The sequence below is a fragment of the Tursiops truncatus genome, chromosome 1 (assembly GCF_011762595.2).
Source record: "Tursiops truncatus isolate mTurTru1 chromosome 1, mTurTru1.mat.Y, whole genome shotgun sequence".
Taxonomy (NCBI): domain Eukaryota; kingdom Metazoa; phylum Chordata; class Mammalia; order Artiodactyla; family Delphinidae; genus Tursiops; species Tursiops truncatus.
Window position 1 is genome coordinate 101,231,505 of NC_047034.1, and position 144,179 is coordinate 101,375,683.

At 39.4% G+C, this 144,179-nt stretch overlaps 1 protein-coding gene and 1 pseudogene across 4 annotated transcripts; one reads left to right on the forward strand and one right to left on the reverse strand.

Moving 5' to 3' along the window:
- Positions 1–14,044: 14,044 nt before the first annotated feature.
- ARHGAP29 (Rho GTPase activating protein 29) lies at positions 14,045–78,167 on the forward strand. Of its 4 annotated transcripts, XM_033863281.2 has the most exons (24): positions 14,045–14,190; positions 19,459–19,695; positions 22,173–22,211; positions 33,482–33,616; positions 43,196–43,292; positions 43,658–43,730; positions 45,879–45,927; positions 46,357–46,494; positions 47,392–47,456; positions 47,883–47,993; positions 48,094–48,174; positions 48,378–48,566; positions 49,302–49,439; positions 61,296–61,453; positions 61,997–62,136; positions 62,417–62,521; positions 64,970–65,068; positions 66,381–66,520; positions 66,809–66,997; positions 67,267–67,404; positions 71,533–71,765; positions 72,987–73,317; positions 73,450–73,558; positions 76,032–78,167. In XM_033863281.2, the coding sequence occupies exons 2-24, from the start codon at positions 19,491–19,493 to the stop codon at positions 76,913–76,915; spliced, it is 3,846 nt and encodes a 1,281-aa protein (XP_033719172.1). In that variant the 5' UTR covers positions 14,045–14,190; positions 19,459–19,490; the 3' UTR covers positions 76,916–78,167. The 4 variants fall into 4 exon arrangements, with proteins under 4 accessions (XP_033719172.1, XP_073666930.1, XP_033719185.1 ...); XM_073810829.1 differs by lacking the exon at positions 46,357–46,494; XM_033863294.2 differs by lacking the exon at positions 22,173–22,211.
- Positions 78,168–100,558: 22,391 nt separating this feature from the next.
- Positions 100,559–101,430, reverse strand: LOC109547328 (small ribosomal subunit protein eS1-like; annotated as a pseudogene).
- Positions 101,431–144,179: the final 42,749 nt, after the last annotated feature.

The following is a 144,179-nucleotide window of genomic DNA, read 5'->3' on the forward strand; positions in this document are numbered from 1 at the left end:
TGGAATCTGGAGCCTTTGTACTCACTGTGGCCCATCAGGCTCTCCGTGGTTCTTTCTGAGTGCTCCAGCAGTGAGGGGCAAAGACAGTCTCAGTGACTGGGAACATGCCTGCTTCCATTATCTCTTTTCGTCTCCCAGGCATTTAGCCATGGTTGAAGAGAGTCTGAACGTGGATTGAAAGGTCACTAATATAACCCCTGTGCTTAGAACAATGCCTGGCACAATGGAGGTACTCAATAAATATTGTCTGGTGGATGATGTGCTCTCCTAAACAGGCTGTCACTGAAGTGTGACTGACAGGAAGAGCACCTGTCCATTGTGCTCTCCTTTGGGGCTGGGCTCCCACCTCCATCACTCACGTGGAACATCTGCCTTCATTATCAGCCCCTTCGCCTCTGGGCACAGGGTACCTGGGACCGTCTTTGCTTTAGACATGTGGTTTTTGTGGCCATTGCACTTGATTTCATTAGTTACAACAAATTGAATAGAGCTTACGGTAAAAAAGAAAATGCATCCTAGAAGGATTTTTATTCCTGGACACACTGGTCAGTCCCTAAACATTCCTCTAGAAAATACTTAGTAGGGACCCTTTGTGTACTGGACACAGACTTAGGTAACATAACACTGTAGACCTCCACAATCTAATTAGTATAAATAAACATTGGTATTAGTATAAAGTAAAAGACTGCATGAAAGTCAAAAGTGCCATAAGAATAAGGTTCCATGTACAATATAATATTAAATGGGATGACTAATTTTCAGTGAGAACAGAAGGCTTCAGAGCAGAGGTTGTATTCTCTCTATCACAGAAAGAATGAGGAACATTTCAATAGACAAAGTAGTTATGTGTTATTAATAAATACTATAATTATAAAATAGCTATACTAAACATCTGTCATGAATGTTTCATTATTGATCCAGCATCCAATTATGCCTCTGATTTTTGTTTTTTGTCTCTGATTCCTCATTCTCCAAAGACGTGACCCTGAGCCACTTTAACCAAGAAACATTTATAGGTAAAAAACAAGTTGGCTTATAAGGGTAAATGCTGTGACAGTTTATAGGATTTGGTGGAGGTATTTATTTCTTCTTTTCTTTACCAAACACACGAGCCACCCCTCCCAGATAAGACTTTTTTTCTTTTTAAAATTTTTATTGAATTATAGTTCATTTACAGCAGATAACAGATTTTTAATGTTCATTCTCAGTTAATTGTATTTATTTTATTGCAAAAATGAGTTACCATTTTCCTCTGAGATGGTTTTTAATATATTTCTCCCAACTAATGAAGAGGAGTGGAGAATATGGCAGATGTTTGATGTATTTTGAAAAAGGTTTAAGGGGAGGAAGAGATTGAGGAACTTTTCCAAATTCCCTTCCCATAATTTTACCTATTTACTCAGCTAATATTTACAGGGTGCCTGCTATGTCTCAGCATAGATGACAGGAAGGGTGTTCTTGGTAGAGTTAAGTGTTACTACTATGTACTCTATTCAATAGAAACGCTGTACGTTTTTCATTATGATGTGTGATCCAAATCTAGATAAATGCTTTAATTTTTGTTGTTCATTTTCCCTATAACGTTGGTGAGTCCCATCAGTAAAGGAGCATTTAATGGTAAGAACTAAGTAGCATGATTAGGGGGACATGCATTCGACTAGTATTTATTGAGCAACTCCCCCGAGCCTGGTACTGTACATAATAGTTGACGTTTTGGGTAATTTAGTTTTCTGAAAATGACAATCAGTCAAAGACAGAAAAGAGTGTGGCAGTTTTAAAGTTAAGGACAAAATGTATTTTTGTTCCTAAAGGGAGAAGGAGGGTGTGGGCAGGGGTAGGACTAAACAAGTTGGGGACCAAATTCCTGACTGGAAGGAATTCAAAATGTCCACCTGAGAAACGTCCGCTTAAACAACAAGGACCTGCTCACTACTGGAGGGTGCAAAAGGTGACTTATCCCTAAGGTTCCTCCGCCTGTCCTGCCGCAAGCCGCACGGGGAGGCTAACACGTCCTACAAGGCTCCGTACAGTTTGCGGGCTGAAGCGAAGCTGACAGCCTGCGCCGGGCGCTCGAGAGCCAGTGGCCGGCCCCACCTGCCGCAGGAGCCCGTCCCCGCCTCCCGGGCGCGCGGGCCAATGGGCTGGGCCCCAGGAGGCGGGTCGCGGCCGGGCGGGAGGTGCGAGGCCGTGGGCGGGGCTGCCGGGGCTGCCGTGGTCTTGGCTGTAGCTGCAGGGGAGGCGGCGGCGGTTTGGCCGGGCGTCCGCGGGCCGTGGGGGATGGGAGCGGCGAGCTCCAGCCCTCGGCGGCGGCGGCGGCGGAGGCGGCGGCGGCGGCCGTGAATGTCGGGCGGGCATCCGCGTCCGGGACGCGGGATGGAGCGCCGCGGTGAGTGGAGGGTGGCGGCGCTCGCTGCGGCCGCGGCTGGGGGCTGGGGTCACACGCGGCGGCCACCCACGAGTCGCCGTCCAAGGTCCGGGCGGCCCAGGCGGCGGCAAGGGAGTGGAAGCAACTTAGGGCTGCGCTGGTGGCTGGCGGCGGCGGGTCGGGCCGGTGTCCCCGGGACTCCTGGTCCTCCGGGAGGGGTCCGACTGGACGAGGGGCGCGGAGGGCGCGGCAGGAGCGGAGGAGCGGGGAGGGCAAGAGCGGGCGTTGCAAGGACCGTCGGACCCCGCTGTCCCCAGTTAGGCGACGCCGCCCGGCCGCTGGGGAGAGGCTCTCGAGGCGGACTTTACTCCTTTTCCAAGTCCCAGCTGAGCGTCTGTAGCCCTTCTCCCTTTTCTAACCACATGCCCTCATCTGCCTTTAAGCGGAGTTCGGGCGGGGGCTCCTTTACTCCTCCCCGCCCCACTTTTGATTTCCTTAACCGGGTCTTCACATTTGTCTTCTTTACTTGGGATCTTTTCGGAAGTTTGGTGCCCTTTCTGAAATTTTAGTCTGACAAATACAAAGGCTGAGATAAAATAACAAACACCTCGTGTTCCCTGTCTACCTTTTATCATACCTCGCCTCACCTAGGCCCGGCTGTTTATTTCTTTATTTTTGTTGGGGGGTCGGGAATGAAAAGTAGAAGAACACTCCCCTTTCTACCCAAGTGCCCTACTCTGGTGCATCTCTGTCTGTCTTCACACTCCTCCCTCCCTCTCCCACCAGCGCGACCCTCTCTCTCACACCCCTGTAGCCGTCACACACACACACACACACACACACACACACACACACACACACACACACACACACACACACACACACACACACACACACACACACACACACACACACACACACACACACACACACACACACACACGCGCGTGCGCGCGCTACCCCAGCCTGGTCCTAGGGCAAGCCCTGTGCTTTGCGAAATAGAAGTTGACAGGCGGGGGGATTGCAGCTACTAAGAGGAGAGGAGAGCGTATCCCTGTGAGTTTGTTTCCCAGGCTGTCCCAGGACTCCTGTTCCAAACCTCAGCTCGAGGGACGGACTTCCTTTGGCCAGAACAAAGTAGCCAGGGACTCTCCTTGTCTTTGAGCCCCTCTGACATTTCCAGGGTCTATCTCGCTTTTTCATCACCACTCCTCTTTAGAAACGAGGGGGAGGTTTGTTTACCAACTACCCCCACTGGTGGTATTTTGGTTTTTTGTTTTGTTTGATCTTCGACATCCTCTATCTATCTCTAACGGTGGATCTTTTAGGAGCTGTTAGGAGGGGAAAGTTCCAAGACGACGGTGGAGCCAAAATAACCAAAGAACTTTTTGTTGCACATTTACCTTTTCCTTTTCTCTTCTTTTTTGACAATTAGTTTTGCCCCTTTGTTCGGTTTGAGGGAGGGGAGTTTCCTGTTCAAGAAAAAGAATTCATAATTATTAATATGAAAGTGAATATTTAGAAGAGTCAAGAAATTACAAATCAAATTATGAGTCTTGGAGATTTAAATCCCTTTCTTCAGAGATTTCTATAGGCAGTTGCCAAGAATGCATACTTAGAAATGCTTCCTGATTGTAGGAACTGTGCAAGTGAGGAACCTGGACACTAAAGCTTCATTAGTTTTATGGTAAATAGCTTTAGTCTCCTGATTCTGAGAAAAGTTTTAGAGTGAGTTTGAAGGGAAGTAAGATAGACCTGGGTTGAAAATGTTTCAGTCCCCAGATTGGCAGGAGATAAAACTTTGGCTGAGATGAAGAAAGCACTGTTCTGCAAATCTATGGTGGCTGGTCATTCCTGCTCTGCCCACCTCCCTAAAATAGAACATCCACCTAAATTATCAGCACCTTCACTTCCCAGCTGTAAAAGCCCTTGACCTAGGAATGTGTGCTTCTACAACCACTGCTGTTGGTCCCAGTGGTTAGTACTGCATTGAACAAAGCTCATGCCCAGAAGGTACCCTGGAAAGATTTTCATTCTTGTACCATTGGTGATGCATTCAGCATTCGCTCAGAAAATTTAGTGTGATCCCACTCTGTGTTAGACAAGGTCCTGTGGAACCTTTCAGTCTATTGGGTAGAAGTAGACAATTCCAAATAAATAGGGCCCAAGGCATAGTATCTTGGGTTACCTGAGAAAAGTATGTTGAATGTCCTATGGGAAAGTTAAAGGGATGATTTATTTTCACTGGAGGGAATGAAAAGGCTTCTTGGAAGAAGTGATGTTTTGTGTGATATTGAAGTTAATTAAGAGAATGATTTTAATAAGCACAGAAGGCAGAAGGATCCTTCGGGGCAGAATTGCTGGTTATCTCTAATACATACAAGGATATCACTGATCAGCTTCCATGATTCTGCTTTGAAGGCTATTTTGTTTGTTTTTAATTTCCCACCTCATCTCCAGTATGATGATGAGCCACAACACAGAAAGACACATTCATGTGTAAACAAACAAGGAGGTTTAAAAGGAAGGTTAGGAACACGTTTCGATATGGTGAGGATTTTTGTGGAGGGTTTGCAGTTTCTTCCTTGCCTTTATCATTACTCTGATAAGCAAAAGAGCCATTTGATGATATTGCCTCCCTAGGATAAGGGTTTTTTCTTTTTCTTAAAAAATGTTCCAGTATTTGTCACTGAGAAAGTTTTCAAATACCGTAGTCTTCCTTTCTAAGGAAGAAAATGGAAAATATTTTGAAAAATATTAAGGGAGAGAGGAAGTTGAATTTCAGGGATTATTCAAACAGAACCTTCTACAATTTTACTTTTAATTTACTTATCTGATATTCATTGAGCACTAAAAAATGATAACAGCTTTTTATACACTATGAGTGAGTTTTGACAATTGTATACACTCATGTAATGCCCGTAATCAAGATACAGAACATTTCCATTACTCCAAAAAGTAATGCTCATTTGGAACTCCCCCCACCTCCCATACTACAACCCCGTCATCAGGCAACGATTCGTGCTTTTTGTTACTAAAGATTAGGTTCATCTTTTCTAGAATTTCATGTAAAAGGAATCATACAGCATATATTCTTTTGTGCCTGACTTTCATTTGGCATAATGTTTTTGAGATTCACCCATGGGTTTTTGCTACGTCATAGATATTTATTGTTAAGTAGCATTTCATTGTAAGGCTATATCACAATTTGTTTAACCATTTATCTGTTGATGGACATTTGGGTTTTTTCCAGTTTTTGACTATAATGCTACGTACATTTGTGTACAAGTTTTTGGATGACTGTATTTTTCATTTTGGGAGGGTATATAAAAGAGTAGAATTCCTGGGTTGTATGGTAAATGTATGTTCAACTGTATAAGGAACTGCCAGGCTATTTTCCAAAGTGGTGTTTACCGTGTATAGCAGCAGTGTGTGGGAGTTTTAGTTGCTCTAAATCCTTCCTACACCAAAGTTGGTATTTCAGTCTAGCTAAAATTGAGAATTCCAGTAGATATTTAGTGATATCTCATTGTGGCTTAAATTTGTGTTTCCCTGATACTAATGATGTTGAGCACTATTTCATGTGCTTATTGCCCAGTTGTGTATCTTCTTTTTTGAAGTGTCTGTTCAGATCTTTTACTTATTAATTTATCGTGTTATTCACTCTATTATTGCGTTGTAGGAGTTCTTGATGTAATTTGAATACAAGTCCTTTGTCAGATATTTTCTCCCAGTTTGTGGGCTTAACAGTTGTCTTTCAAAAAGCAGAAGCTTTAAATTTTGATGAAGTCCAGTTTACCAGTTTTTTTTTTTTTATGGTTCTTGATTTTTGTGTCTGAGAAATTGTTCCCTGGATTTTCTCCCAAGTTTTCTTTTAGAATGGGGATCTTCAAACATATTCTTAAAGGACCAGATCATAAATATTTTAGGCTTACTGGCTACAGCACCTCAACCACTCAACTCTGCTGTTGTAGGGCAAAAACAGTTATTGACAGTACATAAACAGTTGGGCGTGGCTGTGTCCCCCCATAACTTTTTATAAAAACAAGCAGCTGCCTCCTCCAACTCCAGTATTTAAAAGACTGATAGTTTTAGGTTATATGTTTAGGTCTATGACACATGTTGAATTAATTTTAGGGCATGCTCTGAAGTAAGGATCAAGGATCATTTTTTTTCTCATATGGTTATCAAGTTATTTCAGCACCATTTATTGAAAAGACCATCTTTCCCCCTATTACTTTAGCAGCTTTTGAAAATCAACTGATTATATTTGTGGGTCTGTTTCTAGACTCTATTCTATTCTGTTGATCTATGTCTATCTCTATACCAATATCACACTGTCTTGACAACTGTAGCTCTATAGTAAATCTTAAAATCAGGCATTGTGAATCTTCCAAGTTTGTTCTTTTTTCAAAAATTTTTTGGCTGTTCACATTTTTTACATATTTATATACATTTTAGACTCAGCCTATCAATTTCCATAAAAAAGCCAGGAGGGATTTTGTTTGAGATTGCTCGAACCTATAGGTCAATTTAAGAGAGATTAAAGTCTTAACAGTATTGAGTCTTCCAATCCATGAACATGGCATACTTATTGATTTATCCAGTTCTTTAATTTCTTGCCATTAGTGTTTTGTAGTTTTAAATTTAGGATCTTGCACATGTTTTGTCTAATTTATTCCTAAAAATATCTTGTTTTTTGATGTTATTATAAATGGTATTAATTTCTAAAATGTCACTGTCCAATTGTTTGTTGCTAGTATGTAGAAGTAAAATTGATTATGGTATATTGACCTTGTAATCTGTGGCCTTGCTATATTCATTTATTAGTTGTAGTACCTTATTTATAGGTTCCTTAGGATTTTTGAGGTACACAAACGTGTCAACTTGTAATAAAGTGTTTCACTTCCTCCTTTTCAATCTGAGTGTATTTTATTTCTTGTTCTATTGTACTGGCTAAGACCTTCAGTAACAATATTGATCCTGATCTTAAGGGGAAAACATAGTATTTCATTACTGACTATGATGTTAGCTGTAGATTTTTGTAGCTGTCTCTTATCAGGTTGAAGAAATTCTTTTCTCTTCCTACTTTGGTGACTGCTTTAATCATGAAAGGTTGAAGAATTTTGTCAGATGCTTTTTCTGCATCTGTTAAGATGATCACGTGGTTTTTCTCTATTGAATATTAAACTAAGCTTGATTCTTGGGACAGACTTTCTTGGTTCTAATGTATTATTCTTTTTTATATATTGTTGGGTTTGACCTGCTAATACTGTGTTAGGAAATTTGATCTGTAGCTTTCTTGTAATATCTTTGTCAGCTTTTGGTATCAGAGTAATGTTGACCTCATAAAATGAGTTGGGAAGTTTTCCTGCCTCCTCTATTTTCTGAGAGTTTTTGTAGGACTATTTTATGTGGTTCAATAGATTTCATTAGCGAGGCCATCTGGGTCTGCAGTTTTCTTTGTGAGATATTTTAAATTATGAATCCAATTTCTTTAATACATATAAGGGTATCCAGATTTTCTATTTCTTGTGTTAGATTTGGTTATTTGTGTCTTTTAAGACATTTTTACATTTTATCTGTGTTGTTGAATTTTTTGGCAAAATTGTTTATAACATTCTTTCGTTTCCCTTTTAATATCTGTAGGGTCTGTACTGATGTTCCTTATTTCATTCATGATATTAGTAATTTGTGTTTTCTCTCTTTGTGATCAGTTCAGCAAGCTATTTATCTATTTAATTGATATTTTTAAAAAAACAACTTTTAGTTGATTTTTTCTGTTATCTGTCTTCTATATCATTGATTTCTACTCTTACCATTATTTCCTTCCTTTTACTTACTTCCTGTTCAATTTGCTCTTTGCTTTCTAGCTTCTTAAAGTGGAAGCTTAAATCATTGATTTTAGGCCCTCCTTTGTTTCTTTTTTTTTTTTTTTTTTGGTTGCATTGGGTCTTTGTTGCTGCACATGGGCTTTCTCTAGTTGCAGCGAGCGGGGGCTACTCTTTGTTGCGGTATGAGGACTTGTCATTGTGGCAGCTCCTCTTGTTGCAGAGCACAGGCTCTAGGCATGCAGGCTCAGCAGTCGTGGATCAGGGGCTTAGTTGCTCCACGGCATGTGGGATCTTCCTGGATCAGGGCTTGAACCCGTGACCCCTGCATTGGCAGGTGGAGTCTTAACCACTGCGCCACCAGGGAAGTATCCCTCCTTTCTTTTTAATAAAGCATCTAAAGCTGAATATTTCTCTAACCACTGCTTTTACTGTGTAACTTACCCATTTTGAAATATCGTGTTTTCTTTTTTATTCAGTTTAAAATATTTTCAAATTTGCCTTGTGAAAATTTAACCCATGGATTAGTTAAAAATATATTTTATAATTTCCAAATATTTGGGGATTTCCCAATTATCCTACTGTTATTTATTCCAAATTTAACTTTGTTTGGGTCAGAACATACACTGTATGATTTCAGTTCTCTTAAACTTATTGGGACTTATTGTATGGTCCTACATATGGTCTATCTTAGTGAATATTTTATGTGTATTTGAAAAGACTGTGTATTCTGTTGTTGGGTAGAATTTTCTATAAATGTATATCAGGTCAAATTGGTTGATAGTATTATTTAAAATTTCTATATCCTTACAGATTTTCTCTTATTCTTTTTTTTTCTTGTTACACATTTTTCTTTGATCCACTTTTTTAAAAATTTAATTTAATTTTTAAAACAGCAGGTTCTTACTAGTTATCTATTTTATACATATTAGTTATATATGTCAATCCCAATCTCCCAATTCATCCCTCGCCAGCTCCCCCACCCCCGCTTTCCCCCCTTGGTGTCCATGCGTTTGTTCTCTTATTTGTTCTATCAGTTAATGAAAGAGGATTGTTGAAATCTTAACTATCATTGAGATTTGTCTGTCTTTCCTCACATTTCTGTCAGGTTTTTCCTTGTATATTCTGAAGCTCTATTTTTAGGTGCATACACTTTTAAGATAATGTCTTTATGATGAATTGACTCTTTTATCATTATGAAATGGTACTCTTTATCCTTAGTAAAACGGGTTGTCTCATATAATAGAGCTACTTCTGCTTTCTTATGATTAGTATTTGCATGGCATATCTTTTTCTGTGGTTTTACTTTCAACCTATCTGTGTCTTTATATTTCAAGTCTGTTTCTTACAGGCAGTTATGTAGTTGAGTCTTAAGTTTTTATACAATTTGACAATCTCTGCTTTTTTACAGGGGTGTTTAGAGTATTTATATCTAATGTAATTATTGATATGATTGGGTTTAAGCCTATAATCTTGTTGTTTGTCTTTAATTTTTCTCATCTGTTCTTTGTTTCTTTTTTTTTTGTCCTGCCTTTTTTTTGGATTAATTTTTTAAAATTCCATTTATGTCCACTGTTGGCTTATTAACTGTACCTCTGAAGATTTTAATATACATTTTTAACTTATTATAATATACCTTCAAATAATATGATGCTATTTCACATATAATGTAAGAACCTTACTTTGATTTCTCTCCTCCCTTAATTTTTGCTATTGTGATACTTTTTGCTATCCAGCATATGTTGTAAATGCCACACACATTGTTATGACTTTTGTTTTAAATATCAGGTTTTTTTTTTAAGAAATTTACAAAATGACGCTTGTTTTGAAGATTTGTTGGGGTGAGTCTAGAATACTATTTTAGTAGGGCTGGGTTAGATGTACTACTAACACATGTCCTTCTGGGATCTCTCCTTGAGTATTCAATAGGTCTCTCTACTCTGGCTGATGAACACTCAGAGGTCTCCCAGACCTGCGAAAGCCCTGGGAATTGTTCAGCTACAGGTCCCTGGAAATTCTTTGTCTATCCTTGTGGGGATTCACCCTATACATATATAGCTTTGTATTCAGCAAGAAAATTAAAGAGTTGCCTATGCAAATTTCTGGAGCTCTTCTTCTGCCTACCTTCTTTCTATCTGGTACTCTGTCCTACAGATTCCAGCTGTCCCAGTCTCCCTGCACTATGATCCCTTTCTCCTCAACCTAGCAAGAGTACCACACTCTGTTTGGCTTCCTTCTTGCATGCCATGGTCTAGAGTGTGTCTCCAGGCAGAAAGTTGGGGTGACTGTAGGGATCACCTCATTTGTTTGTGATCCCATCTCTCCAGGATCACAGTCCTGTGCTGTTTGTAGTCTAATGTCTGAAAACAGTATAGTGGAAGGGCAAGTCTGATCTCATTTATTCCTGCACTTGATGTATTTGAAATTTTAAGACTTTTTTTTTTAAATCTGGAGATTTTCTTTTCATCGTTTTCCTTGCAATTTGTTTGTTTAAGGAACTGTTGTTTGCTCTATAAAACGACCCACAGTCTAGATTTTACTGAGTGCATCCTGTGATGTAATTTAATATATTCCCTTGTCTTCTATATTGCTTATAAAGTGGTAATTGGGTCTAGAGCAAAGTTTCTCGACCTTGACACTATTGGCCATTTGGGGATGGGTAATTCTTTCTTAGGGGTAGAGGTAGGAGGGCTCAGGCATGCTCTCTTGTGCAGGTAGGATGTTTGGCAGCATCCCTGGCTCTATTCACTAGATGTCAGTACAACTCCTTTCCAGTTGTGACAATCAAAGATGTCACCAGACATTGTAAAATGTTTTTAGAACCATATTCTGTTATGAAAAGTAGGCTACCTGAACTACAGAATCAACTTCAGGAATATGAAGATCCTTACCCGGCAAAAATAGCAATACTACCTATGTTCACACTGAATAGAACACATGAAAAAGATTTTAACAATATGCAAGTTGAGGCTTCATAGAATGACAGAAGAGCAATATCACAGAGGATGTGATTTCTGTTTTAGAAGGGAAAAATACTAGAGACAATAATAACGAAAAATGGTAAAAACACAATTTTAAGATGTTGTACTTCTACAATAGATATACAGATGGTTTTAATTTTTTTTAACCCTTTATAATTTAATTATAAACCAAGAATTTTGGAGTTGCAAAAAGGTATTGTTTCAATAGTGTACTTTTCATACTTGAAACTTACTTGTGTGACATAAAATTTCTTTAAACAAAATGCAAGTTAGGGGGAATTAATAAAACAACCCTTTTAATTTAAAAGTGAACTACCATTTTTGCTAATGTTTCCAAATATTGTATTCCTCCTTACTAAGGAAAAAGAGTAGAAAAGATGACAGATAATTAATCTATTTTTTTAAAAGCTATAAGAGGAGGACTGGGATTGAGAGACTTCTCAAAATTTTCCTCAGATAACCGTACTTATAATTTAATGGTCTAATATTCGTTGACGATTCACTCTGTGTTGGTTCTATGCAGAATAATTGGTTGTTTTGAGATGGTTTAGAGGTAGATCTGGTGGGAAGGGTCTTGAGATTAACCCAGAGCAGATCCAAGGGGCAGACTTTCCTCCCTTGAGTTCCCTGAGGGTTACCCTGCCTCTGCCTTCCATGGCCTTCAGAATCCTTTCCTCTCTCCCCCATTGGTGTCCTTCAGTTTAGTCATCAGTGGCTTCCATGGTGAGTGTCCATGGTGCATCATTCTCCTCCATTAGGATTTGAAGGAACATTTGGTTGTTAGGTGTCCCCAGCATTTTTAGTGCTTTTGATCTAGCACAGTTATGTTTAAAGTTTTTAAAAATTAAGCAAAGATAAAAGAAATTACAATAAATAGAAATTAAGATAGCTCTACTATCTGCAAAATGATAGTAGAGCCCAGGTAATCAAGGAGCCTGAGGTTCTCATATTTATCCTTTCCAAGTAACAACCTAGGGCCCTAATTGGGTTTATTTGTCCAGAATTGTTTGGGTGTGAAAGGTGTCCATCTCCCCTTTTTCTGTCCATGGGTAGTCTCCCTATTTCTCTCTCTCTCTATCATTTCTGTCTCTTTTCCTTATTCTGTCTGCATCTTATTTTCTCTTTCTCTGCCTCCATTTGTCTCTGCATCTTTCTTGGTCTTCTTTCTCTCTTCTCCACAATTGTTTCTCACCTTCTCACATCTCTCACGGCTTTTTCCTCTCCTTCCCTCCCATGTGCTCCTTTCTGTCTCTGTCACACCACCACTTCAACCTCACATACCCTTTCTCCCCATGAGGATCTTGTGCGAGACATTGTTCAACTTTAATAAGGAAAACAATTCTCTTTATTAAGGAAATGGTGATAATGGAGTAAGAAAGTAAAAAATAATTAATATACAGGTATTTAAAAATAGATATAAAGGAGTGTTTGAGATTGAGTGACTGCCTTATATTTCTTCCCCAAATCTTCCTTATGATTTAATAAGGGTTGGGATGCTCCAGCCCCCTTTTGCCCTGGGACCCCTGACCTCTCAGTTTGTTTCAGTTCAGGGCATCATCATTTTCCATGGTGAGAGTCCATGGTGCATTGTTCTTTTTATGTGTGGTTAGAAGGAGAGTTTGGTTTTGAGGTTTCCTTAGTGCCTGTGGCATGTCCTTGGTACTGTTGTGTTTGGGGTTTCAAGTGGTAAATTTGTGTAAGCTGAGTCGGACAATTCCAGTGTGGAGCTAAAATATCCAAGACGCTGAGCATTTTCATATTTATCTTTTCCAAGTAGCACCTGAAGGGCCAAATTTGCTCTGTTTCCCCAGCGTTGTTTTTAGTATAAGGGTTCAAAGATATGAGAGATGTTCCTCTTCTCTTTGCCAATGAGTGTTTTCTCCCTATCTCACTACTTCACTTGTTGGCTCTCTCATGCTCACTTCCATTTTGTCCCTGTAAGTAGGCAGTCTCTCCTTTCTCTTTTATTTCTCAATATTTTCTCTTTCTGCCTCCACCTGTCTCTGCCTTCCTTGGTTTTGCCCCTCTCTCTCCCTATGTCTGCAGCCCCGCTTTCGTCCTACTTCTCCTCACACTCTCCCGTGTCTTTTTCTGCTTTCTCCCACATGCGATAATATTTTTCTCTGCCTCCACCACTGCCGCCAGCCACCCTGCCCATGTGCCCTCTGTTTCTCCATCAGTTCTTTCTGAATGTTCCAGAACTGAGATAACTAATGACGAGGCTTGTTCTCATGAGTAGAATGATGTAGAAGCTTTCAGCCCCTGCTGCTTTCTTTAATTAGTCCATCTTTCTCAGACATATTTCTCATTCTGAGCGAGTTTGAGAGTGCAGTTGAAGTAATATAGGTCGAAATGGAAAATATGACCCTGTACAGAGGGCAGAGTAGTTGGCTGGTTTTGAGGAAGTTTATTCTTCCGGAAAGGAGCCAGGCCTGTGTTACACTTTACCTGTGTGGGGTCTTGTTTTTGTTTTCTTGAGTTGGAGAGAGAGGAACGAGGTGGTCAAAAGAAGTACCTCATAAAAAATGTAGATTGCTCATCCAAGAAATTCCGATTTGCCAGATGAAGTCATCAGGTGACCTGTTCCTAAGGTTCCTCCGCCTGTCCTGCCGCAAGCCGCACGGGGAGGCTGACACGTCCTGCAAGGCTCGGGACAGTTTGCGGGCCGAGGCGAAGCTGACAGCCTGCGCTGGGCGCGCGAGAGCCAGTGGCCGGCCCCACCTGCCGCAGGCGCCCGTCCCCGCCCCCCGGGCGCGCGGGCCAATGGGCTGGGCCCCAGGGGGCGGGCCGCGGCCGGGCGGGAGGTGCGAGGCCGTGGGCGGGGCGGCCGGGGTTGGCGTGGTAGTGGCTGTAGCTGCAGGGGCGGCGGCGGCGGCTCGGCCGGGCGTCCGCGGGCCGTGGGGGATGGGAGCGGCGAGCTCCAGCCCTCGGCGGCGGCGGCGGCGGCGGCGGCGGCGGCGGCCGTGAGTGTCGGGCGGGCATCCGCGTCCGGGACGCGGGATGGAGCGCCGCGGTGAGTGGAGGATGGCGGCGCTTGCTGCTGCTGCGGCTGCGGCGGCGGCGGCAGGGGCCTGGGGTCACCCGCGAGTTGCCGTCTGGGGTCCGGGCGGCCCAGGCGGCGGCCCGGAGTGGAGGCGACTGAGGGCTGCGCTGGGGGCCGGCGGCGGCGGGCCGGGCCGGTGTCCCCGAGACTCCTGGTCCTCCGGGAGGGGTCCGACCGGACGTGGGGCGCGGCGGGCGCGGCAGGAGCGGAGGAGCGGGGAGAGCACGAGCTGTGGCCCTGAGCAGATGATGAAGATAATAAAAGCAAACACATAGCACGTCCCACGTTCGGCGTACAGTTTTCTAAGAGCGCTACACGTTTTAACTTCACGAGAGTTCCACGATTAAGTTTTCACACGGGGGAAACCTGCCGGAACACACAGACTCGTAATTGGCATAGTGTGATTTAAAGTTGGACAGTTTTGCTCCAGAATCTGTGCTCCCTACCGCTACAGAGTCCGATCGGATCCTGTCCCACCCCCCTGCCCTGACAGCAGCCCTCAATTCATCTGGGTCTCTGTCCCGAGATATCTTAGGATTTCCGTGGTGCATTGTTCTCGTCCCTGTCTTTTGAGCTGAGGGAGGGGTGTTTCGTTCCGAGGCCTCTTGAGCCTCAATGTTTTTTCGCCAATTCCGTTGTGGGCGTGTTTGGGGCTTGACTTTTTTTTTTTTTTTTTTTTTTTTGACGGGTGAGCCCAAGTCTGAGACGTTTCAAGCTGGAGCGCTAGTGGTTCACGAGACTTGTGTCTCCATATTCATCTTTTTTGACTCTCTTCCTCAATAAAGAATTGGCCTGATACCTCTTCGGAGAGGAGGACTGTTAGTTGCTAAAGGCGGGAGCTGAGCGCCCCTTCCCCTTTCTCCAGGTGTCTCCGAGACGGTATCTCTTGTCCATCGCTATCAGTGCCTGCAGCCCTTTTTGGTTGCTCCATGTTCCCATTCTGTATTTAAATTCTGGGATGGGGAACGTGGTCTTTGGCATTGGGTAGTTTTGGAGAGCCCTGCCTGTCAGGAATGCTGGACATTCTGGAGGTGTGGGAGGTTGGGCAGCTTCATCTTCTTTAAACGTGCTGAATTCTAACTGCCCAGGAATGAAGTGTATGTGCGTTGCACGCCTTTCTTTAGAAATTAGTTATTTGCATATTATTGATAAAACTTTTTAACATGCCCCATTCTGTTTTTGTGAAACGTGCATTTAAAAAACATAATGAAAGACCTCCAGAATGAATTTTCCTGATTTTTAAAAAGCATCTCTAGGTATCAATAGATTATTACCAATCAGAAATTTGTTGAAATAGCAGATTTCAGAAATATATGGTGGTTTTTCCTGAGATAGAAATAGTAAGATAGGGAACTATTAAGTACAGATATTTGGGTTTGTTTTACTCTTCAATTAGGCAGCCATGTGCCTAAAATGAAAATACTTCTGTAAGGATACATTTGGGGAGGAGGAACATGGGGCAAGAACATTTGATTAACACAGGCTCCTGAAGTCTTGGAAAAGCCACATTCCAGGGTACCAGAAGTTAGTGTTCACATTTCTAATACACATATTACTTAGAATTTAGAATATATAGAGAAAGTAGTTTGGCACAGTGATTTTCTCTTTGCTACAAAGTTCTTTGCGAAGTGGATAAAATGCTTTTTTGTTGGTGGTGGTTTGGAGTTGGAAGAGATGCAGAGAATTAGGAGAGTTTCACAAATATTTTGCTCAACAGTCTGTTTGCACAGTTCAAACTTCACTTGGAAGCCATTTAGTAGGCTTCCATGAAGTCAGTTAAGTTTCTGGAATTGTTTCCAGTCCTATATTTCTTGCTCACAATTTACAGATATACTGTAGTGAAGTCACATTTTGTTCATTACTTACGTATGTTAACAGTCTCCCACAGTAAAGCACGCTAGTGATAATGGCTAACAGTTATTGAGTCTTCATGAAGAACCAAGCGTTGTGCTAAGTGCTTCCCATATTATTATCTCATTTAATTAAATTTCCAGTTGCAATCTGTTAGTAACTACATTTTATGTTACCACCAACTAGAGGATGTTCATTTTGGGACATGAGAAAGTAATGTGGATGATCTCGGAAAGTGTATAACCTCCAAACTTTCTCATTATCATAGTTCAATTTTGTGAAAGCTTGGATTAACTTTAAGTTAACATTTTTTTCAACTGTAATGTTTCCTTCAGTTTGAAATATGAAAAGTAGTAAAGTATATGTAATAAAAGTAGTACATTGCTCACCGTAATCTCGACTAGAGGTAGAGTATGACCCCTTTTAGTTCCTCTCTTCCCCATCGTTTTTGTTCGTTTACAGACATTCTTAGTCTTGACTAAATATATTCAAGCATTTCTGAAACACTTTTTACAACTTTGGGCTACTAATTTGACAGTTAAAATAATTTTTTTTTACTGAAATAGGTGAATTGAAGTGAATATCACAATCGAAGCTTGTGATATATGCTTTAAAATTTATAACCATCTTTTTACCAGTGACAATGACCAATTTTCTAATTTACTAAACTAAAAGCCATCAAAATTAATCAGAGTGACTTTATTAAGTAAGCTGCAAAAGTGATGAATTAAGCTAATAGTCTTCTCAATTAGTGATTTGTAAAAGAGCTGCCCAAACAAGGCACTTGAGTGTTTTGTTTGTTTTTGTTGGAGGGGAGACTTAGGACAATTTGGGGAGCACTATTATTATAGCTAAGTTCATTTTAGAAGTTATTTACACATTTAAGGATTAATGTTAGATAGGTTTGAAACTAGATTAAATGTAGAAATTGCATTTCCAGAAGTAATTTGAGATTAATAAGAATACTGAATAAAGGAATTTTAAAAGCCATTGAAGAAGTGTCAGGACACCTTATTTAATAATCAGAAGTAGAGAAACAATAATAGAAATCAACCTTTGATTTCAATTTTATGTACTCTTGCCGTTACTCAACTTCATATGCTTGGTTTTTTGGTAAGATACTATTTTAGAGACAGATTTTTAAAAACCGATTCTATTTTCCGTTCAAAACACTGCAACAATCCAAAGTTAAACATTTTTATTTCTGTAAAAATTAGTTGAAACTTTATAAACTTTTAAAGTTTATAAATTCATTATAAACTACTTATTTATTATTATTCATTATTAGTTCTGCAAATTCATCACTCATTCTGTGGACAGTTTTGAGTTGTTTATCCCTCATATGCGAAGCACTGTGCTTTAAGCAGAGAACGCTTGGTTAGCAAACATTGGTCATGATTTTGAGATTATAGTCTGGATAAGGAGACACGAATCACCTATGAGAACTTCGATAAGTGCAGTGATGAAAAGTATAAGATGGTGCAAAGCATATAACAGGAGATTCTGTTCTAGTTTGGTGGTGGTGGTGGTGGTTATGGGAGCAGGGGAGGTCCAGGAAGGTTTCTTTGAGGAAGTGATCTTTGAGCTGAGATCGGAATGAGTAAACAAAGAGGAAGGAGTAGTCCAGGCAAATGGAGCTGCATATAGACAGGACCCTGAATCCAACAGTTGGTGTTTCTCAAGTTGTAGGGACAGAACCCATTATAATTCTGAGACCAATTTGGTGGGTTGCAATCGGCTTTTTAAAAAATGAAATGGGATAGGAAAGAAAACATCTGAGTACATCACCTGGCTCCTTAGCCAGAATCTGTTTTATGTTTACGCATTCCTACACACACACCACACACAAACATAACATACTTAATGTGTATACTGGCTCCACTGTGGGTCACGGTAAACAAATACTGTTGGAAAAATGAGAAAGAGGTGTGTGTGGCAGGAGTGTTAAGTGTTGAGTAGGAATTGTGACTCCAGAGGACGTTGCAGAGGTAAGTAGGAGCCAGATTTCATGCTGAGCCTTGTAGTGCACGATAGCATCTCACTTGTCTTTTGGAAGAGTTTTGAGCAGAGAAATGACGTGATGAGATTCATGTTTTGAAAATGTACTCACTACATTTGGAATGAGACAAGAATGGATGTGGAGAGATCATTAGGAAATTAGTAACAGCAGCTAGACTACTCCTTCCTCTTTGTTTACTCATTCTGATCTCAGCTCAAACATTTGAAAAATGTTTTAATAATGCTTGAGCTAATTTAATTCCTCCAGTCATTTCCTTTTTGATTTCAAACAAAATTAGGACTTTTAATTACAGAAAGGTAAAAGGTAAGGATGAAGCAGAAACAAACTAAGATTTTCTTGAGTTCCAACTATGTGCCAGGTTTAGGCGTTTTAACATATGAAGTCTTTAAACTTTGAGTTCCCTTTTAATCTTCATATAGCCTGTAAGCAAATTGTACAGGTCACACATTTAGGAAGTATTCAGTAACGATTCAATTCTCAATCTTTCTCATAACAAATCTTGTATTATACCACCCTGAAATTACCAAAAATATTGCTCCAGTAATCATACATTTATTTGTTCAACCAATCCAGGTGTGTCAGATTAGTGGACATCTTTAGAACTTGTTTTCAGCAGAGAAATGTTCTTAATGAAAGGTGATAATCCGGAATATATGTGTGTGTGTGTGTGTATGTGTGTATGAGTTTGCATTATTGAGAACATACTGTACTTGAATTTCTTTTATGTGTTGGACACTTCTATACCATTGTCTCTTAATGCTTACAATAATCTCATGAGGTAGGTATCGTCAGGATGTTATTTCCATTTTATAAATGAGTTTACCAAAGTGAGGAGATTAACAGCTTGTCAGGTCACGCATAGTAAGTGATGGAGGGGGATTTTGAAAACAGGTCTTTCTTTTTTCAAAGCTCATATTTCACCTTTATTTTTGAAGGTGATGTCATGGAGGGAGAATATTTTCTTCCACTAATTGACATTTCAGAATAACTTTTACAGTTTAAAAAATTCTGCACCTTAGGAGTTAAGAGGAAGTTTATTAAGAGCATGGGTTTTGGTGACAAGGCAGATGTGGGTTTAAGTACCAGTTCATTTATCAGCTGAGAGCTTAAACAAATTATTTAACCTCCAAACCTCAGGTTCCTAACTTGTGAAATGAAGAGAATAGTAGCTTGCGTATCATAGAGTTGTCAAGGTTATTGGCACTTAATAAATGGAAGTTGCTTTATCAGTAATACAGGGTTTGTTGTTGTTGTTATTGTTTTAAATAGAATATTGAGGCAGGCTTTCGGCTATTTGTGAAAATCTAGTATAATGTCTCCTGATTAATGTAGTATTTGTGTTTCTCTCCTTTTCTCACCCCCTTAAGGAGTTCCGTTTTTTTGACTGTTATATGAAAGGATGATTGCTCACAAACAGAAAAAGACAAAGAAAAAACGTGTCTTGTCAACAGGCCAGCTCTCTACTGATGTTACAACTTCTGAAATGGGGCTCAAGTCCATAAATTCCAACTCCATTTTGGATCCTGATTACATCAAGGAGTTGGTGAATGATATCAGGAAGTTCTCCCATGTGTTACTATATTTGAAAGAAGCTATTCTTTCAGGTTCGTCAACTCTTTTCTCTTAGCATTCTTACTGAATAGTTTGTAAAATTTAATTGCCAGCCTAGCTACAGATAAGTGTATACACAGTAGTAGCAACAGGGTATTCTGCTTTAGTTATTCTGTTTTTTATTTTTTGCCAAATGTTTGATGTTTACAGTGTAAAGTATTTTATAATCAGATACAGTGCAATACATAGTAGAAACTTTGGTAAGTGAGGGAACAGGAATCCAAAAAAAAAAATTCATTCTTTGGTTCTTAAAAGTTGGACCCATTTGACATGGGAGATTTTTAGATAATTGGAATTTTAGCCTTCTTGTTAATGGTAACACAGTGCATTGATTGGTCTTTAATAAGCAGACTGATGTTTTTAATTTACATTGTTGACACTTCTGCCTGGATTCAGTTTTCTATATTGTTCCTAAAAGAATCTAAAATCACTGATTTGAGTGAATTTTTTCCTCAAAAATCAAACTTAATTCTGTTTTGCTATTCTCTTCCTCAATTAAGAGATAATCACAGACTTTATTCTCTGTCTAGTTAGAAATGGATAATGGAGCATGAGACTTGATTCTCCTGAAGTAAAGAGCTCTATGTATTTGTACTCCCTGACTTGATCTTAGTACTTAAGTCTTTCAACTTTCCGTGCCTCTTTTATATCTAATTTTGATGGCAATGGTAATTAATAATCATACAGTTCCTATTCTTTTGTAATAAGTAGCAGTTTAGTCCATATTCATAAAGGTATGTCTGGATGTAGAAAAATGAAGATTCCTAGTGTTACTTATATGAGACCTTCTGAGACTTCATAGACATTTATAAGATTTCCATAAATATTTTCTGTGTTTATAAATTAGATATTCATTTTCTGACATGCGTTCTGAAAAACAGAAACTGCAACCATGTCTTCTATTTGTCCTAAATGCTGCTTTTAGGAGTTTATTTCTAACCTAATTATAATTTTCAAGTTGAAATGCCCAAAATACCTGGACTTGAATTGTAGCCTCAAAATTTTAGTATTTGAATTTTCCTTAAAATGACAATCACATAAGTCATTCTTTTGACACTATATGTATGTTTTTAGAAAAGAATTTACCTACACTTCTGTTCATTTTAATAGCTTGAGTTTGAAGTCTAATTATGGATAATTAAATGGTAATAAAGTTATCTTGTTAATGTGGAAAGATATTCTAAATACATTAAGCATTATACTGGTAACAGATTCATTACTAAAATGACACATCTGCCATTTATTTAAAGAAGCATAGCTTTGTAATAAAGACTTGTTTTTAACTGAGTTACTTCTTTTAAATTTGTTTTTTAATTCACATACAGTAAAATTTACTCTTTTTGTTGTAGCTGGGTTAATTTTGAATTTGAAATTTAAAATGATGTGTTAATTAACAAATCATTTACTTCACTTTAGGGTAAAATCTGATTTTATTTAATGTATCAATAAAAATAGGTTTTCATTAATATAAATAAGATTTTTAGTTAGGATATCTGTTTGTTTTTATTTGTTTTCCATAGGAGATTTATATCATTTGAAATCCTCATCTCGCATATTTATCCCTTGTTTCACAGATTTAAAATGATGGTAATTTAAAGCAAGTTGGACCCACTCCTTATCTCCACAATATTTTTATGAGTTTTAATTTGTGAGTAAACAGTTCATAGGTTAGGAAGAAAGAGGACTGAAAGCTGATCCTAAGTGAAAAGAAAAGAGAAAATTGGTAATAAGTATAAGACAGCAAAAGGAGATTACCTTTTGAGGTAAAAGGGTGTGTGTGGAAATATATATTTTAGGAGTGTGTCTGTACTTGTCTCCGTGTTTTATTTAATTTATTTAATTTATTATTTGTTTTTAGACCTTTTATTTTATATTGGAGTATAGCCAATTAACAATGTTGTGATAGTTCCAGGTGCACAGCAATGTGACTCAAGGAAATATATTTTTTACAGAAATGTAATATTAAAAATCCGAAAGGATGTTATTCTTTTAATAAGAAAACCAGTACTTCATAATTTAAGACTTGATTATATTGCTAATAATAAAAAAGCTTGCCGTTTATGAGTGGTAAATTAATTTAAAAATGTGAAAACCATCTTTTGGGTAACCAACTCTCATTAGTAGGCAGTGGCCAGAGTATTTTCATTAATTTATCTTTGGATTGATTTTAATGCTTGGTTCTTCAGTCAGAGTTAAAAGGATTTATGTATGCCATCTCAGAATAAATCTTGGATTTAGCAAGAATTTGTTTTCTCTGTTTTTGCATCATTGTTATCAAAATCTAGAAATATATTCTTTAGTTTATTTGAATTGATAGAACCTTTTTTGTTTGTTGTTTTCCTTAAGGGAGTATGTTAAACATATAAATTAACCTCATTATAGATGGCAAGAAATGCTACATAATAATATGCTTCTTTAATTTTGCTCATGATTTTCAGCTTGAGTATCATACTATTTATTTATTTAATAGAATTATTACAACAATCACATGAGATCTTCAGGAAAACAGGTAAAAAGTTTAAATTCTGCAACTATTTAAGGTGGTGTTATTATATGTTACTGGACGTAGACATAGGCCATGCTTTTGTCTCTGGGTATTGAGAAATATCCCTGGACTTCTGCTGTTCTTTAGTACCAGCATAGTTGTAAACTGTGGCCACTGTTTTTATTTTGGAGTGAGGGATCCTTGTCAATATTTTATCAGCGGCCTTGCCCGTATTTTGTCTTTTGCCTCCTTAAAAGAAAGAAGCCAAATTTTTGGTATTGTTTGTTACTTTTCAATTCATGTCAGTTGGCTGTTAAAAAGCTAAAAGGTTAACTTTTAAGAATATAGACTGTGGGTATACTAATCACCTTTTGATGTTATCTGAATACCATTTTCTCTATGTACCTTACCTGTCATGAGGCAATGGTGTGTAAAATCACTTGACTACTGCTTCAAGTGTTAAATCATGTTGTTGAGACTAGGCTTAGGTTAATAGCTTTGTGATAGGTTTATAGCCACATTTCCCTTTCCTAAACTAGTTACAGAGATGACATATAATTGTATATGGTGCTTCACATTTTACAGAGTACTTTTACATACAAACGGTATTTAATCATGCAGTCCCCACAAAGGCAGGTACTTTTAGACCTGTTTCACAGATGAGTTGTATGTATAATTTAGATTATGTGATTTCATCAACCTCTTATTGCTGATAAATAGTGGTTTCATTTGGAACCCAGAGGTCATGAATGCAGAATGGTGTGTTCTTTTCTTGCTATCTCAGCTGCTTCACGTGGCAGGTACTATAAAAACACTGCTCAGTTTCCATTATTTCATTAACCAATTCTGTTTTCCGTGGGGTTTATCTCTACCTGCACTATCCAATATGGTAGCCTCTAGACATATGGCTATTTAAATTTAATTAAAATTTAAAATGCAGCTCAGTTGCAGTACCACGTTTCAAGTGCTTATTTGCCACCTCTGGTTAGTGGCTACCATTTTGGATGGTGAAGTTATAAAAATTACCATCATTAACAGAGATTTCTATCAGACAGTGATGGTATAGACATTTGGCATTTATCAATCTCAAGAATATTGAGATGAATTTTTGAGCTATAAGTATTTTTGATTTGTATAGCATGAAAAGGAAACCTAGAAAAAGTTGTTATTGGAGCAAATTAAAGAAAATTTTACCTAGAAATAGGAATTCTTGGAATCTCCCTCAAATTGCCTTTGGAATGTTAGCTTTCATGCCATTCTTTGATTTGAACTAGCAGATCACTTTCCAAGCATTTTATACAAGTTGGTGAGATTGGTAGTAAGGAATGGCAGAAAGAGCTCAGGAAAGAGAATCACACAATCTAGGTTCTAGGCCTAGTTCTGCTATCAACTAGTTTTGGAATATGGCTTAAGTCATTTAATAATTTGTTAAGAATGAGGCACTTACACCAGATGCTATTGATTTTATAATTCTGTGATCCAAAAATTGATTAGAGTTGGAAATTCTACGTTCGGAATATTGACAATTCAAGGCTGAAGAAAACAGCTAAGTATTTGTTTTCAAACTATGTAATGCATTTTAGAGGACATTCGCCTCCCACCAGTCTGTAGGATTTTTTTTTTTTTTTTTTTATTCGGCACGCGGGCCTCTCACCGCTGTGGCCTCTCCCGCCGTGGAGCACAGGCTCCAGACGCGCAGGCCCAGCGGCCATAGCCCACGGGCCCAGCCGCTCCATGGCACGTGGGATCTTCCCGGACCGGGGCACGAACACACGTCCCCTGCATCGGCAGGCGGACCCTCAACTACTGCGCCACCAGGGAAGCCCTGTAGGATTTTTTAATGTGAGTTTTATGATAAGTTTCTTAAGTGTGGGTTTATGAAATTTTCCCAAGTGAGAATGTGAAGCTCGTATTGCAGTAGGTGTTGATGAACTGATTAGAGAAAATTAGTGTCTGCCAAAGAACTCTTTGCCCCCAACAGAGTTAAGATATGTATGCACTGTCTCTACTGTTTTTTTTTTTTCTTTTAATTAATTAATTATTTTGGCTGCATTGGGTCTTCGTTGCTGCACACCGGCTTTCTCTAGTTGGGGCGAGTGGGGGCTGCTCCTCATTGCGGTGCGTGAGCTTCTCATTGCAGTGGCTTCTCTTGTTGCAGAGCACAGGCTCTAGGTGCGCGGGCTTCAGTAGTTGTGGCTCGTGGGCTCTAGAGCACAGGCTCAGTAGTTGTGGCACACCAGCTTAGTTGCTCCGTGGCATGTGGGATCTTCCCGGACCAGGGCCCGAACCTGTGCCCCCAGGCAGATTCTTAACCACTGTGCCACCAAGGAATTCCTCTACTGTTTTTATTTACAAAAAGTGGAGAGCTTAATGAGGGAGATCAGAGGACTATGAACATGCTTACTTAGATAGGGTAAGTGATAGTTTGTTTTTTTTTTTGTTTTTTTTTTTTTAGTGATAGTTTGTTGATTCTCTGTCTACTTATTTCCAGGAGGAGGTTACCCTGTAGTCTTATATAAGTAGCAGATGTGGAATTTGAAGTTTTAGATCTCCATCTTGTGTCATTAAGGTGCATTATGAATAATTACAGGGCAAAATTTTCATCTTATGTTAAAATGCTGAAGGCACGCAATTATGCATATGTCCTTTGTATTTAAATATAACACTGCAGATTAATGTATGTGCAGTCTAAGTACCAGTTCAGGTTTATGGTTGCCCCTCTGAGGAATAATGTGTTCTGAATTCCAAAGAACACATTCATAAATGTTCTTCTAGTTTATACAGTAATCTTAAACTCTCTTTGTGACATACCTTCCCATTCCCAGGTGGAACACCGTGCGTGGAAGTTCAAAATCTGGGAATTTGAAAAGTGCAAGGCTTTTAATTCAGCTAGAAAGAGTAGTGCAAATTGCTTAATTTGTCTGGTACTCAATGCTTGGCAGTGTCCATTGCCGTTATAACATATATTTGAAGAAAAATTGGCAGTTAGTCTAATACTTCTTGTAGCTTTTTGATTATGTAACACTATTTTTTAAATGGATTTTAATAAAAGTTTACTGTTGTGACAGTGGTGGCTTGTTTTTCTGTTTTGTTTTTTAAATAGGCTAGAAAGGAAGATTAAACTTTATCATCAGTTTTAGATAAACTAGTTCTCTCATTATTAAAAATGATTTCTAATTTGAGTGTATCACTTTTAATTTGTAAAAATGTAACTGATCTCTTAAGTGATAGCTTTTGATGAATTCTGGGTCCTAAATTTGACAGAACTATAGTCAGTAGTGGTATATTAACTTTCTAAAGCAAATTCTATTGAAAGAAGGAATTATGTAAAAATTTTAATGGCATTAAATATTATGTTCTGTTGTGAGAGGGAAGTTCTGTATAAATTTTCAAAGTCTTAATTGAAATCCTGTCTTGTGGATTACCCCAGTTTTTTTCCAGAGTAAATGAATATACAGGAGGATGTGTAAATTTATTTAGGCAAATTCCAGTGAGTATTAATTTTACCATTGTTGACTATTACTTAACTTTCACCCTCTATAGTGTGCAAGATACTTTGTGAAATATTGGAAACATTAAGTTGCTAGTCTCAGATATGTCCTCCTGCTATGTTTTTTTAGAAGTAAACCTCTCTAGAAGTGATTTCCAATGGTTACCGTTTAGGAAAAGCTAATATGAATGTTAGTAGTTTATGGCTTAGTGCCTAGAAGGTACAAAATGAATCCTTGAGGAATGAAGTATGAAATCCAGGTAGCTCATTTATTACACATGTGCCAGCTCTTAGGAGATAGCTTTCCTCTTCTGCACTTACCTAGAATGGCTTACATAATGTTACCATTTACAGTAGTTAACTGGTATATTTGATTGGAAGTTAAAGCCTGTTAAATCACAGATTGCAGAGTATACCTGTCATTAAGCTATAACTTCTTTAACCATGTTAAAGTTCTAGAGCCAGAACCCTGAGGTGGAATCCTCATTCTGCCACTGTTTGTATATAGCCCTGGGCCAATTACTTATATTCTCTGCCTCAGTTTCACGTCTGCTAAAAGGAGATAATAGTACCTACATTATTGAGTTGTGAAAATTAAATAAGTTCATAATTCATTTATATAAAGCTCATAGAATAAGTGTTTTAAAATGTCAGCTATTATTATTTTTACAATCCCCAAGTGGCTGGATAACGAAAGCTGCACTTTAGGCTTCATTTTATCCTGTAAATTCAGGAGTCATTACAGAAAAAAAGAAGTGAGTTTCCTAGTGATAAGTTCTGAAACTTTTTCCTTCCTTCTTGTTTTCATTGCTTTCCCAGAGGGGTTAAGCTGAATTAACAAGACTGATTTTAAAAATTATTGTCAGTTTTTTTAAAATCAAGGAAAAACACCGTAGTTTTTTCATTTATTTACATAAGCATTTCCATGAAGTGTTTGCAATGTAAACACTGTGGTATTGTGTTAATGCATGAGAACCAAAAAGTGGAACTGGCTAATCTGTTCTCACTTGATAAGCTGAATGAAGCAGAAAATAAATGGCACAAATGAATGAAACAATAAATTAAAATTCAGATTACCATATAGGGATGGTAGATAAACAAGCAAACATTGGGATACAGGAGTTTTACTTTTCTATATAGCTGGTGTTAAGACTGGTTGAACATTATAATATTTGCATATATAATACCTTTGTGGTATAAATTGAATTATTACATTTACAACGTGACTACTATAAAACTTAAAAATTACCTGGTAATTATATGACTAAATTAAGTACTATAACTTGATAGGTATAGAAATATTTTTGTAAAATATACTCTTAATTATGATTTTATTTCTAAGTAATTTACTAATTTAGACTTTACATATAAAATTAAATTGAAATTTAACTTTAATGTCTCTTTTTCATTAGCCAAAATATTGTGGGACCATACTGTAATTTGTTACTGAGTGTAATTCTGTGTGAGACAACTCTGTTTTCAAAGGTATTTAGTTTGAATGGTTTACAGATTTAATAGTAATAATAGCTTACATATATTAAGACTGTAAAGCAGTTTCATTTCTGTTAATTTATTTGATATTCACAACAACTGTTTTACTGATGATGAATCTGAGGTCAGAGAAACTGAGAGTTTTGTTTATGGTCATTTCAAGCAAGTGGCAGATCAAACATTGGAATTCAAGTTTCTTGCTTTAAATCTATTGTTTTCTACCACACCAATCAGCTACTTACCTTTCTTCTGTATTAGGGAAGAAAAATTACTCTCTCTTTTGCTTTGTTCATTGCTGCTGCTGTTGATGTGGGGATATTTAGTGTTGGTGAAGGAGCTGCCTAAATTTAAAGCTTTCTGAAAAAAAAAGTTCATGAGGCTTTTGCTTCATAAAAATAATTTGAGGTAGCTTTATTCTACCATAAGAAAATAGAACATTGGAACATTTTTACCACTCGTAAAGCGTAATTAAGGGCTTGCTATTTTATAAAGTCCCAGCTGAAGTATTATCAGAATATACTGATGTCCTAGTAGTTGACTCATCTACTCAAATACATAGGAGAATTTATGAATCTTTGTGATTAACGCTTGTTAAATTTAGCCATCTTGTTCATTTCTGTTGACTTATAGGCTTCAGAGATGTGTTGAATCACAGGAAATTAGACTTATTTATAGGGTAATTTGAGATACTTCTGAAATTTCTTACTAAATAACTCAGTTATTGTTTTCTAGTATTTTGCTTTGAAACAACTTCAGTATCTGTTTATAAGGGCTTCCTTGTAGGAAAAAAAGAATTTCAAATTGGTAAAACATTTATGTTGACAATTATTGGAATGTTCTACAGTGATTTTAAAGAAAAATTATAGCAGCAATCCTCAGGACCCGTTATGCTGTTAAAAATTATTGAGAACCCAGAAAAGTTTTTGTTTTTGTGGGCTGTATCTGTTACTATTTACTGTGTTAGAAATTAAAACTAGGAACATTGAAAAACGTATAATAATATGTTTTTAAAACGTACAAAAACACTATAATAATTTTGAAATATGTTTATTCCACATAGTTAATTTCCTTGCCTCTGAGAAGACCAGAATTTACTAACTTGGTTTATTTAGGCATTTAAACCATTAGTATTTTGTAGTTCTTGCTTAATATCCAACCCTGATTTTGAATATTGATGTTGTTGGCACACAAAAATCAAGCTCTTTTGTCTTGAGACCTCAAAATAAGACAAAGTATTTTTACTTAGTATTTCCTAAGTATGTTAGTATCTGTAGATTTTATTGTGAAACATCAGTAGGGGATAGAAATGACTGGCTTTCCTTTCTCTCTCTCTCTTTTTTTTTTTTTTGACCACACTGTGCGGGATCTTAGTTCCCTGACCAGGGATTGAACTTGGCTCCCAGCAGTGAAAGCGCAGAGTCCTAACCACTGGACCACCAGAGAATTTCCACCTTTCTCTTTTTTAAGGCAAACATAGATTAGGCTTCAGAAAGAGTATAGCACAACTCGTTATGACATTAGATTCAGCCTTGGTTTTGACAAGTAGGCAGAACTATTACCATAAAATAGCTTTATTTAGTTATATATATATATATATACACTATATATATAAAACAAAGGATAGACTTTGCAATGCAAAACTGGGAAAAAATACATTTATATTATTTTTTATAGGTATTCAAATTGTATTATTGTCCCAGAAGTTTCTTTCATTTCGAAGCTACTTGATTCTATTTCAGACCTAGTCTATGTTGTTAACCTATTTCTACTTCTGTATAAACTAAAAACAATAGCTGCCAACATTTCTGGAGGGCTTACTGTGTTCCAGTCACTATTCCAAGTGCTTTATGTGTTTTAACTCATTTAGTCCAACAACCCTATGAAGTAGCTACCAATAGCTTCTTTTTTTTTTATAGATGAGGCACAGAGAGGTAAGTAACTTGCCCAAGGTTTATCAGCCATGGAGTTGGAATTCAAATTCAGGCAATCTGTTTCTAGAAACTACGCTTTTAACCAACCACTAAGCTGTATTGCCTCAGCTAAGTAAACCGACCAAACTAATATCCACAGTGATAAAACAGACAAAATAGATAGTGATCATTTAATTAAGATAATTCTTGAAATTACATGCTTACATTTTCCTTAGGAATTAAAAAATTATAAATGAATTTTTAAATTATAAAAGTAATACATGTTTATGGGAAAAATTCCAACAGTACATAAAATTTCTAAAATCTTTTGTCCATTTCTATTTCATTTATTAGACTATTTTTAGAACAGTTTTAGATTTGCAGTAACATTGAGAAAATAGTACAGAGTTCCCATATACTCCTACACCCAGTTTCCTCTATTTGTTAACATCTTACATTAGTATGGTACATCTGTTAGAGTTAATGAACCAATATTTGATAATAATGATATATTATTATTAATTAAAGCCCATAGTTTATTCAGATTTCCATAAATTGTTTCTAACGTCCTTTTTCCCTTCCAGAATTGTATCATTACATTTAATTGTCGTGTCTCTTTAAGCTCTCCTTAGTTATGACAGTTTCTCAAACTTTCCTTATTTTTGATGACCTTGACAGTTTTAAGGAGTACTGGTCAGGTATTCTGTAGGATGTGCCTTTTTTTTTTTTTTTTTGGCTGCCTTGGGTTTTCGTTGTTGCGCGCGGCCTTTAGTTGTGGCGAGCAGGGGCTACTCTTCGTCGTGGTGCAGTGGCTTCTCTTGTTGCAGAGCGCGGGCTCAGTAGTTGTGGTGCCCGGACTTAGTTGCTCCACGGCATGTGACCGCGGCATGTGAGATCTTCCCAGACCAGGGCTTGAACCCATGTCCCCTGCATTGGCAGGTGGATTCTTAACCACTGCGCCACCAGGGAAGTCCCGGATGCGCCTTGATTAGAATTTGTCTGATGTTTTTCTCATGATTAGACTGGTGTTATGGGATACTGAGAAGAAGCTAACAGATGTAAAGTGACATATTTCTTATGTCATTATCAAGAGTAGATGATTTATCACTGTTAATGGTGACCTTGATCACCTGTCATAAGAAGTAGTTGTCAAGTTTGTTTAGTTTAATCTTTTCGTCCCCCTTTCCATGTTGTACTCTGTGGAAGGAAGTCACTGTGCACATGCTTCACCTCCTTGAGGACAAAATATCTATATAAATTATTAGGAATTCTTTTATACAAGAGAGTTGTCTCTTTCCTTCCATTTATTAATTTATTCAGACGTTTATTTGTATCAATATGTACTCATGGATATTTACTTTATACTTTGAGTTATAATCCAGTGCCACTTTTTAAATTTATTGCTCAAATTTTTCCACCTTTGGCCATTGGGAGGTCTTTCAGTTGGTTCCTGTGCACCCTTGGCATACCCTCTTCAGTGTGAGGGTTTTTTTTTTTTAAGCGCTTACTTTCTGGCATTACAAGATGCTCCTAACTCATCTTGTGTATTTTCTGACACAGTCCTAGAACCAGCCATTTCTCTAAGGAGCCCTGGTTCCTTTTATTGGAGAATGGTATTAGAAGCCAAGATCAGGGTGCTAGGTATGTTTGTTGCTACTGGGGCATCATTTCTTTTAGGCCCTTTCACCTGATGAAGAAAAGAAATATATGTATGTGTACTAACCTGTATATATACACACATCTATAAATATTTCTAGCCACCTATATCTATGATAAACTAAATACGAATTCTTACAGAAGTATCCAACTCTAATCTATCACCACATGGATCATTATAGCCTCCTCTCCCTGCTTGTTTGTAAATTTCCATTCCAACAGTGAGATTCCTGGCTCCCACCATCCACCATCCGGTTACCTAGTTATTCACTTCCAGGATACATGTATAGCAATATCAACATTTTTAACCTGAATCTTCATTGAAAACACTTTCTCAACTAGAGTACAGTGCTTATGTTCATTTCCTTTGCCTTTAATCTTATAGACTCCAGTTACTTCCAAAGCTGCTTAAGCCAGCACCTAATCGCCTGTGTTTCTTTTTCTATTATTAAAGTTTTTGGATGAATGAGTTGGATTTTTTCCTGAAGGCACTCTATTCTCTCTCCTTCCATCACTACTTGAACTATTCTTTCTTTACCCCTTCCTGGGATACTCTTTGCCCTAATATACCCAGTTCCCCACCTTGCACTCACCTTGCCTGCTTCTCTTATACTACTTATTTCTCTCTCTTGATAATGCTGTTAATGAATGGAATATTTGATAGATGATAGAATTACTTGTTTTTGTTTTTTATCCTATAGACAGTTTTTCTAGTGATTATCTTTAACATTTCTGGAAAAAATTGCATAATTATAAAACATTTGTTTTTTAATTTAAATCAGCATCTTACTCTTTTTTTTTGATATTGGGGGTAGGAGTTTTATTAATTAATTAATTTATTTATTTTGCTGTGTTGGGTCTTCATTTCTGCGCGAGGGCTTTCTCTAGCTGCGGCAAGCGGGGGCCACCCTTCATCGCAGTGTGCGGGCCCCTCACTATCGCGGCCTCTCGTTGCAGAGCACAGGCTCCAGACGCGCAGGCTCAGCAGTAGTGGCCCACGGGCCTAGTTGCTCCGCGGCATGTGGGATCCCCCCAGACCAGGGCTCGAACCCACGTCCCCTGCACTAGCAGGCGGACTCTCAACCACTGAGCCACCAGGGAAGCCCTAAAACACTCTTTTAAGAAATGTTTTTGATTGTTTTTTAAGCTCTTTCAATAGGGAGACAGTATTAAGAGCTTAGCTTCTAGAATTATACTCTCTGGGTTCAAATTCTGACTTGGTAAACTTAGGTTTGCCTCAGCTTTCTCATCTGTATGATGGAGATTTAAAAAATCATCTACTTAATAGAAATGATGTGAAAATTAAATGAGATAATAGGTTTTAAGTGCTTTTAACAGTGCCTGGTACATAGGAAGCACTTAATAAATGTGCCATTGTTAAACACTAGTGCTATGTGTAAGGTTATAGAAGTGAACATTACATCAGAGTATTGTATTTCAGGTGGTTGTCTTTTCAAACTTTTGAGGATTACTTCAGGGTTTTTTAAAAAATTATTTATTTCTTTGTTTTTGGCTGTGTCGGGTCTTTGTTGCGGCACGTGGGCTCTTCATTGTGGCGTGCGGGCTCTTCATTGCAGCGTGTGGGCTTCTCTCTAGTTGTGGCACGCGGGCTCAGTAGTTGTGGCATGCGGGCTCAGTAGTTGTGGCGTGTGGGCTTAGTTGCCCCACGGCATGTGGGTATCTTAGTTCCCCGACCAGGAGTTGAACTCACGTCCCCTGCGTTGGGAGGCGGACTCTTTACCACTGGACCACTGGGGAAGTCCCTACTTCAGGGGTTTTACAGGTTAGGATGACTATACTTTCTGGTTTGCCTGGGATGGTGATCCAGGGATATGCCTGTTTGCTGGCATGATTATGAGTAGTACCCACCTTTTCTCTTGCTAGAGTATTTTGGTTTGGAAGATAAATTATATGGTCACCTTATTTCCAGGGGTTATAAAACATTGTCTGTGTCCCTCTGACCAGGGCTGCTGTAAAATGGGTAGAGCAGACTAGGGCTAGGCAGGTAGGGACTGGGAAAGAAGCACACCTAAGAGAGCAGTACTGCTCTGTTTCAGCTGCTTGTGGCCAAGGTGGATGTGGGCCTGGTATAACCAGATTTTGATTTTTCAAGAGTAGGCATAAATCTGGAGCTTTTGTAATGATCCCCCAATTTTTCATCATTGGCAATTATTTCAATTTTTCTAAAAAGTACAGAATTTCATTGAACCATATAAAGATCTATGCATTTTATTGTATGTAAATTATATCACAGTTTTAAAGATGTGCAGGTCAGGTGGTGGTCCTTATATATATGCCTGTGAGTTGCTCATTTCTAATATCTTAATGCAAAGAGTCAATTCTTACATAGAAACTTAACATGTAAGTGCTATTTAATATTAGTTAATATATCAGGCATTATAGGGCTTTAACTCTGTTACCATATATATTAAAAAGTATATTATAGTAAAAACTGTAAGACAGGAAAAACTTGTAAAGTTGCCCCAAGGGAAATCTGGAGAGCACATTTAGACTGAGAAAACTGAAAAAGGTAGTGCTAAGTTGACCATGACTGTGAGTGACTTTGAAATCTTTAATGAATTAAAATGATTATGGATTTTTGAAGGCTAAATAAATTGCATATAATTGCAGTAGTGAAAATAAAAGTGAACATACAGTAGGCAAAAGTTGTGGAGCCGCTGCTTCTACCTGAAATGTGCTTCAAAATGGTTGATTTAACAAATTAAAAAAATTTTTTTTTTCTTAAGACTGTTTTAAAGAAGTCATTCATATACGTCTGGACGAACTTCTTCGTGTTTTAAAGTCTGTAATGAATAAACATCAGAACCTCAATTCTGTTGACCTTCAAAATGCTGCAGAAATGCTTGCTGCAAAAGTGAAAGGTAAGAAAGATAATATTAGCAGTGGGTTGGCATGGGCAAAAAGGATCCAGGTGATACATTTTCGTTTATAATGGTTATAGAACCATCTCTCTTGGCATCTATATGATGTGTATCAGTAGGAGTTATATACACTTTGGTATTTAAATATCCCCACTGAATCACACCTAAAATTCTCTTTCTTTTAAAAATTAAAACTTTATTTGGCAGGAAACACTCTAAAAATGCTAACTGAAATGAACTGAACAACTGTGGTTTACAATTTTTGAGTTTTTGAAAGAATGTATGCTCTTTTGAAGTAGGTTATTAGGGTACAAAAAGTCTTTGTTATCTGAGGACAGTTGGTGCTGGAAAATGGCCATTTGTAGTTATTCCACTTAAAGGAGGGAGACAAATGGAGAAAAAGAAGACTTAATTGGGACCTTATTTTCAAATGTGGAAAAATGAAACTAAAATTGGAAAATAAGTTTATCATATATGTGTATGTATATGTGTATATATATATGTGTGTGTATATATATTACATGTGCTAAAAGAAGTAAGAATTGGGACATTATCCTTTGAAGAAATGATTTGCCACCAAAAATTGTTAGAATCTGTTATCCTAGGCTGCATTATATAAAGATTGAGGGTGAAGATTATATAAAGATTGAGAAGAATGTGACTGGAACTAGGAAGTTCAGTTAGGAGATTGTTAGAAATAATGGGCTAGATGAGGGTTAATAGTCTGATTTAAGGCAGAAGCTGGGGTGTGGTAGTCGTGGAATGTGCTTGTCACAGGAGAGGGGATGGCTGTTGAAGAAACATAGGACAGGTTGAATGTTAGGGATTAAGTTGAAGTTTGGAGTTGAGCACGTGGACTTGAGTGTTGTTGGTCTGTGGGTGGTGATGCAAGAGGATGACACCAACTCAGAGTGTACAAACTAAGTAGAGGACTGAGTACGAGATCCCAGGGACAGAGGGAAGATAGAGGAACCTGAAAAACACTAAAGAAGTAGGGAGATGATCTGGAGAAAGATGTTATGGAATTTTAGAAGTGTCATATTCTAGGAAGTGATTGTCAGTGTTAAATGTCAATCTGATAGGTAATATGAATTAAAATGTTTAACAAAAGTGAGTCACCATGGGTTGAGTAAGGAAACAAAAGGCTTCTTTGGGCAAAGGGATTACCTGTCCTGAGTCTCAAAGGTCAGGTGGGCATTAATGGGGTTAGAGTGGGGATTGGCACTGTGATAAAGGGTGCTTGTGTGAGAACTCTGGATGTGAAGAACAGGATGTGATTAATGAACATACTCACATGTAGAGAGGATAAAGGGCAAGTGTCAAGGGGATGAGACAGGAAGAGAAAATAAAAACCTTGTCAATAAAATATAGTCCATATACTTAAGAACTGCCTTCCCTACTTTTTATGTAGATTAATCATGTTTGCATGGTTCTCTTTTTTCTGTATTTCAAGCACTGAAAAAAATGTAGATGGCTTCAAAATGGATAGCTTCTGTCGTGCCTCTTAAAAATGCTTAGTAACCAAATTTGTTTTAAAATAGATTGTTTGTAAGTGCAATTTAACTTAAGTTAGGGAAATTTGTGTCTGTAGATAGTAAAATTTCCATGCTTGGAAATAGCACCACAGTTCATTCAATTGTTGTCAGTAGCTATTGTGTGCAGTCAGGATGTCCTGGGGAAGGAGTGTGTCTGTTGATGTCCACATTCCAGAAACAGACTTGAAGAAAGTGGCCTCTCAGCTGCCTTATAGATCTTTTTTTCTTTGAGGTAAAGCAATCTTTTGAGTATTATTTCCCTCTAAGACTGTCTTTACTCTTGGAATTATTGTTACGATTTTACTTTTTTGTTGGATGAAATTTTAAAACTTACTTTGTTGTTGGGGAACTTACTCTGTTTCAGTAGGACTCCATGATGCTAGAAAACTTTAAAAATTGTGTTTTCTTTGGTGTAAGTTTAAGTTTTTAAATAAACCACCCCCCATCTTATTGTTGAGGCCATGTAAAAATATCATTGATAACCCAAATGAAAAATATTCAGTAACGTGGAAAATTGATGTCAAATTGGAGCTTATTTAATTCTTTCATTGAATGGTAATTTTGTTTTCAAACCCTGGAAAGGCAAGGGGGAGGTAGAAATCATTTTTGAATGTCTATCTTGTGGCAATCTGAATGTTTTGGATACGCTGTCTACTTTCATGTTTTCAAAAAACTTACAAAGGTACATTTTGACTTCTATATTAAAGAGGAAAACTTAAAAACTATTGTATATTATGATCAGAAAGCTGTCAGGAATGTGATCATTTTGTCTTAACCTCCTAATTACATTTAAAAAACAGTGGTAACCTGACTTGCTTTGGAGATCTTGCAACTGTCAGATGCATTTTGCAAACATACCAAACCATTAAAAAATAACATATACAGAGTGATAACTTTAGATCAGGGAGGTATAATCTTATTTGTGCTGCTGCAGGTTTGAATGCATGAAATCTATCCACTTCCTATGCATAATAAGAATAAGTGCGTTGGAATAAACTTGGGATCTTTTAACATCTCTTATTTTTTATTTTAAATGTAGAATTTACCTTTTAATAACTTTAAAAGAAGAATCCTTAGCTTTTCCCCATTCATTCTAATAGTGATTTGTATTTCCTGTGTCTCCTCTTGTTTCCAAGCAGGAAGTTCAGTCTTACAAAATATTTGCAATATGGTAAGAGAGATACAGCTTATTTGTGAAGTAGATGAAGGCATCGTAGCTCTCAGTAATTTATTGTGTACTTAGTATTTGTGTTTTCATCATTTAGAAGTATTCTGGTAAATCTTATTTGTAATATAATTTAAAAGGACCATTTTTAAGGTTTTTCATGATTTGTATTTTGCCCTATATTTAAAATTTGGAAACAAGAAAGAAAAATAAGCTTTAATTATGCATCCAAAATTGCAGATGCCTCATGTTTTCTTTCTGTTTTGAAGCTTTTTTAATAGGCAATTCATTCACGTGATTCATAGTGCAAACGGTATAAAAGAGTATTCAAACAGTGAAGTGTCTTTCTACCTCAGACCTTAGCCACCATTCCTTTCCCTAGATAAGCAACAGCTATTACTGGTTTTTTGTGTATCTTTCCAGAGACATTATACACATATAGAAGCAAACACAATATGTTCTCTCCTTTACACAAAGGGTAGCATTCTGTTCCTTGCTCATTGTTCTGAGTTATCTGTATATAAAAAGTTGTCTTCTTTTGTTGTTATTTGTTTTGTTTTTTCAAAGCTGCATGATAATCCATTATACTGATGTACTATAATTAATTTAACCAGTTCACTACTAATAGATGTTTGGATTGTTTCCAGTTTTTTTGGTTACAAACAGTGCTTCAATGAATAGCCCTGTATATTCCTAGGTGGGTAGTTACTGGAACAGAGCGCATGTGCATTTATATTTTGTATATTGCTAAACGCCCTCTGTAGAGGTTCTGTCCTTCTCATAGCCGTGCTGAAGAAGCTGATTTCCTACCCCTTTGCCAGCAAAGCTGGTTACCAAACTTTGTTATCCAATCTGATAGTAAAAACTGGTATCTCAGTATAGATTTGATTTGCATTTGCCTCATTTTGAGTACAGTTGAGTATCTTTTAATATGTTGCAGTCATTTGCATATCCTTTTATGTGACTTGACTGTTTATTTTTTTCTTGATAGTTGGTCTTTTTTTAGTATTGATTTATAGAAACTTCATATAAGTGAAATTAGCCCTTAATTTTTGATATAAGTTGCAGATTTTCTTTAGTTTGTTTTTTTATCTTTTGATTTGCTTATGGTATTTTGTTTTATTTTGCATTTCTATCTCAATCTTCTATGTGCCTTTTTTTTTTTTTTTTTTTTGCGGTACGCGGGCCTCTCACTGTTGTGGCCTCTCCCGTTGCGGAGCACAGGCTCCGGACGCACAGGCTCAGCGGCCATGGCTCACGGGCCCAGCCGCTCCACGGCGCGTGGGATCTTCCTGGACCGGGACACAAACCTGTGTCCCCTGCATCGGCAGGCGGACTCTCAACCACTGTGCCACCAGGGAAGCCCTTTTGTGCCTTTTGTATGCTTTCTGAGTATTAGGGAAGGATTTCCCTGCTTGGAGATTATAGTAGCATTCTCCACTGTTTTTTCTTTTAATGTTTTCATGGTGTTATTTATTAAATTTAAATCTTTGATACATTCTAGAGTATCTATGTTTCTAGCTAATTTATTGAATAATTCATATTTTCCCCATCGGTTTGAGATGCCATCTTTATCATAAACACACTAAATTGTCACATATATTTATTTCTGGACCTTATTCTGTCCCCTTGATTTGTTTAGTTATGTGCCAGTACCATACTGTCTTCATTGTGGTTTTATAGTATGTTTTAGTGTCTGGTTGGGGTAGCTTCTCTTTTCATTACTCTTTTTGTTCAGGTTTTTCTTTTTCCATCAAGATTTTTGAATTGGCTTGTCTAGTTCCAAAAAATACCTATTGGTATTTTGAGGGTGATTTGAGTTAAATATGTAAATTTATAAATTAATTTATAGTTAAGTTTATGAATGTATAAATTATAGTTAATTTATAATTAAATTTATAAATAAAATTAAGGAGAATTTATATACTTAGCATTTTTATCTGAGAATATGATATGCATTTAAGTTCTTCAGGTTGTCTTTTTTTGTTTCTCAGAAGCAATGTGAAGTTTTCAGTTTATAAATCTTGTAGCTTTTGTTTTGTTTTTCTCCCTAAGGAATTTTCCCTGTGCAAATGGTGAACATTTTCTTCCATTATATCTTTTAATTCGGTGGTTTTCAAACTTTGGCTTTTGATTTATGACATCGAGTTAGTGAATTGTAACCAGCATTTTAAAATATGAAAGAGAATAGAAAAGAAAAATCAGAGTGTAACACTCATTGTATAAGACTTAAGGATATTTCAGAAACTTTGTAGGTGTTATGTAACTGATAACTATTATGTGTATATGGTATACTTGGTCATGATGTGATATGTATTTCTTACCGAAGGTTGTGGTAAAACTGTTTGAAAGTTGCTGTTCTAATAGGTTATATGTATGAAAGCTATTCATGTGTTTTCTTAAAGAGATACTAAATGTGTCTTAGTGCTCATTGTTGTGACTTAATAGGGAACCCAAGGGAGACAATTATTTAAACTTTAAGCAAAATCTTGATTTGATTTCGAAGGTCAGCTAGTAGAGGGGAGAGAGTGGAGACAGAGAGGCCACTTAGCAGGTTGGTAAATAGTCCAAACTAGAAGTAAAATATGGCCTTTGAACTAAGTGTCAATGGGAATGGAAAGAAAGAAAAAAAAGCTAGAGGCATTTTGGAAGCAAAACTAATGAGCTAAGGAATGTACGGAAGAGAGTAGGCTTGAGGGGCAGAGTAGATAGGAAGAGATGAGAGTTCAGTTTAGTACATGTTGAGATTGCAGTGCTGGTGGGTAAAGATTGGGAAATAGGGGGAGGAATGTATCAAACAGACCATCGAAAATATGGGTCTGGAGCTCAGAGGGTAAAACTAGACAGGTAGTTTAAGGATTCATTCCGTTAAAGGTATTGAAAGTGGATGAGATTCTCTGGGGGTAATGTATAGAGAAGAAGGCCAAGATGAGAACTGCCGGCTGAGTGGAAACAACTGTATGAAGCACAGATCAGATGTAGAATATGGGGGTGCTCATGTTTACTAAATACCAAGCACTGTACCCTAGGTGTTTTACATTTGTTTTCTGAGTTGTTCCTTTCAGTAACACGCCATTTTACATATGGGGAAATTGAAGTTAGGTGATGTATCCAGAGTAACATAGGAAGTGGTAAGGGTCAGATTTAAACTCAGGTTTGAAACTCTGAAGGCTTGCATTTTCTAGTTGCTATAATGTATTGCTTCTAAGCAAAATGCTTCAAGATAGAAGGAAATGGTTAATATTTGTATTAATAATAGCTGACATAATATATTGAGGATGTACTTACTGTATGCCAGATGCTGTTAAGCTCTTTACATGGATTACCCATTAATCTTCACAGCAAATTATTATTATATCGACTCCCATTTTGCAGATAAGAAAGCTGGGACATAGAGTGATTTGTCCAAGGTTGCATACGTATGAAGTGGTAGAGTTGTTCAGAGTTGCAGAACAGTGAAGTAGGATGAAAACTTAGAAGGAAAAAGACTTCCAAGTTTGACTAAAACAGTTGGAGGTTATTGTTGACAGTGTTGTTCAGTGGTATTGAGTGAAAATAACTAACATTTATTGAGCATTTTCTATGTAACAAGCTCTGTTCTAAGTTCATTAAATCTTCACAGTGTTTCTCAAAATACATATTATTATCCCCATTTTATAAATGAGGAAACTGAAGAACAGAGCAGTTAAGTTACTTAACCTCGTTAAGAGGCAGATTTAGGATTTAACCTAGGCAGACTGGCTTTGGAACCCATCCTTTTAACCAGGGGTGCACAAACTACTACCAGTGGGCCAAATCTGGCCTGCTGCCTGTTTCTGTAAATAAAATTTTATCGGAAACAACTACTCTTATTTGTTTATGTTTGGCTACTTTATACAGAGTTGAATAGTTGCAACAGATTGTGTAGCCTGAAAAGTCTAAAATACTCACTATCTAGCCCTTTACAGAAAATGTTTTCCAACCCCTGCTAACCATCAAACTGGATGAAAAGCCAAATCCTGGTGAATTGTCATTATCTATTTATAAAGTTTTAGTAGTAAAGAAATGCTGAATTAGATAGGATGGTAGCTTTAAGAAGAAATATGGTAAATTTAATTTTTTTCCTGTAGAAAAGATTTGGGTATGTTGTTAGTAGCACAAGAAAAAATGTCCGTTAGTAGGAGATAGTGAAGTTATGAGGGAGGAGTAATGGTGGTAAGGGTTTTGGAGAATGCGGGAGAGAATGGGAAGATTTATTATTGGAAAGGAGCCAAAGACTTTTCTTTGAAACACTGGACAGGAGCAAAAAAATGAAAGGATATTAGAAGTATAGAGCTGTTAGAGCTGTTTTGAAGTAGAGGCAAGAGCCGTAATAGGAATTTTCATTAGATGGCTGTAACCTCATTTGAGTAGGGATGAAGATAATGATTGAAGATGGTTCAAATAATTGTCTTTTTACGACTTAGAATTATTTCACTACTTACAGTTATCTCACAGTCATGTTTAGTGCTTTGAAAAATACATTTATAGGAAAAGAAGAATAATTATAGGATTTTGCAAAGTGTTATAAAGTATTTTTTTTTTAAAGTCTAACAGGTTAAAGTTGGGAAATAGGAGTAGGCTTTACATTTTTGCTGGTATTACATTATAAATTACATTTAAAGTCTACTTTCAAGTGCAGTTTTAAAAACAGCATTATCGAGGTATAATTGACTTAAAATAAACTGCACATATTTAAATTAAGGGTACAATTTGATCAATTTTGATATGCATACTCTTGTGAAACCATCACAATCCAGGTAATGCATGTCCCTTTGTCATCCCTCCCTCTGTGCCTCTCTGCCACCACCTTCACCAATATTTATATGTTGTGTTTTCATTTTCATTGTATTCAAAATACTTTCTAATTTCCCTTTTTCTTCTTTGATCCATGGTTTATTTAGAAGTGTGTTAGTTTCCTAATATTTGAGGATTCTTCCAGAGATTTTTATAATTTAATTCCATCTAGTCACAGAACATACTTTACCTGACTTGAATCCTTTTAAACCCATTGAGACTTGTTTTATGGCCCATAATATGGTCCATCTTGGTAAATATTCAGTGTGTGTTTGAAAAGAACATGTATTTTGCTGTCATTGGGTAGAGTGTTCTTTAAATGCCGGTCTCATCAAGGTGGCTGATAGTATTGTTGAAGGCTTTCACATCCTTTACTGATTTTCTGTCTACATGTTCTGTCAATTATTGAGAGAGGGTTTTTGAAATCTCTGGCTGTAGTTGTGAATTTGTCATTTCAGTTCTATTAGTTTTCGCTTCATGCATTTTGAAGTTGTTTGTTAGGTGCATAAATGTATAAGATTGTGTCCTCTTGATGAATTGAATCCATCATTATAAGATGACCTTCTTTATCTCTGGTAGTTTCCTTTGCTTAGAAATCTTTGTGTGTTATTAGGCAGTAGGCTTGGGGCAGTTGTAGAGCTCACCATGTTTGTTTCTTGTCTGTTAGGATTTTTGTTCTGTGTGGACTGATAGCTAATGTCATGAAAACTGCTGTTTCGTATATTTTGTACAGATTTCTTTTAGTTGTTTCAGATATATAAGCCTGTTTTTCCATCTTGACCAGAGCAGAAATCAAAAAATATTTTAAAAATTATTTATGGCGGTTCTTAAGTTTTTCTTCTTGTTTGTATCAGGGATATTTAGAAGAATCTGATTAAAGGTGTGGACCTTACCCCCTCATATCTACAAAGGCGTGTAAAATCTTGGTTGTAATTTCATGAGGCTTCCAGGCTTAAGGTTTAATTCATCCCTGCTTAGGAATCCTGGCTTTCCAGGAAACATTTTCAACCCTAGTTGCACATTAGAATCACCTGGGAGAGCTTTTGAACAAATATATGTGCTTCACCAGGCCTCTGAAATCTGAATCTTTGGTGGTGGGACTCACACTTTGTTTCTAAAGCTGCATAAGCAATTCTGATGTGCAGACAAGCTTAAGAACAACTATGTTTTAAAACAAAGGATAGCTTCCTCTCCACTTGGTTTCTCTCCTTCCAGTTATTGGCAAGGATCCTAGGGAGGGTGGGTTACAGGGAGCCGGTTGCTCCTTAAACTCAATCTCAGTAGAATGAGTTACTTTAAAAAATTTACCTATTCAACCCTCAGATTTTGTCTCTGTAGATTGTATCTGGGCTTTTAACAAAGGTGCATACAGATGAAGTTATGATAAGAAACCTTTTTCAGTTATGTTTCATAATTTTAACAAAATGCAAAATGTTAGACTGTCCCTGTGATAAACAAAAGACAGCTATGTATCAATTAAAATGGACCTCAGAGCCCAAGACCCTATAAGAAATAAGGATATAAATAAATAGGAATTTAAAAATTTTAAAGCTTTGTGTGTTTTTAATTGGTATGCTTTGTATATAGGTTTTATGCTATGTCAAATGTATATGTGATTTCAAATATTGGTAATTTGTAGTGGAAAATGTACTTCATATTGACTTAAGTGACTTAAACAGTGCATTTAGCTGTTTTTAAAAAATGCTGTGAAGCAATAAGCAAGAGAAAAAAATACGGAGCACTCTTAATGAGAGAAGGCTGGTGTAACATGGACTGCGTGACTCAAGATCAATTGATTTCACATTGAGTCACTTTTTAGATGTGTCAAATTATGTAATGTGTGGAGCAGTCAGGTTGGAATGCTGGCTACTTTTATGCAAGGTGATTCTTTTGTATGATTTCTTTAATGAACATCGTATTTATTTTGTGTATTAGGCTTTTCAGTTTCTGAATCTTCTAATGCTTCTAGTAGTAATGATGGATTTTTAAGGGATTAAATGACTTTGTATAAAAGTAGTTTAAAGTATTTTCTCCTCATTTATTATAACCAACTTTTCCTTAAAGCTGTGAACTTCACAGAAGTAAATGAAGAAAACAAAAATGATCTCTTCAGAGAAGTGTTTTCTTCCATTGAAACCTTGGCCTTTACCTTTGGAAATATGTAAGTAGAGGACTGTCATTTAAAGAAATTAGGGCCTAGATGTCTCATTGAGAGTATGTCACAATAATTTAGTACATACATGCAAAGTAAAGTATTAACTAGCATGAAATATTATCACAACTTCAGAAAAGCTACATTCTGTGTTGCTTTACTGGTGTATTTGGAGTTGTTTATAGCTGTTTAGAAGCAACATCCATTTGCAAGTGACTATGTGGTTTATGTGGATAGATTCCTAGCAGTTTATTTCTAAGGTTCTTACTTTTAAAAAATTTAACCTAGATGACATGTTGAATGTAAAGCTTGTGACAGAGCAATGTCATGACTTGTTTATTTCCATTTCTTTTTTTTTAAATTCCCCTGGATAGCCTGACAAACTTCCTCATGGGAGATGTAGGCAATGATTCATTATTGCGACTGCCTGTTTCCCGGGAAAGTAAGGTAGGCCAAGTTTGTATGAAAGCAAAGATTTTAATGTTTTTAACTTAATATTTTAATAATATCCTAATCTTAATCTCAGCATTAGTCTTTGATAGTTGTTTAGTTTAGCAAAAAAAAAAAAACAGCTCAGTTCATTTTAAATATGATAAATTATGGTCAGTTTCTGGACCAAAAATTTAATTGTACTTTTGAAGTGGAACCATCATTTAAAAAAAAACATAGCTGGTAATTTTATAGTGTCTTATGTAATGAACCTATATGTCTATGGTCCAAAATTTTAGTAAGTAATTCATAGCTGTTTTTCCTTCCTGACATTGTCGCAGATTTTAAGACTGGTAGAAAAATGATGCAAGAAGTAAAGAGGGTGTTAATCTTTTCACACATCCTACAGTTTGTTTGTTACCATGAAACACTTACTAACAGAACTGAAGGTCTGAATTCTCCCTGAGAGCATCCTTATAAGTATGTTAGAGAATTGGGGTTCTGATTCCTAACTGGAAGAAAAATTGCTATGAAATAAAAGAGCATTAGGAATGTATGTAGAATATTGCTTTAAAGATTTATACTAATTGTAGTAGTAATATTTTCATTTGACTAAAATTTTTTCACCAAATGCAAGATATTTAAACAAACTGCATTAGGGACATACGTTGATCATTTCCTGTTAAGGATTTCCAAAAAGGATTGGAATCCAAAAGGATTTCAACAAATATTTGGAAATGTACCAAGTACCTGTTATTATATCAAAATAATATAAAAACTACAGATCTTTCTTAAATAATACAAAATATGAATGACTATTTAAGGCATTTGTTATATGTACTGTAGTACTTAGAAAACAATTGTGACTACTTCTGAAGTCATCCATTTGGTGACTGAAGGACTAAAGGAGGATAGTGTAGAAACCATATCAGAATGATGAAGAATTTTAAGATCTTTAAATATTTTGCTGTTATTTATGATTTTTCCTCAATTTCATATTTTCAAGCTTGCTGCTAATTTAGAAGGTGTAATAAAACATTATATCAGTGTAAAAGGGGTCTGAACAATTTAAATTTTAGGTGTAAATCATATCTCCTATTCGTGTACTTCTGTTGTGCACATGTATACTAATTCTTAATAGGATAATACTTTTTCCTTTTTGCAGTTTTTAATTTACCCTAGAAATTGAAATCTAAAAATCCATGATGATATACTACTAATAAAATTACTTTGTTCGATGAAGAGTTTTGAAAAATATCTTTTAAAATAATAGTTGCCATTTATTTAATAGTGCTTAATAGATAACCATGCACTGTGCTAAACCTATATCATCTTAATCCTTAAAATAGTCTTATGAAGTAATGTTCTTATCCTCATTTTATAGAAGGGCAAACCAAAGTTAAATGAGTATAAATACATAGCTCAGTGTTACACAGCTACTGAGTGATAGAGCTTGACTTCAAACCCAGGTTTTACTTGATTCCTGTTGCATTGAATTCCTTCATACTCCGTATTGCCCAACTAAATATAAACTCTCACAATTTCGGTAGGTAACCTTTTCCTGCACTGTCCAATAAGGTAGCCACTTGTCACATGTAATTCATTAAATTAAATTTTTAATTCTCATTTAAGTTAGCCACTTTTCAAATGCTCATATAGCTACATGTAGCTATTAGCTACCTTACTGGACAGTGCAGATATAGAACATTTCCATCATCATAGAAAGTTCTGCACTAAGCTGTCCAGTGGACCTTCAGAGACAGCTTATCATATAATGAAATGGCAAAAGATGGCTGAAAGAGAGAGGTCTTTGTCTTCTATTTAGATAGCAGTCTATTTAGATTGCTTCTATAACTTGCTGACTAATATTTTTGAGATCTGCAGAATTTAAAGTTTTGAATGGATTCATTAATGTTAACTAATGCTGTTAGTAAACAATGAGGTTATTCATTCTTGGACCTTGAGAACTGCTGTTGTAAAAAGCTATATAATTCTTATTAAATGTTCTGGCATTTAAACAGATTTCTCCGGCCCTTTGAGTTCTAAATGCTTGAAATTCTTTAGTAGGAATTATGTCAGAGTAACAAATGAGAGTGAAAAAATTTTGAAGCAAAGTTCTGTTATCTTCTGCTCTAATCTTAAATTTGTTTTCTTCCGTGTTTTAAGTCTTTTGAAAATGTTTCTGTGGAATCAGTGGACTCATCCAGTGAAAAAGGTAATGCTTGAGGTACTTAAAACTTTAGTCAAACTTTTTACAGTTACTTTTGATAAATGTTTTGGATTACTTAATCTTTCCTTGCTTAGTAACCTAAAGTATTCATTTCAGACATAAAATGAATGATGTGTGAAGTTTTACATATAAAACTTAAGGAAAAAAACCTGCTAGAGTAGATAGATAATGGATGATAGAGACTGATCAAGAATTATATAGGGCTTGTAACTTGATGAATAATAGAAATACATATTTATTAAAAAATATAATTTAAAACTATTTTCAGTTTAAACTGTGACCCTTTAATTATGAATTTGTCACATATTTTTTAACCAGTTTTCATTGAAGAACATCTTAGTATATGAATGCTTCTTTGTTTAGAGTTATGAGCTCATATTTAATGTATACTTACCTTGATATTTTTATTTTCAGGAAGTTTTTCTCCTATAGAATTAGACAGCATGCTGTTAAAGAACACTAACTCTATAGAATTGGCTTTGTCATATGCTAAAACATGGTTAAAATATACCAAGAACATAGTTTCATGGGTTGAAAAGAAGCTGAGCTTGGGTGAGTTGCCCTTTAGGGCATCTGATTAACTTTGGAACGTAAGAACTGAATTGTTTGTGATTCATGTTCTACAGACTATAAATAATATGATTCCAAATTAGTAGCTCTTTCATTGTAGTGCATAAAATCATTGCCCATTTTTCTCTTCTTAAAATAGGAAAGACTCTTCTTACAGTAAATATACTTATTGAACATTGATGTGGACCAACCACTAGATCTGGGGGCACCAAGACAGATAGTATACTGTCTTTGCCTTTAAAGAAGTCATACTCTAGTGGGTGAAAAGAAATGCAATCAGATAATATGGTTAAAGGAGACAAAAACAACAGTAGCTGTCGGATCAGAAGGCAGTGGAAACATATAAGGAACATCTTAATAGCTAGTATTTTCCCAGTGTTTTACAGTTGACAAAATGCTTTCAACATCCATTATCTCATGTAATCCTTACCAAAACCCTGGGAAGTAGGCAAGACAAGATTATTATCCCCATTTTACAGTGGAGGCAAATGAGATGGGTTTTGCCTAAGGTCAGCAGATTTGCCTAAGATCATATAGTATAGGGTATGTATAGAATTTACCCAAAGCCTATGCTCTTTCCACTACATTATTTGCTTTTAATAGGGAATGCCCATCAGATTCACCTGAATAGCCTTAGAAATAGATAATACACAGGCCTAGGTCCCATTCCCCAAGAGAAGTGAGATCTAATCAAGTGCGTTTTGAAAGTTTCCCAGTTGATTTTGATGAGTACTACCAATTAAGAATCATAACTTCATATCATGTTGCAGATTAGTATTTGTGATCACTTTTTAATTGGGGGATTACAAATAATTTTAGAGTATGGGAGGGGAAAAATAAGTTGAATTTACCTTCTGATGCCTTCTTTGACCTTTTCAGAATTGGAGTCCACTAGAAATATTGTCAAGTTGGCAGAGGCAACTAGAACTAACATTGGACTACAGGTAAGTGGTCAGTGAACTACTAGGGTCCTCTGCCAAGAGATTACTCAGATGAGCGCCTTGCAAAATCAGATTAAATTTTGTACTTAACATAGGAAAGAGCTTACATGCTAAATAACCTTTTTACTGACAAAATAAAATCTTTTTAAACTTATAAGGATACCCATTATGAAGAAGCTAGGAAATCCACAGTTTTATATGAATGTTGATTAACTTGTTAGCTACTAATTTTGCTAACGAGGTTTAGAATAACTTCGTTAATTTTCTTCAGTATTTTTCTCATATGGTCATATTTATGAATAGTCATTTTTCTGAAAAAAATCTAAGCTTAAAAATTTCTCTTTCTGAAGAAGTTTGGTGGGGGTGGGGGGGATCTAGAACTCTAGTACATTTCTATTGGAAAATTTACTTTTCAATTTTAAATTCTAGGAGTTTATGCCACTGCAGTCTTTATTTACCAATGCTCTTCTTAATGATATAGAGAGCAGTCACCTTTTACAACAAACAATTGCAGCTCTCCAAGCCAACAAATTTGTGCAGGTAAAAATTTATAAATACAATGTACTTAAAAAAAAAAAAACAGCAGTATACCTTTAGAAAACAGCTTTTTTCTCTCTTTTTTTAAAAATACCCTTGCCAGCCTCTACTTGGGAGGAAAAATGAAATGGAAAAACAAAGGAAAGAAATAAAAGAACTTTGGAAACAGGAACAAAATAAAATGGTTAGTATTATAGTAGAGTTTCATCTATTTGTGAACATCTAAAAATCATCTGCAGTCTATAAGCATCTACCCTGGGAAGATGCATATCTTACTCTATAGTTTATCTAAAATTCAGTCTTAACTATCTTGCTGAATATGCTAAAGAAACCTGTACATTAGGATTTTTCATATTCTTTATTTAATACTCTTTTTTTTCTGTGTAGCTTGAAACAGAGACTGCTCTTAAAAAGGCAAAATTGCTGTGCATGCAACGTCAAGATGAATATGAAAAAGCAAAATCTTCCATGTTTCGTGCAGAAGAGGAGCATCTGTGCTCAAGTGGTGGATTAGTAAAAAATCTCAACAGGCAGCTAGAAAAAAAGCGAAGACTGGAAGAAGAGGCTCTTCAAAAAGTAATCATCTTTTTTGTTATTTGTTATTATTGAATTAGCACTAATCTGCTAAGGCTTTGGTTCTCAAACTTTAACCTGCATCAGGACCACCTGGAAGGCTTGTTAAAACAGACTGCTGGGCCCCATCCCCAGAGTTTCTGATTCAGCAGGTCTAGGGTTGGCCCCAGACAACCTGCATTTCTAAGTGCCCATGTGCTGCTGCTGCCGGGGATCCACACTCTGAGAACCACTATGCTAAGAGATTTTTGCTTATCTTTTGAATTTTGGGGGTTGTTTGTGAAAGATATATCTTAATATTTTTTACTTGATTGTTCAGAAAGTTCACCATTTAGGCAACTGTGTGTATATGCGTACTTATTCTAATACCTGGTAGCAAGACTAGGCTGAAGCTTTGTGTTATTTATGAAATATAATTGATAAATTCTGTAAGAAGATGTATAGAAAATGGTAAATATAAATAGAAGAGGCTATTAAATAGAAGTGGATGTTGATTTTATAGACAGTGTACTAATTGTAAATCATACTTGACTATTGATAAAAGACAAGTGTCCTTGAATTGCTGACCAAAACAGAATATTTCTTTTTAGAAATATTCTACTTAAACTATAGAATATTTCAGAACTTTCATGCATAAGCCTTTTCAATTATTTAAATCAAGCCGTACTAGAGTAAGCATTTGTTTTAAAGTATAGATTCAGTGAACCAGTGTCACTTTTTTCTCTGATACTCCTGAAGGTAGAAGAAGCAAATGAACACTACAAAGTTTGTGTGACAAATGTTGAAGAAAGACGAAATGATCTAGAAAATACCAAAAGAGAAATTTTAACACAACTCCGGAAACTCGTTTTCCAGTGTGATCTTACCCTTAAAGCTGTAAGTAATTTCTTCAGTATTTTAAAGAGGAAAAAATAATCTATATATCTGAAGAAGGGAGAGGAATGCTTGATGAGTCATGATTCTTATGGGATTTAATTTCTGAGATTAATGGGAAGTTTAGACTTTAAAAGTCGACTCTCAGTTTTTAATACTGGTATGTGGTTTGAGTTTCATTTTTTTTATCTGGCTCTCCACTCCATGGATTGATGATTTGTTCTGTTAAAACTGAAGTCTGAGAGTTTGAAATTGCCTCTATGCCCCTGTCTTTCTTGGCTTGGTTGACAAAGTGGATTTAATCCCTGGAACTTCTATAAGCAGTATGAGATCTTTCTTCAAAATTTGAGTAAACTAATAAATATTGAAATTGAACCCAATGGTTTATTTGAAGACAAAGCATCCTGTTCTCAAGTGTTTTCATTTGCCTCTTTACCATGGTTTTTATTTAAAAAAAGCATGTGCAAAATACAGTCAGCCCTCTGTATCCACGGGTTCTACATCAGTGGATTCAAGCAACCATGGATTGAGAATATTCAGGGGGAACAATTTTCCTGGAACTTTCAAACAGCAAAACTTGAATTTGTCCTGCGCTGGTAACTATTTACATAGCATTTACATTGTATTTACAGCTATTTACATAGCATTTACATTGCATTATTATAAATAACCTAGAGATGACTTAAAGTATACAGGAGTTTGTGCATAATATATATGCAAATACTATGCTATTTGATATAAGGGACTTGCACATCCGTGGATTTTGGTATTCATGGGTGGTCCTGGAAACAATTCCCCTCAGATACTGAGGAATGACTGTACCTTTTCTCGGTGTACATTTCACGAGTTTTAACACGTATATAAATTTGTGTAACCACTGCTGTCACAGTCAGGATTCAGAACAATTCCATCACTCCAAAAAAATTTCCTCATGCTGACCCTTTGTAGTCAAACTCTCCACCCATCCCTTATCCCTGGCAAGTATTGATCTGTTCTCCATCTCTGTAGTTTGGTGTTTTCCACAATGTCATATAAATGCAATTATAGTATGTATCTTTTGGAGATTGGCTTCTTTACTCAGCATAATGCTTTTGAGATTCATCAATGTTATGCATGTATCAGTAGTTCATTTCGTTTTATTGCTGAGTTGTAGTCCACTATATGAATGTACCACAGTGTTTATCCATTCACCTGTTGGACAATTGCATTGTTTCCAGTTTGGGGTGATTAGGAATAGAGCTACTATGAATACTTATTTACAGTTTTTTGTGTGACTATAAGTTTTCACATTTCTGGGGTGAATACCTAGGAGTGAGATTAATGGGCGGTATGGTAAATGTCTGTTTAACTTTATAAGAAATTGCCAAACTGTTTTCCAGAGTAGCCATAACATTTTTCATTCTAACCAGCAATCTATGAGAGTTCCAGTTGTTCTGCATCCTTGACAACACTTGTCAGTTGTTGTTTTTATATTTTGCTGTTCTTAGGTAGTGGTTTTAATTTGTGTTTTTTAGAATGACTTATGATATTGAGCGTCTTTTAAGGGGCTTGTTTGCAATCTGTGTTTTGCCTATTCTTTTGGATTGAGTTGTTTGTTTTCTTATTGTTGAGCTGGCATATATTGTCTTCCAGTCTGAAGCATATCTTTATTCTTTCAGCAGTGTCTTTCAGGGAGCAGAAAGTTTTAAGAAATTAAGTCTAACTTAATTTCTTCCTTTATGGGTCATGCTTTTGGTATTATATCTAAGAGTGCTTCACCTAACCCAAGATCGCAAACACTTCTATGTTTTCTACTAAAACTTTTATAGTTTGACATTGAGAAATGATCCATTTTAAGTTAATGTTTTTAGAAGGTGTGAAGTATAGGTTGAAATTCATTTTTTGCATATGGGTGTTGTATTAAAATTATACCCACAGGACTTTAATTTATAGAGGTGACTGAATGTTGACATGGAGAGGTCAATGTCATTGAAAAATGAATTACTTAGATTTCCTGAGAGAAGGGAACACACTATGCCACAAAGGGCCATAAAGGTACCAGGTTTGGTGAAGCAGAAGCAGGAGTGAGGGGAGAGTTGAGTATAAAGCCTTTATTGGGGTTTCTGGGGAAAGGCAAGGTAGGACAGGATAAGCAATAAAGGATTGGCTCGTTTGTGTAATTTCAGTGGGCTTTAGGGAATAGGGATGGTGTGCAATTGCTTGGTACCTGGCCCTGGGATGAGTTAGGGTAAGGGGAAATATTGGCTTGGTGTGTGAGAGTTAGATAGAGATGGTTGGAGTTGCATATGAAAGACATGCATGTTCCCCGGCTAAGAATTGGCTAGCATTGGGAGGAGCAATCTCTCCCCAGCCAGCAAGCTTTTTAAGATATTAAAACATCATAAAATACAGAAAATTTAAAAAAAAAACATGATTAATACAGATGTCCACTTGTTCCAATACTGTTTGTTGAAGACACTGTGCCATCGCCATTGAATTGCCTTTGCATCTTTCTCAAAAATCAATTGACCATGTTTTTGTAGTTCAATTTCTAGTTTCTGTATTTTGTTCCATGGATATATATATATGTGTCTATTGTTTTGTCAAAACACTACTGGGTTGATTACTGGTGTTGTCTAGCAAGTCTTAAAATCAGGTACTTTGAGTCTTCCAACTTAATTCTTTTCAGAATCATTTTGAGTGTTTCAGATCCTTTGACTTTCATAAAAATGTTAGAATCAGCTTGTCTGTATCTACAAAAAACTCTTGCCAACATTTTTATTGGAATTGTGTTAAATCTTAATCAGATTAGGGAGAATTGACTATATACATAGCATCTTAACTATGAGTTTCCAAGCCATGAACACAGTATGTGTCTCCCATTTATTTAGGTAAATGATAGTTTTAATCAGCATTTTGGAGTTTTTAACATGTAAGTCTTTCCCATGTTATGTTAGATTTAAGCTTATGTATGTAAGTGTTTATTTGGGGGTCTGTTGTGAATGTGATTGATATAAATAAATACATACATGATTTATGTGTACATGTGTATATGTATCTATGCATGCATACATACACACACTTATTTAATTTCAAATTCACTTATTCATTGTTAGTGTTGAGAAATACAAATGATTTTTGTATGTTGATTTTGTATCTTGCAACCTTGCTATAAACTCACTTATTAGTTCTAGGAATGTTTTTTGCAGAATCATGGGGGTTTTCTACATAAAAAATCACATTGTCTGCAAAGAGGGACAGTTTTCTTTCTTTCTTTCAAACTATTCCTTTTTTTCTTTTTTCTTATTGCACTGGCTGGGACTTACAGTTCATTGTTGAATAGGAGTGTGAGAAAAGACATCTTTGCCTTATTCTTGATCTTAGGAAGAAAACAGTCTCTCACCATTAAACATGATGATAGCTGTAAGTTTTTTTAAAGATACCTTTTATCGGGCTTCCCTGGTGGCGCAGTGGTTGAGAGTCCGCCTGCCGATGCAGGGGACACGGGTTCATGCCCCGGTCCGGGAAGATCCCACATACCACGGAGCGGCTGGGCCCGTGAGCCATGGCCGCTGAGCCTGCACATCCGGAGCCTGTGCTCCACAGCGGGAGAGGCCGCGACAGTGAGAGGCCCGTGTACCGCAAAAAAAAAAAAAAAAAAAAAAAGATACCTTTTATCATGTTAAAGAATTTCCCCTTTTTCTAGTTTGCTGAGAATTTTATCATGAAGATCTTGGATCTTATCAAATGAGGGTTTTTTTGCATCATTTGACTGATGTGATAATATAATTTTTCTTCAGTCTCTTAATATGATGGATTACATTTGATATTTGAGTGTTCATCTAGCCTTGCGTTCTTGGGATAAGCTGCTCTTGGTTATGATGCATTGTTCCTTTTCTATATTGCTGGATTCAATTTGCTAATATTTTGTTGAGTATTTTTTTTCTTCTCTGTTAATGAAAGATACTGGTATTATGTTTTTGTTTAGTTTTTTTCTTATACTGCCTTTGTCTGGTTTTGGAGTCAGGGTAATTTTGGCCTCATAAAATAAGTTGGGAAATGCTCCTTCCTATTCTATTTTCTGGAAGAGATTGTGTAGAATTGGTGTTATTTCTTTAAATGTTTGGTGGCATTCCCTGGTGAAAGCATCTGGGCTTGGACTTTTCATTTTTGGAAGATCTTTCACTATGTATTCAGTTTCTTTTGATATAAGCCTATTTGAGTTAGTTATTTTTTTTTTAGGTGAATTTTGGTATTTTGTGGAATTAGGTCCCTCCCTTTCATCTAAGTTGTTGTATTTATGTGCGTAGAGTTGTTCATAACTCTTATCCTTTCAGTGCCTCAGTGGGCTGTAGTGATATCCTTTCTTTCATTCCTGACTGGTAATTTGTGCCTTCTCCTTCACTTCCTCTCTCTGGTTAGTCTGGCTACAGGTTTATAAATTTCATTGATCTTTTCTGAGAAACAGCTTTAGATTTCATTGGTTTTTCTCTAGTTGTCTTTTTAAATTTTTATTTCTGCTTTTTATTGTTTCTGTTTGCTTTGTGTTTATTTTGCTATTCTTTTTAGTTTCTTAAAGGTAGAAGCTTAGGTTTCATCAAGATCTCTGCCTGTTTAATACAAATATTTAATGATTTAAATTTCCCTCTAAGCACTACTTATCTACATCCCACAAATTTTGAATTTGTACTTCCCATTTTTATACAGTTCAAAATATTTTCTAATTTCCCTTGAAACTTCATATTTTACCTGTGGATATTGTAGAAGCTTGTTATTTAATTTCTAATTATTTGAGGATTTTCTGGATATCTTTCTGATATTGATTTCTAGTTTAATTCTGTTATGGTGAAAGAAATACTTTGTATGATTTTAATTCTCTTAAATTTGTTATGGTTTGCTTTATGACCCAGGATATGGTCTATCTTGGTGCTTGTTCCATGTGTGTGCACTTGAAAGAATGTGTGTTCTGTTGTTGGCTGGAGTATTCTGTAAATGGCAATTAGTTCCTTTTGGTTTATGGTGTTATTTATTTCTTCTATATCCTTGATGATTTACTTTTTATTTATGTCAATTATTGAGAAAGGAGTTTCAAAGTTTTCAATCTACTGTACATTTTTAATTCTATCAGTTTTTGCTTTATATATTTTGAATCTCTCAGTTGCTTATATATTAATGATTGTTATATATTCTCGGTGAATTGATCCTTTTATCTTTATGAAATGTCTCTTTTTATCCTGGTAATTTTCCTTGCCTTTTAGTCTACATTATTTAATATTGATAGAAGTATTTAAGTTTTCTTTTTATTATTTTTAGTATGGTATATCTTTTTCCATTTGTTTACTTTTAATCACTATATTTTAAATGAAGTTCTTATATAGCATATTTTCAATGTTGATTTTTAAAAAATCTATTTTGATGATCTCTATCTTTTAAGTGAAATGTTTAGACCATTTATGTTTAATGTAAATATATGTTAAGATTTAGGCCTACTATTTTTTATTTGTTTTCTATTTGTACCTTATGTTTCCCTTCATCTGTTTCCCTTTTGCTGCCTAATTTTGTATAAATTGATAGTTTTTTAGAATTACATTTTAATTCATCTATTTATCTATTAAAGATTTAATCTGTTTTATTTATATACTAGAATTATATTTTAATTTATCTAAAAGGATTATCTAAATTTTATCTCTTATATACATTTTATCTATTGGATCTTTGATTATATCTGTTTGTATAGTGTTTTTTGTTTAAATGGTTGCACTATATATATATATATATATATATACACACATATATATAGGTATATATATATATATGAACTTTTCAGTCTACTTAGAACTAATATTTTACCAAGTTCAAGTGGAATGTAAAAACTATACCACCATATAAGTTCCTTTACTCATTTTGGGTTGTGCTTGATATATGTATATTACATCTATGTACACGGAAAACCTCACCAGACAATCTTATAATTTTTGTTTTCAAAAGTCTCATATTTTAGAGAAGAAAAATAGTCTTTACATTTATCCAGGTATTTACCATTTTTGTTATTATTCTTTCACTCCAAAGTTCCATCTTCTCTGTGGTATTATTTCTCTTTTGTCTAAAGAACTTCCTTTGCCATTTCTTTTATAGTTGGTCTTCTGGTGATGAATGCTCTTGGTTGTCTTTCATCTGAGAATGTCTTTACTTCTTCTTCATTCCAGAAGGATATTTTCACTGGTTATAGAATTCGGTTTTTTTCTTTCAACACTTTAAAAATGTTATTCTACTGCCTTCTGGCATCCATAGTTTCTAATGAGAAATCTATAGTCATTTGAATCAGCGTTCCGCTATGTGGCATGCATTGTTTTTTGTTTTGCTTTGGTTTGGTTTTTTGGCTGCTTGCAAAAATTTTTCTTTATCTTTGGGTTTCAGCAGTTTGATTACAATGTATTTGGGTGTGGATTTTGTTGGGTTTCTCCTATTTGGGGTTCCCTGAACTTCTTGAATCTGCAAGTTTGACTTTTGCAATATTTGGGAAGTTTTTGACTATTTTTTCTTCAAATATTTTTTTGTAACACACTCCCCTCTTCCTCTAAGACTCTAAAGACTCAAATGTCAGACGTTTTGTTATTATCCCACAGGAATGTGGGACCTATTTTTCCCCCAGTCTTTTTTTTCTCTTGTTCTACTGATCTAGCTTCAAGTTCACTGACTCTTTCCTTTGTTATCTCCATTTTTTATACCGTCAATCCAGTAAATTTTTTGTTTTGGATATTATATTTTTCAGTAGTAAAATTTCCTCTTGTTTCTTTTTTATATCTTCCAATTCTCTGCTGAGACTTCAGTCTTTCCACGTTTTAATATTGTTGGCCCTTCTTGAAATCGTTATAATATCTGCTTTAGTCTTTATCTGATAATTCAAGTAGCTGAGTCATCTCAGGGTTGGTATCTGTTTATTATCTTTTCTCTTGTGAGTCACTGAGATTTTCCTGGTTCTTTGTGTGACAAGTAGTTTTGGACGATATCCTAGACATTTGCAATATTACCTTATATGTCTCTGGGTTTTCTTTATAACCTATATTGAATGTTGATTCTTAAAAAGTTTTGCAGGCATTTGATCTAGCTAGGTTCACTCTTCAACTCCTAAGGGCTCCCTTCTATGTTTTCTGGCTGGGAAACTGTAGTCAACCTAGTCTGCTGCTTTAAGAGCCAAGTAGGGGAAGGATAAAGAGAAAGAAAAAACAGGAATTTCAGACCCCTCACTCTTCAGACCACAGTTCATCTACTTATAGAGAATTCCCCTCTGCTTATAGAGAAGAGTTTTTAGATGTCTATTCTGCTGCTACTGCCATCACTGCCACTGCCACAGGACTCCATCTTAGGGCTTGGGTCTTGCTTGGGGGCTGGGGCAGAAGAGAAAACAAACATACAAAAGAAACCAAAGGATTTCCCCCACTCTTTCAGTCACATTTATTTGAGTAGGAGCTGTGTACTAGCTGGGAAACACAGTAGCAGAAAAAAAATAACAGGACGCATACCACTAATTGGTATGCTTTGGTACTACATACCTTGATTTGTAGTTTATTTCCACAGTCTACCTGCTACCATTTACTTTTCAGAGCCCTCAGATAGCTAATCCATGCATTCTGTCAAGGGTTCTTAGGAAAATTCATTGAGAGACTGGGAAGTGAGCTTATTCCATCTGAATCAGAAGTCTTCCTTAAAATGTTTCTGGGTGTTTAAAATTGTATTTCATTTATTTATCAAATTCTGATTAATTAATATGTGGTTAATTTACAGAATCAATTTTAGTAAAATTATTTAAAAGAATTACAAAATCCCAGGATCCAAAATTCCCACGTAAATTATTTAAGCCAATCTTTTACCTTTAACAAGTCCTTTTCACCTCAAACAATAGCTAAGATTATGTGCTTGCCAGTGCCTTAAGCTCTTTGCCTTCATTATCTCATTTAATTTTCACAGAGTACTACTAGGTAAAAACAGTTGTTTTAAGCTCCATTTTACTGATGAGGAAACTGAAGCTTAGAAAGCCTTTCTTCTCAAAATGTATTCCTTGGACCAGTCACATTGTCATTCCTTTGGGAGCCTGTGAGGAATGCAGAATCTTGGGTTTCAGCTTAGACTTTTGGTATCAGAATCTGCATTTTGAACAAGATTCCCTATAATATGTATTTGTACATTAACTTTTTTGGAAACACAGGTTTAGAGAAGTTATAAATAACTTGATATCAAGGTCACCCAGCATGTAAGTTGTAAAGCTAAGATAGACCCTGGCTGAATAACTTCAGAGCCTGTGCTCCTGAATACTATGCTGTCTTGCTGAATGATTACTTAGCCTGGATTTGAACAGCTCCAAAATTAATATGATGTTTATATTGAGCTAAAAAAAGATCTGTTTTCTTGTGGACCTTTTCAAGTTGTACTGTACTGATATAATCCCTCTTCCATAAGATAGTACTTTAAATATTTAAAGGTAGTTATTACCTTCTCTCCCTGGATGTTTTTTTCCAGGCAAAACACCCCCAAATCTGATTACTTTTCTTCATGTGACATGGTTTTGAGTTCTCTCATGAGCTTAATCTTGTTTGTCTACCCCCCTTTTAAAAAGTGATGCTATTTGGTGATCCAACAATTATGATTTCTTTTAATTTGATGTGATATAAACAAGAAGTTACCTAATTTTGTATATAACATCTGTATTTATTAATGCCTACTATTTATTTAAAAGAAAGGTAAGACCTGCCCTCAAGGAGTTTAGCATTTATTTAGGGGGAGAGAATTAATACATCTGAAAAATTGGAGAGCAGTACATATCAGTGTATGAAGTAGACTTTGAGGTTAAAGTTCCCCAAACTTGAACAAATCCCCAAACTCCTGAAAATCACTACAGCATGTAATGTATCGAGACAGTTTATAGAAAATTTCTCTATATATGTGAGCAGAATTTCTTACTAGCTGGAGTTCTTTTGAACCAGTTTAATCAGTTTTACTTATTCCATATGGCATTATTCACATGAAGATCCAAGCAGATACCAAATCCAACATTGAGTTCTTGAATATTGGTGTTTTTTCCCAGGTAAGAGCCATAATTGTCTCAGATTTCTTTATGTTTTCTTCTCCATCAAAGCAGGAGAATTGGGGGATTTTGGTGACTTATTTTGCAACACCATCTCTCAAATTGTTTTTAAAAGAATTTTATTTTCACTCTAGGATATGTTATTGTGCATATCATTGCAGAGAAAACAAAATTATTTGAGATGTAAAGTTGCTAGACACAGTTATATTCACTCACTGTCTTAAGAAAGATACACAAATCAGTTTCATGTCCCAGCAAAATTGTAAGTCATATCATGAACAACAAGAATTACTCCTGAATATTCAAAATTGTCTTGAATTATGAAGTATTGAAGGGTATGGGATGTAGATCATAATTACATTACTAAGTGAGAGGAAGGAGAAATTACCAAGTCAGTCACTAAAGACCTAATCAAATCAATGGGCTTTGAAGAATGGGAAACATTAGCACAAAAGTTTTGCCTTTTGTTTTAAAGAGTATTCAAGAAAAAATTATCTTTTTAAAAATATAGGATAGAAAATTATATTGAACAAAAATTAATTTTTAGATTATTGCTAATCTATATGGGAGAATCTGTTCCCATTGATTTGATATTATGGCATATTCAGTTTCAACAACTGTCAGAGAAATGTGTGCTAATCTATGTGCCCATGGAATAGCTAAAAATTAGATGTAGGTGACAAAAGCTGGGCATAGAGTTGGAAGTCCTATGTGCTTGAGTTAGCAGTACCAGGAAATGTGCAGAATTTCAGTATGACCTTGACTGATAACACATTCTACTACTATTCATTTGGTCATTTCGCCTTTATGAAGCACTTAGGACACTGTGCTACACATTGGGGGCCTAGAAGAAAAGGACCAAGTCCCTGACTCAGGAAGGGATTGGGGGACAAAAAGATCTTAGAGTCATGATGGTTTTTGAGGTACCCATGAGCCACCCCAGTTAAGATGCCCAGCAAGTCCTGTAGGGTCTACCCCATGGGGACCTCAATCTTTAACACTTCTGTTAGGTGAGGGAGAAGGCTGAATCATTTAGAGAAAAGAGATTTTAAGATTGGGCTTCCAGTATATATTATTGCTTAAGTCTTTATTATTAATAAGTACCCAGAGACAAACATTCAGCCGATGAGCGATTATGCCAGTATATTCATTTGGCTTTTTAAATTATTGGTGTTTCTAACTAGATTCATAGAGCTTATTAAAAAGTATTAAAAATGAACATACAGTTAGTTACCTTTACTCAAGAAAGTAAGTTCAGTTTACCATTAACTGGAGAATTCCCTGATTGTAGCTAATTGCTGGACTTAAACTTTACCATCCACAGTTTGGATTTCCTATGTTCCTTGAAAGAGGGCACAAACAAGCTATTCATTTATGTGCACTTTTCAAATACTATTTATGCTGACTCTTAGTTATCTTTGGAGAATGCCTGTCTATCTTGGAAAGGACTTAGAGGCTAATCAGAAGTTCAACATATCATCTGGTATAATCAAGAGAGATGAAAGAGGAAACATGGCAGTCTTTGAAATAACATTAAGCCAATTGAAATTTGGCATTCATTCACATTTCCCACACAGGAGCCGGAGTGGCATTTAGAAAAATAAATCAGATCATGTTATAGCTCTTAACACCCTTTTAAAACCTTCCACTGGCTTCCTTCAGTTGTACTTAAATCCAGACCCCTTACCTTGGTTTAGATTACATCTTCCCCTTCTGGCTTCATCTCAAACTGAAATGCCACACTGACCTTTCATCTGTTTCTTGAGCATGACAAGTTCTTTCTTACTCACTTTTGCCCTAGGATCTTTGCACTGCCTCTTCCGTTCGTCTGGATTGGTCTTCTCCCTGAAACTTCACACTGGCTCTTTCTTATATCAGGTCTCAGTTCAGATGTTACCTCTTCAGAGAGTCCTTCACCAAACTGTCATGTCCAAAGTACCTTTTTGCAAGCATATACCTGGTCATATTCCATCACCTGACAATATATCGTATTTGTAGCAGTTTTCAGTACCAGAAATTATCTTATTTACTTAGTTTGTCCTCTCTCCAACACCACCCTCAGGAAAATGCAGACTCTTATGAGGGCTGGGATCTCATCTGTTTATTTGCTGTAGTATACCCAAAGCCTGGGTTTCTGTGAACATGAGAGTAGTTAATTCGTGTACAGCTCTCAGAATGGATCTGGCATATTGTAAGCACGCTCCAGCTGCTATTGTTGTTGTTACTATAAGTGGCAGTAGTGACAGTGTATTTAGGCATTTGTAGAAACTCAGTGGAATACTGTATTTTGAAGAGACTCGGGATAGTACCTAATTATAAAAACTGAGCGCTGTAGGACACATTATGAGTATAAAGCATTTCTATTTGTAAAGGATTGAAGAAGTGAAAGTCAAAATAACAGTGTTCTGATTGGAATATTTTTCCCCATGTTTTTCAGTTTAGACAGTTGTGGTCAGACCATCAGTACAGAGCTGGGGATCCTCAAAAACATATCTGTCTCCTAAAATTGTGAACCATTAGGGACACAGGGTTGTGCTTTTAAACGTTTCAGATTGAAGCCAGTTTTGCCAGAAATGATTGCTCTTAGGTATTGGATTAAAACTACTTTCTTTTTTTATTTTTCTGATTTAGACCTGGTACTGAGTCAGGCAACATAGTGTGCTCTCGAGGAGATTCACTGTTGAGCTCTTCACTGTGTGACCTTTTTCTTGGTGCTGTCACTTGAAATAAATGTGTATTTATGCAGCATTCTCTATAACATGAGTTACGTTGCCTTTTGTTTCTATCTGTTCCCACAGGTAACGGTTAACCTCTTCCAGATGCAACACCTGCAGGCTGCCTCCCTCGCGAACAATTTACAGTCTCTCTGTGATGGTGCCAAACTCTATGACCCAGGCCAGGAGTACAGTGAGTTTGTCAGGGCCACGAATTCAGCTGAGGAAGAAAAAGTTGATGGGTGAGAATTAATGTTAGGTGAAATTATTTCAAGGCATAAAACCTTTACTGCTAAGTTTCCTATCTGGTGTCAGGTGATGTTTTTTTCTAACACTGGTAGAATTGACTTTAAAACCTTCTGAATTTTTAAAATATTATTTAAGATGCGACTCACTTAAGAGTAAAGTTTTCCATTTTAACACAGAGCTCGGTTCTTTGAGATTTAGAAATCCTTTGAGAATGGCAAATCATGGTCATATCAATTTCGAATGTCCACAAACTTAACAACCTACATTTTCCACACAGGTTATACCAGAAGAGTTTAACCATGATATGAATAATGGACTGTACTTTTGCTATTTTTTTCTGTGTTTCAGCTATAATAAATACAAATGATTAATAAGTTTTATTCACCTCTCTTTTAAGAAGTTCAACAGTATAATATGGTTTGTTCCTAATATTTCGTTAATTTAATTACTCTGTTCATTAAATTAACAGATTTTCCTGAAAATAGAATAAAGTAGTCATGCTTCTGAATGATGAGTTTTATTTGGGTTTTTCTTAGGAATGTAAATAAACAGTTAACAAATACCCCTCACACTCCTGGATACGGACCTTCCGACTCTTTAGAAGATGTTGTGCGCCTTCCTGACAACTCTAATAAGATTGAAGAGGACAGATGCTCTAACAGTGCAGACATATCAGGTAGTGTTTCACATTAAAGAGAGCACTAATATATGAAAGATCAAATTGTTTAAATGGGATCATTAAATGAATTGCAGCTCTGGAATTTAAAAATCAGGCCTTGAATTGTAACCTTATGAGGTTTTATTCACAGTTGTGAGCACTGTGCTTGTCTTACAGTCAGTTGCTTAACACTGTTAAAGAAGTTTGACTTGTCTCATTTTAAATAATGTCAGTGTTTTGAAACACTTATGAAATTTGTCCGTAGCCAAGTTTGACTTTAAATATTCTTTTCTTAAAGGTCCTTCTTTTATAAGGTCATGGACATTTGGGATGTTTAGTGATTCTGAGAGCACTGGAGGAAGCAGTGAATCTAGATCTCTGGATTCTGAATCTATAAGTCCAGGTACATAAGTATTTAAGTCTAGAGTGAAAATTCAATGACAGATTAAAATTTTCCTTTAGGGGGATATTTTTAACTACTTTCTTTTCCTTTTTTTTAAATTGACGTATGGTTGATTTACAATATTGTGTTAGTTTTAAGTATACAGCAAAGTGATTAGGTTATACATATATTTATGTATATATATACTTTTTTGATTCCTTTCCATTATAGTTTAGTACAAAATACTGAATATAGTTCCCTGTGCTATACAGTAAATCCTTGTTGTTTATAACTATCTTATTTTTATAATAAACTGTCTCATAGAGAGGGGTTTGTACATATATGTGTACAGTTTAAATAAAAATAATAGAACAAACCCTTATATATTCAACACCTAGCCTAAGAAATAAAACATTATTAGTATATTAGAAGGCCTCTATGTATACCTCCTTGATAACCTTGCTCTATCACCCCCCAGATGAGCCATCGTCCTGAATTTTGTTAATCTTTCCCTGGCTATTTTAAATGTTTTAGTACTTATATCTAGTTGAGCTTTGCCCACTTTGGAATAGTATGCAGATGAAATCATACTATTCTTTTGTGACTTCTTTCATGCATCTTTTTTTTGATCATATTGATATGAGAAGCTGTCTTTATTTTATACTGTATGCTGTATAGTATTCCGTTTTATGAACGTAAATGTGATTATCTGTCTTTTGGATTGTTTTGTAGTTAATCACTATAATGAACTGTACAGTTAACAACAGTTCTTGTGCCTGTGATAACTTCATTTTTTATAAATGTGCTTTAAGGTACTTTGATAGTCTCATGCTCCTTAGAGAGGCAGAATAGATGTTTTGAACTCTCCCTTAGTGGCTTCAAAGAGAATAACTTGCCAGAGGTAATACAGCTAGCAAGAGAAGAAGGTGTCACTTGAACCCTTGAGAGTATTACTTTCGATGTTCTTTCTCCTCTGCTTTTCTGCCAGAGACTTCTCCCAGTCTTGTTCTTCCTGGCTAAGTGTCTTTCTCCTACGATCTTGGCACTGCGGGAGATAAGTTAGGATTTAACCTACCTCAGAGTCCAAGGCTTTTTTTTTTTTGCCTGGTGTTCTACATATTACAGAAATTTTATTCATGTAAATAAAGCCCTTGAATTTAAAGTTAGAAATGACTTCCATGCCGTACTGGGGTTTATAGGCAGATTGTCAGCAACTACTTTGAGTCCTACTTTAAAATTATTGCTGTTCAGGGACACTCTGGAGATGCAATCCTAAACATTTAACTGAATATTTGTAATTAGCTTTGTAAAAACAGAGTGGTTCTAGCTATCCCCAGAAATTAAGAGACAGTCTAGAGCCAGCTCTAAATTATTTGGAATCCTGTAAGACTTCATGTGGTAAAGACAGAAATTTGGAAACTGGTCGCATGATAAATGGGTGAAGACTGAGGGATGCATAGCCTGGGAAAGAGGAAACCTGGGGACGTGACAGCTGTTCTCAGACATTGAAGTGTAAAAGGGTGAGAGTCAGCCTGCTTGTTTGCTCCTTTAGGGAGACATGTGACCAAGAGCTGGGATTTATAGGTGGCAGGTTTCTGCTCAGCAATACAAGGAAGTCATTTTACAGTTAGAATAGTTCGAAAATCAGCATGTGGTCTCATGATTTCTTAGTCATTAGAGGACACATTCAAAACAAAAACTAGATGACCGCCTTTTAAGCATAGTTTGAAGGCAGGGGGAATCTTTTGGGAGAGATGTGGTTTAAATAATTTGTAAAGCCCTTTCTAACTCTTAAGACTGTTAAGGGCTTGAGTTAAGTGTAACCTTCCACTTAGACACAGCCCTGTGTGTAATATCAGCAGGGAGCAAATAAACCTCATTTCATTACCTGGTCAGGCTGCTTCCACCCATGCTTTGAGACACATGGCAGAGGCCTTGGCTGACAGCTTATATCCCATGCTCTGCTCCCTGCCAGGATCATTGGTCCTGGTTCCTGGTCTTCTGTCTTACTGGCAACATAAATGTGATGGTACTGTTGTATTGCTATATTTGTAGATTTTTGTTTATTTTAGAAAGCTTTAGGTTACATTGTAAGTATTTCTTTATCATTTAATTCAACAAGCATTTAATGACAACTTTACCATTGTGCCAGCTATTCTGTCAGACATTAGATATAAGACTTGAATAGAAAATACTCCCTGTCCTTGAGTTTATAATCTCTAGCACTTACTATCAGAAGTTGACAATAAGGTTCATTGGAATGTGTGATCCTCAATTTTAAATTTATTTGGAAAAGTCAGATTTGGCTCATTCCTCTTTTGTTCCCAAGAATATCAGAATCCCCTGTGTCCAAAGTCTGTGAATGGAAGCAAATGTTTACATTGTAGCTAATATAATAGTATGACTTGCGTTATTCAAAAAATGTTGTCACTGCCCATTTCTTAAATTCTACAATGAATTTTCTTTTAGGAGACTTTCACCGAAAACTTCCACGAACTCCATCCAGTGGAACCATGTCTTCTGCAGATGATCTGGATGAAAGAGAGCCACCTTCCCCTTCAGAAGCTGGTATTACACTCACCTGAATCAAGTTTCCATTAAACCAGTTGAATCAGTAGCATTGCATGATATTAGGGAAAAAATAGTATGATTTAAAGAATTCCTTTACTGTGTATTTTAAAAAAAGGCATTATGGTGACTTAAATATATCCCAACAAATTATGTACAAGTATGGGTTGATAATGTATTAATCAAATGTTACAAGTAAAAATATAAGAATAAACAGCAAAACCACTGGAGCCAAAATGTATTAGCATGTTGATAAAATAGGCTAGATATTTTGGTCTTTCATAAATCTAATAGTGACGTAATTGTTCAGAGTGTTGCAATACATGAGAGACATTCTAGTCATGAGAATTTCTATATGAGAAAAGCCTCTTCAAAAGAAATAGTGTAAGAAGCTAGGCGGGAAAAGTAAATACATGTACTTCTTGAGGGCAGGGAAAGTTGTGGATGCTGAAGGGTATAAAAGAGAAGTCACGTTAATGGCTTCATTTGAGACCTCCAGATACCTGTTCTGGTATCATTTTCTTAAATAGTATAAGAACATCTGACCTCTGGTAGGATTTTTTTTTTTGGCTGCATTGGGTCTTTGTTGCTGCATGTGGGCTTTCTCTAGTTGCGGCGAGCGGGGTCCACTCCTTGTTGCGGTGCGCAGGCTTCTCACTGCGGTGGCCTCTCTTGCTGCAGAGCATGGGCTGTAGGTGCGTGGGCTTCAGTAGTTGTGGCTTGCAGGCTCTAGAGCGCAGGCTCAGCAGCTGTGGCTCACGGGCTCAGCCGCTCCGCGGCATGTGGGATCCTCCCGGACCAGGGCTCGAACCTGTGTCCCGTGCGTTGTCAGGCGGACTCTCAACCACTGCACCACCAGGGAAGCCCTCTGGTAGGATATTGATAGATAACTAGCTAGTATTACTTACAATTTTGTAATGAATTGAGAATAGCTTTATCTTTAATGCAAATAATGCTGACACACTAACCTCATATAGCTAGTTTTATTCCAAGCTTTCAAAGGGTCATTTTCTAAGAATGTAATGCCACCTGTGTAATAAAGGACATGTTAATAACTGTAAATTCGCTGATTCTGGAAACATTATGCCATGCTATTTTAGAAGTATCTTATTGGTCTGATGGTGATTTTTTACTCGTAGCTTAAATGTTTGATATATGTGTGCCTTGTAAGAGATCTATAAGTTGGATGCTTATTTTGTTATTATAGTAAGAGCTTTTTGTAATCTTAAAGATTTTTTTAAATGTAGTATCATACGGTATAATTTTTCTGTAGTCTTACAATTCTTACATACTATTCTACTTCTGTTACAAGGACCCAATTCCCTCGGAACATTTAAGAAAACTTTGATGTCAAAGGCAGCTCTCACTCACAAGTTTCGCAAACTGAGATCCCCCACAAAGTGCAGGGACTGTGAAGGCATTGTGGTATTCCAGGGTGTTGAATGCGAAGAGGTAAGGTCATTCTGGAATTACATTAGCCCTTTTATGCTTTTTGCTTTGAGCAATGCTTTTTGTTATTCATTTTACCGATTAGGATCTTTTGCAAATGTATTTTTAATAAATTGAACCACGGTGTATTTCTGTAATTTTGTATTTCATTTTGCTAGTAAATGTATTTCAAACACCACAAGTAATACCTTTTAAACTCATTTTTGTTCTGTTACCACTCTACCTGTAGTTTGTCCAGTTGTGAATAGTTTTAAGGTGAGTTAACCATTTTAGACTTTCATTTTCTTGTAGTGTCTCCTTGTTTGTCACCGAAAGTGTTTGGAAAATTTAGTCATCATCTGTGGTCATCAGAAACTTCTGGGGAAAATACACTTATTTGGAGCAGAATTCACACAAGTTGCAAAAAAGGAACCAGATGGCATCCCTTTTGTACTCAAAATATGTGCCTCAGAGATTGAAAATAGAGCCTTGTGTCTACAGGTACATTATAACTTTTAAAATTAAAAATTTTTAAATGTAAATGTGATTTGTTCTAATGATAAGGAGACACTAAAGGAGAACAGTGCTCTCAGTTTTTACTAAATAACTGAATTTATTCAGATTTATTTGGAAAATATTACCTCATTTGGTCCTAGTTTTTTCCTAAAATATTTAGAATTGAAGTAGACATTAAGTATATTTAGAGGTCTGCATTTAATCATTTGTACTGAAGCAGAATTTTGCAAAATTTTTTCTCTTTTCTTCTCAAGGGAATTTATCGTGTATGTGGAAACAAAATAAAAACTGAAAAACTGTGTCAAGCATTGGAAAATGGAATGCACTTGGTAGACATTTCAGAATTTAGTTCACATGACATCTGTGATGTCTTGAAATTGTACCTTCGACAGGTAAAGTTTTTAGCCTTGAAATTTACCATTAAATAGAGCAAAAATATAATTTGCGGTTTGCTGATGTTTGCCACACATATTTTTTTCATTGACATAGACCATGTTAATATCTTTCCAATTATTAATGTACAGATCAAAGAGTGTATAAAATATATGTACAATTTAAAGACCCATAATAGTAAAAACTCATTTTCCATCACCTAGCTTAAGGAAATAAAATATCACTATACCTTATAGAAGGCCCCTGTTTGCCCCTCCCCAGTTGTAGCCCACAGCTCTACCCAGTGGTCTTTCCTAACCATGTTAATACCTCCCTCTCTTTTCTTAATAGTTTTAATACCTGTTGTGTATTCCTAAACAATATATCATTAAGTTCTAGAAAACTGAGTAGAAAGCATAAATCTGGCTGTTTAAGAAAAGTCCACCATTCACACTGTTATATGAAGAATTCAGCCAATAGAACAGTGTCTGGGTCATAGTTTGGCTTTACTTTCATAGATATTTTAAAATAACTATCATGGGAGGTTACTAGTCAAGGTGTGAATGCATTCAGGGAACATGAAGTTCACCTTAGTTGGGGGGCAGGGCTATCCTATAAACGAGGTACTGTAAATTCAGCAGGAATGTGGTCGGGAGTGGACTTGCTCTATATTTTCTCTTTCTTTGCTCACTCTTGTACCTGCATGCTATAGGAGTAGGTCTGAAGAAAACGCTTCTGTGGGTGAAGTAAGTGGCCATAGTGGCTCAGGCAGCAGTTCCTGGAAGGGTTACAGGAACAACCAGCACATTGTTATGATAAGCCAAGTACAAAAGATCTGGGACAAGCCCAGCTGCATTCTGTCCTTGGGTGAAGCTCTCTGTCCTTGGGTGAAAGTGAGGAGACAGTTACGGAGAGCATAGTGACGATGGTCCTCATTGTGTCCATCTCAGGAGCTTTGTTCTTCATCTGGGTCCTTTTTAATATGGTGAAGAGCTGTCATCCTGGGATCTCTCTTCTCTACCCAATTCTGTGAGGGAACACCTGTCTTCTGTGTCATGTCTTCCTGTTTTTTATTTATTGTCCTGTTTTGGTGATGCCCATCTTTGAGCAAGGTGGAAGAAGAGTAAATATTTGAAACTGTTTGATCTGTAAATGTATTTATTCTGCTTTCTTGAATGGGGATACTGTGAAAGTTTATGGTATTGTAGGCTGAAAATTATTTTTCTTCAGAAATTTGAAGGTGTTTTTTTATTCTCTTTGAAGCCTGAAATCCTTCTCATTCCTGATTCTTTTTATGTGGCCTATTGTTTTCTCTCTGAAAGCTTGTAGAATCTTCTTTTTCTCTCCATTATCCTAAAATTTCACAGTGTATGCCTTGATGTGGGTGTATTTTCATCCATGGTTTCAGGCACTCCACAAGCTCTGTCATTCTGCTTACTTGTCCTTTAGTTTTTGGAACTTTGATTTTCTTGCTTATTTCCTCCTCTCTATTTTCTCTCTATTTTCTTTCTAGAACTTATATTTAGATACTTAACAACCACAGTGGTTCTCTAGTTTCCTTCCCTTTTCCCTAATTTCATTTGTTTTTGTTTTCTTTTAACACCTTCTAAGAAACTTCCTCAGCTTTTTCTTCCATTCCTACTGTAAACTATTTTATTTCTGAGATCGTCTTTTAATTTCCAAGAATTCTGGTTTTCTGTCCCTTTTATAGCATTCTTTTTTAAATTGAATGCAGCATCTCTTCTACCTGAACTCTTCGTAGCTTTTTTTAAAGAGGATTCTTACCTCTGCTTAGCTTCTAGCCCCATCCAATAGAAATATAATGTGAGCCCTATATATAATATTAAATTATCTAGTAGCCACATAAAAAGAAACAGGTGAAGTTAATTTTAATATTTTATTCAACATATTGAAAATATTATCTGAACATCTAATCAGTGTTCTTAAATTATTAATGAAGCATTTACCTTTTCGGCCCTGACTCTGGGAAGTATGGCATATACTTTTCATCTAGAGCACACGTCAGTTTGGAGCAGCCACCTTGCCGCTGCTCAGTAGCCGTATGTGGATAGTGGCCACGATATTGACAGCACAGTTGTAGACCTTCAAGTTGGTTTTTTTCCTACTTATTTTGACTCTGTCTTCCATAGTTGTCTCCTTAAAATTAAAGCTTTGGGAACTGAAATCTATCCAGAAGCTCTTGAATACATGAAGGCTTTGAAGATTTTGAGCCTTACTGTAGTGTTATCTAGGAGAGCTGTTTGGGAAGTACCTGAGGTCTGCATCTCTAGTTCTCTGCTCTTGGGCTGGTCTGATACCCCAGAGAAAGGTCTTTCCCTGCCTACAGGTATGGTTCCAGAACTCTGGGAGCCGTGTTAGGTCAGAAGCTCCAGGATCTCTGCATTCAGCAGGCACACAGTCATTAAATCCTTATTTTAAGATAGTTGCCCACCTGTTCCTTGTGCTTGGCATTGCCCGTCCAGAGACCCTCTGTTTCACACTGCCCAGAGAAGAAATCCCCAGACTTCTGAGGTTGCTCAGGAGCATGGAGTGGAGACAAGGGTCTAGAAATCTAATGCTGTTCAGATAGCTCACCCTTCCCCGAGATCAGAGGACCTAGTCTGACAATCCCTGAGTCTCCTTAGGATCCGCTAAATCATATTGGTTCTCAGTTTGGAATTTCAGCTTTCTCAGGAGTGCTACGTCAGCACTTGTTCACCTCCTCTTCAGCCTGTGAAATGTTACTTTTGTCCCCATTCCTGTTCTTCCAGTCCTGTAGGCTTAACTGTATTTCAGTGGGGTGGTAGGAGGGAAAGAAATTAGGTACAAATGTTGGATGTGCCACATTAGCCCAGGAAACTATTGATATCTCTTCAATCACATTTTATAGGATTCTCAACTGAGAAGTGGAAACAGTGTCTTTGAATGACTTTTAATCTCATAATGAATCATCCTTTATTTCTTTTATTCAGTGGAGGAGAGGAAATAAATGGGGTCCAATACTATCAGCTCTCATTTTATCCTAGAAATACTATGGGACCAAAGCTTTAGTGTGGGAAGCCATGCTCAATTCTTACAGTGTTAAGAGAGTAGCCTTTATTTACTCATTACCATGTGGGAAATCTGAAGCTCTAAGAGTGACCAAGATGGTAGAGGTAGAAATTAATCTCAAGGCTTCCCCTCTCTGGGAACAGAAGGGGAAACTGGAGAAGTGGTGCCTACCTCACCACAGATGTTGTAGGACATCAGCTAGCCAGAGAGATGCTGTATTTTCCATCGCTGAGCAGTGGAATCATTGAAATCAGTTATGCCAGTAGACAGATCAAGGTGGTATGCCCATTGACAGTTTGAGAGAGGAACTTTTTTTGACCTACTTATGGCAATTCAAGTTGTATTTAAAAATTGGATGACAAAATGTTGACAGTTTCTTTCTCGTAAGTCATATCGTCTTTTGCTAATCTTCCATCTGGCCCGAGTAAAACACAAGCACCCTATAGCTTTTTGTTCTCTCTCTCCCCCATACCAACAGAAAATAAGCTTTTTCTAATTAATTTGACTTATGTTGTATATTATCCTGGGTTTGTTTTAATAAAATAGTTGAAGATCATGCTAACTTTGGGGCAGTCATGAATGTAATTGGTATAGCATATCTATCAGAGTTTTAAGATCATATCATGTGGCTTTAGGTTTAGAGTTTTACTGATTACCAGTTAAGTCATTTTTAATATAGATATAATGTATGGTGATATCGGATTTCCTTTATAGATCACATCTAGCAAACATATGTACATTTCTTTTTTTTCTTGTTCTTGGGTGTAATTTTTTTTCTTCTAGTTGTATTGAGATATAATTGACATGCAGCACTGTGTAAGTTTAAGGTGTGCAGCACAACGATTTGACTTACATACATCATGAAATGATTATCACAGTAAGTTTAGTGAACATCCATCATCTCATACAGATACAAAATTAAAGAAATAGAAAAATATTTTCCCTTGTGATGAGACATGTACATTTCTAAATGTGATTGATCTTAAGTCTTGTTACTCTAAAAAGAACATGCTAAACCACTCAGTAGCTATTCAGTAGGTTATTAATAGGGAAAAAATGGGCAGAATGATATTTCTAATGTAATTTTATTTCTTTAGCTACCAGAACCATTTATTTTATTCCGATTGTACAAGGAATTTATAGACCTTGCAATAGAGATCCAACATGTAAATGAAGAACAAGAGATGAAAAAGGATAATCCTGAGGACAAAAAATGTCCAAGTACGTGCATAGAAATAAACCGAATTCTTCTAAAAAGCAAGGATCTTCTAAGACAATTGCCAGCATCAAATTTTAACAGCCTTCATTACCTCATAGTTCATCTTAAGCGGTAAGAATTTGAATAAGACAGACATTGATTAGTGGGTGGATAATTGATCAGTTTTTCGGGTTTTATGGGTTTTTTAAAAATTGTGGTAAAATACACATAACATATAAATTTACCATTTTAGCCATTTTTAAGTGTACAGTTCAGTAGTATGAAGTACATTCACACTCTTGTGGTATTGTTTTTACATTGAATGTTTCATTTCTAATATGTGTTAGGGAAAGAGAGACATTGAATATGTGTTCGTGCAGCCAACATCTTTCCCTCAGATGCCACTTATATGCCAGGCTCTGGCTGGGGAAATTAGGATGCAAATATAAGGTTTCTGTCATCTGTTGTGCTTGTCAGCTTGAGGGGCAGACCCGCACACAAGTGCAGCACAGCGTCATTCTTGTTCTGACGGAACTTTGCTCAACATGAGTGGAAGATGGGGGAGAGGGGGTCATGAATCAGAGAAGGTAACCCTGAGCCAGACTTGAAGAACTGAGTAATGGTTTGGTGACAGAGAATGTACAAAAGAGCATTCCAGGCAGAGGGTAATAGACATAGAGACACAAGAGATCATTTTGCTTTTGAGGACATTTAAGTAATTTGGTTAGGCCAGGATATAGCAGGCGTAGCACAAAGTGAGCTGGAGGAGTCCTGGTAAAGTCACACATACCTGGCAGATGAGTCGACTGTCTTCTTTCTGTACTCACTAAAGAATTTTTAGCCGGGAATTTAACATGCTCAGGTTTGCCTATTAGATCTTTATGGCAGCAATATGGAGAATAGGTTGGAGGGGAGGTATTTATTTACTTCAGTTCGGATCTCTTTGAATAGCCAGAGAAATAAAAGGTGATGAGAGCTTGAGGTAAGGTCAGAGCAGTGGCATTGGCAATAAAGCAGAGAGATCTTTAGGCTCAGCTAGGCTTGAAGACTAGCAGTGAGATAGAAAGTTTCCAGCATATGGACCTGGGAGGATGTAATATATATTTACTAAGGTGGGAGCAGCTTTTAGGGGTGTGTTTTAATTTCTGCTGTTAAAACTGTACTGGTTCCTTCTACTTACTTATATTTAATCCTAATACTGTGAAACCCAACTTGGTGTGTGGTCAGTATTTAAGCAAATAAATAGATCCTTTCCCTAGACTTCTGCAGCCCATTTTTTCCTACACCCTTCCCAGCCCATAGTAAACGACTGTCAAGGAAATCTAATACAGCCTTTTGTGTTCTGCATCACAGAGTCGTAGATCATGCAGAAGAAAACAAAATGAACTCCAGAAACTTGGGGGTGATATTTGGACCAAGTCTCATTAGGCCAAGACCCACAGCTGCTCCTATCACAATCTCCTCTCTTGCTGACTATTCAAATCAAGCGAGGTTGGTGGAGTTCCTCATTACCTACTCACAGAAGATCTTCGATGGGTCCCTACAGCCACAAGATATAGCTGTGTGTAGTGCAGGTGGTGGTGCACCTCAGGTTGACCAAGGCTATCTTCCGAAGCCTCTGTTATCACCAGAAGAAAGAGATCCAGAACATTCTACGAAGTCACTGTTTTTCTCTTCAAAGGAAGTGAGTTTTGCTCTTATGGAATTGTGTTGGAACTTTGTAATGTTCACGTTATTAATAAGTTAAGAATCTTTGAACTGTTTATTTTGAGGTGTGTTTTGCTTCTTCAAATTTAAAAATTTTCTTCATCCACAGGATATCCATACTGCAGATAATGAAAGCAAAAGTTTTGAATCCACTGCATCATTTGAGGAATCAGAACGGAAGCAAAATGCATTCGAAAAATGTGATGCATGTCTCCTTGGTGAGTGGCCATGTAAAATGCATATTTGCTGACTTAAAACTGTCCCAATAAACCATGATTAAAAGCCAAGGTGAGTGGCGTTAAGAGAAGTCAGAGAAAGAAGCTTCGTTAGTAAATGCATCTTTGCCAGCCATTAAGAAAGTTGCCTTCATTCTTTACAATAACCCTTCTTATAAAAAGACTTGGAGTTCGAAGGTGTGTTTTGTGTTCTGAAAACTTTTTTTATTTTTATTTTTGCCATTAATTAAAGTCAAGGCAGAATCTGGTAAGCAGTATGATGATTCGTTAGCATCTTCTATTACTATAGATCATTGTATTGATCTCATTACTCATAAGGTGTCAACTAGACTCCTAAAATTCAAAAAATTTAGACTCAAAAAACCTCTAAAATGTTTTTCAAATGCCTTTTCCTGTTGCCTGCCTGTAACACATTAAGCACACTTCTGTGTATATCTTTTTAATTTCCTTGACTGTAATCATCTTATTCACTGTATGGTAATTTTAGTTTCAGTGATAGCTACCAAGCTATTCATTTGTGGAAAGGCTTCCACTTGTTACTATAATTCTGTACATCACTAGAGCTAACTTGCAGTTTTTTTAAGTGCAGCCATATATTTTAAATTTGAGTGTAATGAAGTATTAGTGATCACAGCCTGACAGGTCTAAAAAGTAAGGGAGCTGACATTCACTAAGTACCTGCCTGCTCTGTGCTAAGCACTGTGCTTCTTGTTTGATTCCATTTATCAACAATTCTGTGCTATAAATAGGTAGTAATAGCCCCGTTCAACCCATAGCCTAATAGTCAGAGAGAGGTTAAATAATGTCAGAGGTCATGCCCCTAATAAATTGTTCAGTATTTGGACCTATGTCTGTGATTATTTCACTATTCCATGAGCTAGGGCTCCCAATTAGGAATAGTAATAAAAATAAATGTCATTTTTCAAGGGCTAACTGTATACCAGATAAATACGCACTTTTCATGGTTAGATCTTTTAGGCCACATATAATCATAGATAAAATTATGATTCCTTTTGACAGATGAAGACACTGAGGGGCAGTGAGATTGCCTTGCCTAGTGCAGAAGGGGTAGAGCTGAGTTAAACCTGGCAGGTGGGGTTCAGAGTCTGAACTCTTACCCATTACACTCAGGTTTTTTCCCTTAGAACTTAAGAATGCACTTTGGGGTTTCCCTGGTGGCACAGTGGTTGAAAATCTGCCTGCTAATGCAGGGGACACGGGTTCGAGCCCTGGTCTGGGAAGATCCCACATGCCACGGAGCAACTAGGCCCGTGAGCCACAACTACTGAGCCTGCGCGTCTGGAGCCTGTGCTCCGCAAAAACAGAGGCCGCGATAGTGAGAGGCCCACCCACCGCAATGAAGAGTGGCCCCCACTTGCCACAACTAGAGAAAGCCCTCACACAGAAACAAAGACCCAACACAACAAAAATAAATTAATTAATAAACTCCTACCCCCAACATCTTCTTTAAAAAAAAAAGAATGCACTTTGGTGCCTACAGCCTGACCACAGTGTGTCAGGTCCCTTAGGGTGTTTTATACACGTGGGGAAGCACCTGGGAAATCAGAACAAGAGAGCACTGTCCTGGAAGCCCAGAGAAGAGAGGTCCACAGTCTCAGGTAAGGAGAAAGGTCAGATGAGGTAAGGACTGTCAAGTCATTCTGATGGGTTGCTGTTTGCAGACCGCTGCCCAAAAGAGGAGCATGAGCAGAAGTCCAGAAATTACCAGAAATGGGACTATTTTAGGGGAGATGCTACAAAAAAGGATAGGGTCTGAAGGAGTTCAGGGTCCCAGTTTGAGAAAACATGGGTCCAGACTTGATAGGAAAGAGAAGAAAGTATGTCTGGGAGTAAACAGCAAATAAAGAGAATGGCATTTTTTACTTAAAATAAAACTATTCAACCATAATCAGACAGGATGAATATGATAGTCCATTTATCAGTTGATAAGATGAGGGCATCGAAGGCATTTAATATGATATGCTCTCACTGTGGGTTGAATGTAACTGAAAAGCAGATTGAGTTGGCAAAAGCCTTAGGATTCAGGGCATACTTACATTTGGTTGGCATGTACATTGGTGTAACTTTTCTGAGGGTAACACACCAATATCTGCCTGTTGAAATCGTGACAACCCTTTCAGCCAGCAAATACTTGTTCATAACACAGCACATAAGAGAAGCTACATCAGCAAGTGTGGTTTTTTTTCACTAACCTGCAGTGAATTTTGTAGCTGTTTATTATATTGATTTAAATAAATATGGAATTCTAACATTTTAATTCAAAGTGTACCTTTAATATTTTATGAGTATTTTACTCCTCTGCCTAGAGAATAACTTGGAAAAAATATATGAAGACCCTTGTTTTGAGAGGGTGTTCATCTATAACTCATTTGGACTCTCTTGTTAACTACGTGCCATAAAGTTTGATTTTTAAATGAATCTTTTCCTTTTTCAGACAACAAAGTGCGTTTGCTTGTAGACCAAGAGCTTGAATCAGCATCACAAAAGATGGAAGATGTTTGTAAAACCTCCAAGCTGCCTACTCTGAAGTCCGATAGGGAAATAAATGGTGTCGAGAGGCATACTCCAAGGACCAAGATTAGACCTGTAAGCTTGCCTGTAGACAGACTACTACTTCTTGCAAGCTCTCCTAATGAGAGAACTGGCAGAAATATGGGGAATGTAAATTCAGACAAGTTTTGCAAGAATCCTACCTTTGAAGGAGTTAATAGAAAAGACACCCCAACTATTGTTTGTTCCAAATTTGATGGCTTTGATCAGCAACCTCTACAGAAAACTCGGGAGAAACGGTATGAACAAAATGACCTGACTGCAAAGACTGCAGTGATTGTGCCCAGTGCATTCCAGGAAAGAGAAATGTCAGTGAGCATCAGGAGTGGTGGGGACCACCCAGTCAGCACCACCAGTAAGCCATACACAGAACCCATCAGGTCAGCCAGACAGGTGTCAGAGAGACGGTCTTCTGACTCCTGCCCTCCTGCTCCTGTCAGAGCACCCAGAACACTGCAGCCCCAGCACTGGACCACGTTTTATAAACCACCTGCTCCTGCTGCTAGTGGGAGAGGGGATGAGGAGAAATCTGTGACATCCTCCGCAGCTGTGCCCCCTTGCACAACTCACGCTCCCCAGGAGCACGCGCTGAAATCAGTTCCAGGTTCTGAAAATGCATCAGCTGGTCCCGTGCAGCCGGTTAGCAAGCCTAAAGAGAAGGCTGAAGAGCGTGACTTACCTGGTGTACATCCAGCATGTCAGAGACCGAGGCTAAAACGAATGCAGCAGTTTGAAGACCTTGAAGATGAAATCCCACAGTTTGTGTAGAGTTGTCAGAATTCAGTTTTTCTGTTTTTGTTCTGTTGTTTTGTGGTGGTGTATTTGTTTTCTGGAAGAAATTTTTGACAGGGCCTCTCTTGTATAGGATTGCCAAATCATGGGTTTTGTTTTTTGTCATTGTGTTGTGTTATCCTGTGTTGGTTATATTGAATGACAGAATGTTTTGATAGGGCCCCATCTGTGCCTCACTGGAATTATATGTATTTTTGAAGTTGTGAATAAATAGATGGACTCATGTTTTTTAAAGTTCAGTTGATTCCCCATAATATGGTCCATTTAAGTGCATCCCTAATATATGATATAGCTCTCAACTAATAGGTGCAATTGAGGAAATCAGCTTTATTTTTTTGACGTGAAACTACATGCTTATTTATAAAAAGAATGTTTCTGAGTGCAAGTGCCTGAAAGATCTTTGTTTGGTATGATTGTTTTTTCACACAATTTTATAGTGTATCTTTGACCATTTGTGCTTTTATGGTATGTGTGTAACCTTGTATTTTTCAATTGGCGAGTCACTTAACTTTTTCATATTTGCGTAATGGCCAAAAGGCTTGCAAATCTGTATTTAATTGCATTTTAATTAATTGCCAGATTTTACACATGAGAGGCAGTTGAATTGTACAAAGAAAATGCACTTAAACATGTTTCCAAATTGTATAGTTCAGTCATGTCTTATTTGGTTTTAGCTATTATACATTTAGTAATTTTCACTTCTCGGCTTTGTTCTGCATAAACTTTTGTTGTTCAACAGCTCTGAACCTTTTGGTATTTTATATAATAGTCCAAAACAGTGTTTTAAAATTCAGTGCCTTTCCTTTTAATATTGTCTGGGATTTTCTTTTAAAAAAAACCCTTTCTTTTGTATGAAGTGTTTTCACTTATGAATAATTTTATGTACTTTTTCTACCTGAGTTTATAACCATTGACAATGTATGTTTCATCTGAATCATACAAAGATTTATTTAAGTTGATTCTAAGTATAATTCAATAAGCCTCATTGTTTGGAATTTGAGAGGAGGTATAGATGATTGGATATATTTCATTTATAAAATTCCCAGTTTTTGGAACTAGTATAGTTCTGTTATTTTCTTGGTTTTGTCGTTTTGCGTAAAATAGGATATAAAAGGGACAAAAAAATAAAATAGCCTCTTTTTATATGTGTGAATTATATTTGTAACAAATGCTTTTGTATGACCATGTTATACTTGATAAAAAATATATACATTAACCTGTTAAATTATTTCAAGTTCTTGTGGTTTCTCTGAAATTGTTGCCTCTTAGGGTGTGAGACTTTAAGGTTTATTAACCATTGGCTTAGTGGTCAGCACTTGGGGCTCATATGTCCCTTGACTACAACATGGAATTCATTTTATGGGAAGTTGTTCTATAGTTCTATATGACATTAAGGACTAGGAAGAAAGAATAACCCAAATCTTTTTGTACTGGAGCCTTGTTTTTAGTCCTCATTGTAAAAAATATAAAAGAATTGTATTGGTATGAAAACCTAAAAAGAAAATAAGAGCCAACATTGGTTGAGCCCCTTCTGCGTGCCATGAACTCTGCTAAGTTCCACATAAATTATTTCAAGTTTACAGCATCCTATAATGGGTAGGTAAGTACTTTATTATTCTTGTGTTATGGATAAGGAAACTGACGCTTAGTTAAATAATGTGCTCTAGGTTCCACAGGTGTAACAGTTGGAGTCAAAAACACAGGGCTGCCAGATTCTGATGGTTGACCATAATGTTTCTTTGGGTTTTAAGTAAAAATAAAAGACATATTTTTCATTTTCACCAAGAACTTTATTCAACATGTATTCACTGTTTTGTTCCACTACCTTCTTCCATTTTTTAGGCAACTTCATAACTACATCTTCCCAAAACTTTTTATCTTTTGAGCAAAGAACTGTTCCAGGTGTCTTTTACAGTCTTCCAGGGAATTGAAATGTTTTTCCATTAAGAGAATTTTGTAAAGACCAAAATAAATGGAAATCCAAAGGTGCAGTGTCTGGTGAATAAGGCAGATGAATGAGAACTTCCCAGCCAAGCTGTAACAGTTTTTGCCTGGTCATCATAGAAACATGCAGTCTTATGTTATCCTGATGAAAGATAATGTGTTTTCTGTTGCCTAATTCCAGATGCTTTTCGTCGAGTGCTGCTTTCAGTTGGTCTAACTGGGAGCAGTACCTGTTGGAATTAATCATTTGCTTTTCCAGAAGGAGCTCATAATAGAGGACTCCCTTCCAATCCCACCATATACACAACATCACCTTCTTTGGATGAAGACCGGCCTTTGGTGTGGTTGGTGGTGGTTCATTTCACTTGCCCCACGATCTCTTCCATTCCACACTGTTGTACAGTATCCACTTTTCATCTCCCGTCACAATTTGTTTTAAAAATTGAATGTTTTCATTATGTTGCAGTAGAGAATCCCATGCAGAAATATGGTCAAGAAGGTTTTTTCACTTATGTGGAACCCAAGATCAAAGCGATTAACATAGCCAAGCTGGTGCAAATGATTTTCAGCACTTGATTAGGGTATTTTGAGTATGTAGGCTATCTCCCACATGGTATAATGTTGATTGTTCTCAATTAATGTCTCGATTTGATCACTGTCGAGCTTCAGCTGGTCTACCGGACCATGGAGCATCGTCCAGCGAGAAATCTCCAACACAAAACTTCACAAACCACTTCTGACACATTCAGTCAGTCACAGCACCTTTTCATACACTGCACAAATCTTTTTTTTTTTGCGTTTCAGTTGCGTTTTTACCTTTCTTGAAATAATAAAGCATAATATGCCAAAAATGTTGCTTATTTCTTCCATCTTCAATATTAAAATTATACAAAAATTCACCAATTTTGATAAGTTTTTTTTTAATGCACACTGATATGACAGCTGTCACAATACAATCTAACAAAATTGTTTTGCATATAGTTAAAGACAACTAAGTGCTTCTAGAGCCATGTTACGGAAAAAAACAAAATTTTTGGCCAACTCAATAATATCAGGTGTTTAACAATAGAAAATGCACCTTTAAAATTTTTTTATTGTGGTAAAATATGCGTAACATAGAATTTACCATTTTACTAAGTTTTAAGTGTACAGTTCGGTGGCATTAAGTACATTCACGTTGTTCTGCAACCATGACCACTATCCATGTCCAGAACTTTCTCATCATTTCATACTGAAACTTAGAAGATGTATTTTTTTAATTTTTATACTTTTTATTGCATAATTTCCTCATAATGTACATAGTTTTATGTTTGTTTTTAAAAATTTCCCCATAGCATATAAACCCCCAAATTCACATCTCAACACTAAGTTATCATCTTTATTTTTCTCGTGCGGACAAAGCAAAAATAAGAGTAGGGCACACCACGGGATAAAGTCCTCAGGATCTCGCTCAGCCTAATCCCAATGGCAACTACTAGGAAAACACATCAAGGCTTTCAAGTCCTTCATCTTCTTTCTAAGGAGCATAAAGCAGAGACATAACACACTGACTCTGGAGAAGTAATGTCGTGAGTGAGCTGTTCCTTCTGCCACGCTTGTGTAAGGAGCAGATTGGTCACTGACCTGGGTGTGGAATACCAGCTGGTAACCTTTCACCCAGTAGGAAATGTACTTTTAAACTTTTAATTTTCTTTTAATCTACTGAGACAACCCAAAGAGTGTATCATAATCAAGTGGGCTCTCTGTTTCCCCTCACTTTTAAACCTCACAAGTGAGGACTCCACTTCCGGCTCCTTTTTGCCTTTAGGGCTCTCTGGCATCTTGTCCAGCTAAAGCTGTTAGTCTGTAGATGCTTTCTGGTTTCCTGGGACATTAAGCAAGTATCTCTTGAGATGTTGCTTTTTCCAGAGTACCCACACGTGCCCTGTGCCCTGCTACCCAGTAATGTGGTAGCAGTCCATTCTTCAGGAAGTTGTTTTATTTCACATGGAAAGAATGTGAGCCAAGGAAAAGGGCAAAAGTCAGGAGTCCTTGCAGAGCTGCCAGACCACCAGAAAGCTTGTGGAAAGCATATTGTTCAGGTTTCCAAGAAGTCATTTGTGAAGGCTTGATCATAACTTCCCTAGATAGGCTTGTTTTACATGCTGAGAACTTAATTAGAATTTATGAGTATTTAAAATTACTTTGAGTGCATCTTAGGCAATGTATTTCTTTTGATACAGACTTAAAGAAGATATGATCCTTGTAAGGGACTTGTTGCCTAGAGGTCTCAGAAGCAAATAGAATCATACCTTACCTCCTGATGTGATTTAATTTAAAGATGGTCCATGGCTACACTATTCCCAGCTAACATTATGTCAACGTATTTGTACAACTATAAAAATCTCTTGAAATGGCAGCCATTGTATATTTTTATGACAAGTTATAGTCACCATAATTCTCTGGGTTTTTCTTTCCCAGAGGCAGGAAATTGTTCCTGTGTTGATATGATTATATATGTAGACAATTCAGTAACATCTAGAGTTTAGCAAAGATTCTGCCTTCACAATCAATATGCAAAAGTCAGTTGTATTTGTGTACATCGGCAACTAACAGAAAATGAATATTTTTAGAAAGATCTCTTAAACAATATCATAAAAAATTTGAAGTACCTAAGAATAAATCTAACAATATACACACAAGATCCTCATGGAAAAAATTTTAGGCTATCTCAAGAGGCATTTAAGGAGATCTTAAATAAATGGAGTGCTCTGTGCTATATGGATTGGAAGTCACATATTGTAAATATGTTCATATACCTTAATTTATTTATAGATTCAATGTGATTCCATCCAATATAATTTTTGAACCATTTGAAAGTTTCAGATATGATGCCCCATTAATGCTACTTTAGTGATATTTCCTTAAAACAAGAATACTCCTACATAACCATAGTCAACCGTCAAAATCAGATTAACATTGACATATGCCATCTAATCCACAGACCACATTCAGGTTTTGCCGATCAGCCCAATGATTTTCCTCTCTGCTCCAGCATCCCAGTCCAGGATCACCTGGTGCATTTCGTTGTCCTGTTTCTTTTCTTCTTCAATCTGGAACAGTTTTTCAGTCTTTTCTTTCATGACCTTGATACTTTTGAAGAGTATAGGCCAGGTACTTTGTAGAATGTCTCTCAGTTTGGGTTTACCTAATGTTTCCTCATGATTAGACTCAGGATATACATCTTTCTACAAAAGTACTACAAAAATGATGTTGTATTCTTTCACTGTATCATATCAGGAAGTGCACCATGTCAAATTGTCCCATTCCTGATGATATTAAGTTTGATCACTTGGTTAGGATAGTATCTATCAGGTTTCTCCATTGTAAAGTTAAAAGCACTTTGTGAGGATATTCTTTGAGACTGTATGAATATCCTTTTTCTCATCAAATTGTCACCAGTTAGTTTGAGTCCACTAACAGTTCTTACCTGAATCACTTATTACTATTCTGGTTGTCAAATGGTGAGTCCATCCTTTCTGATGCTTTGATTCATATTCTGCTTGCTGTAAGGAAGAGCAGCCCCTTCTCCACTTGTTCATTTGTTTATTCATCTCTGTTAGAATGGACTCATGGATTCCTGCTTTATTCGGTAAGTTACAATATATTTCTGTCATTTATTTTGATACTGAACTTTTCCCAGACTTGGTCTATGGGAGTCTCAAGCTCACTGCTATATCCTTTTGACTTCTTTGTGTGTGTGTGTGGTACGCGGGCCTCTCACTGTTGTGGCCTGTCCCGTTGCGGAGCACAGGCTCCGGACGCGCAGGCTCAGCGGCCATGGCTCATGGGCCTAGCTGCTCCGTGGCATGTGGGATCTTCCTGGACCGGGGCACGAACCCGTGTCCCCTGCATCGGCAGGCAGACTCTCAACCACTGCGCCACCAGGGAAGCCCTAGTGAAAGTTTTAGATGATTTTTTTGTTTGTTTTAATTGACTCATAAATGCAGAAGTGTGTATATGGGTACATGCAGCATATAAAGAATGATTATAAAATGAACTCCCATTAGCCCTCAATCCCCTTAATAGAATGTTAAGAAGCCACCAGAGCCCCCTCCCTGTTCACATGACTGTCTCTCCCTGTCCCCTTCCAGGTGTAACCTCCTTCTTGAATTCTATGTTCATCATTCCCTGGCTTAAAAAAAAAAATTATTATCTATGTAATATTTAATTTTGCCTGTTTCTGAAGCTTTTACAAGTGGAATCATGATTGATTCTTTTGTGGCTGGCTTGCTTACGTTTAACATGTTTTGGGGATTAATCCATGTAGATGTCAGTAGCTGCAAACATATTTTTTCTTTTTCCTTTTTTTTTCAAATCTTCAAATGAAGTATTCCTGCGGTAAATACATACAATTTAGTATTCATCTCACTGTTGATAGATATTTAGGTTGCTTCTAATTTTTCATCATTATGAACAATGCTGCATTGAAAACTTAATCTTTTTTCTTTATTTCACTTTTTTAAAAAAATCTGTTTTTTGGTTGTTATATCATTTAATCCTTATCAAGGCAGGTATTCTTAATTGTCTTTTTCAGACAAACAAATAGACTTCAAAGAGGTGAAATAACTTACTATAAGTTACATAGCTAATAAGAAAGGGTAATAAGACTTGAGCCCACGTGTCTTTATTATAAATTCTGTCATTTCTAAATTATTTCATCTTCATTTTTTTAGCCACAAGCTGTGATAAATTGTGTACTTTCAGGCTTTATTTTTTCTTTTTAGTTGCTAGGATATTGAAGTTTACGGTTATCATATCCCAACTCCAAGGTCATTTGTAGTGTGTGTGTGGGGGTGTTAGACTTTATTCATTTAGTTCAAACCATTGCATCTAAAATTGCTAAAGTTTTCCTGGGTTATAGTGAGTTTTGTAGGCTAAACTTTGCTGATAATGAGAGAAAAACAGAGCAAATGACAGAATAAACAAACAACTCTACCCTCCACCCTCTATCTCAAAAAAAAAACAGTTTGGAAAGCAATTCTGTAGTGGAGAGCTGTTGAAGAATTTATGCATGGAAGAATAGGATTTGCATGAGATCTCTTAGCATCTGCTTGTAATCAGGGAAAGAGTCAGCAATCCAGGTGAGAAATGGGCCCTAAATTAAGCCACTGGCTATGGGGATGATGACCTAAATTCCAATTTATTTTTAGGAACATAACTGACAGGGATTAGTGACCCATCATGAACATGGAGGTGGTGAAGGTTGAGGGTTGACTTGGGCAGGTTGGAGGAAGACATGCTTAACCTGGAAGCCAGGACATAATACCTCTCTTTGATATCATAAGTGAAAACAAATAATTAAAGTTAAATATCTTACTTGCTCCTTTAGGAGAATAAGTTTCCATGACTGGGAGTTAAACAGAAGCAGATTTTTTTTCAGTACACTGTAAGGAACCCATTTATGATTAGAACTCTTTTTGAATGAAATGCATTATCTTGTGATTTGGTGAATTCCCCAAAACTGGAAAAGTGTTCAAGGCAAAAACTAAATAATCTCCTATTAGGATTGTTATTAGGGAGGAAATTGGGCTAGATGATCTGTAAAGTCTTTTCAAGCTCTGACCATGATTCTATGACCTTGAATTTAAAGTGAAGGAGATGTTTCTTGGTGCTGTAAATCCTAAAATCACAACATTAAGCAATTTCAGTATTTTCATTATGCCACAGTTTTTGATGTCAACAAGGAAGCATTTAAACCTCATTACCTACAGGACATCCTTAAAGTGCTAGGGGGAAAAATGTTAACCCAAAATTCTATATAGGGTTAAAATATCCTTCAGAAACGAAACTGAAATACAGATGTTTTTGACAAACAAAAAAGAGAGTTGGTCACCAGCAAGACTGCGTTAATCGAAATTCTTTAGAGAGGTCTTTAGTCAGAAGGAAAATGATCCCAGGTGGAAATACAGAATGCAGGAAAGAGTGGAGACCTCTAGAAAAGGAGAATATAAATGAATGTTGCCTGTTATTAAAAAATACCGGTAATCTGGAGTATGAAATTTATGTAGAGTTAAAATACATGACAACAATAATGGAAGCATCAAAAATGGAAGTATAAAGTTCTAGCATTATCAAGGAAGTGGTAAATGTAATAATTTTATTAAATGTAATTCAGATGTAAGTTGTAATATGAAAAAGAATGGTAAAATAGGGATTTCCCTGATGGCGCAATGGTTAAGAATCCACCTGTCAATTCAGGGGACATGGGTTTGAGCCCGGTCCAGGAAGATCCCACATGCCGCGGAACAGCTAAGCCCATGTGCCACAACTACTGAGCCTGCACTCTAGAGCCCACGAGCCACCACTACTGAGCCTGTGTGCTAGGACTACTGCAGCCCATGCGCCTAGAGCGCATGCTCCACAATGTAGAGAAGCCACCACAATGAGAAGCCCGTGCACCACAACGAAGAGTAGCCCCTACTCATCACAACTAGAGAAAGCCCGCACGCAGCAACTAAGACCCAACGCAGCCAAAAATAAAATTAATTAATTAATTATTTTAAAAAATGGTAAAATAAAAGGAGAGGAAAAATGAAATATTTGAGTAATCCAAAAGAAGGCAAGACAGAAGAAAAAAGGTAAGTGAAACAGTGAGTCAAATAGAAAACAAATAGATGGTAGATATAAAAGCACTTAAATCAATGATTACATTAGATGAAAATGGACTAAATAAACTAAGTAATAATAAATCAAGACTAAATAAACCAAGTAATAAACTAATGTTATCAGACTAGGGAAGAAAATAAAACCTATGTTCACAAGAGACATATCTTAAGATGCACAGAAAGTAGGAGGATGGAAAAAGATAAACCATGCAACTACTAATGAAAAAACTGATATAGCTATACTAATGTCAGATAAAACAGATTTAAATCAAGAAGCATTACTGGAGATAAAGATGGATATTCTGTAATGATAAAGAAGTCAATCTACCAGGAAGATTTTATAATTTTAATAACATTGTTTCAAATGTATAAGGCAAAAATAGACAACTAAAAGGAAAAGTGGAGAAATTCACAACCATAGAGTTACTTTAACATACCTGTGAACAGACAAAAGAGTAGTAAAAAGATAGATCTGAAGAACACAGTTAACAAACTTGACCTAATTGACATGCAGGAAACATTGTCAACAATGACAGAATTCATATTTCAGTTGAGCCCATATTTTAAATTTACCCAAATTGATAATAAGCAGGCCATAAGGAAAGCCCTGAAACATTTCAGAGGATTGAAATAATTCAAAATATGCTCTCTGACCTCAGGGAAATTATGGTAGAAATCAGTAAAAAGATAACTAGCAAATCCTCAAGTGCCTGGAAATTAAACAGAACATACTTCTAAATAACCCATAGATCAAAGAAGAAATAACAACAGACATTAGAAAATATTTTAAGCTGAATGATAATGAAGATGTACCATATCAAAAATTGTAGGCTGCAACTAAAGCAAAGCTTAGAAATTTATAGCCTTCACTACATTTACTATAAAAGTTGAAAGGTTAAAATCAATTAAACTTCACCTCAAGAGTCAAGAAGAATAGTAAATCAAATCTAAAGAATGTAGATAGAAGGAAATAGTGAAGATTAGAAATAAGTGAAATAGAAAACAAAGCTAAAGAAAAATAAGAAAGCTAGTTTTTTGAAAAGTTTCATATACCCCCAGTAAGACATCAGTAAAAGAGAAAAAAGGAATGAAATGGAAAAGGAATGAAAACAAGAATATCATTAAAGACATTACAAACATTGAAAAGATGTAATGACATAATGAACAATTTATAATGAAAAACAAAATTCGAATAAGGACAAATTCCTCAGAAAATTAAACTGACAAAGAGAAAAATCTAGAGAGTTTCCTTTATTAATGGAAACTGAATGAGTTATTAAAAGCCTTTCCACAAGGAAAATGTAAAGCCTTACCAGTGAATTCTTTCAAACATTTAAGGAAGATATTATACCAATTTTATACAAATTCTTCCAGTAAATAGAAAAAGGGAACACTTCCAAACTAAGTCCATCTACTCATGATACCACAATCTGACGAGGACATCACAATACATAGAAAAGGAACTTGCAATATCGAAAAAGGATAATGTATCACTACCAAGTGAGGTTAACTCTCCATGTATGCAAATATAGTTTAACATTTGAAAAGTCAACATAATTTTCCACCTTAATTTTTTAAAGGGAGAAAAATATGTATCTCACATGCAAATTGAAGAAAGGATTTGATGAATTTCAAAATTTACTATACAAATTCACAGCAAACTATGAATAGAACTTGCCTAAACTGATAGAAATACAGTCTATAGCAGATATATTTAATGGTAAAATATTGAAAGTTTTACCCCTGAGATAGAATACCTGTAATCACTACTTTATTCAACATTGTACTAGAGAGTCTAGCCATGCAATAATGGGGAAAAAGAGAAATGAAAGCATAAAGATTGAAAAGGAAGAAATAAAATAACCATTTGTTTGCAGATGATATATAACTATGTACATAGAAAATCCAAATGAATTTACCAACTATTCGAATTAGTGGGTGAATTTAACAACCTGCTTATCAGTTCAGTACTCAAAAGTCATTATTATTTATATATCAACACCAAATAGAAAATGGAATTTAAAAGAACATTGAAATATCAATGAGCTAGGATATCTAAGGTGGGATATGTAGAGATGTTTATACATTGAAATACACAAAATATTTTGGTATAAATTAAAGAACTAAACAAATGAAGGATATGCCATTTTTGTGGATTGGAAGATTCAATATTCTGAAGATAGGTGTTCTCCCCAAATCAGTCTGTACATTCAACCCAGTCTTCTTTATTCGTGTTAATTTTTTGACAAATATGCTTTAAGGTACTTTGATAAAGATAGTCTCATGATCCTCAGAGAGGCAGAGCAGATGTTTTGAACTTTCCCTTAGCGGCTTCAAAGAGGATAACTTGCCATGGGATATACCGCTAGCAGGAGAAGAAGGCAATACATAAACCCATGGGATTCTTACTGGGACATTCTATCTTTCTCCTTCATTCTTCCACCAAAGACTACTCCATTCCTGTTCTTCCTGGTTACGCTCCTTCCTCCTAAGATCTTGGCACTGCTGGAGATACATTATAGGATTTGACTCACCTCAAAGTCCAAGGCTTTTCTTTTTTTTAGTGTTCTACATATTACAGAAAGTTTATTCATGTAAATAAAGCCCTTGAATTTAAAGTTAGAAATGACTTCCATGCAGCACTGAGGTTTATAGGCAGATTGTCAGCAACTACTTTTGAGTTCTACTTTAAAATTATTGCTGTTCAGGAACACTCTGGAGATGTGAGCCTAAATATTTAATTAAATATTTGTAATTAGCTTTGTAAAAACAAGTTTCTAGGTATCCCCAGAAATTAAGACCCAATCTAGAGCAAGCCCTAAATTATTTGGGATCCTGTGAAGATTTTATGTAATAAAGACAAAAATTTTCCTAGCATGAGGGAGTTGAGTGAGTTGTGTTAGTCACAAATTCTTTTAGTTTATTCACTGAATAAGTCTTTTCTTTCCTTATTGCATCTCTCTCTTTAAGCTAAGTTTAATTTCAAAGAGAATTTTTTAAAGCCCATAATCTTATTTGGGCTAAGCTATTATCTGACACAAGTCTCCCCATAAAAATAATGTGCCCAGAGCTGCACAGGGTTTCCTCAGTGTTATCTGACTCCCTTGCAATCACATTGAAGTCCTCACTGGTCAGATAATATTTGAAGTATAATTTGTAATAATTCAATGTATAACTTTATAAGACTGTCGACATACACCTGTTGGCAGTGGGGATGGAACACTAAAGATTTACTCAAGAAACTGAGGAACTATAATTGATTTTAGTGACCTATTATGAATGTGGAGTTGGGAAAGGTGAGGCTGTAGCTGGACAAGGTAGAGAATAGTCAGAATCTGGAAACTGGTTGCACGATAAATGGGTGAAGACTGAGGGATGCGTAGCCTGGGAAAGAGGAAAACTGGGGATGTGACAGCTGTCCTCAGACACTGGAAGTGTAAAGGGGTGAGAGTCAGAGTGCTTGTTTGCTCTATGCTGGGCATTGTGCTAGGTTCTTAATTCCATTTATGTTATTTCATATAACAACTCTGAAATATAAAAAAAAAAAAGGTAGAATTAACCCCATTAAACTCATAATCCAGCAGGCCAAGGTCAGTTTCATAAAATGGCCCATATCATGACCCTAATAGATCGTTCCGTCATGATGTGAAAACCCAGTCTGATTCTTATATCTGTGCTTATTTCACTATCCCATTATCTAAGGTTCCTGGTTATGAAGAATAATGTCTTTTTTCTTTTTTTTTCTTTTTGGCTTTAAAAACAGACATTTATATCTCATGGTTGTAGAAGCTCGAAGTCCAAGATCAAGGTGTTGGCAGATTTGACGTCTGGTGAGAACTTTCTTCCTAGTTTCCAGATGGTTATTTTCTTGATATACCCTAACATAGTGGCAAGAGAAGTGTCATTTTTTGAGTGCTTACAATATATTAGATAATTCTAAGCACTTTTCATGATTAGATCATTTAGGCCACACACCATGGATTCAACTATGATTCCTTTTGACAGATGAAGACACTGAGAGACAGTGAGATTGCCTTGCCCAGTGCAAAAGGGATAGAGCTGAGCTATAGCCGGCCACTGGGCTTCAGAGTCTGCACTCATCCATTACACTATAGGTTTTTCCCTTAGAACTTAAGAATGCACTTTGGTGCCTACAGCCTGACCGCAGTGTGTCAGGTCCCTTAGGGTGTTCTATGCACATGGGAAAGGACCTGGGAAATCAAAACAAGAGATCGTTGCCCTGGAAGCCCAGAGAAGAGAGGTCCACAATCTCAGGTAAGGAGGAAGGTCAGATGGAAAGACCACTGTCAAGTCATTCTGATGAGCTCCTGTCTGCAGACCGCTGCCCAAAAGATGGGAGAAGAAACTGGCAACAGGGAAAAGGATTGCATGCTGTGCTCAGGGGCAGCTGAAGTCCAAAGCCAGAATGCTGCCATGGCTCAGAGTTGTTTGATGTTTTTCAGCTATAAAAAGGAGTGTGAGCAAAGAGCTGGAATTTTCTGGAAATGGGAATTTTTTAGGAGAGATGCAGCAAAAAGGGACAGGGTTTGAAGGAGCTCAGGATACTAGTTTGAGAAAACATGGACCATGGGTCCAGACTTGATTAAAAAGAGAAGAAAGTCAAGTCTGGGAGTAAACAGTAAAATGGGGAGAATGGCAATTTTTACTGAAAATAAAACTATTCAAACTTAATCAGACAGGATGAATGTTATAGTCCATGTATTATTTGATCAGATTAAGAAGGACATCGAAGGCATTTAATATGATGTGCTCTCACTGTGGTGTGGGTTTAGTGTATCTGAAAGGCAGATTAAGTGAGTTGACAAAAGCCTTGGGATTCAGGGCATGTGCATTTGGTTGGTGTGTAAATTGGTGTAACTTTTCTGAGGTTAATTACCAATGTCTGCCCTATTGAAATTATGACAACTCTTTGACACAATTTCACTTTCAATTTCACAATTTCAATTTCAATTTCACTTCTGTGAATTTGTCTTGTGGAAATCTTGCTGAAATTTTTATAAATGGAACTTCATAGAAGCAAAGTTTTTTCAAAAAACAGTATATTTTGTAGTCATTTGTTACATTAATTTAAATACACACACACATATATAATTTTACAATTTCATTCAAAGTGTACCTTTAATCTTTTAATGTAACTTTAGGGATAGGGATTCCTATAGAGTAGGGAGCAGTTTTTGTCTACTAAGCAGAAAGAAATATTCACTAATTCCTATGTAACCTTTAAGCTGAGAATAACTTGTTTTTAAAAATTATATAATTTCTCTATTGTCCTGGGAATGAATCCATCTGTCAACCCATGCTTTTTTATCAAGTGCCACCCGAGTTTGATTTTGATATATAAAGTGACAACTCTTCCTTTTCTTTTCTTGTCAGATGACAGTGTATACCTACTCAGAGACCAAGAGCTCAAAACATCATTCCTGCCTTAAAATGAAGAAGTCTGAAAAATCCCTAACCAGCTTCCTCTAAAATCTGACTAGACCTGTAACTCTGCCTGTAGACAGACTTCTTACAAGTCCTCCCAATGAGAGAGAGGCAGAAACAGGAAATGTAAATTAAGACAAGGTTTGCAAGTGTTCTTCTATAGAATATGGAATATCACCATCTTGCCCATCATGGTGAAACTAACCAAGGGGAGTTAAGTAATTCAGTTGGCTGGATATGAACCTAGGCTGGTGGACTTCTAAGCCTGTGGTGATTCTGCTATCTCATGATATTGAGTACATTATAAGAAATGTTGATCAGGACTTCCCTGGTGGCACAGGAGAATCTGCCTGCCAATGCAGGGGACACGGGTTCGATCCCTGGTCCAGGAAGATCCCACATGCCGTGGAGCAACTAAGCCCATGTGCCACGACTGCTGAGCCTGTGCTCTAGAGCCCTCGAGCCACTACTATTGAGCCCGTATGCAACAACTACTGAAGCCTGCGCACCTAGAGCCCGTGCTCCGCAACAAGAGAAGCCACCGCAATGAGAAGCCCGCGCACAGCAACGAAGAGTAGCCCCTGCTCGCTGCAACTAGAGAAAGCCCTCTTGCAGCAACGAAGACCCGACACAGCCAAAAATAAAATATAAATTAAAAATAAAAGAAATGTTGATCATAATAAAACAGCTAGGTGTACTGAGAATTTATTAGGTCAGGTACTGTTCTAAGCACTTTGCATTTCTCTCTCAAAAAACTGTAGTGAGTTCTCTATTACACATCTATGAACTCAGTCACACTTGGCTACTAATTAAATGCCCTTCAAGTTTGGTCTGTAAAAAATTAACTGACATTTCCTTTTTTCCAAAAAACATCAGGTTTCTGGCCTTGAAACAAGATATTCTTTAAAAAAAAAAATCAGTAAATATCTAGATCTCTCTCAGCTTCAAATTCTTGAACTACTTTCAGGGTGTGAGAACATTGCAGCCCAAACATGCAATGACGTTCTATTAGTCTCCTGAGTGACTTTTAAGCAGTACGAACATCAACATATTTCGTTTTTGAAACATAAACACAACATGCTGATTTTCAAGTTGTAAAGTTCCATTGGTTTTTTTTTTTTTTTTTTTTGCTCCTGTAAAATGATCTCTTTTAATCTACCTTCAAAAAGTACAGTTGTCAAGCGGATAGATACAATCAGTAAGAAACAGTTTCATTTTCTTGAGTGCAACGAAGTGCTTATTTATAGAACTAAGTTTCTGACTACAGTGGTTAAAAAAAAATTAAAAACCTCTTCAGTATAAATTATGAAGTTATAAAAAGAGATAACAGGATTTTTTAACAGTTGTCCTCTGTTAAATGTAAGTTTTGTGTTCCAAATGACAATTTACAGCTTCATTTTCTAATATTTTCTATAATAGTCAAAGGCTAGCAACTATATTTATATATTTTCATACCAGGATTGAAATTTTTTACCAGCGACAGTCATCTGGATAGCACAAAGAAAATGCACTAAAACCTGTTTCTGAATCATGTGGTTTAATCTTCTTACTTGGATTTTAAAATATATTAATAGCTTACCTTTCAGCCCTTGGGCTTTGACATATGTAAATTTTAAATTTCCAATTAAATTCAATGTGGCAACAAATATTTTACATAATGGTGAAAAAAGTTCAGAACTGGGTTACAGATTTAAAAAACGAAGTGTACATAGAACAAAGAAGAAATATTGGAAGAGAGATGTTTAAGCCATCAAACCATATTTCAAATATTTCCGGAACCTCACAATTCAAAGACCATCTTAACTATATTTTTTCATTGTAAAAGCACACAATATGAAACTGCCAACGACTAACATATACACAGTACTATATATAAAATAAACAACACGGATCTATTGTGTAGCACAGGGAAGTATATTCAATATCTTATAATAACCTATAATGAAAAAGAATCTGAAAAATAATATATATATACACACACACACATATATATAACTGAATCACTTTGCTGTACACCTGAAACTAACACAACATTGTAAATTAACTCTACTTCAATTAAAAAAATACTTAACAATTGAAATATGGGCATAAAAATAAATACAATACAGTTTTAAGCTTTTTCACAATTATATAAAACATTTAAAACATCACTATATATTTATAGCATATCAATTATATATATAATGATATATTTTCATATGTGATCAGTGCACAGATTGTTAACTAGTACAGAGATCAGATTAATTTGAGCTTGTTTCTGAGTAGTTGAGTAAACTCAACGTTATTTAGAGTATGATATATGGTGTAGTTCAGACCACATCTGGCCTGCCACCTGTTTTTGTTAATAAAGTTTTACTGGAATCCAGTCATGCCCATTCATTTACACAGAGTCTGTGGCTACTTTCCTGCTACAACATCAGAGCTGAGTAGTTGGGACAGAGACTCTACGGCCTGCAAAATGTAAAATATTTACTGTCTGTCCCTTTACAGAAAAAAGTGTACAGACCTCTGGATTTGATGAATGAGTCAGACTGTGAGCTAAATATTACACTTGCTATTCCAGTGTCTGTTTTACGTACAGGAATTGACTTTTCTGGGTTCTGACTAATGTGTCTAAAATAGAATATAAGACTGGACAAGATAGCCTAAATGTCCATATTAGCATGTGCATATATGTACCAGTAGTAAATGTTTTGTATGACCTTGTTATAGTTGATATATATGTAAACTCAGTTTTTGCAACCTATTTCAAGGACTCATGGCTCCTCTGAAGTCGTGATCTCTTAAGATTTTATTCATATCTGTGAACCATTTGCTTGGTTTTCACTAGTATCACTGACACATCTGTTGATAATTGTCTCTGTTGAGGTATAAACACAAAATTGACTGTTTTGTTTGGATTTTGTGATTTTAAAAAAATATGTTTATCCTCCTAACTCTGAAAAATTCTCTTCAAGTCCAAGTGCTCAAATTACCCAACAGAATCTTCCTGAATCAATACAGAGAATACGATAAGTTAATTAAGCAAGTTTTCTAAGCAGCCTATTAAAAAAGACTCAATGGAATTTTCGGCATTTTTATCATGTGAGGGCCACCTTGGTTTGTTCCCTCCCCTATAATAATAGGGGCCCTACCTGAAAGTTTTCAGTTTATGTGAATTGGGCCTTTTGAGCATCTTCAAAGAAAAAGCAACTTTCCAGGCAAGGTTGTTGCAGCTATTTCAATAATCATTGTGCATATGTCTCCTGTAATAATACTTAAAATCAGATGATGCTGACCCAGTTAGAGCTAAGGATTAAAGAAATCTGCTTAGAATTGAACTGAGTCCGCTAGAGCAACTGCCAAGAGAAATACATTCCACTGAATGCCCTTCAGAGAACCTCTCATTAGCCAGACTGCAAACCTTTGATTTCTTTTCACCTAATATACAACTGCCTGGAATTCATTTAAACATGGATGTAATATACGTTCATATATGTTCACAGCATGTTGGTTTAGTCTTTCATTTTTTTTTTGTGGACAACATATGCAGAACTTAGTTATTTGCAATTCTACCCTAAAACATAAAGGTCATATAATTTTAATACAAATTGTATATACTCTAGGTACATTTTTTGTGTAATTTTAATACAACTTCCAATGCATCAGAATTCTGAAGTTAAAGCATTTCCTTTTAAACTAGAACCACTTTTTCTGACTATAAGCCTTTAATTTGAAATTCACACACAAAACAACAACAACAGTAGAGTGTATTATTCCTCCCATCAACTAGATGCAATAGAATCTGCCTAGAGTTATCTCTGTGCTTTCCCTAACCTCTGCCAATTTTGCATTTATCCTTTTGTCTACACATTTGTTTCTATGTCGGACTTAATGCTATCTACCGCTATTGTGTTTTTCCTAATATGTGTTCTTACTATATGTCCTATGACAGATGTATTTACATCAATATTACCTATTGTAGATTAAAAAATCTCAGAAGGTAAGATTTTTAATACCATGGCTTTGAACCTTGGCTCTGCATTAAGACCACCTGAGAGGTTTATACATTTGGTCATAAGGATATTGCCCCTGCTGGTTCTGATTTGGTAGATCACATATAGGGTGGGCCTATACCTCTGTATTTTTTAAAAGCTTTATAGGTAATTCTGATACACAGCTAAGAGTTGGGAAGCACTCTTTTTAATATTATGCTTAATTGCATCCATTGCACCCACTGTAACTGGCACACAGACAACCCTCAAAAACTGTTTATGATATGAAGACTTTCAAGTTGGGTTTCAACGAGGGTCCTCCTGCCCTGTGTCACTTGCGCCAATAGAAGAAGACAGAGTTTCGTTTAAAAGCAAAGGAAAGGGCTTCCCTGGTGGGGCAGTGGTTGAGAGTCCGCCTGCCGATGCAGGGGACGCGGGTTCGTGCCCCGGTCTGGGAAGATCCCACATGCCGCGGAGCGGCTGGGCCCGTGAGCCATGGCCGCTGAGCCTGAGCGTCCGGAGCCTGTGCTCCGCAACGGGAGAGGCCCGACAGAGGCCCGCGTATCGCAAAAAAAAAAAAAAAAAAAAGCAAAGGAAAGCGTTATTCTTTGATCAAAGAATGGAGAGGTGCAAGGTCTCACTGTAGAATACACGCTCCACGGAAAGGCCGTTTCCGCGGAGCGGAAAGGAAACAGAAAGGCCGTTTGCAGCGCCGCTTCATTCGGTTCTCATCAGTGGGGGGTTGGGGGTGGGGGGTCAGAGCGCTTGCGTGTCCCGCGCAGGCGTGCTGCTCACTGCACTCATTCCAGATCGCAGTGCCAGACGCGGCGTCTCTGCACACGGCACGCTGCTGCCATCTTGAATTGAGGTGTCATGCGCAGCGCTGCTGCACACGCCCACCAAGCTGTGTCTGGTGCGGCCATTTTGCACTTGGAATACTGGTGGGAAGCTGGTGTCTGCGTGAGGGACCCTATGAACGAAGAAACTAGACGAAGCACAAAGGAAAAAAAAGGTTAGACTTTATTACCCAGATTCTATTTTTATTTCCTGGGAATTGTTAATGGGTTTTGCCGGTGACAGATCCCTCCTCTGCCGTTTGTCCTGCTCCTCATTTTTGAGGGCCGCTGACAGGCACAGGTTGGTCTTCTGAAACTGCTTCCTGCTGGTTTGGGCATCGTTATAACCCTGTTAGAGGAACAGAACTTCTCCCAGGCTACCTTTACTGTCACCAGGCCTCAGCCCTGATGTTCATATCACTGAGAGACTGCCATTTGTCTAATCTGTGGAGACAAAGGACACCAGACAGTTTAAGACACATGGCCCAAATATTAGCAAGAGAATAATGGTCACATATCAAATTCTTCCTGAAAGTGAAGGTATCTAGGGCTTTTGCCTGTAGGCAAAAGTGTTCCCTGATGTCGTGGCTCACTGTCATGGCCAGAATCTCCTTGGTCGTTCTTTCGTTGTTTTTCAGAAGAGAAGCTTCGTGTTGGAGTGAGGTTCCCATGAGTAGCCAAGGGGGGTTATTGCCCCAGGTTGTGTCTCTGGAGGTTGGGGCTTGGGGGCCCTCTTCACTCGAGTGTGATGTCCCACAGAATGACCCCTGCAACCTCAGGGCAGAATGGGTGGGGCATTTCTTTCATTTTCTTTCTCTCTACGCCCTTTCTTTCCAAATAGCCCTGTGTGCATGTAGGATGGCATATGCATATTGGGAATCTAAGTAAACATTTCAGATCTTCCGGGTCCTGAGCTCTAAGGCTCAGGTGAAGGTTATCAGCTCAGCTTTTTGGGCAGAAGTCCCTGGGGGTAGGCTTCTTGCTTCTGTGACATGGGTCTGGGAAGTTACTCTGTATCCCACCAGCCCTTTCCCCTCTCTCATAAAACTGCTCTCATCTGTGAACCATTCCTCTTTGGCATTTAGGAGAGGCTCACTTCCTAAGTCGGAGAGACTGGAGCAGATTGTGTCTATGGTTTCTACAGAGTCATGCTCCAGGGTCCCCCTTTCTGTGGGTAGTAGGATGGCAGGATTTAGCATGTAACATTTTTTTTTTTGCGGTACGCGGACCTCTCACTGTTGTGGCCTCTCCCGTTATGGAGCACAGGCTCCGGACGCGCGGGCTCAGCAGGCATGGCTCACGGGCCCAGCCGCTCTGGGCATGTGGGATCTTCCCGGACCGGGGCACGAACCTGTGTCCCCTGCATCGGCAGGCGGACTCTCAACCACTGCGCCACCAGGGAAGCCCTGTAACATGTTTTTATGGTAGCCACTGGACTGTCTAAAAAGCCCAGCCTGAACTTGCACCAACCTTCCAGGGGATAGCCATTGTGTTCCCTTAGAACTTACTAAAGCCTGAATCTGGTGTGGGGTCCATATAGTGATTGGCTGACCAAACGTTAATTTTTCAGCCTCCTTTAACAGGGTTGTGGTAGCTGCTACTGTCGTAGTCAAAGTGGCCATCCCGTAGCAGTTTGATATAGTTGTTTAGAGAAAAAAGCAACCACCCAAGTAAGTGTTCCCAGTTTTTGAGCTAATACCCCTAGGGTGATTCCCCTTCTCTCATGAATGTAAAGGTCAAAGGGATTAGCTAAATCTGGGAGGGCCAGGTCAGGGGCCTGATGTAATTGCTTTTTCAATTCTTGAAAGGCCCTTTTGCGTTCTGAATTCCATTCAAAAGGATCATCATCTTTCAACTTTTCATATAGAGGCCTAGCTATTAGACCATACTTAAGGATCCAGATGTGGCAAAACCTGGCCATCCCCAGGAAAGCCCTAAACAGTCTTTTAGTTTTAGAAGGGCTGAGGCTGCAAATGGCTTGGAACTCTGAGGGCTAATGGAGTACAGAAGAAGGCATCTTTTAAATCTACTACAGAATAGCAGGTCCCGGTGGACAGTAGAGTGGGCAGCAGAGTGTAGGGATTAGGAATACTGGATGTTTATCCTTGGTGGCTTCACTGACTGCTCTGAGGTCTGTACCATTCAGTATTTCCCATTGTGTGTCTTTACAGGGAGAATGGGGGTATTACAGGCTGATTGGCATGGTGTAACAAGGCCCTGGTCAGTTAGACCCTATATAACGGGCAACGCCCAAAAAGACCTCACAGTGGAGAGGGTACTGTTTTCTATTGGGCCATGTATGTCAGGGTTTTAGACGGACTATCTCGGGAGTGGCTCCTACAGCTCGTCCCGCCAGTCCCTGGGCCCAGGTCTTGGGATTTACTCTGGAGAGATCGATTTACTCAGTCTGGAGAGGTTTATCCTCAGCTGCTAACATTATCATCTTATGCCCTTTGTCTAAGGGGATGCCAGTCTCCAGTTTGTCTCCCATTAGGTGGATAATAGCTCCCAATTTATGTAAGACATCTCTTCCTAGCAGAGGTATAAGGCATTCAGGGACATACAGGAAGGAATGGGTGAGTGTGTGTTCATCCAATTAACATTCTAATGGCTCTACGAATGCCCATTCTTGGACCTTCCCTGATAACCCATTGTTTTATAACTCTTGTGACTGAGTTTGCCTGATCTGGTGTTCAGAACTGAGTAAGTGGCAATGGTGCTGACTAAGAATTCAACAGTCTTTCCTTCTATGTCCAGTGTCAGCCAGGGCTCCTCAGGGGTCAGCTGGAATGCCAGCTTAGGAGTCCCCTGGCCCCATCATTCTTCATCTGTTTGGACTATCTGCCTTCAAGGGTAGTGGCTGGGATCTGCCATTTCTGTCCTCCTTTGGGGGCGCAAGGGCATTCTTGTCCCTCTTGTTTACATATGGCGAAGATTGGATCCTAGTTTCCTTGGCCCCTCGGTGGGGGCCAGGGGTCACTCACAGGAGTTGAGAGTCTCTATGGGTGGTCAGTCCAGATCCCTGTGCTGACCCATTGACACTGGAAGGCAATAGCCTGTAAGTGGGCTTGCCTCTGGGCCTTTTTATCCTCCAACTTTTCCTCCTCTAAATCTCAGTTGTTAAAACACCTGGTAGGCAATCTTGATCGGGTGAGAGGTAGGGGTATCTGGTTCTATTTCCAGAAGTTTATGTGCTTTGGGAAATGAAATATACCTCAGGATTGCATTTCCTTCTAGTGAAGGAAGGGTCCGTGATACTATAGATTCAGAGGCATCCCCTGAAGCGCTCTAGGAACGCCGAAGCATTTTCCATTGGCTCCTGATTGATTTCCTTTATGTTCTTCCAATTAACAGGTTTCTTTCCTGCTGCCTGGATTCCCTTGAGGATCATATTTTTATAATGGGTCGCACTCTGTCTTCCACCCCCTTCTTCATTGTCTCAGTGGTCTCAGTTTGGTTCATTATCTGGAACCACTTGATTCCCCGGTCTGAAGACAGCATGACCTAAATTGTTTCTGTTCTCTTTGTCTGCTTCCTCTCGGGCTTTTGAAAAGATTGTGGCCTTTTCTTCCCCTGTTAGGAGTACATTGAGGAGGGTCTGGATTAGCCCACGTGGGGTCATGGGTCTGAAAGAGTCCCCTAATCACATTCAGGAACCCCTCTGGATCTTCTCTCAACCCCTTACTATGACTTTTCCAGTTATACAGATCAGAAGTGGTAAATGGAACATGTACCTAGATGAGCCCTCCTTCTCTATCGGGGACCTGCCTCAAATGTAGTACTTTTCCTGGTGAGTTGTTGGACCCTGGCTGGTAATTAGTCCTGCTTCATGTACTTGCTGGCCTGGTTCTGGGGAGGGGGCATCTTGGGCCTGTGGCCCAAATCGGAATATATGAAGGGAAGGGCATTGGGAGGGAGCTGTAGGAGGAGGGTTAGGGAGGAAATCAAGAAGGTCCTTGCGGGGGCGGGTCAAGGACTGGTATTACCTCAGTGGAGGAGGGTCCACATCCCTTTTGAAGGCCTTTGTTCTGATATAAGGCCATAAAAAACTGGACATAGGGAAAAGTGGACATCCCATTTCTTTTGTCTCTCATATAGCAGGTCCAGTTGTAAAATAATGTTATAATTTAGAGACCCATCAATGGGCCAGCTTTCCCATCTCCCAGCCAGTATTGGGGTTACGCTGTACTACACAGGATTTGTAGCTCAGGAAATTTGGAACCAGCACCAAACTATTAATGGACTCCTCAAAAGATCAAAATGGGGGCATCCAAATGGCATGGACTCTGATATAACGGGGGGTCTCCCTTGAATTTGTAATGGCTTGTACTTGAGATAGTTAATCCCTCTTGAGTCAGAATGCCCCACAGAATGTTAGACAAGACTAACGGCCCAGATCGCTGGGGCAGCTGGTATTCTGTGCTGATACCAGGAGGAGAGCCCTTGGAACCTTGGCAAATAATCACCCAAGATTTGCCTCATAAGCAGAGTGGGGAGGAAAGGTCGGGTGGTGGGTGTTTTCTGTTCTTGTCAGTAGCTCACAGGGCTTCCTGATAATGGGGTTCCTGGTCCTGTGAGCAGCTCACAGGGCTCCCCAGCCCACTTTAGAGAAACTAGAGCTGCCTGGAAGAGATCAAGTCACAGTCCCATACCTACCTTGGGACACTTTCACACTGGGACATCAGATCGAGTGTCCTCATTCCGTTTTGTCAAGTGGCCCTTATTACCTAGCCCTTTTCCCAGTCTCACCTCTTGGCTCACATGGCTGGCCACTTTCCTTTTTTTTTTTATCACAAATGAGGTCTTTTATTTGTCACCATTAAAAGTCTGATTTTTAAACAGATTCCTGGACTGGTGGCTCATGTCCATCAACTCGTTCAACTTTAGCACCTGTCTCGTCCCCAGTAGCTTTTCCAGAACTACTACCTTCACCATGTAGCTCCATGAGTTTTCCCAATTCAAACTTGGGCTCTTCAGCATTTTTACTTTTCTAACAAAGACATGATGGAGTGGATAAATAGATTGGCAGGCCTTTTCTATGTCTTTTCCAATGCTGTCTGGAATCAATTTATTGACCACCTCTTTCAAGTCATTTGTCTGCACCTCTCGGGTCATGATTTCCATCATCTTCTTGCGGATCTGGCGGACCTGCTGGTGCTGGGCATAAGAGGTCTTCCGAATCTGATTGTTGCGTTTTTTAGTAAAACCCACACAGAAGAGACGAAGCAAATAACCATCGGTAGTCTTGACATCAACGTGAGCTTCAATCATGGTCTGCCATTTTTTGACCATGGAGCACATTTTGTCACGGGTAAGATCCATGCCATGGAAATTAGTCAGGCAGTTTTTGCCCTGAACATCCTCAGTAATAAGCTTGAATTTTCTAAATGCAACTTCATCATTCTGCAGATCAGCAAGGCTCACTTCAAACACACGACCCGAGGCCATCAGATGCGATATTGGTTCCTTGAGTTCTCGTGACTAGTGTTTTCCCAATATTTCTTATATTGAACATAGCTGGTGCTTTCACATCATACCAATCTTTCTTAGAAAATGGGTCAACCACTTTCTTCTTGGCTCCCTTTTTACCACCTTTCGTAAGGTGCTTGTTCTTTCCGACCGCCATGGTGCTGCTCCGAGAGCCAAAAGGCTGGCCACTTTCCTTTACCAAACCAAAAGTGATGACGGAGAATGCTACTATTGACCCTGGAGGTTGGCAAGGAGGACCAAAAGCCCTGGTGCAGCTACTACTGCCTTGTATAGGGGTCCCTCTCGTCCATAGGTTCCCTTCGTCCCCGGGCATCTGGTACCATGAAAGGCCGGCCAGAGGCAGCAGGCAGACACATGTGAGTTTCAGTCTCCAATCCCCAATGATGCCATATTATGATCCCCTCAAGGGGGCACAGTCCAGATTACTCTGGGAGCTATACTGTGTGTGCACCACACCCAAGTGTCGGGTTCCTGGGCAGAGTTGCTCTGAGTTTGGCTGAAGGCTGCTGCTGTTCTACCTCATCAGAGTATACTCAAAGGCTAGAGTCATTCATCCTCACCTGAGCCTCCCAAAGCATCTGCAGGGCTCCCTCTGGAGCTGGGGTGAGCCTGGAACCTAGTGGGTAGGTGCCGGCAAAAAGCCACCATCCGTCCCTTCATGGTCACCAAAATTTGTTATGACCTTTTTTTGTCAAGCCCCAGTAAGGGTCCTCCTGCCCAGTGTAGCTTGCAAATAGAATGAGACCAAGTTTGGATCAGAAGCAAAGGAAAGCTTTACTCTTTGATCAAAGAATGGAGAGGTGCAAGCTCTCGCTCTAGAGTACACGCTCTCCCCTAAAGGCCACTGGTGGGCTGCTTTATAGGGTTCTCATCAGTGGGGAGGGGGGCAGAGTTCTTCCAGGTTGGGTGCAACTGCCCTGCTCAGAGTGCTGCAGATCCACATGCCAGGTGCAGCATCTTTGCACATGGCCCCCCACTGCCATCTTGAACTGAAGTGTCACGTGCAGCACTTCTGCACACAGTCCACCCACAGGTGCAGCCATTTGGCACTAGGAACTTCGGCCTGAAGCGCCAGGTGCAAGGCCTCTGCATGCAGCACCCCATGAGCAAGCGAAACTAGACGAAGCACAAAGGAAAGAAAGATTAGACTTTATTTTATTACCCAGATTCTGTTTTTATTTCCTGGGAATTGTTAATGGACTTTGCCGTTGACATTTACATAATTGGTGAACTGGTTTGAGATGGAGCTTCAGTTGAGGGGTCATTGGCAGTCATAACATCAAGTAAGTCCAGTGATTCTAAGTAAATAAAATACTGACAAAGCCACAGCTGCACTTGTTTGAGTTGTGTCATTTGAGCCCACCAAATTATTGACTTAATCCGGACAGGCCCAACATTTTGTAATTAAAAAAAAAATTTTTTTGTAAGGAGATTCTGGTTGCTAACAATCTAAGATTGCAGAAAGAATATAACTTTTTTTTTATCATAAACAGTCTTTATGGAGTCCTTTTCCTTGAATTAAAAGTGGGTGAATGTGTGTTCAAATAAGCACTTCACGTAAAAGATCCCAGAGCTGAGTTACATGATTCAATAAGTTAAAATTCCCAAAGATTTGCAGGTGATGTAACGGACGTCGGTGTTGTATTTTCTTAGTATAAACCAATTCCAGTCTTGGTGGTTCCTACAACAACGGTTGGTTTGTAGCAATCCTAAAGCCATGAAAATTAATAGGGCTTGGATGACAGTGTCTGAAGGCAAACCCTGGCACCCCAGTGGAAGACTGGCCCATCTTTTTGATCTCTAGGGTGCTCCTCAAACGCTAAGTGCATCAGAATCACCTGGAAAGCTTGAGGCCCAGATTCCTGGGCCTCACCCCCAGAGATTCTAATTGAGTGGCGTAGCCACCACGCCTGGGAATCTTTATGTTTAACAGCTGTTCCAGGTTGATTCTGATGCAGGGGGTATGACACAGAAGGATTGGATTGTGCCTTTTTTTTTTTTTCCTACTTCCAGTATCTGAAGGTAACTTGTGCAAGGGCTTAACAACCTAGGCCGTTACGGGAGCTTTCTGTGCTAGGCAGGTATTAAACTGTTTTTTGTTTTAATCTGTTTTTTAACAAGTGTATTTGTATACCAGAGAACTTTATATGCCCCTTGGAAACATTTATTCCTGGTTGAAATTCAGTCTTGAAGCCAGTGTTTTCAAGTCCAGTGAATTAAACTGTCTTACCAAAGCGGTTGGGAATGTTTTACAAATCCTACCCTTTAATCCAAATGAAAATAGAATACAGACACCACTGCAGATATAATTCATAATCTAATCAAGATTAGATTCAATCTAATCTTTTAGATTGTTTGAATCTAATCAATTCAAACAACTGCAGATATAATTCATAATCTAATCAAGAGAGAACACGCTAAGTAATCTGACACGGATAACACTTCTCTACAGTGGGGAAGCAGTTGGTAAACAATGTTGCAAAAGTGCTCAGTTGAAATGGTGGTTTAGTCTGTGAAGCCTTTGTGGGAGGAGAGGAGAGAAGAATAGTGATGCTTTCCAACTGTTTGAGTACCACTGGGATTTTCCCTACTTGGGGTTTAGGGACTGTGAGAAGGACCTGAGGTTATTAGCACCTTTCCTTTCCGTCTGCCCTTAACTTTTCTAGTTATTTTCCCCCTCTTTCCCTTGCTCTCCATTTTTGCTTTCCTTTCCTTTTTCTCAGAATCATGAGTGAAGTCTGGGCCCTAGAGCCCATTGAAGGGGGTTATTTGACCTTTTAAAAAGATGGCTGGGGGCTTCCCTGGTGGCTCAGTGGTTAAGAATCTGCCTGCCAATGCATGGGACACGGGTTCGAGCCCTGGCCTGGGCAGGTCCCACATGCCGCGGAGCAACTAAGCCCGTGCGCCACAGCTACTGAAGCCGTGCTCCGCAATAAGAGAAGCCACTGCAATGAGAAGCCCGTGCACCGCAACAAAGACCCAATGCAGCCAAAAATAAAAATAAATTAAATAAATTAAAAAAAAAAAAGATGTCTGGGTGTTACATTGACCTGCAGGCTCTCAGTCAAAAGGTCTCACCTTCAGGATGGAAAGGGCACAACAGTTTGTAAAACCAACCCATTTTTCTCCTTCCTTTGCATGCCAGCAGAGGTAATTAAAGTCTACTGTGATACTTTCTGAAACAAGGAGGAAATAGGAAATTAGCAACCTGAAACTGAATTGGAATCCCAGACAAGCTGCCATCCTGTAGCTGAGTCACTAAATGGTCTGGAAACTATTTGCCATCTAGCAAGACAGAAGGAGGTTAGGATGGAAATCATCGAAAAACAGATGACTCAGTTTTCCTTTTTATAAAATGTTCAATGCCAGCTGCCTGATTTCCCTGTTTAAACAAAAGGGATAAAACCATGACAGACCAGTGGCATCTAGGATGGAGAGTTAATAACTGCTTCCTGCATTCGTGTCAATCAGAAAGGGGATACTTCCCACTCACTGATGCATTGGGTAACATTTTGCAGAAGCTTATGACATTATGTACCAGGAAGAGGAGATGTAAGCCAAAGGAAGATTCAACCATGTGTTTATTTCCTGCTTTGTCAGAGACTCATGTGGTGGGAAAGAATGAGAAGGCCTGTGTTTCTGCCCCAACTTTTCTATTTACACACTATGTGACCTTGGCAGGTCATCCAACCTTCTGAGAGTGTTTGATCATCTGTGAAATGAGAATAATATCTGCATCACAAGGCAGTTGTGAGAGACAGGTGAGTTAGTATACCTGAGTTAATGTACATTGTAAGCCTGTAAAAATGTAAATATCTTTGTTGCTGTGAAGGTATTTGGAGGGGTTGGCCATGGTTACTGGGTCACAGAGAGAGGTCAGTGTATTATTATTGCATTTAGAGGGGAAATAGTGAATGTTTGAATGGACTTACCCATTATCACAGGTATATTTTTATATGTATGAAGATGGACCTCCATTTGAAACGTTCAGTTATCTCACCATTGATTTCAAAATATCAGATAGCAAATGCATCAACAGTAGGCGTTTCTTATCAAAGTAATAATAGCCATCATTTAATGCTCGCTTTAGACTGAGCACAGTGACAATAAGCTCTTCTTTGCATACCATCACATTAAATCATTGCCGTATGATGTAGGAGTTATCCACAGCCGCTATCGACAACACCCCTACGCCAATAGGTATTATTATTCCCACTTTAGAGATGACGAAACTGATCAAAATTCAATTAAAAAAAATTTCCCGGGGTCATACACCTAATAAGCAGAGCAATAGAGTTTCAAACCCAAGTATGTTCACCCTAAGGCATGTGTCCTTAACTACCAAAATCTTAAAGAGAATGGAAGTCACACTATTTTCCATTGAATTGGAACAGAAGTCTTGCCTCTGTGGCAAGTTGACCTTGACTTAAGTCCCTGTCTTTGAAATCAATACATGATGATGAGAGTAGCTTAGACACCTGTACACACACACACACACACACACACACACACACCCCTCCCTCACACCTGGCTCTTGTCAGCCATGAGTTTGCTATGAAGGAGACGTGGGCTGTTACTGATAAAGAGTCAGAAAGCTTAGCTCTTATTCCTGCCTTATTACTGACTACCTATGTATCTTTGAGTAAGTAATTTAAAATATGAGCCCTGGGCTTCCCTGGTGGTATAGTGGTTAAGAATCCACCTGCCAATGCAGGGGACACAGATTTGAGCCCTGGTCTGGGAAGATCCCGCATGCCGTGCAGTAACTAAGCCTGTGTGCCACAACTACTGAGCCTGTGCTCTAGAGCCTGAGCCACAACTACTGAAGCCCACGCGCCTAGAGCCCGTGCTCCACAACAAGAGAAGCCACCGCAATGAGAAGCCCGCACACTGGAACGAAGAGCAGCCCCCTCTCGCCGCAACTGGAGAAAGCCCGTGTGCAGCAACAAAGACCCAATGCAGCCAAAAATAAATAAAAATATAATAAATTGTTAAAAAATTTAAAAATTAAAAAAAATAAAATATGAGCCTTAATTTCCTCTTTGAGTCACGGTCATAATGTTTATCCAGCCCACCTCACAGGGAGTTGGGAAGATCATAAAAGTACATAAAAGTATGTTTAGATATTAAAGAAGTGCACATAAAAGTATGTTTAGATAGTAAAGAAGCTGGGGGGAGGGGGGTCTTTATTAAAAGTTTATTAAAGTTTATTAAAAGTTTATTAAAAGTTTATTCAACCAGCAAGAGACTGGGAAAAGGTGTGGTGAGTAATACAGAAAAAGAACTCTTAATCCCCTGTAATAGTCACTCCTTTCATGATACATTTGATCATCTAAAAAAGTGTTCTTCAAAGTATGGTGTGCCTACTGGTGGGACACGATTATTTTTAGAGGTACTTGAAAAATGTATTTTAATAGTTCTTTGCTCTAAAGTACTTTAGAAAAATAAAAAACCCTGTGATTTCCCAGGTTATTGTTGAGAATTCAGCTAAGTATAAAGAGTGAGTCGATTTAAAATGAATTAAATAATAAAGTACAGGTATTACTTGGATCTGGCAAACATGGTAAAAGTAGAAGGCAAATGATTTTAGGAAACACTGACAAAAGTGCTCTGTTTGAAAACACAGTCTTATCTCGGAGGAGCTTGTCAGGTCTATCTCTGATTGATCTCTCTTGATCTCTTCATGTCTTCAACAACAGTAATAATAACAGTAAAGAGCTCTGTTGACATGCTCTCCAAAGCTCACCCCCCACCGCCACCTTCCGACTCTGTGTGAATTCACTTACCCCATAAGGAAGGCAGTTCGAGCCAATGGGTTGTTTTATTCCTTCTCCAAGAAATATGCTTTTTACCCTGCCTTACACAGAGGATTCAAACCAAAGATGTACCTCTACTCAGGGCATGAGTCTCTACTTTGAAAAGTGAGAATTTACTCTTGGTATCTTAAACATGTTTCAGGGAGAAAGGCTAAGTGCTCTGGAAAGGTTTGTAACAGCCCTACTGGGATTGATTCCTCAGTTCAGGCCCTGTGTATTTGCCGGTCCCTAGATGCATCTTAGCTGCTAAAGGTTGAAAGCTCGTGACAACTATTCTACTGCGAGGCTTGTTTTGCAAGCCTTTGATACAGGGCTTTCATTTAAGATGGCTTCTCCAGGCTTGCTGAGAAACCAATACTGGCCTGATGTGACTTCAGAAGAAAGCAACATAGTCTTCTGTATTAAGGGACTTCAGTGGACCATGTTCAATTTTTCTCCAAATATAATCTAGCAACTTAAACAGCTGTTGAGAGTAAAATAAAGAAGCATCATTTATTTTAAAAAAAAACAAACCTTCAGGTATTTTCTTGAGAAGTTCCTGGTCTAATACAGACATTTTCTCTCACCAGCAGTCACACAGCTAGGGGTAGTCTGAGATCCGAACCAGGGTCTCTCTGGTTCCAAAGACAGGGACTTTCCCCCATACCACAGTCCTTGTACTCAAATCCTGATTGATATAAAGGAGTAGCACTTTTAAAATAATTTAATTTCATTAAGGAGAAAAGAGAATCAGAATTTGATTAAGCTATGGGGACGGAAGTACTTGCACACCATTCATGGGGGCTCCAGGTAGATTGCTGGGGAACTGCTTGGACCCCAGTGCTGCCAGGGCTGTCTGTGTTTGCTAAAATGGCTAAGCCACGCTCCCACTGGGGTTGAGCTAGGGATGAGCCAAGAGCAGGGACTGACACACAGTTTGTAGCTCTGCATGTGGACCTCTTCCCCGTCCCCCTGCCCCAGAAGATGTAAAGAGGGGGGAAACAGAGGGCCAGGGGTGCTGAGTCATTAAGGAGTGGGGGTGATACGGAGCTGTTTGAAGAGAGAGATTTCCCTCACCCGAGAGAGGTTTTTCTCCCTTTGACAAATTTAGCCGAAGGAATCTGACAGCAAGCCACAAGCTTTCTTTGTCAGGCTGAGCAGGCAAGAACCATGTGAAATATTTTCCCACGCCACTTCCACCACCCTCACAGAATGCTACCTAAGTAGTTTCCATTTTCCTCCTGTGTTCCTATGCTCAAGGTCAAACAGTAACTGGGAAGCTGACACGGTTTTTGGCTGTTGTGTGGTTTTGCCACTTGGCGGGGAAATTGGAGCAAGCTCTTTCTGATCGTTGGACCCTTGTGAGGTTGCCCACGAGACAGGCTCTGCACCTGTTGTTGAGTTATGCAGACACGCCAGGCAGGGTCTGCAGAGACTTCACTTGTTAACCACCTGACGGCAAATGCCTGAGGACGGGTGCCAGGTCTTCCTTAACATTGTAATGAGCACACATCTTCTACACACGCACTCAGGTTATCCCTATTATTTGTCTTCTTAAATGGATCACCACAAAGAATTTGTTCTGAATTAGTCCAGGTCCCTGATTCTCAGTTGTTTTTGGCACTGAAATCTCTCTTTCCCTCTGCTCTTTAAGCTTGTCCCTTGCTTTGTTGCTTGCCTCTAGCCGGAGCCCTTCAGAATGTCTGGTTCTGGAAGCCGAGCTCATGATACCCTGAGGTTGCCGAGTGGCAGGTCTGGCCCCAGGAGAGAGGTTCTTCAGGTGATGTCAGACTCTGGGCATAGCCAGCAGCTCAAAGCCCTGCTGAGGCTCGTGTGATAACATCCCAGACTAATGGTCTGCTATGAAACACTCCTCAGTATCCCCTAAAACTCTGTTATCTGGCAAGTATTTTGTACTTAATACCCAGAAAATGTGAAATCTCTGGGCTCTTGTGGTTTTTCTGAATGTCAAGTCAGCAAAACTCTAAACAGCTTTTGAAGTGAGTGCATAAAATGTGCTTGGAACAGCGACCTGCCTCCTCGTTTCTGATAACAGCTTGATTTAGTCTCACTTATTCTGCCAGACAGAGTCCTTTATACTGGGGTATGTGGGCTACCACCCCCACACCTTAAAACTCCTTGAAGATTTTGCAAAGGTATCACGCCAAGATAGCTGACATGAATACATTTCCAGTGCTTAAATTTCCATATGAAAATTTCCCCAAATCGATCTGCCTTTGATGGAAGTGAGGATGCAGTAGAAGTCCCATTGCAGTCTGAAGAATGAGAAGAAATTCAGACCAACTCCAGGAACATGGCGCTGGGCATCCAGGAAAGAGAAGAGTACTATAGGGAAACCACCGAGGCCTGGTGGATCCGCCGCGCAGGTCGAGGTGGAGGGAGAGACCCAGGAACTCAGACCTTGTTTTCCCAGGGACAGCAGACCTTTCAAAGGGCCCTGCCCTCCCAGAGCAGAAGTAACTGTAACTGGGAAAAGAATCTCCAGAAAACCCTTTTGTTGGTGCTGGTTATTGGTTTGAACTGTCAAGCTGAATTGATAACAAGTCTCTACCTATGATTTGCCAATTATTTTTAATTAGGCGAATATAACAGCAAGAATGTGGGGGGAGGGGGATTTTCAATGAATAATTTGATTCCTAAGATCTCTACACACTGTAGATAAATTACTCTCCCATTATAAATGGCTAAACATATACTTTGCTTAACAAAAGCTCAAAGGGGGACAGAGGAAAGATGAGAAATAAATTTGCACGTCTGTTACCCATTTGTAATTCGCAAGGTATTTTCACATCATCTCATTTAATCTCCTAATATTTTTCCTTTGCCACATTTAAGATAGGAACCACTAGGGTGGGCTCCCTCTGCTCCCAGCCTCCACTCGGTAAGTGAATCTGCACCTGCACCTCGCTGGCCTCCTTCCCACAGTATTCGTGGGATGCAAGGTGTCCCTGCCCCTGCCCAAGGCTAATTCCACCTCCTCCCCTTCCCTGGGGCCCCATTAATCATCCCCACTAACTTTAGCATCTTCCTTTAAACTGGCTCTTTCCCACATATTAACATGGTCAAATCTCTCCTGTCTTCAGGGAAAGAAGACCTGCCTAACCCGATGTCCCCCTGTGCTGTCTGCATCTCACTCTTCAGTCCTCTGCTGTCTGGTTTCTGCCTCCCCTAAGACTGTTCTCTCAGAGGTGAGTCTTCAAATCCAGCGGACAGCTTTCAGTCTTCATCCTACTCAAGGTTTCTTGAGCCATTTGGGGCTTCGGACCATTTCTTCCTCCTTGAAACAACCTCTTTCTATGGCTTCAAGGGCACCCCTCTTTCCAGACCTTTTCCCATCATCTCTAGCTCATCCTGCTCAGGTACCTTCACTGGGTTCTCTTCCTTCACCTGCTTTTTAAGAAACTATTATTATTGAAACATAACACACATACTGAGAAGTGTACAAATCCTAAGTTTACAGGCTGATAATTTTCACAAACTGAACATGCCAAAGTAACTAGCGCCCAGATCAAAAGACAGACTGTTTCCAGTGCCCACAGAAATGGCCCTTATACCCCCTTCCAGCCACCATGCCCCCCAAAGAGTAGCTTGAAAATCAAGCATGAGTTTTGCCTGTGCTTGACCTTTATGCATTGATAAATGTGAACTGTGAATGCTTTGTATCTGGCTTCTTTCGCTTAGCATGTGTATGGGAGAATTATCCATGATTTTCTAGATGGAGTTTGTTCCCGCTCATTGCTGTATGAGCTTTGACTGAGAGAACACACCACAATTCATTTATCCATTCTTCTGTGACGGGTGTTTGGTGAATTTCCGAGGTTTTGCTATTAGAAGGCATGGTGTGATAAGACACTTATGTACCTGCTTTTTTAAATGGTGAATTCCCTAGATTTCCATCCTAGACCTCTCCCTCTACATAGTCCCCCAGTGAGAATCTGGAATATTTACAGAGTAGATGGGCAAAGATGGCTTAGACATGAAAGCAGTGTCCCCTCTCACTAAGTAAGAAAGAAGCTGCTAGAAATGTTTCACGTAAATTTTTTTCAATTGCTATTTTCAAAATCTAAAATTCAATATCTGCACGTTAGCCCAACAAAAACCTGAAGTCCAAAATTCTTACAGGAAAGATTAAATTAGTGCCAGGTAAGGGGCAAGATTCTCATAGGAGAGATTAATTTAGTAAAATATTTGTTTTTCAGCAGATGGGGCCAATGATTCCATAATACTGCTGAAAGCTTAGATTCTGTTAGTTTGATCATTAGTTTCTACTCCATGAAAATTAGTGATGGACCTCTTTTATGACACCGTGTAAATGTTCTAGCAAGGCAGAGTAGAAAATGAGCATGCCAATCTTGCTGCAGTGATCAACCAAGTCAAAGCAACATATGATAGCCCCAAGCAACAAGGCTCATTAATCAGACCACATCAAGCAAGAGTCAAGATTGATTAACAGATAAAATTGAGCTGTAGATATTTTAGGTAAAAGCAGAGTTCTGGGATTACACTTGCATCAAGTCTGTAAAGGAATTTTTAATGTATTTTGCTACTGATGTACTTGATAATTCAGAAATTATTTTTATTTTGGTATAACCATTCTCAAGAAAAAATATCAATTTAAATCCAGTAATATGATTAACAATCCATATTAAAAAATATTACTTTTTTAAAATAACATGATGGTAAGTTTATTTTATTTATTTATTTAGTTTATTTGGTTGCGTGGGGTCTAGCTTTTGGCACGTGGGTTCCTTAGTTGAGGCTCCAGGCCTCCTTAGTTGCGGCAGGTGGGCTCCTTAGTTGCAGCTCGCCAGTTTCTTAGTTGTGGCATGTATGTGGGATCTAGTTCCCCAACCAGGGATCGAACCTGGGCCCCCTGCATTGGGAGTACAGAGTCTTGTCCATTGCGCCACCAGGGAAGTCCCAAAAGATATTAATTTTATACTGTCCTGAGGAGGTAGAAAAAATGCACTGCCAAAAGTCGCATGATTTCATTATTTTTCTCCTCCAAAGATATTTTTAAATACAAGACATGTAGAGATTATTTTTTGAAGAAAAATAATTATCTCTTCTACTCTGTGCCAAATGGTTTGGAAACATTCACCATTTCTCTCTGATGATAAACTATGTGGTATTGCTTCTACTTTTAAAAACAAAGAAAAAATGTGTTTACAGTTTCCCTTTGAGGCTCTTTAGAAAGAATTCTTGAACACTTAGTGAACGGTAAATAAATGTTAAACAAAAAGCTGGTTCAAAATTGGAAACAAATAGCAATGTCCCACTTGATTCACTGGCCACCAAAGTACAGTATTCACAGAATCAGTTGATATAATTTTCAGTTTTGATAAACTATGAAAGAACTTCAGTCCCAGCTAACAATGCACAATGGCTGCTGTGTTTTGAACACACACATCTTCCCACTTGTTATGCCTTCACACTGATGAGCATGTTTTTAAAAATTGCCAACCTTTTCCTAATGGATATAGGAATTGACGACACTGAATATTTTGGAATTCTTCTGCTTTCTTAAAAGATCCTTACGGCAGTATAGCTCTTCTATAAACTTTGCTGCAACTCTATTGGGTTTTCTGCTATATTAATATTGTAATCACGTACCTGCCCAGGAAATTTATTCAGATACATTCTATAGGCTGCAAATAAATTTTTTTGCCCTATGTCAGTTGTCCAGGTCATATCCTCTCCTGGATTAAGATAACTCACATTAGTCAGGAGTCTTTTGGTTGCCAGTGATAGAAGCCAAACTTGAGCTAAAGTGGGTTTTATTGGAAGGATTGGGGTGTCTCACAGCTAAATTGCCTGAAAGAAAAGCAGGGGAGCAGCTGTGTCCCAGGGACAGCTGGAAACAGGGACACAGCTGCAGCTGGGACTCATGCTCTCTGCCTTGGCCTCTCCTGTGCATTCCCTTCATTCCCTCTTACTGTGGATCAGATTTCTCTCAGCGGTGGGGTCCACAGCCTTGGGTCCACTGCCCGTCCTATGGCACTTTTGTGCAAATTAGAAGGTGGAGGCAGCTTCACAGTTGCATAGTTTGGTGAGCAGAGGCATCTTTGCTCTCTCAAGAAAAGCACTCCTTTTTCTTGGATGCAGCTGTATACCAAGGCCCAAGGTTTGGTCAGCAAAAGTAAGTGAGATTTCAGCCACTCTACTCTTCTCCTGCACAAACTACAAACTGAACCTAGTGACCCAGCATGGCCTCTAATTTCTCCAGCAGCTTCTGTGCTTCTGTAATGCTGAACTCAAGCTTCTCTCAGGTCCACAATAAAATATTCTGTGACTAGGCTCTGATTGGCCCAGCTAAGGTCAGGAAACCACACATGACCAGTCAGCTATGGCCAGGGACCCGCAGCATTTACTAGTCTACGGTAGACCCTTCCCTTGGCGTTGGGGCCACCCTCAGAAGAGAAAAATTCTTTGTGAGTTAGGCAGCCAATCTGTTGGCAGCTCCTACCCAGGTTTCATATTTTTTTCGGAGAAAATTACATAAACTGATACTCACTTATTTCACTATTATCAAATATTATTGAATAAGCTGAGGAAATATTTATGTTTTTCATCATGATTGAAGGAGTTTGAGGATTTAACTGCCAGTGATTTAGTTTTAAATTCAGTAGGAATGAACTCAAAGTTAGAAATCAAGATATTTTCCCTTTATCTTACATTGTGATGTCTTAAAACTGTCTTTATGCTTACGACATAGATTCACAATGCTTCCCACCCTACCTATAATCACCGTTTTCAAAGAAATATAATATTTTCAGTGATGTGTTCAGGGAACATTTTACTTTCCTCAGCTTGTTTGAAATGAACTATGGCTATCTATTGGTATTAGTTCATTATCACATTTATCTCTACTCCAAAATTACAGTGATTCTAACGCATTTAACATATATTTTTCAGAGTATTTTTTCCAAATAGAAACTTTTTAAAATTATAAATTATTTTTCTTTGCTACTGAATTTTTGCAGAATAATTGGTACAAATAACAGAATGTCTCTCTCTCTTTTTTCTTTTTTTGGCCATGCCACGCATCTTGTGGGAAGGGATTGAACCCTGGCCATGGCAGTGAAAGCACCAAGTCCTAACCACTGGATCACCAGGAACTCCCAGAATGTCTCTTTCTTGATAACACTGCATTTCAACCTTCAGAAATAGGAGCGAGGAAATCTTTAAAACTTCATCATTTGTCTTAAATTTTTGTACTTCTGAAGGTAAATATGGGTTGATATGTTAACTTCACAATTCCCAAACCATGCACAATTCCCAATCCACATGTAAGGTCCTAGCCTGAAACCACTGCATTCCTTACATTCATATCACTTCTAGATTTACCCCAATCAATTAGTGTTATTTGTGATAATTATAAGAATAAAATACGAAGTTTTCAGCACCATGCTTTTTTTTTTTTACATCTTTATTGGAGTATAATTGCTTTAAAATGGTGTGTTAGTTTCTGCTTTATAACAAAGTGAATCAGTTATACATATACATATGTTCCCATATCTCTTCCCTCTTGCGTCTCCCTCCCTCCCACCCTCCCTATCCCACCCCTCTAGGTGGTTACAAACACCTAGCTGATCTCCCTGTGCTATGCGGCTACTTCCCACTAGCTATCTATTTTACGTTTGGTAGTGTATATATGTCCATGCCACTCTCTTACTTTGTCACAGCTTACCCTTCCCCCTCCCCATATCCTCAAGTCCATTCTCTAGTAGGTCTGTGTCTTTATTCCCGACTTACTCCTAGGTTCTTCATGACATTTTTTTTTTCTTAGATTCCATATATATGTGTTAGCATACGGTATTTGTCTTTCTCTTTCTGACTTACTTCACTCTGTATGACAGACTCTAGGTCCATCCACCTCACTACAAATAACTCAATTTCGTTGCTTTTTATGGCTGAGTAATATTCCATTGTATATATGTGCCACATCTTCTTTATCCATTCATCCGACGATGGACACTTATGTTGCTTCCATCTCCTGGCTATTGTAAATAGAGCTGCAATGAACATTTTGGTACATGACTCTTTTTGAATTATGGTTTTCTCAGGGTATATGCCCAGTAGTGGGATTGCTGGGTCATATGGTAGTTCTATTTGTAGTTTTTTAAGGAACCTCCATACTGTTCTCCATAGTGGCTGTACCAATTCACATTCCCACCAGCAGTGCAAGAGTGTTCCCTTTTCTCCACACCCTCTCCAGCATTTATTGTTTCTAGATTTTTTGATGATGGCCATTCTGACTGGTGTGAGGTGATATCTCATTGTAGTTTTGCTTTGCATTTCTCGAATGATTAATGAATGATGTTGAGCATTCTTTCATGTGTTTGTTGGCAATCTGTATATCTTCTTTGGAGAAATGTCTATTTAGGTCTTCTGCCTATTTTTGGATTAGGTTGTTTGTTTTTTTGTTATTGAGCTGCATGAGCTGCTTGTAAATTTTGGAGATGAATCCTTTGTCAGTTGCTTCATTTGCAAATATTATCTCCCATTCTGAGGGTTGTCTTTTGGTCTTGTTTATGGTTTCCTTTGCTGTGCAAAAGCTTTGAAGTTTCATTAGGTCCCATTTGTTTATTTTTGTTTTTATTTCCATTTCTCTAGGAGGTGGGTCAAAAAGGATCTTGCTGTGATTTATGTCATAGAGTGTTCTGCCTATGTTTTCCTCTAAGAGTTTGATAGTTTGTGGCCTTACATTTAGGTCTTTAATCCATTTTGAGCTTATTTTTGTGTATGGTGTTAGGGAGTGATCTAATCTCATACTTTTACATGTACCTGTCCAGTTTTCCCAGCACCACTTATTGAAGAGGCTGTCCTTTCTCCACTGTACATTCCTGCCACCTTTATCAAAGATAAGGTGACCATATGTGCGTGGGTTTATCTCTGGGCTTTCTATGCTGTTCCACTGATCTATAATTCTGTTTTTGTGCCAGTACCATACTGTCTTGATTACTGTAGCTTTGTAGTATAGTCTGAAGTCAGGAAGCCTGATTCCTCCAGCTCCGTTTTTCATTCTCAAGTTTGCTTTGGCTATTCGGGGTCTTTTGTGTTTCCATACAAATTGTGAAATTTTTTGTTCTAGTTCTGTGAAAAATGCCAGTGGTAGTTTGGTAGGGATTGCATTGAATCTATAGATTGCTTTGGGTAGTAGAGTCATTTTCACAATGTTGATTCTTCCAATCCAAGAACATGGTATATCTCTCCATCTATTTGTATCATCTTTAATTTCTTTCATCAGTGTCTTATAATTTTCTGCATACAGGTCTTTTTTCTCCTTAGGTAGGTTTATTCCTAGATAGTTTATTCTTTTTGTTGCAATAGTAAATGGGAGTGTTTTCTTGATTTCACTTTCAGATTTTTCATCCTTAGTGTATAGGAATGCCACGAATTTCTGTGCATTACTTTTGTATCCTGCTACTTTACCAAATTCATTGATTAGCTCTAGTAGTTTTCTGGTAGCATCTTTAGGATTCTCTATGTATAGTATCATGTCATCTGCAAACAGTGACAACTTTACTTCTTCTTTTCCGATTTGGATTCCTTTTATTTTCTTTTTTTTTCTGATTGCTGTGGCTAAAACTTCCAAAACTATGTTGATAAGAGTGGTGAGAGTGGGCAACCTTGTCTTGTTCCTGATCTTAGTGGAAATGCTTTCAGTTTTTCACCATTGAGGACGATATTGGCTGTGGGTTTGTCATATATGGCCTTTATTATGTTGAGGAATATTCTCTCTATGCCTACTTTCTGCAGGGTTTTTATCATAAATGGGTGTTGAATTTTGTCGAAAGCTTTCTCTGCATCTATTGAGATGACCATATGGTTTTCTTCCTTCAATTTTTTAATATGGTGTATCACGTTGATTGATTTGCATATATTGAAGAATCCTTGCATTCTTGGAACAACCCCCACTTGATCATGGTGTATGATCCGTTTAATGTGCTGTTGGATTTTGTTTGCTAGTATTTTGTTGAGGATTTTTGCATCAATGTTCATCAGTGATATTGGCCTGTAGTTTTCTTTCTTTGTGACATCCTTGTCTGGTTTTGGTATCAAGGTGATGGTGGCCTCGTAGAAGGAATTTGGGAGTGTTCCTCCCTCTCCTATATTTTGGAAGAGTTTGAGAAGGATAGGTGTTAGCTCTTCTCTAAATGTTTGATAGAATTCGCCTGTGAAGCCACCTGGTCCTGGGCTTTTGTTTGTTGGAAGATTTTTAATCACAGTTTCAATTTCAGTGCTTGTGATTGGTCTGTTCATATTTTCTATTTCTTCCTGATTCAGTCTTGGCAGGTTGTGCATTTCTAAGAATTTGTCCATTTCTTCCAGGTTGTCCATTTTATTGGCATAGAGTTGCTTGTAGTAATCTCTCATGATCTTATGTCTTTCTGCAGTGTCAGTTGTTACTTCTCCTTTTTCATTTCTAATTCTATTGATTTGAGTCTTCTCCCTTTTTTTCTTGATGAGTCTGGCTAATGGTTTATCAATTTTGTTTAACCTCTCAAAGAACCAGCTTTTAGTTTTATTGATCTTTGCTATTGTTTCCTTCATTTGTTTTTCATTTATTTCTGATCTGATCTTTATGATTTCTTTCCTTCTGCTAACTTTGGGGTTTTTTTGTTCTTCTTTCTCTAATTGCTTTAGGTGCAAGGTTAGGTTGTTTATTTGAGATGTTTCCTGTTTCTCAAGGTAGGATTGTATTGCTATAAACTTCCCTCTTAGAACTGCTTTTGCTGCATCCCATAGGTTTTGGGTCATCATGTCTCCATCATCATTTGTTTCTAGGTATTTTTTGATTTCCTCTTTGATTTATTCAGTGATCGCTTCGTTATTAAGTAGTGTATTGTTTAGCCTCCATGTATTTTTTACAGATCTTTTCCTGTAATTGATATCTAGTCTCATAGCATTGTGGTCGGAAAAGATACTTAATACAATTTCAATTTTCTTAAATTTACCAAGGCTTGATTTGTGACCCAAGATATGATCTATCCTGGAGAATATTCCATGAGCACTTGAGAAAAATGTGTATTCTGTTCTTTTTGGATGGAATGTGCTATAAATATCAATTAAGTCCATCTTGTTTAATGTATCATTTAAAGCTTGTGTTTCCTTATTTATTTTCATTTTGGATGATCTGTCCACTGGTGAAAGTGGGGTGTTAAAGTCCCCTAGTATGAATGTGTTACTGTCGTTTTCCCCTTTTATGGTTGTTAGTATTTGCCTTATGTATTGAGGTGCTCCTATGTTGGGTGCATAAATATTTACAATTGTTATATCTTCTTCTTGGATCGATTCCTTGATCATTATGTAGTGTCCTTCTTTGTCTCTTCTAATAGTCTTTATTTTAAAGTCTATTTTGTCTGATATGAGAATTGGTACTCCAGCTTTCTTTTGGTTTCCATTTGCATGGAATATCTTTTTCCATCCTCTCACTCTCAGTCTGTATGTGTCGCTAGGTCTGAAGTGGGTCTCTTTTAGACAGCATATATGTGGGTCTTGTTTTTGTATCCATTCAGCCAATCTGTGTCTTTTGGTGGGAGCATTTAGTCCATTTATATTTAAGGTAATTATTGATATGTATGTTCCTATTTCCATTTTCTTAATTGTTTTGGGTTCGTTATTGTAGGTCTTTTCCTTCTCTTGTGTTTCTTGCCTAAGGAAGTTCCTTTAGCTTTTGTTGTAAAGCTGGTTCGGTGGTGCTGAAGTCTCTCAGCTTTTGCTTTTCTGTAAAGGTTTTAATTTCTTCATCACATCTGAATGAGATCCTTGCTGGGTAGAGTAATCTTGGTTGCAGGTTTTTCTCCTTCATCACTTTCAATATGTCCTGCCAGTCCCTTCTGGCTTGCAGAGTTTCTGCTGAAAGATCAGCTGTTAACCTTATGGGAATTCCCTTGTGTGTTATTTGTTGTTTTTCCCTTGCTGCTTTTAATATGTTTTCTTTGTATTTAATTTTTGACAGTTTGATTAATATGTGTCTTGGCGTATTTCTCCTTGGATTTATCCTGTATGGGACTCTGTGCTTCCTGGACTTGATTAACTATTTCCTTTCCCATATTAGGGAAGTTTTCAACTATAATCTCTTCAAATATTTTCTCAGTCCCTTTCTTTTTCTCTTCTTCTTCTGGGACCCCTATAACTCGAATGTTGGTGCGTTTAATGTTGTCCCAGAGGTCTCTGAGACTGTCCTCAGTTCTCTTCATTCTTTTTTCTTTATTCTGCTCTGCAGTAGTTATTTCCACTATTTTATCTTCCAGGTCACTTATCTGTTCTTCTGCCTCAGTTATTCTGCTATTGATCACTTCTAGAGTATTTTTAATTTCATTTATTGTGTTGTTCATCATTGCTTGTTTCCTCTTTAGTTCTTCTAGGTCCTTATTAAATGTTTATTGCATTTTCTCTATTCTATTTCCAAGATTTTGGATCATCCTTACTATCATTATTCTGAATTCTTTTTCAGGTAGACTGCCTATTTCCTCTTCATTTGTTAGGTCTGGTGGGTTTTTATCTTGCTCCTTCATCTGCTGTGTGTTTCTCTGTCTTCTCATTTTGCTTATCTTACTGAGTTTGGGGTCTCCTTTTTGCAGGCTGCAGGTTCTTAGTTACCGTTGTTTTTGGTGTCTGTCCCCAGTGGCTAAGGTTGGTTCAGTGGGTTGTGTAGGCTTTCTGGTGGAGGGGACTGGTGCCTGTGTTCTGGTGGATGAGGCTGGATCTTGTCTTTCTTGTGGGCAGGTCCACGTCTGGTTGTGTGTTTTGGGGTGTTTGTGGACTTATTACGATTTTAGGCAGCCTCTCTGCTAATGGGTGAGGTTGTGTTCCTGTCTTGCTAGTTGTTTGGCATAGGGTGTCCAGCCCTGTTGCTTGCTGGTCGTTGAGTGAAGCTGGGTGTTGGTGTTGAGATGGAGATCTCTGGGAGATTTTCTCCGTTTGATATTACGTGGAGCTGGGAGGTCTCTTGTGGACCAGTGTCCTGAAGTTTGCTCTCCCACCTCAGATGCACAGCACTGACTCCTGGCTGCAGCACCAAGAGCCTTTTGGGAGGTCTGAGGTCTTCTGCCAGCATTCAGTGCGTGTTCTATAGGAGTTGTTCCACACGTACATGTATTTCTGATGTATCTGTGGGGAAGAAGGTGATCTCCGCGTCTTAGTCTTCTCCCATCTTCCTCAGCACCATTATTGACTAGGCATATTCTCAGAGGTATTTGAGAAAGCTAAGAACACAGCCTTTTATTTTGACATAATTTTTAAAAAACTCTAGTTACCTGGGGGGAGCAGTGGTGGTGAGGGTGGGGTGGAGATCACATCTAAGTGTAGTTATAATATTTAAAGAGCCTCCGCCTCACCAGTCATTAGGAAAATGCAAGTGAAAACCGTAAGATACCATTTCATGCCTTCTAGGATGGCTATTATAAAACAAAACAAAGCAAAACAGAAAATAGAAAGTGTTGGTGAGGATATGGAGAAATTGGAACCCTTGTGCACTACAGATGGAATGTAAAATGATTCAGCTGTTACGGAAAACAGTCGTTCTTAAGAAAATTAAATATATATTTACCATTTGATCCAACAATTCCACTTCTGGGTACTTACCCCCCAAAAAAATTGAAAGCAGAGACTTGAACAGATATTTGTGCACCTATGTTCATAGCAATATTATTCACAATAGCCAAAATATGGAAACAGTGCAAATAACTAGGGATCAATGAATGGGTAAGAAAAATGTGGTATATATAGACAATGAATATTATTTAGCCTTGAAAAGGGAAGGAATTCTAACATATGCTACAACATGGATGAACCTTGAAGATTACACTAAATGAAATAAGCTAGGCACAAAAAGAACATCATATTTGATTTATGGGTGGGTACCTACAGTAGTCAAATTCATAGACACAGAAAGTAGAATGGTGCTTGGCAGGAGGGTGAGGGAATAGGGTTATTGTTTAATGGGTATAGAATTTTAGTTTGGTGAGATTAAAAATTTCTGGAAATGGATAGTAGTAATGGTTGTACGACAATGTAAATGTACTTGGCACTACTGAACTATACACTTAAAAACGGTTAAAATGGTAAATTTTATGCTGTGTATATTTTGGCACGATAAAAAGAGGGTCAACATCAAAAGAACACTTGTGCAGGCAAGAACATCAGTTAGGTGGGGGCAAGGCCATTGGAGTATCATCAGTTGAACTGAACAAAGTGCTCATAGTTTAACTTTTTCTGTTGTAACTCAAAGAAAAATAGAATATTTTTATACTATGACAGGACACAATTTACAAAGCTGATGTCTGATGACCACCACTATTTTTCTTCCCTTGGGGAATTTGGAAGGAGGCATATTTCTTCACCAGCTGTAGCTCCCCAGAGCAATCCCACATACTCTCCAACTTTGTCCTCCCTGGGAATCTACTTAATCACTCCCAGGGCTTAATCTTCTGCTTATATGCTGATGATTCCCAAATCTATGTTTCCACCCCAGAACTGCCTGCTGAACATCTCCACTTAGATGTCATCGTAGGGACCTCAAAGTCAATATATCAAATCCGAGCCCATCTTTTCTCCCACTTGTTCCTAATCCCCTGGCCCCTTCTCTGGCATTCTCCTCTCAGTTATGGGCACCACCACCTCACTATCCAGCCAGCCAAGCGCTAAACCCCAGTCATTCTAACTGACTTCTCCCTCCTCTTCATCACCTACTTCCAATAGCCTCCTGCATGATAAAACCCATATTCTGTAGCATGCAACAATGTCTTAGCGATTCTGCCCAGAGCCCGCTCCTGTTGGGGTGTGCCCTGCACCTGTGGGCCACTCAGAGATCACTTCATAGGTGCTCAGGAAATCTCAGTTGAGTCAATAATAATATCAATTCATCAGTCTGATCCCTGGCTCCCTTTCTAGCCTACTCTTTCAGCACTCCTCCATCCATACCCTCCACTCCAGCCTGCTTTACTTCTTGGTGTTTCCCTGGGTAGGATAAGTTATTCCTGCCTCCCTATCTTTGCAGGGGGGTTAAATGACTTGTTTAGTAACCCAACGTTGTCATGTGTCACCCTGAGCAACGTATTTAACCCCACTAGACTTCAGGTTCCTTGCCTGTAAAACAGAGTAAATGCCTACCTCACAAAATTGTAGTAAGCATATAATGAGATAACGTATGCAAAAGTGGTCTGTAAACCATAAAAATGCTATAAAATGTTATTTTGTAATTCATCAAAGCCTAGCTTTAATGCTGCCACTTCCAAGAAGCCTTTCTGATATCCTAAGCAGAAACCATCCTCATCCTCTTGGAAGCCCCACCATACATAGCCCGTATGCTCTCATGGATTCCATCACACTCGTTAACTTATCCAAGGTCATGTCTCATGTCTACAACCAGATCACAAACTCCACGAAGTCAGCATCCATTCCTACTCCATGGCTCTCCCTCCACCCTATCAAGGTCTCAAGGGTCTAGAGTCTTTCAAAGAGAATCAACTTGTAAGATTTGAAGAGGTGGAGACTAAAAGTTCCTAGTGGTGAAGTAGCAGGAAGTCTTCTGTTTGTGATGCCCCTTGGGATCACGGATCCACCTCCAAATGACGAGTCCATCCACTGTGAGCTGGAATGACAGTAGCTGACCCACCCGCTGCCAGTCCTCAAGCCTGGACTGCGTTAGACATGGCTGGTCAGTCGCAGGCCCTGTTCTGCTGAGCGTGGAGGGTTCCAGCAACTTTTCCAACACAGCTCCAGGTAGCCATGACTAGTTGATCAATTTCAGCACAAGAGAGAAAAATCCTTTGCCATCCACTAAGCTCAGGGATGCCTGCAAATAGCTGGCCTAAAGTCACTACAGAGCAAGATAAAGGGTTAAAAAAAGGGAGGGATGACTTCAGATCTGGCATGTGGGCTAGTTGGGCTTTAAAGTAGATGTCAATCCCTGGGTGCTGGCTCAGGGCAGGCTATTTCAGAGGACACGGCCCGCACTATATTTATGCACAGAGATTTTGTCCCAAACTGAAAGGTCGAAGATTCCCAAAGGCATGCCCTTCAGGAACCCCAGAAACCTCTTTGATGGGGTAGGGAGCCTGAGGGTCTTGGTTTCCCACGAAATGGCCCCACCTCAGTTCACTTAGTGCTCAGCTACTCATGTCTTCCTAAAAAGGTGCCAACGGAGTGTCAGCCTGTTTTCCTCCACAAAGGGATTACGTGTAATTAAAAGGGATTATGCTTTGAAGGAAGAAACTAGCCTTTAATCAGCCAGAGAAGGACACAGCAGCCTGAGCTGGAGGTGCTCTGGGTGCCATGTATGCCTGTTGCTGCCTGTGAGCCCCAGCCATAGACAGAGGGCTAGGAGTGGTCTTCCGTGGTCAACAGCATGGGCTTTGCCAGACAGATCAAGCTTCTGCTCTGGAAGAACTGGACCCTGCGGAAAAGGCAAAAGGTAACAGGTGCAGCTTGTGGTCTCACACTGAGGAGGTGTGGAGCAAATAGGCAGTGGAGAGAGTGGGTGGGGTGGGAGTGGGTAAAGTGAGTAGCCAATGGGCTGGTTGCCATTTATCACTGAAGCAGCAGGTAACTGTCTGGCTCCTCTGTGAGCCTCTCTGACAAATGTCCTTCACAGGAAGATGTGCTTCTCTGTCCTGAGGTAGCTGCCTTCCACCTACAGCCCAGCACAGCCATATTATAAAGTCTGCTTTTGCCTGCCCTGAACATGAATCCATTGCCTGCCCATCCCTCCCCTGCCCTTGGTTTTTAAACCTGCTCCTCTGTCCATATGCCCTTGTGCAGCCGTACTGTGCGGCAGGAAGAGCCCTAAGTCCTGAAGATCAGGCTCAAAGGAAAACCATGCTCTCTAAGAGCTTTCCAATCCAATCATACTATGTTTCATTGGTTCTACAAAGCACACTGGTTTTTCACATTTCTGCAATTGGACTGCAGCTCACAATCAAGTGACACATTCTTTTCTTAGTGTGCAAAAAATAACAGTGCATCTAACAATTGATGGTGTCTTAGATTCAATGAGATATCTTATCAACAACTACAGATGTTTACTGAGACTTCCAGTGAGCACACATGGGACTGGGCTGGACCAGGGACTTAAAAGACACAGATCCTATGCACTTCGAGTCTGGCTGTGAGAACCCAAAATATATTTTGAGACCAAGAGCAAGAAAAAGGAACATAGTCCAAATGTCCCCTGAGAACAGGCAAGAGCCACAGGAGATCAGGGATCCCAGGGGTATACATGTTAATCTGACTGGCCTTTGTAAATTTTTTCTTTATATATAACTGTAAAGAAATAATGCACATTGCTATGGCCTCAGGGGCTTGGCAATGCCAGATGACTAAAGGAGACGAGAGAAGACGAAGGGGGGAGGATTGAGGGGTGGGCAGGGTTGGGATTAGAGAGAGCCAGGCAAAGCAGGAGAGCTTGGAAGGAGACAGGGAGGAAGACGGGCTGTAGGGAAGAAGAGAACAGATCTGTTCCAAGCCTCGATTCAGAGTGGGTTTGTGTGGGCAGGACAGGGTTTTTGTGGGCATTGGAAAGAAAGAGAGGGAAGGGGGCCAACAGGTGGAACATCTGAAGACCTATGGTGAGTGTCTCAGTCAGGGTCCAGTCAGAGGGACTCTAATACAAGGAGGTGTTAGCTACTACAAAGCTGGTAACTGAGGATGTAACAGAACTCCAGGGTGACATGGAGGTAGCAATTGCAGGATGCAGCTACCACCCCTAGAGCTGAGAGAACCAAAGGGAGAAAGCGGAATACAGAGGAGAAGAACACAGAGGAGATGTTAGCAGAGGTGGAACTCAGCCCTGTGGGTAAGGGATTCAATGAGGCTGCTACTGGGGTCTCTGAGCCCAGTCTTAGGCCCAGACCCAGGAGGAAGAAGCCCTGGCTGGCAAAAGGGTTTGGGACTGAGGTACATAGCTTAATAACTGGCATGAAAGGGAGCAGCAAGGGACACAATCCAACCATGTGCACAGATGATCCTTCCCACTTGTATGGCTTGGGCAGGACTTAGGGAGGCTGGAGGGGAAAGACAAGTTAGGACCCCCTCCTACTGGGAGACACCAGTGTCCTCAGGCTGCTTTCCTTTGTCAAAGCTGGTGTGATTTTCAAATTAGCACTGAAGTTATTTGCTATCCCAGGAGCCAAGTGCTAGGGGTAATCAGAGACTCAATCTCTTATTTCTGGGAACTTCCTTTCTAGAATGCAAATAGGCAAAATTGAAACAGACTCATTACTAAATTTGTTCACTTATTCATTTAATAACATTTGTTATTAAAGGAACCTTCAATTAACAAATACTTAATAATTGCCGGGCACTGTGCCAGGTGCTGGGTACACAATGACCAACAAGACAATCACGGTCCCTGCCTGCATGATGCTTATAATCTATGGGATGCTGAGAAATTAACATTCTCACTCAATTTGACTCTCAATGTGCTCTTCATGGTCCTCAAAAAATGTACCCAAGGACTACAGCTGCTGGCCTGAAATGCTTCCATTCCTGTGGCAAAGCATGTTGACGTTACAGAGAATAATCCTGTTTTCAGTCACAGGGTTTGGCTCAGAGGCACTCAGAGTCTCTGCTTCCTTTTGCTGGTGTTGGTAGGTGGCCCCTGTTCAGGGACTCTGTCTTCTCCAGTGTGCTTCCTAGGGGAGCACATTGCCAGCCCCTCTGCAGCGAGATGGGGCCTTTCAGGGTGAGGACCTTGACTGCGGGACTCTCCCAGGAAGCACCTAGCTGGGGCTGACATTTGTATGATGACATCCTGATGGCCTGGAAATTGAGGTCTCTGTCTGGTGTGCCTCCAGCTAGCTTCCCCTCTGCTCCCACATTCCGAAAATTTCCAGGATGTCTGGGTATAATGGAGATATCCCCACAGCCCCTAAAATCTCCTATGTAAAAGCTCTTATGGCTCCTTCTGTAAACTTTTGAAGCTGCCTGTAAACTTTCTGGAAGCTTCTGCCTTCACAAAATGGTGACTCTAAGAAAGAAAAATACAACACACGCAGCCCATAACTCAGCTCCTAGGTTTTTAATTCCTCAAACTTTCATGGTGTTTGATGTTTACTATTGCGAGCAGAGCAGGAGCAAAAACCAGATACCAAATTTCCCCATTCCTCCTCTCTTTATCACTAAGAGCATAAATGAAAGTCTTCAGATCTCTGCTTTCCTCTCTCCCTTTTTTTCTTCCTCTGTTGACATTATTAAGTATTAGTAAGTGCCTGGCACTGCACTAAGTATCACCTCATTTAACCCTCACCTCAGTTACGTGAGAGAGCTACCACTATTATCCGCCATGGGTACTGATGAGGTTGTTGAGGCTTCAGATGTTAGTGACTGGTGGGGCTGGATCCAGGACTCCAGGACAGGCAGACATGTCAGTTACCCCACACTGCCCCCATGTATAAAGCCCCGTCTAATTAGCTGGTCAGGAAGACCACAAAGGTAGGGTGACTGTATAATTTATCATCCAATCCAGGGTAGTTTTAAAAGTGAAAGGAGGCACTATTAATAATAATAGTAATAATTAATAATTGCACCAGCACAATAAGTGTAAACTGATACTGGACCTGGCAAACCAGGCTGTAAGGTCACCCTCTATGTCCTATATAGCCAGGTGACTTAGACAGCCCCTGCCCTCATGGAATTCAGAGCCAGGTGGAAACAGGTGCCTGTGCACAATTGCTGAGTGGAAAACCATGTGCAACTGTGGAGTAGAAGGAAGCTTGGGGTGGGGGATGAGGATGAGCTCTGGGAGCTCAGAAGAGAGACTGGGGTTGGCAGGAGTAAGAGAAGGCTCCACAAGGAGTCGTTCCCAGAGCATGCGTTTCCAGAGGTAAGACTCTCCCACTGGTGGGGACAAATACATGTGCGCCCACATTTCGATGGGTCAGGCCCTGTGTTGGGACGGTTTATAAAGACCATTAGATGTGTCTCTTGCCCCTTAGAGCCCATAGTCTAGGGCCCCTTGGTGTCATCTCCCTGGTCCCAGCTTCCATATCAGGGCGGGATACTTGGGGAAGCCTAAGGATTCATGAGAGTACGGGGCTTATCATTTCTCGGACCCCAGACCTGGACATCTGGTACTGCTGTGACCTTTGACTTGGGGACCAGAATTAGGTGAGGAAAACCTGGCAGGTGTGGAGAAGCTGGGCCGCCAGCTCCAAGCCTTCCCAGGTCCTGGGTCATACTCATCCAGGCTGAGAACCCTGTCTGGGCTCTCGGTGCAGAAGGGAGAATCCTGCAGCTCATTTCAAAACTTGGCCACCCGCTTTCAAATTGAAAACAGAGCAGGAGGGAAGAAAACCTAACTGGCCAAGATTTAAAACAACAAGCACGACTCTGCCCTTCCCTGTGACCCCTCCTCCCCTAAGTAGGTTGAGTGGTAAAGAGAGGGGGAGGGGAGGGGAAAAAAAAAAGGGAACAAGGAAATACCAGTTTGGAAAAAAAAATTTCCACCGGCCCCTTCTGAGCTTCGGCTGGGCTTAATTAAAGTTACAGACATGTTTAAAGAGAAGGGGTGTGGGGAGTCAGAGCTGCTCTGAAAACATGTTTTTAATTACACTGTGGAATTTCTCCCTAGGGTATGCCTGTGCACAGTTGAGCATCAAGGACAAAGATGCCGCTCTGGGGTTGGGGTGCTGAGTCCACAATTCTGGGGGAGGGAGAAGAGGTTGTTGTGAGGACGTGCCGGGCTAGAAGGGCTAGAAAAGAATTGCCGGTGGTCTTTGTGCAGGGAGTGAAGTGTGAAATGCAGCCCTTCCAAAACAAACGCTTGCAGAGTTGGAGCAGTAACACTGACTTCTCAAAAAATGCTTTTCAAAGATTACCAACCACTACCTGTGCCAGTGGTTCTCAGCCCCCGCTGCACATTGGAACTACCTGAGAAGTGTTAAAAAACAAACAAAAGACACCGAGCTGATGTCCCATGGCCAGGCATCCTGGTGTAATTGATGTGGGGCATGGCCCAAACTCCCCACAGGATTCCTGCCTGCAGCTGCGTGAGAACCGCAGACCTAGGTCAACGAAGGTGATCATTGGAGAGGCAGGGACTATAGGCAGAAAACAGCAGCCCTAATTCAGAGATATGGTGAAGAGGAACACCTGCAAATCTGTACTAGTCCTAGCACTAGGCAAAGGATGAAGGAGGAAAAGAAAATTCTCATCTGGCCTCCTCCTGATGGGTGGACTTCCAAAGACCAGATACTTCAAAATTACAAGAGTGAGTGAGTGAGTGGGTGAGTAGATGAGAGAGTGTGTGACTTACATGGCAAAGAGAGATGAGGTGCACTAGCTTAAGTTTAGGAATTTTATCCATGGGACAGGTAAGACAGGCTGGCTGACCCTCCCATGGTCCAAGGTCCTCTAACATATGGAGTAGGGGACAGTGTGTGGTTAGTTTTCTCAGGAAGCCCCATGTTTCCAAACTGACAACTGAGCAGTGCTGACTCCAGAAAGGGAGAAAAGGAGGAAACATAAATGTGAGTGGAGGGCAGACCTAGGAGTTGCAGATAATTATAACTCCTTGCTCTTCAGACTTTATAATGTGCTGTCACCTACAATGTCCTTGTGAGCCTTGTGAGAGTCAATAATAAATGGCTCACGTTGATAGAATGTTACCACGTGCCAGACTCTGCTTTAGGTGTTTTACACAGTGAACTCATTTCATCCTCACAGCTGCTCTGAGAGGTAGGTCCTGATATCACCCCCATTTTACAGAAGACACCCTGAGGCATGGAGAGGTAGAATGGGTTACCCAAGGTTGTACAGCTAATAGGGAGTGAAGTTGGCTAAGAACCCCTGGTATTGACACACTCTTAACCCTCAGTATAAGCTGTAGGACAAAATAGTCCCATTTCACAGATGAGAAAACTGAGACTTGGGGATTAAGCAAGCCCTAAAGTGACTCCTAACCTAGCTCTTCCCATTCTCAAATCAACATCAATGTCTTATACACCAGACAATTCCCAGATAGACACTGCTTCATGGAAGGTGGCTGACTTACTAGATAGGAAGCCAGTTTTGCAAGCAGTTGTCTTAAGGAAGAGTCAAATGTGTGGAATCTGGACTGCTTGTCTCATTTCCTTGGTGAGGACACCACGAATAAGTTTTGGTTTCATTGCTTGCATCTATCACTCACATTGCTATCTTGTGGAACTTGTTCCCCAACCTTGCCCACTGACAGGGCGACCTGGGATGGAAGGCCTGAAGCCAGCATACATGTCCCTGGGGAAAACAGTTTGTTAAGTCTGCAAACGGTTGTTTACCTAAGCCTCTAGTCACCTCCAGCTTTCCAGAGAAGCCTCCTAGACCAGTCTTGACAGAGACTCACTCATTCCACCGATATTTACTGGGCACTTATTATAAGCTTGGCCCTGTGTTGGGTGTAGTGACAAGAATAGATGTGGTCCCTGTCCTCAGGAAGCTTATAGCTAGTGAGGGGTCCACCTTCATGAAGGAGTAATGACTCTGAAGTATGATGCGTGATAAAACAGGGGAAGTGTGCTGCTGTGGGAACAGCTGTGCTGGCTAGTACCCAGCAAAGATGGATGAAGCTGTTAACAGTGAGATAGGGTCACCGGGGACAGTCTTTACTCTTCCTCCCTTGATTTGCGTGACCTGGGGGGACTGCCAACATTTCTATGGCTATCAAGTATGCTTGGGGTCAGTCCTCTTCACACGGGATGGGACTTGTCCAATACTGGTGTTTTGCCATTTTCGGGGAGAATATGTACCTTAAGGAAAAATCTTCTATTCTTTCTTCTTCCCATAATGTTTGTGTGAGTTTTTCCTCTAAAACATCCTCCCTAGACATATTTTGGATAAAACATTTTGTAAAAAGTTACAACTGCATAATCACCACCTACCCTGAACATCTTTTGCTTTTTCTTCAATGTATTATTTTTTTACCCTCTTCGACTTATGTTATGATTTGTAATAATTCAGTTGCCAGCAGACCTCACCAACAGAAAAGGAACAAAGGTTTATTGAGCACCTGCTATGGTGTCCACTACTTTGCTGAGAGTTTAAGTACATTTTTTTGGAAGGAACAACAAAGGGTTAAATTTAAAACCATGAGAATAGCCCCTAGCAGATCTATATATACTTACATTTCTATTCTTAGCCATCTGCCTTAATTCTCCTTTAAACCTCATGAGTTTCCTTCCTAAGGTCTCTGGAATGGGGGTTGGGTAGAAGAACTATTACATTCCCCAATACATACCGGCCCACCCTTCCCCCAATAATCCCACACCTCCACCCATACCCTCATGTGCAATGCCGCAGGGTGTGGGCTGAAGCAACCAACTTGTTCTCCTTCCTTTGGAGTCAAGAGTCCTTAAACTCTAAATTGAACCTAAATTTAAATACCTACTTTCAATTGTATGTTGGTATCAGCAACCTCTTCCAGTATTATAAAATCCTGCGGCGGCATAAGTTTAAGCAACAAGAAATTGTTGAAGGAAAACGTTGGTATACCCAGATTTCTGGGTTTGACTTTGCTATGGATCACAGTAGTTCACAGAGGCATTTGCACCTTCATTCATTCATTCATTCATTCAGTGACCTCATATGCAAAGTCTAGCAGCGCTAGAAGAAGACAGGGCCGGTGTGTGTGTGGGAGTGGGGGGAATGTGGAAGAGCACTGAGCCGGGAGGCAGGAGGCTGGATTTTGGTTCCAATGCTGTCACTGCTAATGAGACACTGCACAGGTCACCTGCCCTTCCTGGGCCTCTGTTTCCTCATCTGCAGAAGGAGAGGTTACAAGGATACCTTTACTACCTGCAGCAGCAGCATTACCTGTGAGCTTGTTAGACATGTGAGATCTGATGGGGTCTTACAGAATCAGAATTTGCATTCATGTGCACAGCAACGTCCAAGGGCATATCTTGATGACCTGTGACGAAAGTACTGTGCTAATGCAGTTTTCTAAAATAGAGGCAGAATGGAACCCAGAGGGACACCAAGTCTCGTTAGTCTAATATATCAAAGTAGAGGCAGTATGGGAGATGGGATTTTAAAAAAAGGAAGTCCTTTAGGTAAATATACCACAACCAAAGTCCTGTTGCATAGACAGGTACTGAAATGAAGTATGTCTGCTTTGGGTATGTTTCCTGTAATCTCTTAGCATCACTGGTCTTTCTCGCTTTTTGTTTTGTTTTCCCAGATTCGCTTTGTGGTGGAACTTGTGTGGCCTTTATCTTTATTTCTGGTCCTGATCTGGTTAAGGAATGTCAACCCACTCTACAGCCAACATGAATGTAAGCATAATGGGGGTGAGGGCAGGGGGAGCTTTGGCAGGCCTGGAGGGCCTGTCCATTTGTTTAGAAAGGTTTTGGGGGCTGGGGGTGCCAGGATCTGATCTGCTTATCATCATTTTATGCCTACGATGCAGAAAACAGAGATTCATTGGCGTTATGCAAACTAACTTTTAAATCCTACACATTCTATGCAAATAGTTACATGTGGTTACTGAAGAATTGTGTAATTATTTTTTATTTGGTTGTTTTTTTCTTATACCTAAACTCTTCCTAACTTCAAAGGGAGCAGATTATAGATGAGTTCTTTGAAATATTTTGGAGACAGTTCAGAGATATGTTAGACATGTTGCTAAAGAAAAATGAGAAGAGACAAAAAATAGTATATTAATAATATAGTATTTCTTGGACCCCAGAGGTGTCCTGGGACCGAAGATGAGCCTGTAAGTACCTCTTTTGTACTATGCACCTCAGAGAAAGTCTTCATCTGGTTTCTGGCCAGGATGACATCTTCTGGCTCTAGACAGCTGAGGTGAGGGCCTCAGGAGTTACACACAGCTGCTCAGTCCCCTATTCTTGCTCCTCAACCTCTTGTTTTTAAGTTTCAGGCCCCAAGTTCTGACTCAGCCTCCTGCGCATCAAACTCTTGCCTCTTTACCTCACCCCACAAGGAGCCCATAACCTGCGCCTGGGCCCCCTTTTGCATGCTTGGGGGTAGATGCTCAATACATAGTTGTGGAAGGAATAGATGGACCTCTTCTCCTCCTCAAGCACCAGCAACTCGCAGAGGCTTCTTGCGCTAACATCTCTCTGCCTCTCCCCATCCCCCCACCAAAACGATGTGCTTCTCCTCTGTTCCCCCTTCACACTTCCATCCATGCCTCTATCAGGACATTTGTCCATCTCTCCACTACACTGGGAGTTTGAGAGAAGAGACCCTGTCTCCAGCACTCTGCACAGGGCCTGGCATATATTAGATGTTCCTGATTCGTTTTTTGTTTTTTAACAAATTTATTTATTTATTTTATTTTTAGCTGCGTTGGGTCTTCGTTGCGGTGTGCAGGCTTTTCATTGCGGTGGCTTCTCTAGTTGTGAAGGCGCATGGCCTTCGGTAGTTGTGGCTCCCGGGCCCTGGAGCTCAGGCTCAGTAGTTGCAGCGCACAGGCTTAGTTGCCCCGCGGCATGTGGGATCTTCCCAGACCAGGGATTGAACCCGTGTCCCCTGCATTGGCAGGCGGATCCTTAACCAATGCGCCACCAGGGAAGTCCCGCCCCTGCTTCTTAAGTGTTGGTGAATGAAGGAAAGCACCAGAAGGACAGGGGTCCTTCCTGCAGAGGCTCTAGATCCTAGGGCCTGCATCCTACTTAGTGTCAATGACTAACTCCTTGTCTTCATTTCCTGTCTTAAAGGCCATTTTCCCAACAAGGCGATGCCCTCAGCAGGAATGTTGCCATGGCTCCAGGGAATTTTCTGCAATGTGAACAATCCTTGTTTTCAAAGTCCCACCCCGGGAGAATCTCCTGGAATTGTGTCAAACTATAACAACTCCATGTAAGTGTTGAGATTCCCACCATACCAGGAGGAAGCTGTGCACCCTTTATTCTCATCTTGCCCTGGAGTTCATGTGTAAGCACACAGAGCATGTGACGCTGAGTGAGTGTTTTTGTGGTTTGCTGAAACCTTAAACTCAAAGGAGCAGGGCATGTTTCCTCTCTGGAGTATTCTATCAGCTGTCAGGGCACTTGAGGAAAATGCTTCAAACTAAGGCCACATAACACAATTTCTTGGTTCATATATCCCCAAGATGTGACTTGGAGTCTAATTTCAGCCCCCTGCTGAGATGTGTCCACTGCCTCCAGGTCATTCACCTTCTTGGATGGAGTCACTGGATGAAAAAAAACTCAGTTCCCCTTCTGTATCCTTACATCACTCTCCACGCTGGATCGATTCTGAGAGATCCCTGTTCCTTTAAAAGCCTTCTTGGACATCTAAAGGCTAAGAAAAATGTCAGGGAACCTTTTGAGGGTGAACGAAATCAAGTTTACAAGGTGAAGTTTGCTTCTTGGAAGACAAAGACAATTTCCAAATCCTCTGTCATAAATGCCATCAGTTCCCTTGGTTGGCAAAATCTTAGTATACTGCCTGAGAGCAGAAGTTCTTAACCTGTGGGGCTAACGACCATTCCGAGAATCTGATGAAAACTGATGGCCCCTCTCCCAAGAAAGACGGACACACACACACACACAAAACATTACACTGTGCATATGATTTCAGGGGACTTATGGACTCCAGGTTAATGACCTCTGGTCTGGGATCGAATTCAGGTCAAATTCCATACAAAAAGCGTCTATTTTTGGAATTCCCTCTCAGAGCAGGAGGTAGGGGGACTTGATGTAACATGTTCTATAGACAGAGGCTCAGGGATGAGGACAGGATTGTCCTTCAGCCACTGGGCTGACCTCGAGCTGCAACTTGTGACGTTTCACCAACAAAGGCTTGTTGGGGAGTAGGCTTCACCTACCTGTATAAACATCAAATCAGATGGAAACTGAGATATTTGGTTACTCCAGTTCTTTCCTTAGAGGAGATCTGGATATAATTCCTCCAGGACAAAACTGCATTTTGACTAAAAAAAAAAAAGAACGTTTGGTAATTCAGCTTAATACTCAGAGGTAGCCTTCCCCACTGGGAACAAACTGCGACTGCTTTTGCCCTACAAAGGCAGAGGTGAGTAGTTGTGACAGAGACTGCATGGTCCACAAGCCTATAATATGCTTGCTAACCCCTGGATGATAGGAAGATAGAGGAGGGAACACAGAACACCCATCTTCCTGGGAAAGTCAGCAGATGGCATCTTAGCTGGGCTCCCGTGGCTGCAAACACCAACTGGAAGCTTTAATTTACAGTCTGTACTTTCAGCTTGAGCTTCCTTGAGGTACCTGAGAAGAAACACCTGCCTAGAGACCCCATGGGTCACATGATGGGATCAGGGGAGACTTGAAGGCATTTCAGTGGAGGCTGCATGGAGCTTGGGTGGGACTGGCACTGACAGTGTCTACAGATTTAGAGGTGGGGGCTGGGGAAGGGAAGGGGTTTCAGACTCCAGCTGTACTCAGCATTTGAACAAGGAAATCTGGGTTTCATGTTTCACACACACATTATGAGTGAAATATTCATTTGCTTGCAAGGCACAGAAACACATTTAAACAAGTTTAAGCCTCAGAGGGAAAGATATGGTTTGGACACTAGACTTTCTTGAAAAGCCAGGAGCAGCAAGGCAGTCCTCAGGGAGTGGGAGAAGAACTGGAGAGCCATCAGGAGGTCTCCCCTCCCGTCTGGGCCTACAAGGTCCAGCCTCTCTGCCTCCCTCTGGGCTTCTACTCCATTTGCCTCTCTCCATGGACCAGTATCCCCTGCTTCTCAATGCCTGGGCTGGCGCTAGTTGCCCAGTTCACGGCCCCTCAGCTTGGGCAATCGGAAGAGCATCCCTGAGCACCATTCAAATTCCTGGGAACAGATCTGCTTAGCCCAGCTTTATTCTTCTTGTCCATTAGCCTTGGTCGGGGTGTGTGTGTACATGCATGCAGAGAGGACTTTGCGGGTTAAGCATGGCTGTTAGAACCTGCTCATGTGAATGGCTGGAAGGGCAGGTCTCAGAGAAGTGGGTACTGGCTGGGAAGAGCCTCCAGTAATATCTCCTAATATCATCCTATTTAAGGGTTCTTGGGACAGGAAACACATAGAGAATGGGGTTGAGAGGTGACCCAGCCCTGGCAAAGTTGGAAGACTTTTGACAACAAATTTCTCACTGCCCGTGTTATCTTATATGTATAAGGAAGTAAAAATATCTTTCTCCTTTGCCTTGGCAATATTGAGAGAATACATAATGTAATAGATAGGTCAAGCAGGTGGTATGTTAAAAAATTACACAAGGTGTTATGATGATGATAATGATGTTGATGAAAACGACAGCTATGTCTTTATTGATGAGGCTCTTTCTTACAGCTTGGCAAGGGTTTATCAAGATTTTCAAGAACTCCTCATGGGTGCACCAGAGAGCCAGCACCTCGGCCAGGTTTGGACAGAGCTCTGCACCTTGTCGCAACTCATGAACACCCTCCGGGCGCACCCCGAGAGGATTGCAGGTGAGGTGGGCTTCAGTGTTCTCACTATCACTCGCCTCTCACTTGCCTTCTCCACCAGAGAGATTGAAGATACAGGAAAGAGTTTGGAGATTTGGTTGGAAAAGATACCAGAGGGTGCAGGAAGGTATGGGACCTAGAGGCAGCACGAGGCTTACCTTGGCGAGAACTCCTCTTCCTGCCAGCCTTGAAGGTGGGAAATTGGGAAGGAGGGCAGGAAAGGTCTCATCTCAGGTAAGTCCAGAGATAGGAGAATGCAGAGAGTGATGGTGCTCTGGGAAGTCTGAGGCCAGGTGAAGGGCTGGACGCAGGGGGAGGAGTTTGTGGAGCATGGTAAAGGTGTGGAATACTTTCACAGAGTCCTAGAGAGGGAGCTACCCAGGACCGTGTGGAAGCAATGCCAAGTAGCAGTACGGAGCCCGGGAGGTCAGAGCACATGCTTATCGTGACATAAATATGTACAGTTATTCTGTTTCTTCTGCCAATATTCAGCATCCCAGGCCCTGAGGCAGAGCAGGCGCAGAGTGGGGGGGATGGAGGGCTGGGGGCTGGTGGGGAGGTGCCACAGAAAGTCCAGGAGGGTGGTGATTGGACTACATGGATCGGGTTCAGGCTGCATACGGACGGAGGAGAAGCCAGAAGTCCTGCAGTTGCCCAGGGGAAAATGGAGGGGCAAGAGAATAGAGGTCTTGGAGGGCTCCATGACCCTGTTTAAGGACTGAGAAAATAGCAGGATGGAAAGATTGACAGATGTGGTCAGAATGTGAAATATGCGAATTCAGGATTTCAAAGGCATGCAGGACAGACAAAAACAAGCCCCCAGGTGTGGCCATGGTTGTTGAAGTGGAGCGGAGGTGAAGGTTAGGTGATGGGGAGGGCAAGGAAATGAGAGGCCACGCTGGCTGGACCCTGAGGTGGTGTGGGTAGGAGAGCCACTTGGAGGCCAGAAGCGTGAGGAGGAAGGGTGGGGGAGCTCCCTCTCCCGTGCCCCTCCTCCCCAGAGGAAGAACTAGAAACAAGCAAAACCCAAACCCAGTAACCACTCTGACATCTCTTTTTAGAGCACAAGTGAATGTTGCGTGGTTGTCACATCCGCCATAGGCTCCTCTGTAGGTGGCCGGAGAGACTGGCCATGGCAGTGGCCTGGGCACCAGCTGGACCACATCCCCTTGCAGGGGCACATGAGCAGCTGGAAGAGAACAGGGCTGCCAGGACCCCAGGGGTCACTGCAGTCCTGGGAGTGGAAAAAATTTTTCAGGGGTGGGGCTCAGAGGCAGCGAAGGAAGTGGTTTGTTGCTGCTGGGAGATGTCTGCTCCTAGGATGGAGACGGGGAAATGACTGTCAGGATGATCTTGGAGGATGACAAGGATGAGGAAGGGACATCCAAGGGGACGAGGGCGCTGGATAGAAAAGCTTCTGCTCGGGGAGAATGGTACAAACCAACTCCCTAGGGCTCCTCACGCATGCAGCGCAGTCAGCAGATGTTTGGTGAGTGCCCACCGAGCCAGGCAGGGTGCCAGTCCCCGGGGACAGAGAGGTGGTCAGACCAGTGCCCTCCCCTGAGGGCTCCCTGGGCAGAAGTGGAAGGACCAAGTGGACAGTGACCACACCATGTGGGGGGCTGGTAGAGGGAAGCAGGGGGGCTTCAAAGAGCACAGGGGAGTCAGGAGGGGAAAGTTCTCCAAGGAGAACCTGATCCTCCTCCCGCTGGGCCACCTTCTCCCTTCTCTCCCCATTGGAGTGATAAAGGACACAGATATGATCAGATGACCGTTAAGATTGCTTCATTACATTCTAATTCTTTCAAAGGTAGTAATGCATATACTTTATGTAGTAAAACCAGATTACAAACTATCTTCTTTGTTGCTCGGAAGTTTACTAAGATTTTACTTAACTCAAGCTTAAGGGGCCTTGCGGGGTATGAGCACAGTCAGCATTTTAATAGTGAGGGAAGTAATGGGAAAGCACAAACAAGAAAGCATTTTTTTCCCCAAGGTTAAACAAGCGGATGAGAACACGGGCTTATCCGACCCCTGGAATGACTGTCTACCCCACTCATCCAGCAGATATTTCATTTTGTTTTCTGATTGTCGGATGGAGTCCGGCTGGGAGGAAATATAAAGGAAGACATTGCAAACCACAATGTCTCTGTGGTCTTTCAAGCCTGTATATGAGAACCAAAATCACTCCTTCCCAGCCCGACGCAGGACTAGTTTTGAATCGGCGCAGGTGCTCCTTCTGCCGGCCTTCGGGCTGTCGGCGAACATTCCCTTCAAGAGGGCAGCTTCGGGGCTCTGGGAAAACTGAGTCAGGGAAGGCCAGCCAAGGCTCTCCAAAGGACTTTGGGGGCCGAGAACACAGACTCTGCAGAACCCCTGACCTTGGTGGCCATGAGAGGGGAAAGGGGACCATCCCCAAGAAAGAGACAGAGTCTCTGAAGGAATTCCAGGCCGGGGACTGAAGTCCACCGTCAGAACTGAAGACGGTTTCAGAGTCTGTCCCAGGGTCCGCTGGGGACCTTGCCGGCTCTGAGCATTGACTCCTCAGCCCAAAGCTGCAGTGGAGGGTTAAGCCTTTGAAAGCGAGGTGGGCGGCTGTACCTGGGGTGTGCTTTTGCCTGTCAGTTCCCGGTCACCTGGGAAAGTATGCCAATGGTGACCCAGGGCATTTTCCTTTCCTAGCAAACCTGTAGTACTGCATTCTCCGCAGAGGAGGATTAATGGTAAAAGACCAGCCGTGAAGCCCCCTCCCCACTCACCCCCAAGCAAGCTTTGCAGTCTCTCAATCATCTTTAAACGCTGTCTTCCCCTTAGCCTCACGCACACCTTCTCCTGGCTTCCCCCACCCCAGCCTCAGCTCCCCTGACCTCCATGGGCCTCAGCAGCCCCCTCCCCCAGCCTCTAATCTTCCCAGGGAAGAGAACAAGAAGAACCACATTTTAAACTACATTTAATTTTCTTTCCTCAGGCCCCCAGTTCACATTTCTCCCTCGGGAGTCTGGTGTAGCTGCTGTCTGGTATCGGCCTCTGCTTACACTTTCGGCCCCACGCTCTCCGAACAGGGTGGCCCCGGCCCTCCTCAGGTGTGCTGAACCAGCACGCTCCTGCCCCTTCTCCCTAGGGCCACAGCAGGCCAGGCACCTGGCTGGGAAGCTGGACCAGGGCGAAGTCACTCCCAGTTTCCCTTGTTTTGTCCCTTCTCCCCAGCAAGGTATTTGTATGTAAGGTCAGGTGAGGGAGTTAAAGAATAACGAAGAGTTACACAGTCAGATAGGGCCCTGACTCTCAGGTCAAGACAACAGATATTTATTGGGTGTCACCTGTCATTCCGCAGACATTTACCAAGGACCTGATTCCATGTCAGGCTCTAATGCTGGGTGTCAGATAGAGGTGACTTGGAGGGCTTACATCTCTGTGCCCAGCATTGCTAGGTATGATGGGGAGTATAATAAAAGCAGGATCCTTAGCTCCTTACTCTCAAGAGCGTGTGTGTGTGTGTGTGTGTGTGTGTTCGGGGTTGCATTGCTGGAGGCCAGAGGATATAGTATAATGCTGTATACAAAGAAATGATTCGAAGATGAACAACCAAGCTGGTGCCCCAGGGGAAGAAAAAAGGAAGCTGGGTTTGGAAGATGACAGACATATGTTATTGAAAAGGAAAGAAGGCAAGAAGAAAATAAACCAGCCCCTCTCAGAACCATCCCCCTCTCTTGGGGGAGTGCCCCCAATCCATGGTTTCAGTCATCTGTGGTCAACCACAGTCCAAAAATATTAAATGGAAAATTCCAGAAGTGAACAACTCATAAGTTTTAAATTGTGTGCCGTTCTGAGTAGCATGATGAAATCTCGGGCTAACCTACCCGGGATGGAAACCATTCCTCTGCCCAGGTATCCCACTTGTTAGTCACTTACTAGCTGTCTAGCTTAGCTTATCAGATCGACTATCGCAGTATCACAGTGCTTGTGTAAGAATAACTCTTATTTTATTTAATAACGGCCCCAAAGTGCAAGACCAGTGATGCTGGCAATTTGGATATTCTTTTACTGTGCCTAATTTATAAATTAAACTTCATCATAGGTACGTATGTATAAGAAAAAACATAGTATATATAGGGTCTGGTACTATCTGTAACCACTGTGGTGGGGGCTCAGAATATATCCACTGAAGATAAAAGGGACTATTATATATTATAGTCAGGTTCCCCTAAAGGCTTTGGGCTTTTCCTAAGCAAAAGGTAGTGATACTGAGCTACCTGGCAGTACAACTCTTAAGGGACATCCATCGTGGTGAGAGAGGCTGCTGTGTGGTGGAACCTCGGGGCTGGTTCCCCTGCCCCAGCTGCACGGGCAGGCCTGTGGCTGGCCCATCCCCTTTCAAGAGGAAATTAGCAGCGACATCAATCTGGACAAGGCATGTACAAAGAAAGTCACAACCTGAACATAAAGGGTGACTGTCAAGCACTTGGGGAGCTAGGCCTCTTGGCGGCCTGGGGAGAATTTGGGGAGGAAGAGCACTGTGGTGTTAGAGCCTGGAAGGAACAGGAGCATTTGATGATTAAAGTTAGTTAAAGAAGAACTAAGACATAAGCAGTCAGCCAGGCTCCCGGAGAAGTTGTGATGTAGAGATAACTGTTTTCATGCAACCCAAATGCTTTCCCTTAATGTTGAAATGATTTCATAAATATCTGGGCCCGTCCCCGTCTTCTCTGGCTTGTGCCTCATGAACTGTAGCAGTGGGCCAGCTTCAGAGTGAGTGTTGGCCCTGGAAGCAAGCAGAGAAGGTGGGTGTGCCTCCCCTGGGAGGGGTAAGAATAATATTAATGCAATCAGGTCAAGCATTTTTTTGAGCTGGGAGCTAATAAGCACTTTACACTCCTTATCCCAAGTCACCCCACAACGATCCTAAGAGGTAGATGTGGAAAGTGCAGACAGAGAGGTTCAGTCACTTGCCCCAAGGTCACCTCAACTGTTAGAAGTCCTTTATGCCTCCTTATAAAGAAAATTCTGCTTCCAGTAGGTTTTGAGTGGAGCTGAAAGAATGTGACTGGGCTGATCAGGGCATGAAACTGCAAGCCCAGGCAACAGGCCAATCCCCCTTTCCCCACTTGAAGATTTTCTTGCCCCAGACAGCCTGATCTCTCTTAGTACATGTCCATACCCTGAGCTTAGAGCCACAGCTGAGCCGACAGAAACACCAAGAAGGGTTCTCTACCCCATGACAATGGCACTAATTCTCCTCCTATTCTAGACTAGACTTTCTCGGCCTTAGCGCTATTGACCTTTTGAACCAGATAGTTCTTTGTTTTATCAGAGAAACGGGGTTGTCCTGTGCCTTGTGGGACGTTTGGTGGCATCCCTGGCCCCTACCCACTAGTATCAATACTTTCCCAGTTGTAACAACCAAAAATGTCTCCAGACATTGCCAAATATTTCCAGGGGGACAAAACTGTTCCTCACCCCACCCCACTGTCCAAGACCAACTCCACAAAGCATCCGATGACCACCACCCCGACCTAATTTTTTCCACCCTGTGTGCCTTCTCACTAAATTTGGCTCGTCTGCTCCAGCAGTAAATGCTGTGACTGCCACTGGCAGGGGCCCTGACTCTTAGGCGCTCCCAGGGAGCCCAAAACAGGGCCCTCCTCTGATAGTCAAGTTAGAAATCGATTCTAGATGTTTTCCTTTTTTTGACCCATCTCCCCTCCGACACCCTGTTCTTTTCTTCATTTGTACGCAGGAAGAGGAATACGAATACGGGATGTCCTAAAAGATGAGGAAACACTGTCACTGTTTCTCATAAAGAGCATTGGCCTGTCTGACTCAGTTGTCTACCTTCTGGTCAACTCCCAAGTCCGTCCAGAGCAGGTAGGTGGATGTCATTGGTCAGTGGTCCCTGGAGGGGAAGGGTGGGCACTGAGCCTGAGCCTGAGAAAGGCAAAGGAGACCTTGAGTTTCTTTTTTCCTTCTGGCTTTCACATTCAGAATCATTCAGATTCGTGCCGCACACTCAGGAGAATACCTGGGGGTCACTTGTGGTGATGAGCATTCCCATCGCAGGATTCTGGAGTGGCACAAATCCTGGCAGCCCTTAAAACATCTCAGAGTTTTATGACTGGAAGGAACCTTAGAGACCATGTGGCTCAAACTCCTCTTATAGTTGAGGAAACTGAGGTTTACTCATGTATTCACCAAACACCTAGAGATGTTTTAGGTACCAGAATACAGTGGGAACAATAAGAGGAAACCCCTGACTCTGGGAGCTCCTATTCCAGTGGGGGCGACAGGCACTAATCAGGTAAGCCAGATTGTGAAAGGGGCTGTGAGGAAGGTCTAGCAGGGTCGGAGTTAGGGAGGGACTGGGGGCAGTTTTAAATTCAGTGGGCCGGGAAGACCTTCCTGCGGGGGTGCTATTTGAGCAGATCTAACTGAAGAGAAGGCACCGTGCAAATGCCTGTGAGAGGAGAGTTCCAGCCAAGAAAAATGCAGAGCCAGGGTCTGAGTGTGCTGAGGTGGCCTTTGAGGTCACAGAGCCCGATAACGGCCGCAAGTAGAGCAGACCTCTGATTTCCTGGACCATTTCTTCCCAGTGCCAGGCGAACTCCCTCTGTCCCCCCCAAATCTATTTTGTCTGTTTTCATAATCTCCTGTATTTATTCAGAGTGTTTTTCCCACTAACATATGACTTTCACATCTGTTAGCGCCTGCGCTACTCACATTAATCCCGAGATGGCTCAAACAGATGGGGAAACTGACGTGCCTGGAGACTGACCGACTTGTGCACAGCTGTAGAGCTAGAATTGTCCGAGCTGGTGCGGAATCAGGTCTTCTCGTTCCTAGTCCCGTGCTTGTTCAGTGGTTCTCAGGGTCCAAGACCAATAGCCTCAGCAAGGACTGGGAGTGAATTCTCAGACCCCATCGCAGACTGACCAGCGGTCTCTGCTTTAACAAGCTCTCCAGGTGGTTCTGATGGCTCAGGGATGAGAACCACTGCTCTAGTTTGGGGCCTCATGGGCTCATGGCCCAGCATCCTGGGGGTGTGGATTCCTAGTGTGATGAACATGGTGAGAACGCATGATAAGCAGGGGCCTTAGCACAGACGCCCCGCCTGGCTCTCCTGGCCAGGACCGCACCTCCTCTAGACTCCAGGGGAGACGGAGACGTAAATAGAGAATTTCAGGGCCTGTGTCAGTCCTGAGGCAAAGGTCTGCACAGGGTGCCGTCTGAGCCCAGAGAAGGGAGGGGACCCACCTGCCTGGCTGAGGTTGGCTCCTTTGAAGGGGGTTTTCAAGCTGGTTCCCAGCACAACAATAGAGAGGCCCATACCTGCTTTTCTGGCTTCTCAGACCCTGAGGTTTTCACTGAAACTAGACAAGGGGAGCTGAGGTTCAGCCCTGAGGCAGAGCGTCGGGGCCCTTGGAACCCGGCACCCCCAGTGCCCAGGTTTGGTCACAGTGCGCTCCTGGGGCGGCCCTTGGGGTCAGGCCTGGCTGCCCGGCCCTGCTTGGCTCCCCTCCCATCCCAATCCAGGGGCGGGGGGTGGGCAGCATCACTTGCTCACTTTCCCCTTTGCTTTCTCTTCAGCTCATAAAACTCAAGTCCTAGAAATGCCTGTGATGACTTCCAGTTGGTAATAAAAGGGAGATGGAGATAAGGGCAGGAATTTAGGGGAAATTTCTTTCCAGTTCCTCACCTACGTGACATTTGGGTTTCTAGTTGCTGTGCTGCTGGCATTAGGGCTGAGGCCTTTCATGTGGGGAGAAGACAGGGCTTGGGCCACTGGGGTGTGCCTTTATTTAGTGTTGCAGTTTCTGATTAGCTGATGCTTCCCTGATCAGCAGAACTCAGAGCTTAGGAAGGAGCCCAGCTCCTGCACTCCGGAGGCCGGTCTTGTGGACCCAGCTCCCTCCATGCCTCCGTGCCCACCCTGCTTCTTAGCCCGACTGCCTTGTGTGCCTTCCTCCTGATCTCTGTCTCGGTCTCCTTGACCTGTCCATGGGAATTTTCCTCCATGACAGTAGTGCTCTCCCTGTGCTGTCTATAGGGTAGCCACTAGCCACATGCGGCTCGTGGGCACTTGAGATGGGGCTAGTGCAGCTGAGGAACTGAATTTTTAAATGTTATTTAATTTTAATTATTTTAAATTTAAACAGCGACATGGGCTTGCAGCTCTTTAACCGATCATCCTCATTGTACATGGAATTTCGTTCTTTACCATTAGGACTGGATGTCCCTCTGCCTAGTGTCTGAGCACAGCTCCAAAGGGAATAGCATCACTCGTTCTCTCCCCATCGAGGGAGTGATTAGGCAATTAAAGTAATATGGTTCTCTGGTCCATCCCTCATCACACCTCTCACCCCCAGCCCTGGAACCTCCTGAACATTCTTCCAGGCCCAGCTCAAGTGTTGCCTCCTCAGTGAAACAGTTCATAAACCCTCCCTTCTTTGTCCTGCCCCCCCCCCTCCCTAATTGACAAAGAGCTAATGGGTAATGGTTAAGCACAAGCTGTGTGTTCAAATCTCAGCAAGGTCACAAGGTTCACTGCAAGTTAATAAGCAATCTGTTTCCTCATTGCTAAAATGGAGATAATAAAAGTACCTACCATATACGGTGGCTGTGGAGGTTAAAAGAATTAATATCCGTGAAGCAATTAGAATAGTGCATGGCACATAATAAACAATAAATACCAGCTACTTT

What these genes read in the sequence shown, in the direction of transcription:
- ARHGAP29 (XM_033863281.2), top strand. Translation starts at nt 19,491, where the DNA reads ATGATTGCTCACAAACAGAAAAAGACAAAGAAAAAACGTGTCTTGTCA. An exon ending in GCTTGCTGCAAAAGTGAAAG is followed by an intron (nt 33,617 to 43,195) that starts GTAAGAAAGATA and finishes TTTTCCTTAAAG; the next exon opens with CTGTGAACTTCACAGAAGTA. An exon ending in TGAAATTGTACCTTCGACAG is followed by an intron (nt 67,405 to 71,532) that starts GTAAAGTTTTTA and finishes TTATTTCTTTAG; the next exon opens with CTACCAGAACCATTTATTTT.